This window comes from Lytechinus pictus, chromosome 2, assembly GCF_037042905.1.
Source record: "Lytechinus pictus isolate F3 Inbred chromosome 2, Lp3.0, whole genome shotgun sequence".
Lineage (NCBI taxonomy): Eukaryota > Metazoa > Echinodermata > Echinoidea > Temnopleuroida > Toxopneustidae > Lytechinus > Lytechinus pictus.
Window position 1 is genome coordinate 26,023,943 of NC_087246.1, and position 124,188 is coordinate 26,148,130.

The 124,188-nt window shown below is 36.0% G+C and overlaps 5 protein-coding genes across 6 annotated transcripts; 3 read left to right on the top strand and 2 right to left on the bottom strand.

Annotated features, from left to right (window-relative positions):
* The first annotated feature begins 3,481 nt into the window (after positions 1-3,481).
* On the top strand, positions 3,482-15,435 carry LOC129273283 (uncharacterized). The gene is made up of 3 exons (XM_054910304.2): positions 3,482-3,951; positions 9,417-9,518; positions 12,910-15,435. The coding sequence occupies exons 1-3, from the start codon at positions 3,601-3,603 to the stop codon at positions 12,988-12,990; spliced, it is 534 nt and encodes a 177-aa protein (XP_054766279.2). The 5' UTR covers positions 3,482-3,600; the 3' UTR covers positions 12,991-15,435.
* Positions 15,436-50,659: 35,224 nt separating this feature from the next.
* LOC129282269 (multidrug and toxin extrusion protein 1-like) lies at positions 50,660-71,379 on the top strand. Its single transcript, XM_064095581.1, has 11 exons — positions 50,660-50,689; positions 51,472-51,614; positions 52,715-52,812; positions 53,635-53,748; positions 57,000-57,067; positions 58,887-58,995; positions 61,058-61,133; positions 62,538-62,607; positions 64,481-64,613; positions 65,477-65,571; positions 66,465-71,379. The coding sequence occupies exons 1-11, from the start codon at positions 50,660-50,662 to the stop codon at positions 67,113-67,115; spliced, it is 1,587 nt and encodes a 528-aa protein (XP_063951651.1). The 3' UTR covers positions 67,116-71,379.
* On the bottom strand, positions 71,362-81,847 carry LOC129254498 (pseudouridylate synthase RPUSD2-like). Its single transcript, XM_064114348.1, has 11 exons — positions 81,417-81,847; positions 80,666-80,744; positions 79,498-79,619; positions 78,625-78,813; positions 78,288-78,366; positions 77,932-77,980; positions 77,380-77,472; positions 76,665-76,801; positions 75,926-76,071; positions 74,556-75,428; positions 71,362-73,635 (listed from the first exon to the last, which is right to left on the bottom strand). Exons 1-11 carry the CDS (start codon positions 81,678-81,680, stop codon positions 73,555-73,557), a joined length of 2,112 nt encoding a protein of 703 aa, XP_063970418.1. The 5' UTR covers positions 81,681-81,847; the 3' UTR covers positions 71,362-73,554.
* A 3,332-nt stretch (positions 81,848-85,179) lies between these two features.
* Positions 85,180-88,729, bottom strand: LOC129254494 (DNA replication complex GINS protein PSF3-like). Its single transcript, XM_054892958.2, has 2 exons — positions 88,294-88,729; positions 85,180-87,379 (listed from the first exon to the last, which is right to left on the bottom strand). The coding sequence occupies exons 1-2, from the start codon at positions 88,690-88,692 to the stop codon at positions 87,140-87,142; spliced, it is 639 nt and encodes a 212-aa protein (XP_054748933.2). The 5' UTR covers positions 88,693-88,729; the 3' UTR covers positions 85,180-87,139.
* A 6,909-nt stretch (positions 88,730-95,638) lies between these two features.
* On the top strand, positions 95,639-106,764 carry LOC129282258 (UPF0711 protein C18orf21 homolog). 2 transcript variants are annotated; one of them, XM_064114375.1, is made up of 7 exons: positions 95,639-96,102; positions 97,242-97,276; positions 98,184-98,377; positions 99,818-99,921; positions 101,525-101,614; positions 103,610-103,705; positions 104,786-106,648. In XM_064114375.1, the coding sequence occupies exons 1-7, from the start codon at positions 95,996-95,998 to the stop codon at positions 104,937-104,939; spliced, it is 780 nt and encodes a 259-aa protein (XP_063970445.1). In that variant the 5' UTR covers positions 95,639-95,995; the 3' UTR covers positions 104,940-106,648. The 2 variants fall into 2 exon arrangements, with proteins under 2 accessions (XP_063970445.1, XP_063970438.1); XM_064114368.1 differs by having other exon boundaries at positions 95,671-96,102; positions 104,783-106,764.
* The last annotated feature ends 17,424 nt before the right edge of the window (positions 106,765-124,188 follow it).

Genomic DNA, 124,188 nt, shown 5'->3' on the forward strand with positions numbered 1-124,188 from the left:
CCAAATTGATGCTTGTCTCCAGTGTTAAAGGTCAAGTCCACCCCAGAAAAATGTTGATTTGAATTAACACAGAAAATACAAACAAACATAATGCTGAAAAATTCATTAAGATCGGATGTAAGATAAAAAAGTTATGACATTTTAAAGTTTCGCTTATTTTTCACAAAAAAGTTATATGCACAACTCAGTGACATGCAAATGATAAAGTTGATGATGTCCCTTACTATTTCTTTTGTTTATTGTTTGAATTATACGATATTTCAATTTTTACAGATTTGACAATTTGGACCAACTTCACTGAGCCATGAAATGTTGAAACTGGTAAATAATTCCCCATGTTCAGGGATGAATAAATCTTTGTTTCACAAGAAAGTGAGGAGAAAATTAGAAAAAAAAATGAAATACAAAGGAAATAGTGAGTGGATGATGTCATCACTTCCCTCATTTGCATACAGACCAGGATGTGCATATAACTTTTATGAAATTAAGCGAAACTTAAAAATGTCATAACTCTCTTATTTTACACCCAATTTTGATAACAATTTTCAGTGTTATGCTTGTTGGATTTTCCTGTTTTTATTCAAATGAACTTTGTGTTGGGCTGGATTTGTCCTTTAAGCATGCTGTTTATTCATGAGTCCACTGTTTTGAATTGATGAGTCCACTGTTCAAAACAGTTTTGGAAACCAGTTCATGAGAAGGTGATGAGGATGCTAGCAGTGCCATTTTCTTAAATGGTTTCCCAAACTGTTATAAGGGAAACCATTTCAAAACAGTGGACTCATTAATAAAATAGCTTACTCAACCATGGCAGAGGGGAATCAATTTGGCGGACTCTGACAAATGCACGCATCAGCAGTGGACATTTTTTTATATATGTGAAGCATAAATTGATAAGGAAATCTGCATAACCTTCTCCTGAACTGGTTTCCAAAACCACTTCATATAAAGTGGACTTGTTGCAATGGGAATGCTCTCGTTGGAATTACATGTTTTGCACAAAATTTGAAATCACAGCGTAGGCATTCTGCACACAGTACTGAATAGTGCACCCAAAATCATGCACACACTCTTGTTCTTCCGTGCGGAGATTGCTTCCCGGAGAATGGGTGTGTCTTTACCTACGCTTAAACCAGTTTAACAAGTCAAAAACACTGTTCTCATTATACTTTCTAAAACTAGTTTACTGGAAATCGGTTCAGGAAACCAGTTTGGATGATAGCTTTGCTAGCGTTCCCATTTGATCACCCGAAAGTGTTTTTCAAAACCACATCACGTAAAGTGATCTTGTTGCTATGGTAATGCTCTCAGTGGGGGTCACATGTTTTGCGAAAAATCTGAAACCGCATTGTAGGCATTCGTCACACAGTGTGTGGAGTAGCGTGCTCAAACTGTGCGACGATCGCTTCCCGAAGAACGGCGGTGTCCTCACTTACGCCAGTTTAACGAGGCAAAGCGATCTTGAAAACTACATCGCCAGGTGGTTTTCAGAACTGGTTTGGAAGATGCTTCCAAGACCGCTTCGACCATTCTCATTTCACTTTAAAACTAGTTTCCAATAAACTAGTTTAAGGTATTTTAGAATGGGGTCAAAGCGGTCTTGAAAACCATATCGTGAGGTACTAGTATTTTTCAAACTGGTTTGGAAGACCACATAAGATTGTTTCCAAGACCACTTCGAGTGTCCCCATTACACGTTAAAGTGGTTTTCATTGAACTAGGTGAGAGTGGGAACTAAGGTATAATTGTACCCTTTTTACACACGCTAAAATTTCCTTAACCCCGTACTATAGGTGGGGCTAAATTGCCATTTAGCCCCACCTATAGTACGGGGTTAAGCTTAGCCCACTTTCTTTTTACACAGCATTTTTGCAAAGTGGGCTAACCCCACCTTTAGTACGGGATTATTTGGCCCTGCAAAAAAGCAGGGTTATCCCAGCAATTGCGGTGCTAAGAGCGATAGTACGGGGTTAAGATCGCTAGTGTAAAACGAAAGTGGGCTAAGCTTAACCCCGTACTATAGGTGGGGCTAAATGGCAATTTAGCCCCACCTATAGTACGGGGTTAAGGAAATTTTAGCGTGTGTAAAAAGGTACGAGTGAAGTACTTGTACTACGAATGATCGACAAAAACCACTAGTCCGGGGTTAGCGAGTTTCGTGTGTGAAAAGCAAGCATTCCTTATCCGGGGTTAGCCATAACAATTTGGCATGTGTGAAAAGGAAAAAAAATAGTACGGGGTTAAGGATAGTACGGGGTTAGCGATAGTCCGGGGTTAAGAAAATCCTGTGTAAAAAGGGTATTGGATTCGCAAGCACTTCTAGTTGAGAGCCAGGGCCCAGGGGCAAATTATTGCTTCTTCTAAATAGTTTCATGTCCTTGCCTAAAATGAAAGTTTAAAGGCTTAATGCTTCATCAATTCCCTGTTAACACTTGTGTTATAAAGATCAAGCGGTATACAATGTACCTGTAATTTTTATCTCACCCTTGGAAAGTGTCTTAATACCTCCAAGGGAAAATGATTTATCATATTTTACATTGGTCCAAAAGTACACATGTACGTGTATTGTGATTATCAATAGATTTCTTTAAGGGGTTTGAACTGACTAGGCCTACATGTGTTGGAATAAGAATGGATGGATGCTTTTTTGGCTCACCTCCACACAAGATTTAGTTTGGTTCAATTTATTTATTTCCATTTACAAATCACATTGTATTTATAACAATTCATAAAAATACTTAACAAGATGAGCAAATGTAAAGCACATGTCATAAAAAGGTCTTTAATGTATATATATCTGTGTTTATCATTAAACAATTTTCAATAAAGGAAAAGGGGGGTTATAAAAACCCAAAATTTGAGTTTGTCAAGATATCTTCTTCCCCTAAAGCAATTTGACAAAAATATAATTGAAATAGTGAAGAAGATAGAAAATTATTTGCCTTCAATTACCCCCTCCCCTTAAAAAAAAATCAAGATTAAACAAAAAAGAGACCAAAAAAACCCATACAATAAAGAAGAAAAACAGTGGAAAATAATTCTACACATGTTCATTACAGAATGTTATATCAATTAGCAAATCGTTCCATATTATTGGTGCAATACATGTATGACTACATGAAAATAGCAAATAAGTTTTTCATCTGCCCATAAATGATTTATGTTAATTTGTCTTTTCCTTGGTTTATTCATATTCATTGTAAAAGCTTCATTATTCAATGATAAAAAATATAAGCTTTATTAGTATGGGAACAATCAATTACCTCAGCCCAGTTGACATGAGATAATATTTCCTTTAAGAGGCCTCAGTAGCTACATCGTTAAAGTGATAGATGGGGAGAGTACATTGCACATGTGATGACAGAGCTATTCTGAATATGTGTAACAATGACCTGATCTGATTTTTCATGGTTTCTTCTGTGTGATATATATAAAAGCAAGAACCTGTGTGCACAGTGCCTACTTCCCTCTGTTCATTCAGAGAGAAGGTTAGAGAGGGAGTCGCGAGTCACTAGTTTTGAGTGTCCCGTTCTGCTCATCAGTGCCGTAGTTATTCATCTCTATCTCCTTTTCCACCAACAGAGTATCAAAAAAGCAACAATGACCGACTATGAAGAAATGATGGAGGGGAGCAATCCCACTGCCGACGATTCAGATCACGGTGAGAAGAACCAACATGAACAGACAACGGCGGGCAGCGATGACGGCGCTGGACTCAACATAGAAGGAGGAACGGGGCAAAGCGAAGATGACGAAATAAGAAATAAGAGCACTGATGAGGAAAGACAAGCAGAAGCAGATGATAGTGGAGCTGATGAGGAGGAGGAGGAGGATGCGGGAGATGTGAATGTAGCATCACCCAAGTGTTGGGGTGTGTGTCCCCGCTGGGATTTCACCGTCAAGGAGTACTGGGAGGAGGTGAAAATCTTACTCAAACTTGCTTGGCCTAATGTAAGTATAAAAAAACTTAAAACTCTTTTTCTGTTTGACCAAAGGAAAAGTTTATAGGCCTGCATGTGCATGCATGTACATGAGGTTGAGGATTAGACGCATTTGCTACCATACATGTTAAGTTTTAGGGCCAAGTCCACCACGATAACAAGTTTATTTGAATATATAACTGAGAAATCAAGCAAAGATACATGTACATAAATATGTGTAAAACTGGAATAATTCTTTAAATTCGATTTTAAATATGAAAGTCATATTTTAAAGGAATTTGCCATTAGAAAGGTTATCAATATTGAGAAGTACGGGTTTGGAAAATTTAATTTGATTTTTAGAATCCTTTGCAACATGGTGTTTATTAAACGTAAAACTATTTTTGGTGGGCCTATATGAAATGTTCTTAAATATGTTTACTTTATTTGTGTTACATGCTTCTCTGTCTCTACCCCCCCCCCCTGCCCTCCCTTTCTCCCTTCTTCCTTTTTTCCTTCTTCCTCTCTCCCTTTTTTACTTTTTGTCAAACACAATGATGAACTTTTAAAGGGTAAGTCCACCCCCAAAAAAATCTGATTTGAATAAAAAAATAAAAAAATCAAACAAGCAGAATGCTGAAAATTTCATCAAAATTGGATGTAAAATAAGAAAGTTGTTACATTTAGAAGTTTCACCTTTTTTCACAAAGGAGTTAATGCACATCACAGTGGTATACAAATGAGAGAGTTGATGATGTCATCCACTCACCATTTTATTGTATGAAATACAGAATGTTTCCATCCTTACAGATTTGACAGTAAGTAAACTGTTAATCATATCACAATAGATTACAACAAAAGCAATTCCACTTGTTCAGTAATGCAGGGAATAAATTTGCTTTACAAATTTGAATAGCATTCTTGGTCACAAGACAAAAGCTCGTGACTATTAATGTACAGTTCTTTGTAAAAATCTGCTATACAAAAGACTTAATGCATAGCAGTCTTTCAAAAAGCAAATTGCGATGCGATACCAGGCGGCCGTTTCATAAAGCTGTTCGTAAGTTAAGAACGACTTTAAGAACGACTGGTGAACCTTTCTTATGCGCTTATCCATTGCCCATGAATATACCATTACCACAAGAAAGGATCGCCAGTCGTTCTTAAAGTCGCTCTTAACTTAAGAACAGCTTTATGAAACGGCCCCCAGGAAATTATTCCCTGAATGAATCAAACTTTATTTCACATCATGATTGGGGGGAGGGGGGCTACTTTTCCCAACTCATTGACTATATCTGCAACATTGGATAAGTTTTAACATTGCGATGAATGGGGATTTTCTAGGTTTCCTTTTTTTTAGTTTCCAGGGCTCTTGTGAGAATTTCAGGGGCAAATTTGTCCTCAACCCCCATGTATTTTTTCCCTGCATATAATAAAATACAAAAGACTAATCATCGTCCCATCATTTGCATAATATCTGGGGAGCGTTTCATGAAAGGAGTTGTCGGACCTTTTATCCGACAAGTCCCATTTTATCCGACAGTTACCATAGTAACAGTACCTCTCAGCCAATCAACATCAGAGAAAGATGTCAGATCTGACAACTTGTCGGATGAAAATGTTGATGAAACACTCCCCAGGTTGTACATTTACTGTTTCATGAAATTAAACAAAATTGTGAAATGTCATCCTCATAACTTTCTTGTTTTACATCCAATTTTGATGAAATTTTCAGTTTTAAGGCTGTCTTATCATTATTTTTTTTAATTCAGTTAAACTTTTTTGTTGGGGTGGCCTTCCCCTTCAACAAGTGGTTCTTGGCATAATATCAACAGAAGAGTTTCCTCCTGGATCAGTTTCTCTTTCATTTCAATTGTTTGGAAGTCCTGGAAATTCATTCAATCACATTTTCTTTACCGGTACATTAACAAATTCCTGTGGTTTTTTCCGACTTTTTTTAAAATACCTTTTACATGTATACATGTACTTGTGAATTGTGATCATAAATACCATTTCATTCTTTATTTTGGTTCCCATGTCTTAGAGGCAATTGACATCTCAGGTAAATTCCCTGCAATAGGTCTATCAAATTTCCAAGATTTAGAATTTTAAGAAAGTACTCTATAACAAGATTGTCTATTAAAGTGTAATTTGATAAAAATGAGATTGAATCGCTAACAGTAACACTAAACACCATTAAAATTGATTTCTATTTTTCTTTAACATGAACATTATTACTGAACATTCATGTACATGTACATGTAAGTCTACTATTGAGTGCTCAATTTGTTGATCCATTTATCAGCAAATTTCCTAAACATGTAATTTTGTTTTAATAACCAGCATGGTTTCAATTTTGGCTTTATGCTCTGTGGGGGTTAATTCAGTTATATTTGTTTATCAATAGAATTTATTCAGGTGTGTATGCTTTTGGAAAAGTTTCTTTAAGGGCCTATTTACCCCATCGGCAACAATATGTTTTGTAATGTTAGGGTTGGATTACTCGAAGTTTGTTCTTTGAACACTTTTAATGGCTCATTTTTACAGTATAATTTGAAAATGATGATGAATATAGGTGTAAAGTATAGGCCTACATGTACCTAAATGTTCATCTCCCTAAAAGTGAGACATATGACATGTATGGCAAGTTCCCCCAAGTCTGCGCGGTCCCCCTTGTCTGCGCACACACGTATCTGCGCGATTCTAGTAAAAGAAGATACGCAACGAGCACGAACTCTACACATGCAATACATGGACAGGTATTCATTAAAAAATCCGACTCAAAATGATGGAAAAATAATGAATTTAGGGCATTTCATGTAACGGCTTCAAAATGCAGCCTTTCTCATCAAAATCCCTGAATCGTGTGCAATGTGAATGAGTGAGCAGACATGGGGTACCATTTTTTTTTCAATCTGAAAATGACATCCCGAGGTTTTTTCAAGAAAATCCTATATTTTCTTTCATTTTTTAATGAGAAATTTGGTACACTTAATAATAATAATATAAGGAACATTATTAACTGAAAGATTTTGTGAAATAAGAAGAAATTCATGTTAGATCTTAACTCAAATTGTTAGGTGGGCAGACTTGGGGCCCACCATCATACAAAAAGAAAGTACAACCGTGTGAAATATTTCACAATGAATGGGCATTGTAGAGCATCTCCTTATTCATCACCTGTGCCGTTTCAGTTTTCAGCTTCTTTAACTGTATAAAGTTGTTTCGTTCCAATTGGATTAGTATCCTATCAAGATTTGTCCCTCTGTAATTTGGTAAAAAATAAAAGAACAAATGAAGAAATCTTTGATTTTTTAAATATCTTAGAATACATAGACTAACCTTGTCTAACAGGGAAGGAAGCACTACCTTCCCTGAATATCAAGTAGAATTCCAGGAACAACTATCAGATGGTAAATATTGTCAGATTTGAAGTAGACCCTAGACACATCTGTGTCAATTGGATAACTGCATTTTAGCTATATTTACCCAGGGTAGCAGCCTCTTCAGTTATCAGCTGATCTCCCAGAATTTATTGTCCTTTCCCATTTTAATACATCAAGCATATGACAAAAAGGCCTATATGTAAAGGCCATTTAATAAAGTTTTTGATATGAATATGCCATTTATGATAAAGGGACTCTACCACAGAGTCAAAATTCCTGGTATTCATAACTATTTTCCGATCATAGTAACTTCTTAGTCTAGCCTTAAAGTTTGGTCTATTGTAACACAACAAAAAGTTGATTTAATAGCGGAATTTTAAGCAGGCCTTGTTCTGAAAAAATCAACAAAATCAGCGTAAAATTTTAAAAGAAAGTTATTTCATTTTAAAAGTGTTGTTTTAATTTTCAGTTAAATGCAAATTTGCTGAATGTAGTTTAATAGAATATATGCTCAATTTGTTGATCCATTTATCCGCAAATTTTCTAAACATATATTTTTTCTTTTAATAACCAGCATGGTTTCAATTTGGGCTTTATGATCTATGGGGGTTAATTCAGTTATTTTTTTTATCAATAGAATTGATTCAGGTATGATGCTCTTGGAAAATTTTCATGTAGGGCTTATTTGTTTTACCCCATCGGCAACAATATGTTCTGTAATGTTAGGGTTGGATTACACCAAGTTTGTGCTTTCAACACTTTTAATCACTTATTTTTACAGTATAATTTGAAAAATGATGGTGGATAATAATATAGGTGTAGGCCTACATGTACATGTACCCAAATTTTCATCTGAGATATATGACATGTACAAAAAATACAACCTTGTGAGAAATTTCACAAACATGTAATGGGCACTGTAGAGCATCGATCTCCTTAGGCATCACCTGTGCTGTTTCAGTTTTCAGCTTCTTTAACTGTATAAAGTTGTTTCGTTCCAATTGGATTAGTATCCTATCAAGATTTGTCCCTCTGTAATTTGAAAAAAAATAGTAGAACGAATGAAGAAATCTTTGATTTTTTTTAAATATCTTAGAATACATAGACTAACCTTGTCTAACAGGGAAGGAAGCACTACCTTCCCTGAATATATCAAGTAGAATTCCAGGAACAAATATCAGATGACAGTAAAGAAGCAGACCCTAGACACATCTGTGTCAATTGGATATTACTGAATTGCATTAGCTCTATTAACCCAGGGTAGCAGCCTCTTCAGTTATCTCTCAGGATGTACAGTGGTGCTAAAAAGTTAGTGAACCCCACCAGAAAATGAACATATTTAAAGTGTTCAAGATCTGCTGTGTTTTAGATGTATTTATTGTGAAGTCAGGTGATCAAATATTACATTCAGTGAAGTTTTTTATCTCTGCACTTGCCAAACATTGTAGTGTAATGTTGTCTGCATTCAACACTCAGCATGAAGGAGTGGAATTTGACTTTTTGTGGTGGGGTTTGCTCACTTTTGAGCACAACTGTATTATCCTTCTCCATTTTAATGAGCGTCTGACAAAAAAGCCCATATGTAAGATCATTTTAAAAAGTTTTTTTATGAATATGCCATGGTATTCACGACCTTGACTATTTTCAGGTCATTGTAACTTCTTAGTCAAGCCTCAAAGCATGGATCCTAAGTTTAATCAAAGTCATAACAAAAAGTTGATTACTTGCAGAATTTCAAACAGGCCTTGTGCTGAAAATATCAACAAAATCAGAGCATTAAGATATTAAAAGAAAGTTGTTTTTATTTTCAGTTAAATGCATAAAACAGTTATTTGCAAGTGAGAGATTCCATCCTGTTAGTATTTCTTTTGTTTTTATTATATGAATTATACAGTATTTTATTTTTATTTTGCAGATTCCTTGCAGGTGCTACTTTGATGATGATTATGGCTGTTCTCTTAATATGAGTAGTATATAAAAGAAAATTGTTACATTTATTCTTTCAGGTGGTATACTTTGTTCCTTAAAGCTACATGTTTGATTATGGCTGATGTTCTCTTACTGAGCCAGTATATTAAACTGAATGTTATATTTCTGTTGAATCTTTCAGGTGTTATACATGCTCCTTGAAGCTATGATGACGATTATGGCTGTACTCTTTAGTGGGCACCTGGGCAAGAATGAACTAGCAGCTGCCTCACTAGCTAACTCGGTCAGTATTTCTTTTTCAAGGGTATAGTTCATACAGGGTCTTTCACAAAGAAGTCAGTTTATTTCTGTCAATACCCTGTCAAAACTGCACCAGTGTTATCAGTCCAGATCTATGGAGACAAAGCTGTCAAGATGGATCGATTGATCGCAAGATATGACCTTTATTTTGATATCTGAGGAATAGTCATTATTTTATAGCTTTGCAAGTGTTAATGATGTATTACAGAGTGTTAGTTTTGTCATACTAGTTTTATAAGTGTTTATGAGGTCTTTATAGTGGTCGGTATTTGATGGAAGTGCAAAACAAGATGCAATATATAATTTCCCCAAACAAAAGCCATCTTTACAAGCAGTTATAAATCTTTCAATTGCTTTATATAATGAAGTCTGTAGTGTGTGAAAGCACAAGTAGGCACCATATTAGATATATCTCCTAGATTTCATCAGTTTCCCCACCAAGTTTGCTAGAAGTTCTCAGCTGATAAGATCATACTGTTTCTTAGTTTGATTTCTTCTGGGCCTTGCACTCTTGATATGACCATTAAACTGCAGGTCACTTATTTATCAATTTTTGCTGTATTTCTATTTTTATTTTTTGTTATATCAGACCTACAATTTTGTTAGATGATTTGTTTTGGAACTTATTAAAGGGGTACTCCTGGAAAAAAATATATGCTTTGAACATATCAGACAAACAAAACTGCAAATTTAACATTTGACTAGAAATGACCAAGTTATTATTCTACAACATTTGAGCAAGCTGATGATGTCATCCCCACTTATTTTTTCATATTTTATTATATAATTTTCTATTCATTCTAATTTTGTCCTCCAAGAATGAAAAAAAATGGTTTATCAAACAATGATTGCTGCAACTTATTTTTTTACAAAGGAGACATATCATGCAGACATGCACCCATATATGAAATTTTATGAAATAATTATAATTTCATTGATAAGAAAAAGGAAAGTTGGGACATGACATTGCCAACCCACCTATGAATATTCATGATAGCATCCATCTAGGCCCTAACTGTTTTCACAGAATGTTGCTAAATTTTAAATTCAATTCTTTGTTACTTGTCATGAGATTTTGATGAATTTCAGCCCTGAGTACCCTTCTAACAATATGTCGGCCTCCATGCTATTTAAATACTATTCCTGTACAGTTCTGATGAAATGAAAAAATGTAGAATACATTACATTACTGAGGTTTGATTAAGTTTGAATCATGGAGTTGTTAATTTCTCCATACTCAATATTGAGCTAGTATCGGTATTCAATTTGGGCATCTTCCAAGTTTTAACAAGAAGAAGAAAAAGAACAAATAATGTACTGTATATATATGCAATGAGTCAACTAGTGACAGGTGTGTGTTGTGTCCATGTTCTTTTGTCTAGACTACCTAAAGCCTGAAGATAGTATGCCTAATTAGATTATAATAAAGTAGAGCACCCAAACCAAAGTGATCTATAATCTAATGCCCTTTCATACAAACTCATTAAAAAAAACCTGTATAGGCCTATATCATCTGATCTGGAATTTTTCATAGATCAGAAAATACTGGATATTTTGCCAGTGCGAAAGCAAATTGTTCACAATATCCCCCTAAAATAAGAGTTTGGTTTGTAGAGCTGTACAAAATTACAACATTCACGGGACTTTCTCAAAGGTCAGAGGGTATATCTCGTAAAGGTAATTACAAGAACTTTAGATACATGTATGAAGCAAAAAAAATCTTTTGCACACCTGTCAGAATGCAAGAGTCCTGTTGCATGCTCATAAAACTATCTTGATGCTTTCAGACCCTATCATGCACATAAAACTATGAGAACTTGTTCAAGCCTTAAAATTCCTGATAATTGCCCCCCCCCCCTATTCATACTTACCCAAACCATGCTGTTGATTGGTAATTTCTTTAATTTAAAGGGAATCCATCCTTGGTCCTAAAATGCTGTGTTGGAAAAGAGAAAAATAAGAAAAACAGAAGGGTGAAAGTTTGAAAGAAATCGGACAAGCAATAAGAAATGTATGGCAGCTTTAAAATTGAGATCACTATTAAAGACTACAGTATGTAAATTTCAAATTGGTAACTGGGTAAATTATGATAAGGGGCAAGGACAACTTTCCTATTGGCCATGTACTTTATTATCAGGATTGTGTAGTTTTCTCCTAAGTACCTATTCCCCTTTGGGCAGTTATCATGATATAACCCATGGAGCATATTGTATTTGTCATTATGGAAGAAAAGTATGATTTGAAGTAAAACTGTTGAAATTTTAGCCATATACATGTACATTGGAGTATTAAATGGAAGAGTAGTCCTTGTCTTACATCTCTATGACATCACAAATGCTGCCAATTTTAAGTTTCCATGGGTATAGTGATTACTGATTTTTACAATTTAAAAAAAAATTATAACTTTCTTTATTGTTTGTCTGATATTGTTCTAACTTTCACTTAACAACTTGTCTGATTTTCCTTTTTCCTCAAAAAACAACTTTTTATGTGGGTTGGATTCCCCTTTAAAGGTCGAGTCCACCCAAGAAAAATGTTGATTTGAATTAGTAGAGAAATATTAAATGAGCATTATGCTGGAAATTTCATCAAAATAAGAATATTGATATATAATAATAGTATTTTTTATTGTTTGAATTATCCAATATTTCAATTTTTACAGATTTGACAATAGTGACCAACTTTAAATAACAGAATCACAAAATGTTTTTTAAAAAAGACTTGTAATTCCTCATGTTCAGGGAGGAATAAACTTTGCTTCACATGACAGTGAGGAGAAAATTGATATATTTCATATGATAGAATGAAAAAGTGAGTGGGTGATTTCATCAGTCCCCTCATTTGCACATTGACCAGGATATGCTTATAACTGTTTTGTGAAATTAAGCAAAACTTTTAAATGTCTTTAATTTTGCATCCGATTTTGATGAAATTTTCAGTGTTATTCTTGTTAGTATTTTTCTCTTTTATTCAAATAAACTTTTTACTGAGTTGGACTTGTCTTTTCAGGATATTTTCATTTTTATTGCTTTTTTACATTGCTAAGTTTATGTTCTTTCTTCGCACTCCATTTGTTCAGTTTTGAAAGAGCATTTAAAATAATACAATGTTCAGTCTACACTTGTTAATACACAATCCTAATACTGGTTAACTTGAAAGTGCATCCAGCATTTCAGTGACTTTATTTTATTTGGTTAAGATGAGGCACTTGACAAAGTTATTTAATAATATTTTATTTCATTCTTGTTTGAGTAGGGAATTTTTATCCATCATTTGTTGCTTTTTATTCTCCCCAGATTACGACTGTTTTCATTTCATTCTTGTTTTTAGTAGGGAATTTTTATCCATCATTTGTTGCTTTTTATTCTCTCCAGATTACGACTGTTTTCACGCGCTCCGTTGGCTTGGGATTTGCTTCCAGTTGTGATACACTCTTTACTCAAGTAAGATTTTGACAAATAATCTTTCAGATTTTAACCCTCTTTTATTGGAATTATAACAATACATGTATGGCATTATTCAGGAGTTTTGGAATGCTTCCAAGTGGATGAAACACCTTAAAGGTCCTTAGAATCAGCAGGAATCAAACAGAATTATTCCTTCCAGTAGTAGAAGGTCGTGTTTTAGATAATTTCTGAATAATCCAGATTTTCCCTGAAATGCATTCAAAATGCTTTGAATGTTGTTTGAATGCCATATAATCATTACTAACAAAAATGTATGCAGAAAACACAGAATGCTATTTGAATAATTTTGAATATTTTCCCATGACTATTGCACTTTAAAAGCTTTGAGCATGAGCAAAGAATTCTGGCTGGGATTGCAAATGGGCTGGAACTTTTGAAATGCTCTCAGAATGTATTTCCTACATGTATATATATATGGAATAGCCTTGACAATGTAAAAACTGTGTATTGTGTGTGAACTATTAAACAAATTAGCTTTGGAGATTTAGCCAGATTTATATCTTTGGGACATTTAGGAATATCAACAAGAACTTAGAAAGGTTGAAAAGTTTTGTAGATGATTTTCACTGATAAATGATGTAAGCCAGCACACAACACTAGCGCCGGTCCGACGGTCCCAGACCTGTTAAAATAGCTGTCGGGCCAGTAACGTTGTAGAAATAGCCAGATTACATGTAGAAATCCCCTTTTAGGCCTCAATGTTTAATCTCAATATTAACTCATTTCCATCGGAATTGTCAATTGGCTTTCATGAATGGATTAAAAACACAGGAAAAGTGTGACAAGATCCTTTGACAGTGCTCTTTAATCCATTACACTCATCCGTACTAATAGCCAAATACAATATGGATTATGGAAATATGATACCTTTAACCATTTCCAGTTAAAAGCACTTAAGTGGAACAGTTTTTCACTGAGTACTTTGGTAAACGCTTTTGTTCAGATTCTTGCTAGAAATATATAGTTTGTTTCTTATTTTATGCCAGTCAATTGCAGGTTTGCTTATCTTCAAATGCAGAATGATATATGATCATTCCAAGAATACCGGATTTATGTGTCTCAATTTGTTTGATGACACTGTTTTATCATTGTTGGGTTTTACTCCAGAGAGGTCAATGACCCGACCTCTTGGAACAATGATTTTTTATAGCATTTGAGTAAGACTGTAGGCCTACTTGTACTTGAGGTCATTTTCCCCATGTGTCTCTTGTGAGTTAAATTGCATTGCTCACATTTCAATTATTTTCTCTATCGAAATTGTATATTTTAAAGTGTTGTATTATTTTGAAAAAAAAATTATCAGAAATAGTTTTGCTATTACATTGTAGATCTGGTACAAGTTTTTCCTATTTTCTTGCTGCAGAAGGATACCTTAATAAAACTTTTACTTAGGGGCATTGACACTGTTAAAGGGGTACTCCTGGCTAAAAATATTTATACCTAAATAAATAGAGTAAAATTCACAGAGCAAAATGCTGAAACTTTCATCAAATTGTCATAAGTAACAAAGTTATTGAATTTTTAAGTTTAGCAATATTTTGTGAAAACAGTTTAGTTGGACTGATGATGTCTATTTCCCCACTTTCCCTTTCCTTAAGTTATTACATGAAATCATTTTTGTTTCCTTTATATGTGTAAGTTGCAGCAATGAATATCTTATGCACTATCAGTTGTCAATCCATTTTTTTATGTTCTTGGAGGAAAAATATTAAACCTAATTTCATATAGTAGAATACAAAAGAAGAATAATGCAAATCTTTTAAATGCCATAGCTTTGTTATTTTGTGTCCGATTTGGATAGAAATTTTCAGTGTTTTGTTTGTCTGATTTTTTTTTATCTGTTCAAGTCATATTATTTTCAGCCTGGAGTACCCCTTTAATAGCACTGTTAGATTTTCATCTTGAAGTTGGTAGGAAACTATAAAACACACAAGATATGAAGTCTAAACTTTATATGATTTCTGCATTGTAACGAACCCCAAATCCTCTTGTTATTTCCCTGTGTAAATGCTTGCCCTCAAAAGGATTGTCAACATTATTTTTTTACGATCAAATCAGACTCCCTGGTTGTGCTGCCTGTCAATGCAGAAATGTTTATGGGTGTGTTTATGCTTCCATTGCGAGGACAGAATCAGCGTTCTCAAACGTCGATTCAAAACGCCGATCGTAAACGTGGTTCTGGGAGTGCTGTTTATGCTTCACTTTTCAGAGGCGAAATCACGAACTCCAGCTGGCTTCGCATCGTAATTTTCGTTGAGCAGGAAAGCGAGGTCAAATTGGGCGCGCCCTTTTTTCGAAAGTTTTTTTTTTCCGAGAGTTGTTATGGGGAAGGTACGTTGACTGTTATTTAAACATCGATCAATTTCCGATATTTTAGTCATTGCATGGAGCTACTTGACAGCCATTTTCCACCATGGTGAGGATAATAGTGAGAAAAAATAAAGAATATTAAAGTATACATGATAAAACATCTATTTGTTTATGGGAATCTGGCGATGTCTCCTCATTATAACTCATGTTCCAGGTTTTTTGTTTTGTAAATCCCTCAACATTCATCGCGATGACAAATTGGAAGAGTAATACTAGTGACAGTACTTAAATCAATTATCACACATGCAAATGTAACAAGGGAGATGAGGTAATTCCGTGGAGGTAACATGCGACCATGGAGCAATGTGACTGTATTTGCCCGCGGATTTTCATCTCACCGGAAGCATACACCAAATGACGTCATTTAAACACGTTTACGATCGTGGTTCTGTTTATACCTTCCCAGAAAGCCTGATTCTGGTCAAACGACGTTTGCAAACGCACCTTTTTGTGAGTTTACGATCAGCGTTTGAAACAGCGTGTAAATAAAAGTAAGCATGGACGCAACCTATTTTTTGGACTAATCAAGTTTGGAAACGCTGATTCTGGCCTGAAAAGTGGAAGCATAAACACGGCCTATGTTCATAGTGGGATATAAATTTTGTCATGAATTTCGCCTACTTTTGGCAAGCTTGAATTCTGGAGTAAACTTGGCCTAGAATACCTCTGACTCCATGTAACCTGGGGGACATTTCATAAAAAGACTTGTCAGATGATGATCAACCTGTTACAGTAGCAACTCACTGTGCTTCTCAGCCAATAAAAATCAACAAAAGTTGTCAGATCTGACAACTTGTCTGACAAAACAAATTGGTGAAATGTATAGTGTATGTGAGTTTTATTGGTACATGTATTCCCCATCTTGTTATTCCCATAGTTCTTCTTTGCGAGAGCTAACTTGAACCCTTCTCGGTCCATTCGCCAGCTGCTGCGAATTTCCAGTCTTTGATCTTTTGCGGCATGTGAGCAATGTGATTGATTTGAGAAGGCGGTTCATTCATGAATAAGATTTTGCTGTTTTGGGGAAGCAGGATCTGATTTTGAAGGGTTCATTTCTATATTAATTTGTGTGAAACAAGGAAGTATACAAATACGGTACACACTGCATTGAAAGAGAAACGTATTCTTTTCACGTCGAGTCGTATCGATTCTGATTTAGAATCTACTCGGTCCCCTGTCCCACTCTTTCATTTCTGTAGCTCGACCCGTCCATCCGCGATCCGGAGAGGGGAGAAAAAATGCTGTGATGTAACCAGACACATTTACGGACCAGGGAGGTGTTTCACAAACATTTATTAAGTATGACTTAGAGTCGCACTTACATTGTAAATGTCTAGTTGCGCGTGGTATAAAAGACATGACAGTATTGGTCAGATCATGCCATGAGGACGCGCACTACTGCGTATTGATCAAGAAGGTTGCGCGTTGCATATCATGTACGCGTCGGCATTTAAGTGAGACCTAAGTCATTCTTAATTCTTTGTGAAACACCCCCAGGTTCGTTCGCAAAGATAATCCACTTGATTCTCATCAAGGTTGCATCTGGACTCGGTCCGGCCCCGGGCCACCAATTCCCAAATGTAACAGGGGTCCTAGTCTCTTTTAACCCAGGCAGTCAAGGGTTGGTGGGAGTCAGTGTTCCAGAAAATAAACTACCGGTAGCTAGTCCATCTTTCGTTATTGTTCTTGCAATGCATTGTTGCGTTTATTGGCTTCACAATCAACTATTATTCTGCCAACAAATTACCATGTTGTTAGTATTCATTCTTGTTTGCTGTAGACACTAGACAGGCAGGTGTTTTAATAGGTTTGAAGGAGAATCTCCTTGGATAATTAGAGCAGAGACAAGTGCTTTCATACTCATCTGCTGTAGACACTAGACTAGACTCCTTGGTTATTCTAGGAGAATCTCCTTGGGATAATTAGAGCAGAGACAAATATGACTAATAGTGCTTTCATACCCATTTAATTTGTGATTGAGAACTCTTCTTGGATCAGAAAATAGCAGGAATGTGTGAAAGCAAAGTTGTTGTAATATCTTTGAAAGAAAATAGTTCGCACCATTCAAACTTATGAGAAATTCTGGAAGGGAATTTAACCAAGCTATTAAAGTTAGTTGAGTTTGCTGTGTAAAAGCAAATAAGGAAAGCTTTAGATGTTAGGTTAAAGAAGGATATGCGTCCTTTATACTAATGAGAGAGTCTTGTTCAAGGGCACCGGGGGGAGGGGGGTCGAATGCATGAAGAAAATCATAAAGTATTTTGAGATCTGAACGAGTTCTCACAATTCATGCATATATTGTGATCAAGCGGTGTAAAGGTACATGTATGCTTTCAAACAGTTGAAAAAAGGCTACAAATATTTTTTATATGCCCGCCTGTAGGACAGGACGTATTATGGTATCATGCTCGGTGTCCGTCTTTGTCTGTCCGTCCGTCCGTCCTTTTCCTTGTAAACATGATAACTTCAGTTTATCTTCTTTACAGTCATGCTGGCAAAATACATGACAAGTATAGTTTCCCAGATAAGGCCAGTGGAAAAGCACAAATGTAGAATTGACCAACTTTTTTTTTCAAAGAGTGCATCTAAAAAGACTAAAATATCTTCATGCAGTTATATGTGCCAATCTCAGTGAATCATCATTGATAAACTGTACTGAACAAGGCACCAAGGCTGTAACTGTCATTTCCTATCTGAGTTCAGTTTCTCCAAGATAGAAAATTGCCAGCATTTTTACCAGGCCAACATCATTGCCATTCAACTTCTTGATTTGGTATGACGCATTATCTAATTATGTCTTTATTTAGAGAAATAGTTAACAGGAGTGAATTCTTCAATCTAATGGGTTTGTTTCTCACCAGACCTGCATTATTGTCATTTAACTTCTTGATTTGGGTATGACGCACAATTATGTTTATTAAGTTTGTAAAAAAAAAAGTTCAATCTAATAGGTTTGTCCCTGCCACATTTTAACATGAAAAGTCTTAATTGCGGCTGTGTTCTCATAAACATGAATGACAGTGATACAAAAATTTCATCCTGTCCATGGAATAATTTTGAAGATAGAAGAGGAATATTTTATTTTCCAAATCTCATTAGGTGTTTTATTGTGTTGTTTAAATTTCCATAATCTGATTTCCTTCCTCTTTCTACTTTTGGGAAATATAATACCCCTTCTCTTAGATTTTTTGCTATTGATTCATTGATGTGAAACATCTGCCCAACTGCCTATCAAACTACCTTCCTTTTAGGTTCAAAGAGACTATTGGTGTGTTCAATGTCGATTTTCAAATTTAAACAGCAATGTGAATCTTAATTGAAAACTCAATTACAAAATACAGAACACAAACATGATCAGCGGTGCACTGTTCAGCTGTAAAGCTGTTTACATGTTGATCGTCTTTAAATCCCGCTTTCGTTAGCGCAGCTTTATTGCCCAGTTTGACCCATCACAGAAAGGTCAATTTGACACCTGCCTGTGTGGGCTTCCACTGCGAGAGCAAATTAAAAGACAGTCTCATTCTCGATGCTGAAGCTTGTAAAATCTGAGGTGATCACGCTTACAAACGCATCTTTTTTTATATTTAAATTTTCCTCCGAATCGTGATTTGAAAGATGTTTACTTTTACGACCGGGAATGGAGGACATTGAACACACCCTTTGTTCTCGTTATAGCTGTGTTTTGTAATCATATTTTCAATCATGATTCATTTTGCCGTTTAAATTTTGAGACATTGAACACAGCCTATGACACCATTCTCAGTATACTTTCTTGAACTGATTTCCCTTGACCAGGTTAAGAAACCAGTTTAGAGGATAACTTTGCTAGTACTCTCATCACGATCTCCTAAACTGGTTTCGGAACCACTTCACGTAAAGCAGTCTTGATTCTACTGGAACGCTCTCATGTTTCATGTGAAACCTAAAACCGTAGTGTAGGCATTCTACACACAGTGTGTAGAATAGTGCACCAAATTTGTGCGAAGATCTGTTTCCCAAAGAACGGTTGTGTCCTCACCTACACTTAAACTATATTTTATCGAGGCCAAGCGGTCTTGAAAACCACATCGTGAGGTAGTTTTCCAAAATGGATTGGGAGATCGCTTTCAAGACTGCTTCGAGCGTTCCCATTTCACGTTAAAGTATGTTCCACTAAACTAGGTTTACGACTGTGATGAGAAAGGGTTGTGTGGTCATTTTCACAATTACTCTCTAGAATTGAATAATGCTGGGCAATCCAAGAGGCACCAATTAGTACCGTGTTTAGACAGTGACTCGGCTTGGGGGATCGATGCGCTAGCCGTGCTCAACACGGCAACTTTATGCTGTGTAAACGCGATCAGTGTGATCTGCGAGCCATGTCAAACGCAGCTTTTTTGATCCGCAAAAATCGTAGGTTTCAACTTGCGAGCCGAGTCTGATTCGCCCATTTTTTGTGTGTAAACAGAAGGCTGTCGTCATAACTGATTAAGAAAACTACCTTGTCATGATGTAACTTTTGGATCCCTTGCTTCTAGACAGGTACAGGTTTGACTTAAAAACAAACTTGTAGAAAATGATTTTCACCTGAAGATACAGTGCTTGTGTGCTTAATAATAGTGGGAAATGTTTTGGAAGGCGAGACAAATGTCGATATTTTCTAATTCTGCACAAACCTGTGTATTGATCCCATTTCCCGACGTGGATAGTGTTCACGTACATAGCTCACAGAGGCAAAGAATGGATTTAATAAAGCATAGCTCTAGACTGGTTTGGAAGTTTGGTCCAACATGCCCTGATTTTGTCTTCAAAAGTGTGAATGGGTTCGAAATTGTGAACAACTTATTGCCCTCTCCCATATTGTCATTACACATAAATTTTGTCACATGCAGCTACATATTCTAGCTGCTAAAAGGATATGTCATCAATTGACGATGTCATAAATGTTTCCGGAATGTGTCTTTACAATTAGGGACATTATGAGGTTGACATTGTGCGTGCAATGCCAATTTGCCAAAGGGAGTACTTGAACCTCTTCAAAGGATGACATAGATTCCAGAAGACTGGATGTTGTTGAATGCTATGGTTCTCTGCTGAATGACTTATGTACACTGTACCCACTTCAGACCCTGGGGTAAAACCAATAAAAGTGAAGAAATAAAAAGGGTAAACATATTTCAAGGTGACCCAGTCATTCTTGAGAGGGGGGGGGTTCTTTGGTTGAAGTTCAAATGTTGGATTTGCCAAGGATGGTGTATTCCTCTCAAGATCCTTGAATTTAAAGGACAAGTCCACCCCAACAAAAAGTTGATTTGAATAAAAAGAGAAAAATCTAACAAGCATAACACTGAAAATTTTATCAAAATCAGATGTAAAATAAGAAAGTTGTGACATTTAACATTTTCGCTTAATTTCACAAAACAGTTATATGCACATCCTAGCTGGTATGCAAATGAGGAGACTATGATGTCATCCACTCACTATTTCTTTTGTGTTTTATTATATGAAATATTCTAATTTTCTCATTGTCAAGTGAAACAACAATTTATTCCTCCCTGAACATGTGGAATTGGCGTTGTTTAATACCATATGGTTCATTCAAGTTGGTCCCTAATGTCAAATCTATAAAAAATGAAATATTGTATAATTCAAACAATAAAAAACAAAAGAAATAGTGAGCGATGGACATCATCGACTGACTCACCTAGTTGTGCATATCACTGTTTTGTGAAAAATAAGCGAAACTTTAAAATGTCATAACTTTCTTATTTTACTTCCGATTTTGATGAAATTTTCAGCACTATGCTAGTTTGATTTTTCTCTATTTATTCAAGTTAGCATTTTCCTGGGGTGGACTTGACCTTTAAATTTCACATTTTATGCAGCAGGATAGCAGTTGTGAATACAAACCATTCATCATGCTTACACAATATGGGATTAACACACCTGATGCTCTGAATGTGTTCATTAATGATTAAAAAACAACTACATGAAGCTTTTCTTGTTATATTTGTGTCAGTACCTACTATGAAGGTACATACACATAACATTTATTGCCAGCTGACAAGAAGCTAAAAAAAATGTTTGAACTATTCAGTTCAGTAGAATTCTATAATGAAAAGGAATGAAGAAATGCCATCATCAGAAAGATAAAGTGTTCATGATAAATCATGACATTAATTGGTATCATGTCTGAACAAGCCTCTGGGCCACACGAATTCATCAATCTCTACATTAATGATCCCATCATCTTGCTCCTTGTATTCCATGTGATTAATGGTTTTGCTCCTTAATACAAAATTAATCTAATGAAAATTTGTACACTCCTGTCAGTTCCCTCTATTCATCCATGGTTCATCCAACTCTGATTCCCTCATTATTCCCAAATCTACAAAATCATGGGGGTACAGGCTTTTGCTAATCCTGGCCCTGTTCTCTGGAATGATCTTCGCCTGGTTATCTAAGAATGCACTTCTGTTGACACATTTAAACATTGCCTAAAGACGTGTCTGTTCAATGCTTCCTACTCTTATACTCCTTTCGTATTGCGCTTTTCACCGGCGAACTTCACCGGCGAAGTTCGCCAGCGAAGGGGAAAGTGTCCAGTATGAAAGGTACACAGGAAAACTTCACCGGTGAACTTCTCCACCTCTAGAGGTGGAGAACTTCGCCGGCGAAACTGTTTCACCGGCGAAACTGTTTCACCGGCGAAGTTCACCGGCGAAGTTCGCCGGTGAAAAGGCCAGTATGAAAGCAAACCGGAGAACTTCTCTTTAATGACGTCAGAGGTCAATTTTTCTCTCCCGAAGTCCCCTGTACCGAGATTCCGCGCGCAATAGTTGCAAGCTCAGCTGAATGCTATGGCCAAGTAGATACCCTCGAACATAATTTTTTTTTACTAACAATATTTATTAAAAAGCACTTTTTACATGTATAAAATGCGCTGAAATATAAAAACAAGGTGATATTGATTGTTTTTATCGTAATACTTCCAAAATATGTTGTAATTAATTTTTTTGATACCTTTTTGTAATATGTAAGAAGTAATGTTTACAATTTTCTTTCGTTTGTTCTGCAATCGCCCGTTGACTTTCGCCGGGGAAGAAATGTCAGTGTGAAAGGGAAATTTTTTTCTTCGCCGGGGAAGTGAGGAATGCGAGGCGGAGAAGTTCGCCGGTGAAAAATGAAGAGGGCAGTATGAAAGGGGTATTATACTCAATTACTCAAGTTCTTTTTATCATTGCATAATCTTTTCTCGTGATCCTCTCTCTTCCTTCTTTTTTCTGCCTTTGGGGTTTTGCAGAGTGGATTTGACACACTTCAAATCCTATCTATTATTATTATTATTATAGTGAATAAAGAGTTATTCAGTATGAAGAATTTCATCACAAAGAATTTCTTTTACTTTATATAGATGAATCTTTGATGTGATAAATGATATCCTTTAACTGTCATGTATGTTTCTTCACCTTATATTGCTTTAAATAGAATTGAAGAATTTTGTTGGTGATTTGGAGAAACAACTTGAATGCATCTTTTACCTAGATGTGTTCAGATTGTTTTCAAACCTAGTCATTGTTGATATGACATCCATATACAATAAATTCTATGAAACACTATGAAATAAGTCATTGTTGCTGTTCACTGAGAATGATGTAGGCCCCCTACAATAATATGGTTTACTCTCATGACCTGTGCATTGACCTACATACTCATAGGAATGAGAAAATGAGCATTAATCATAATTTTCCTTTTAAAAATTGAATGTCATTTGCAAGAATGGTACAAGCCAGTCATTTTAAATCTTATGCCTCATCAGTATAAAAGATTAAGAGTTTCTTTGAAGTTGGCATCACCATTACAGGCCTTTGGTTGGATAGTTTATAGAAAGAATTCTATTTAAGAACTATTGTGACGTATTTTTCAAAGGAATAGTCAACCACAAGACACCCCCTTATTGGAAATATATGAAAGGGATGTGGTAGCTTTATGTTGGTCTTTGATGTATTAAAAGTATGGTGATCTAATTAGGTGAGCATTCCAAGTCAGTAAAAACCAGAGATCCTAAATGAGGTTAAATATTGTGGGTTTTCTTGTGTTGTATTTATATTCAAAGTATAGTTGAAAATACAAACACAATATTGATTGTTGATGTACTCGTACAGTGTTGCTTGAGGAAACAAAAGGAATATCTTAATGGGACAAAATTTAAATTATTTTGGTCTTCTTTTTCATAATCATGATAACTGGACCTACAAGACATAGTAGATATATGAGTTAACAATCAGTTGTGAAGAAAAACAAATATAAAGGTAATCCTACCCTTGTCAACATTCTTGACCTATATTAGATGAAAGACCCAAGTAAGAGCAAACTTGTCCTTGACATGAAAAAGCTTGTTCCACTATTTTATGGTCCCCCTCTCCCAATAAATGTAAAGTAACCATTTTCTACGAGATTCTGTTTGAAAATTTATGCTGAATTATCATTTTAAACAAATTTGATGAATTGAGAGAGTGAATTTCACCTTGTAAGAGTTTCAACGCCAGAAAGCATGAAAACCTTTGGCTGGTCTTTTTATCGACATGTATAACTTCCTTTCAATAGCAATATGCTTGATTAGTCATGAGTGAAGTAATCTTAATTAAAGGGGATATTGCAAGAAGGTCAAACACCAGATAGGAAATCAACAGACCAATCAAACGAAACAGGTCTCTTTTCTTAGAGTAGGCAGAGACAGTCTATTTTTAACAAAGAGGATTAGGATAATACAAATGAGGGATAAAAAAGAATAGTTTTGATTCTTTGAGAAAAAAACTTATATCAATTGGTCACCAGACTTTTCTTTGTTCTGTTGGGAAGACATCAATAGATATAAACTCAGTTAAAATGTCAAGCATGCTATCCAAAACAAAGATGGAAAGGTCATGAAGGGGCATGATGACCTCTATCCATTACGCATGACTTAATCTTTTAAATGAATAGCTTTCTTCTTATGAATAAACAATTCTCTCCCAGATCGCAGTTGTATGTTTTCTCCTATTTAAGGTTAAGTCCACTCAGGGCCAAGAGAAATGTTGATTTAAATCAAAAGATGAAAATCAAATAAATATAACACTGAAAATTTCATCAAAAATGGATGTAAAATAAGGATAGGAATGATATTTTTAAAGTTTAGCTTATTTTTCACAAAACAGTTATTTGCACAACTCAGTGATATGCAACTGAGAGAGTTAATGTCTCTCACTCACCATTTCTTTTGTTGTTTTTTTAATTAAGCAAGTATTTCAATTTTTACTGATTTGACAATGATGACCAACTTGACTGAACCACAATATGATGAATAGAAATTCCACTGTTCGTTCGGGGGAGGAATGAAATTTGTTTGAAATGAAAAGATTAGGAGAAAATCAGAATATTTCATAATTTATATAATGATATAAAAAATAAATAGTGAGTGGGTGATGTCATCAGTCCCCTCATTTGTATACTGTTTAAGATGTGCATATAACTGAATTGTGAAATCAAGCAAAATTTTAAAATTTCATAGCTTTCTTAACTCTTTGTGTGCTGGGTCAAGAACCCCTCTGTGATTAATTATTTTCAGTGAGGAAATCAATGCATTGTTTGCTTGGGCGTGAAATGCGAAGTTTGCGCGGCGCTGAGTGTGCATTGGTGGGAAGTACGTGTGGAAAGGATTAATTCACATCCAATTTTGATGAAAATTTGCTTGTTGGAATTTTCTCTTTTTAATTTCATTCAAATCAACTTCTTGTTGGGGTGCTCTTGTCCTTTACCTTTTCCGTAAGCGCAGTTATCAAACTGTAGATAGCATGATCACTCAATGTCATAAAAAAATATCATTCTGAGTAAAAACTTGAAAATTATGATATGTTCATCATTTTTTGTATTGGGGCAATTGGAGGAGTTCTTCGTACTTCACAGCATTATGATATTGCCTAAGTAGCAAATATGAAATCCCATCTGTTTAATATTGTTTGTCTGAATTTTGTTCAAACACTTTTACCCATCTACTTCTGTAATTTTTCCTTATCTTTATATGTGTTGAATTCCCATTGAAACCTAATCTTCTGTCATTAATATGCAGTGTTACATGTCCATCCCCAAAATAATTTAATTTCCAGCATATCAATAGAATAAATATAAAACATAAAGAGATAATAGAATAGAATTTCAAAATGTCTTATTTTTATTCAGAATGTATTTGGGAGGGGAAGTTTAAAATTTCTCTACATATATCTATTAAAACAACAAAAATAACAGCCACTCGGCCAAGGGCCAAAAGATGTATCATTATACAGCCCAGTAACTATTTATAGTTTAGAAAGTAGTATTTACTTGTAAATGTAATTAAACATTTTTACCCTATTATTTCATGGGATATAATTTAACAAATATATACATGTGTTAAACATTAATAACTGTTCCTGTTGGTAATATACCACACTGCATCTGTCATTTCAAAGTGCCATTGTCTACCATAAATGTCTGTACACAGATCTTAAAGATGTTGAATTACTGCTCTGAATCATAAAGGATTGTTTGAAGACCTACATGTCTGTGACCTCAATATCAGATCAATGAACTCTATTCAGGTGCTTTCAGACCCATTCAATTTCCACAATACATATTGATTTTTTTTTGCAGGCTTAAAAATAGCCTGTCTATAGTTTTGGTAATTTCCCCCAAATGTCACTATTCCAATCCATTTGCAGATTACATGAATGTCCACGCCCTAAACCTGTTATGATAAAAATGATTTATTCAATTCAATTCATTTATTAACCATATAAAAATATTTAAATACAATGTAAAATAACATAATACATGTATATAAATGCATAAATGTGACAAAACATACAAAAAATAAATATACAACAAATAAATATAATTTATACATTCATGTAAAAGAAAAATCAACATATGGTAAGAGGCAACCAAAAAGATTAAAATCTTGTTAGGCAGTTGCCCCTTTACAGGTATTCAAATTTAGGATTTGTATAATGCACGTATCCACCTTGCTAGCTGCTCAAGGTGCTCTATATTACCCGGCTAAGCTAGTCTACCACTGCTCACAGCTTTTTGAGGAATTACTTCATGTCTTTACCTCACCTGGGTTGAGTGCAGCACAATGTGGGTAAATTTCTTGCTGAAGGAAAACATGCCATGGCTTGGAATCGGGCCCACATCCTTCAGATTGAAAGACAAGAGTCTTTTACCACTAGACCACAACACCCCCGCACACATGTGGAGGATATGGAATGAACATGTGTTTTACACTATAATTACAGGATATTTTTTGTGATTTTACTAGAAAATGGACCGGGACTGAAAACCTAAGGATATAATCCTTTTCTGTAGCTTCTTAATACAAAATCCCTCAATTTTTAATATAAATAGGCCTACTCAAATCCCCCTAAATAAGGGGGAGTGAACTGTGGGTGGTCTCTCATTGACTGTGTGTTATAAATGCATATTCTTAAAATGTACGTTTTCAGATATCTACTAACACTACAGACAATAAATTGACCTATGTAGGGACAGTGATTTTCCGTTTCTAAAAATTGCCTTTTCCGTTTCAGAAAATCTCAAATTCCATTTCAGCATATCTGAAAACGGAAATTCTGTTTCCCCATATGATTGTATTTGTATAGAGAAACTAAAATGTTTTGAGAGGAAAAGTAATTGTTTTGCTACTTGGTAACATAATTATTGCGGTATAAATGTATTGAGTACTAGTAGATGATTAGCATGTTTTATATAAGAGAATACCAGGTACTTTCGTTATAGGGTGGGTCTGAAAGCACTGATTGTTGACATACTTTCTTAGGTGAAGTCTATTACCAAGATGATTGGATGTGAGAGTGTTTAGACCAACTACAGATGTTTAGTCAATTGCTACACTTGAAATAAAAGATGAAAACAAAATATAAAAACTTGCTTCTGTTGAAGCAGTTTTTTTTTTTTAAAGAGGTAGACTCTTGAACTGTTTCCCAGAGGAGGATGTTTGGCAGGTCATCAAGGATGGACCTTGCAAGATTCAAAACAAATCAAATGTGTTTCTTCAATGAATGATAAAGTGAATTAGTGAATTATTTAATGAAATACAGTTTTTGTTTGTGAGTGTGAATTAATTTCTCTCTCTAGATGTAGTGGATAATGTATGTGCCTGTTTGATTATTCCTTTCAATATTTGTTCACAATAATGCCTACCAAATGTTACAATAATAATAATAAAATAATATTAATAAAATGTTGATTATTTTATTGTCTACTGATCCTCTTAATCAGTGCTTCTTGCACTGGCATAAATTTGAGCTGCAAACCTATTTTAACTTTAGGGTGGGGTTCTATTGTGTCACAACCCCCCCCCCCCATTCGAATAGCATAATGTCATCTGCCCTGGTTTCTTGCAGTAAAAAAAAACTTGATAAGAATGAAATGTGCTGCTAATCTTTGAGCTAAACTTCTCTTAATAGCATCATTTAATATGTTCTTCAAAATCTTCAACTAAAAACAAATATAGACAGCTACTGTGCAGCGCATAGCAATACCAAACTGCAAATTATTTACTTCATGCATGTTATGTTAATGACGCTGCTAGGCCTATGACTGATAAAACAATGTGGGACACATTTAGACTTGACCAATAAATATTATTTAAGATGGGACCCTTTGAGAACTATTAATTTGGGAAATTATTGACTTTTGAGAGGGTCATTGAATCAATCAACTTTATTTTTACTGCACACCTGTACATCATCTGTACTATACTGTACATAATAGGTGATGAAGTTCTTTACAAAGTTGTCTTAGAGTTGGCTCTGCTGTGACTTAAAAAAAACTTGGGACACTTTTGGACTTATATGACCAATAAATTTATGTTATCTAAGATGTGACCCTTTGGGAACTGTTGATTTGGAAAATGATTGTCTTTTGAGGGGTCATAGCTTATTCAAGCTAACTTAATAATTAAAATGTAGAATTCCGTTCCCTCACAACTAGTACCACATTCTTCAAGTTTTTTAAATGAAATATGAAATATATCTAATCAAGTCTTAAGTGTGGTAACTTTTAGGTAATCCTTTTTAAATTTGGTCTATGTCGATAGATTCTCCCACCAATACATTTCATTTTTGTCTCGCCCACCAGAGGTGAAGGCGAGACTTAGGGATCCAAATGTCGTCCATCGTCCGTCCGTCCGTCACAAACCTAATGACACATAACTCCACAACCGTAAGTCGCTTTTCAACCAAACTTGGATGGTAGATGGACTTGGGGGACCTGGGGACCGTTTCATGAAAGTTGTCAGCACTGACAAGTTGTCTTTCTCCGACAGTTACCATAGTAACAGTCAGAGGCCAGTGCCTTTCAGCCAATCAAAACCAAGAATTTCACTGAAATTGTCAGCACTGACAATGAAGTCAGTGCTGACAACTTTCATGAAACACCCACCTGCATCTTATGCTGCAGTCGGAGGCCACATGGTAAGGTCAAAGGTCATTTTCAGGTCAACGTTAAAGTTTACATGCAAGACTCTCTTATGACACCTAACTCCGAAACCGTAAGTCATTTTTCAACCAAACTTGGATGGTAGATGGACTTGTGGGACCTGCATCTTATGCTGCAGTCTGAGGTCACATGGTAAGGTCAAAGATCATTTTTAGGTCAATGTTAAAGTTTACATGCAAGACTCTCTTATGACACCTAACTCTGTAACCGTAAGTCACTTTTCAACCAAACTTGGATGGTAGATGTACTTAAGTGACCTGCATGTTAGGCTGCAGTAGGAGGTCACATGGTAAGGTCAAAGGTCATTTTCGGGTCAACATTAAAGTTTACATGCAAGGCTCTTATGACAATTGTTGTTCCATCCCAGTCATTTCACAATGAAGTTTCAATACTATTCTGTTGCGTGCCCTCGCAAATCACGATATTTCTGGTTATTTTCATAAGTTGCTATTATTAATATCATGTACTGGGGATGAACTCTATTATAATACTAGTATCTCATTTCCCTTTAGTTTTAGCCCATCCAATACTTTTTGTTTAGTTGGATGATACTGGGCATGATCTTGTCTTTGTTTTCGCTGGATGCTGGATTATTATAGATCTACACATGTTAATGATGTAAATAAATGCAACTCAAACTTGATTTTTTTTATTTTTTTTCAGTTTTATGGAAGTCCCAAGAAGAAACACATAGGAGTGATCTTACAACGTGGTATGCTGATAATGGGCTTACTCTGTTTTGTATGCTGGGGGATCCTCATCAACGCTGAAACTATCTTATTATTAGCACATCAGAGCAGTGAGGTAGCGAGGTAAGATTCCATACGAAATGCTACAATAAGCTACTGAAATTAGATACAATGATTGATCATTTAAGCATAAATTTTGTATGTCTATTGCAAATCTTGTACATAAATTTACAATCAGTTATAAATTAGATAATCTCTTTGTCACCCCCCGGCATATATGATACACATGAAGGTGATGTTATATTTTGAAATGCTAGTTGACTGATCACTTTGATGATATTGTGTCACTAATTAGGCATGCATGTTTTCAAAGAAAGCTTTTAGAAATGCATATCTATGAGGACAATTCAAATCGTTAGTTCCATCTCACGCAAGAGCAGTCAAGGAAGCGAAAGAACATAGTGATTGATACAGATCGAAAAGATCAAATGTTAGAAACCAATGGTGAATATCATTCAATCTTGTGTCTGATACTCCCAATAAAAATTTCAATGTTGAATTAATCTGAAGAGTTGAATATAATTACAAATAGATAATATATTTTTTCATATTTAGATATGGGATATTGCTTTGTGATGTTTTTATTCTTAGATGATACAGATTGCCTACATAAAAATCATTAAAAAAATAAGGAATATTCATCAGAGTTTTATACCACAATCATGCTCGTTAATTCTGTTATGGAGGCAGACAATCACTTTAAAAACAGCTCAGAGCTAGTGTCTAGACTTTTTTGTATTTACCTTTTTAATTCTTTTGCAAATATTATTTTCTTTCACAATGCTTTAACCATTCTCTCTTTGGGGGGTAACATATCAAGGTTTATTCCCTTTGATAAGAAATATAAAAGAGTCAACACTTTATGAAATTGGGAGACATTGTATTCAAGTTTACTCTCCAGGTATTCAAAGCTACTTTATTCTCAAAATGTAAACATCTTTGATTCTTTTCAAGTTTGCTTGCATTGGTTTGCAATGCTTCTGGTGAACACCAATTACAGGGTAATTAAAAACCGACATTTCAATCTGTCTCCGGAGCAAGAACTACTTCTTTTAACATGGAAGATGTTTTTTTTTCAATAATATCTTAGATAATTTGATTTATATTAATGAAATCATTGAATTGCACTTTCAAGTGGGAAAAAATACTGTAGTAGCAAATACATGTATAGAGGCAACTCTTTCTCTTCACTTTATACATGTTTACAGGCTTAAAGAGAAATTCCAGTAGTTGCAGTAAACACTGATTTCATGAGAAAGTCTGTAAAACCAGGCTTAATTGTCAGTATATCATCGAGGATCTAGATCTGGTACAGTTACATAAACTGAAGTTTGTGAAATCTTGAAATCTACGCTGAAAAATGTTCCGACTGAACTTCCCCAACACAGATAAGCGCACGTGGGACTGTGTATAATTATTGCTTTGAGCGTCGGGCCCGACGCTCTACCCGAATCCTGTGGTTATTTGCTGATTTCTCAGCAATTACACAATTTCTTCCAGAATCCTTTGGCACATGCGTTTTATTTATACAAACAGACACTTTGGTGGTCATTTCATTGGATTCTGTACGAACTCATGTTGATATCGTTACCAAAACTAGCATTTACCTTTAATGGTTTAGGTTTGTTGAGTTTTTTATCAGTCTGATCTTATGGTGATTATTCTATAGCCAAAATCATGCAAACTACACTCCATCAATTTTCCTTTTTTTTGCACATCCTATTACAAAATCAAGCACATTTCTTTCTCATTCATCAGGTTTTGTTCCATTGCATGTTATTTTCCTGCCCGAACCCACCCAATTTGGTCTTTGTGGAATGGAACTTGTTCCTCCATTTTTTTTGTGTCCTATGAATTAGCTTCTTTTACTTGAATTTTAGGTCAAACTTCGATACTTTACACTTTGGCAGATCCAGGGCCCCATCTTACAAAGAGTTACGATTGATCCAGTCAATCGTAACTCTTGCAAGCATGCATTTCATATGTTGACTTTGCTGGCTTTCCATATTTGCGATTGATCGGATCAATCGCAACTTTTTGTAAGACGGGCCCCAGCAGGCATGCTGGACGCATGCTCCCTCCTCCTCTATATTTTAGGAATCAACTATTGAGCATACTAAAATAGCAAAATCTAAGAAAATTGTCATATGCGCTCCCTCTATTTCAGTATCCTGTGTCCTGTAACACAAAGGTTAGTAACTAATCAAATGCGTGGATTTCATGATTAATTGTACATTGAAGTCAATGCAATCAATCATTAAAGGGGAATGAAACCTTTATAACAAGTAGCCTTGTGTCGAAACAGAAAAATCAAAGAATAAGAACAAAGAAAGATTGAGAAAATCAGACAAATAATGAGAAAGTTATGAGCATTTGAATATTGCAATCACTAATGCTATGGAGATCCTCCCATTGGCAATGCGACAAGGATGTGTGATGTCACATGTGAACAACTTACCCTTTGATGGACTATAAAATACCCTCAAAATGTCTCTTTTTGCTTTTTCGTATGGTGATACAAACTCTTTATCCATGATGTATTCTTTAAAAATCTGTATTACATGTACATGCCCACCTATAGAAAAAAAAACATGATCTACTCATAGATGTGATAAAAGAGGCGATTTAAGTGAAATATATACTAAAGTAATGGGGAGAGTTGTTCACAAGTGACATCACACATCTTTGAGGCTGTTCTCACTATGTTCCTAAAACTAGTTTACTGGAAACTAGTTTAGTGGAAACTAGTTTAACGCGTAGTGAGAACGGTCGAAGCGGTCTTGGAAGCGATCTTCCAAACCAGTTTGGAAAACCACCTCGCGATGTAGTTTTCAAGATCGCTTTGCCTCGTTAAACTGGTTTTAGCGTAAGTGAGGACACAACCGTTCTTTGGGAAGCGATCTTCGCACATTTTGAGCGCGCTACTCCTCACGACAGGTGTAGAATGCCTATGCTGTGGTTTCGAATTTCGCGCGAAACGTGTCACCCCACTGAGAGCGTTTCCACAGCAACAAGAGCGCTTTACGTCAAGTGGAAAACCACTTTCGTGTGATCAAGTGGGAACGCTAGCAAAGCGATCTTCGAAAGTGGTTTCCTGAATCGGTTTCCAGTAATTAGTTTTCGAAAGCGTAATGAGAACGGCCTCTTCGTTGCATTGCCAATTTGAGGATCTCCATAGCATTATTGATCGCAATATTCAAATGCTCATAACTTTCTCATTATTTGTCTGATTTTTCTCAAACTTTCGTTCATCTGTTTCTTTGACTTTTCTGTTTTCACACAAGCTATCTTGTTTTAAAGGTATCATTCTCCTTTAAAAACTGCTCTATGGTGATTGCTAAGCTTTGTGCTATAGTCCCTTGGAACTGCCTCTGCTTTTCATGACAGGTTCTCTAAAAAATTCTTTCAAGTCTGTAGATTATCCAGTGTGATCCAGTACAGTTCTGGGTACCGTATCACAAAGCTTTAATAGCAATAATCATGAAACATTTTCCTACGATTGATTGCATAGACTACAATGTACAATCAATCGTTAAAATCAAGCGTACGATTAATCGCTAACCTTTGTTTTACAGGCCCCTGGTCTAGTTCAAATCTACCGCAATATTACATGTCTTTGTGTGTTGCTGGATCCAGTTTCATGTCAAGTGGGTTGATGGATGGTGTGATGAAAATCAAATTTGAACTCTAAATTTGAAATTCTAGTTTGCAGCCAAGAATCCATAAAGAAATGTCCGGCTGAGACTTTATTTCAGTGGATGCTATTCATGAAGTATATTTGCGTTGCCGTTCATTGTTAATAATGTGTGCATGGTATGCTTGATTTAGTGTTCGGGGGGAGCTTTTCATAAAGAGTTTTGTCAGTGATTTTAACTGACTACATGTAGCTTTCTCTCAGCCAGTGGCATACGCAGGGGGGTTACAGGGGTTCAACCCCCCCCCCTTAAACTTTTTTGATACCCAACCCCCCCAAAAAAAAAAATTTTGATGACCTTTTGGGGGGGGGGGCTTGTCAATTTTTTTTTTGGAGGGGGGTAGGAAACACCTAAAATTGGCGGTGAAGACCTTTTTTTATAATTATTTTTTGGTTGTCAACATTTCATTCAGCTTGAAACCTCCCCCTTAAAACTTCATGTGTACTGCTCTCAGCCAATCAGATACATTGATTTTCAGTAGCTTATAACATCTGTTGGTAAAAATCACTGAAAAAAACTCTTCATGAAACACTCCCCAGGTTAAACTGTTTACTCTTCAGCAAAAGATTTATCGAAAACTGATCAAAACAAAAAAAAATACATTTAGTTCCTCAATACCCATATATAGAATGTAGTTTGCCAGACTATAACTAAAAGATCATGAGATCACACATCGTATGTGAAGAATTTGAACTACTTTACTTGATATTCTGCCTTCATATGGAACTTTAATCCATCAGGACATCATCTCTCAGCCATTTAAAGATTATTACCACAGCCAACATATCCTGACTTGCCTGCTTTCATTGTATGTACTTCCTTCATTCCCTGGGGAGCATTCAAACTCAGTTGCTAGACATACTTTGATTTTGCATCCTACATGTACCTGATGTCAATATTCATTTATTCTACAGGAACTACCATTATGTGTGTTTCTCTTGTGTATTATTTAATTTTATATTATATTTAATTTCATATTCAACTCTCCTCTATTTTTATAGGTTGACTGGTGTATACTGCCTTATATACATTCCTGCAGTACCTGTAAGTATTAATATATGTCATCTCTTACAAGTTATGTTCATACGGTGGCTATTGAATATGTTAGTGATAATACAATGAGCTCGATCACCCCTTAAAGGTATAGTGTATGATTGGTTGATCTCAGACAAGGGCAATGAATCAATTTTGAAATTATTACATTCATTAAATACCTATATAATTGCTCTATTTTATCACGGAAAAGAAACTTGCATAACTTTTATATTCTCATGATATTGAGGGGTGAAACATATATTATAACAATTATCGGTTAATCGATATAAGGTTGAACTTTCTTATTGACGCCCTCTCGGGTTAAAAAATAAATTGATATTAGAACACCGTTCGAATCATGCATATTCATTACGACTCATGCATATTGATGAAATACGTCATGGCGCATGCGCAGTATCAAGAAATCCCCGTATCAACAAAGTGCAGTACTCTGTGTGTGTAGCTGAGTAGAAAGCAAACATCGAACGGTGCGTGCAAGCTCAATGAGCCGATGCTAGGCGGCTAGCGACATGCTTGCGCTCTGCATTAGTTTCAGATATAATCCACTATTTGCGATAGCACACACAGGATAAGAATACTATATTGAGCTATATCCATAAATGTATCGTACGCGTGAAAAAGGATTCAGACACGTTGATTATCTGACGTGAATGACGAAGCAAAGGATTGCCCAATACGGCTTACTTTCGGACTCTTATGTCATGAATCTGAAAGTACTCCAAGACTAAAAGAGATACGAGAATCCCAGAGATGGGCAAGGGCCGAGTTCCGAGTTTGATCTTTATTCATGTGGATTGTAGCTCTTTTATGCACCTTTCCCTTCATGTATAGCTTGGCGTGATACATATACGGGAACTACAGCGAGGCGCTATAGCGCAGCTCACTGTATTTATACTCTGTATACTGACTCCTTGGCCCTCCCCAAAGGAAAGGGGGAGGGAGGAGAGAGAAGAAAGAAAGAAGTGGATTGGTGAAAGAGAATCAGGAGAGCCATCATAAAGGGATATGGATACAACATACCCTAATTTGATATTTTGGTGTTTTTTTATCTTTCCTGAATGTTTCAGTCAGTTTCAGATTATTTAGATCCACTCGCAAAGTACAGAGGAGAAATTGGAAAAAAAAGTTAGACCAAAAATATTTAAAACTCTAAACAGACGGCCACCACCATTCTGTCTACAGCCAAGCATGAAGGGAAAGGGCGAAGAGAAAAACGATTACTTTCAGAGCAGGTTCTACGATATAAAACAGGGTTTGTTTAATACGGGGTTAAATATAGGCCTATAGTAAAACATAACGAAGATGCAATCATATAGGCCTAAAGTAAAACATAACGAATATGCAACCCCAATGCGGGGTTAAATGTAGGCCTATAGTAAAACATAACGAAGATGCAACCCCAATGCGGGGTTAAATATAGGCCTATAGTAAAACATAACGAAGATACAATCCCAATGCAACACTTGACTACTCTTCGTTTGTTTAGATTGAACTCGCGAGGTCAAAAGGTGAGCTGAGAAACCTGTTGATGCGAAGTACGTACGTGTAGTCTACATTGTGTAGACCGTGATAGCATGAATGTGACCAACGTACGCATCAAGTTGCTAATTTCTGTTATTTCTGTTGCCGAGGTTTTTACCTGACTGCTAAGAAAGCACGAATGCCTGTGAGCAAGCAACCAGGGGACCAACGGCTCAAGATCGAACAAGCAGAGTAAAGGCGTCATGAGTCAAAAAATGAGGGGGGGGGCAGACATGACGTCAGGGACAAGATTTCTGGGAAAACTCTTATTTTTGCATCCACACAAGAAAGCTTGCATCGAGATATGGAAAAATGAGAAGTTGAGTATTGCGCGGTGCACGTGCTTCAGAGTTGTGATTTCCAGGGCCGACCAGCATGTAGAGTCTTACAACAGAACTTTACAAGGCACGCCGTGGGGCAAAGTGCAACAACGTATGTGAAAGAAGACTAAGCAAACCTGGAGAAGCAGCAAGGTGCAACATGTACAAGGGAATTGTGCTTGTACATTACGTCTGCTTTGAAATGTGTACATGGGTCGCCGAGTTTTTATGTAGTATGGGGAGGGGGTGGGGGTAGCCTATAATGATATAGTAGGGCGCTTTATACTTTATGCAATCATGGACCTATTACGTCCATGCTATAATCAAACCATCAGCACGACCGGTGGATGGATGACTGAAAGAATGGATGGATAGGCATATATAAATGGATCATCCAATTGATGTATTTTCCCAAGAAATGGATGGTCAAAGAGAAATGGATACAAATGATGCAGCAATATATAGGGGCACCCCATGGGAGATCAACTTGCTACCCCTTCATAGACAGTAAACAAGTAGAAAGAATTGATAAAAAGATGAAATTTTATAGCAACAAATGAGAGGAAGAAAGACCTCCGGGAAAGGCCTATACGCATACAGAGTGTGCACGAGCAGTTCAACCGTTGAAAAAATGTGAATGACTGCGACATGAGCAGGACAAAGACATTACTTGCATCCGGGACTTGCATCTTGATTGGCATAACATTTTAGACTTATTTATCAATGGAATTGTAACTCCCATTTCCCTGCTATAACTATAGGAAAAACGAATGATAACTGTTGTTTTATAGACGTGGAAATTTATGCTTCATATTAGGACCAAAGAGATTCTGGCGTACGTGTCAATATTTCAAAACTCATGCGGGAAAATAATATAATCATTTTTTATGATTGAAAAAAAAGTGCCAAGTTCACACTGTCACGATTTTTTTTTTTGGTGGCGGTGCTGAGGAAAATTTGACAAAGCAAAAGAAAAACATTAAAAAAGGTTCCAATACAAAATGTTGGTAATTTTCCTACATTTATCCAATTCGACACCTATACCAGAATTCCAGGGGGAGCTGCCTACATGGAAAATAATGCACGCCGCACCCCATTGTAAAATCTTGGGGGTGCTTTGCACCCCCGGTTCCAAGGGCCTTAATTATAATCGCGGAATAATTAATCGTATCAGATCAGTCGAGGCGATCGTATTGATCGTATAAATAGTTGGAATGGTTCAACTATGTGGTGATGTGGCTTTTTTTGCATTTATGGGAATAATATACAAAACAAATTTACAATGCTTGAGACATGATCATAATACAAGTGACAATCGTATATGTAGTGACTGGAGAAATACAATATATAAAAAAAAATATATATAATGAGTAAAATGCATAGGCAAACTATATACAGTAAGCAAATATGTGCTTGAAGCATATAGCAGCCAAAATAAAAATGAAATTTCGAAACGAGACAAAAATAAAATTGTTATTTTGGGACAAGCCCCATCTGGCGAGGTTTAATGGGTATACGCTTTTTCTGATCATGGACCCTGATGTACTTAATTTATGATGATGTAATTAATGCACATGTGCTGCCGATGAAAATATAATATTTTGCCTTTATGGGTTTTTTACAACTCCAGGGGGATCAATGAGAATACAGTAATAGTTCTGAATACGCACTGAGAGAAGTGAAGGCCGGGGGGGGGGGGGGCACTTCCATTGACGAGTGGATACCATGCGCGACCATGGGGTCTCGAAAAGCACCCAAACACGTATTTTCCATATTCTCAAACTGCACCCCTTAACAAGTATTGGCGTCTCAAACCGACCCTTAACAAGTATTGGAAACAAAACGATACTCTTGGCAAGTATTCCCGAAATGAACCCCTAAACAAGTACAGCGATATTTTATTGTTATGTCGGGTCCGTCGGTCGTTGGTTTTACCTTTACACATCATTATTTTGGTTTAGTACGGCCCCATGCACCTTCCACAACTCGCGCAAGTCGGACTCTAAACACGTAGTGTTGGGGCAAAAAGGACATCCTTTATAAAACATTTTAATTTTGTTTCATCATCCCCGAAAATATTACCCTAAACACGTAGCTTTCCTAGCAACATAGATACCCTTTTTTAAATATTTTTGTGTTTTTGACAAAAAGACATCCTTTTTACGTGTTTTTGGGGTCGCGCATGGTATCCACTCGTCAATGTAAGTGCCCCCCCCCCCCGGAGTGAAGGCAAAGCGGTCATGGAGCATGCAAGCAAACGAGTAATTATAATTCCTTGAATAGTCATACCATAATAAAGTTGGAGAGGATAATATTGAAATAAATAGAAAAATAACATTAAAAAATGCGAACATAAGGAATACACACAACCCCCAACCCAAGGCTAGGAATTGTGTAAACATCGAAAAATACAGAAAGATGTTAGGAACCTTGCTTGAACTATTGGCGTAAATAATAAACGTAAAATATATGAATTAAGGGGCCAGATATATGTGTCGGGCACAAATCATTTTTTATCGGTGATAGATTTTGACATAATATTCAGATATTAGTTCCCCTTCTCGCTTTCTTTTTGTATTGGCCGTGACAAATTTGGGAATCCATATAGCCCCAATCCTTCCCCATTATTTTGAACGCTACTGATTTCAACTGGATATCGTCAAAAAATATTGATTGATTGATTTTATTTCGCAAGTCACCATAATATATATACAGTAGCATTAAAAACAACAGGCTTACACAGGATGACCCACGAAAGCTCTAAAGCTATTTTCCAGTGGGGAAATAGGCTTTACCTTGTAAATAAATATTACCTTGGAAATAAGCTTTACCTTGTAAATAAATATTTACAAGGTAGTCAAACTGACAGCAGATGCAGCGTGTAAACACAGTATGAATTTCATTACATGATAATAATAAAATGATAATTACGTAATGTCATGGGTGGTGAAACAAGGATGGGACGTTTTGTAATTCGCTACGCAGGCTTTTGATAGTAAAGCTGATGAAATACAGGGTTGAAAGTAAAATAATGAGAAAGACTGAAATGAAACGATCTATTCAAAATATAAATTCCATGAAAGAGAAGCGATTCAAACAGAGTATGATATTGCGTTTACATTCCCTTTGATTCATATTATTTTGATTCCCTTTCAACAATCTACTTCTTTCTTTATTTCTTCTCTCTCCTCCATGCCCCCCTTCCCTTTCTTGGGGCGGCGGGGATGGGGGGGGGGGTATCGGATATGAGAAAGCCTGCAGTTTAGGTGTTATGGCACACTCGGACAAGTTCAATTTAGTGGCCTAGTAGGTCCATTGGTAAATTGCCAAGTCGTCGACTGCCAAGTGCCAACTTGCACTCACCACATGGTCTGATTTAATTTAGTCCATATCCATTCCGTCCATCAATATTTCGTCGAACAACTATTTGGTCCAGTATCCAATTCATTTTCATTCATTTTGCACAATAGCACGTTGTCCAATTAGACCAAATGGTATATGGACTGAATGGCTATTGGACCAACTGGTTACTAGACGATAGTGGATGAACATAATTATGGTAGACTTTAATGATAGTAGGCGAGTTGGCAATTTGACGATTTGGCATCAGACGAAATGGAAGTAAACTGATCCATGGACTTATATAGTATCACACCGGTATAGATAAAGAGGTACAAAAGTGGAAACGATGCCCGACGGACATGCGCATATCCAGGATTTTGCACCACGAGGGGGTCACTATTTTTGCGCCCCTGTGAACTTTTCGGAAAATTGCACCCCGACCCGACCACTCAGGCAATCAAAGTGCCTAAATGCATTTTGAATTGTCTTATTCCACAACCACGTGAAAAAGGCAATCGAAGACCATTTTTTTTAATGTGTCCATAGTGTGTCCATGTAAAAAAAGATCAAAGTTGTATCCACTTCTTGAAAAGAATAAATGCGACCAGAAAGCATAGAATTTTTAAGCGTTTTGGGGTTTCAATTTAGTTCAACTTTTCATCAGAGTGGTAGACCATACTAAAATTATGTGCGGGAGCTGTAATTTCTTAACCGGGGCTAGCGAGATCCAGCTTTCGCCAATAGGGGAGGGGGATATTTTCATCTGTTTTCCGATCAAACATTCTACGCTTTTTGCAACCGTGAACATGATATGTATATGAATTATTTAAACAATTATTATTGATACGAGCGCGAAACGTGAGCTGAATTTTTTTTATATTCTGACCTAAAATTTGAGGGGAAAAAAATCTATGAGCACTTTTGGCAATCAAGAACAGGATGAGTATCTATCAACATTTTATGCGATCACGAAGTGCGAACTGACAATTTTTGAATTCCCAATCCAACACTGGACATCATAAGCACTTTTTATAACCATGAACAGGATGAGTATATAGCTAAATAATTAATGCGAGCGCTAAGCGCGAGTTCAAATTTTTTGATATTCTGACCTCGTAAATTTGTGCGAGTGCGAAGCGCGAGCTTAAAAAGTGATTGATATTTTGACCTAAAATGTGGACATTCTAAGCACTTTTGGTAATCATGAACAGGATTGTCATCTAACTAAACATTGACGCGTCCGCAAAGAGCGAGATGAAATTTTTTTCATATTCTTACCTAAAATTTGGACATTTGAGTAAGCATTTTCGGTTATCATGAAAAGGATGATCAGTAACAAAACAGTTTATGCGAGCGCGAAGCGCGAGCTGAATAAAAATCTATATATTTTGATACAAAGTCAGACATTCTAAGCACTTATCTTACCATGAACAGGATCGCCACCTTACTAAACAATTAATGCGAAGAGTAGGATGAATTTGTTTTTATATTCTGATCTAAAATTAGGACTTTCTAGGCACTTTTGGTAATCATGAACATGATTGGTAATTGATGGGAGCAAACATGAGTTTGGCACCCCCTCCCCTCCCTAGGTAAATTGAACCTGAATTTGATGCACCGAGACAAATATCAAATTGGCGTGTGGTGAATATCCATTCGGCACCCCTATATGTCAAACAGCAACTCGACAACCGTATATAGAAAAAAATTATTCGGCGCCCCATCCCCAAGGTTAAACATCATTTCGGTGCCCTTCGGTGCCCCTATGTCGAACATCTATACGGCGCCCCGAGGTAAAACATTAATTCGCCCCCCCCCCCTAGGATGAAGATCAATTTGGCACATCCTAGGTCGAACATCAATTCGGCGCCCCTAAGCAAAACATAAATTCGTCACCCGCTATATACATACTCTAGGTTGAACATCAATTCGGCGCATCCACCCCCCCCCCCCATGTCAAACAGCAATTCGTCAACCCCTTTTCTTTCCTTCCCTTTTCTCCCTATTTTGGCGCCCCCGAATACGCGCATGGTAGAGCTACGGATATAGAGAAATAAGGACAAAGATGTAATGAAAATATAAAAACTCTTGAAATACTTTACGTTTTCTAGGCAAACAAGAATCCAAACTCCAAAGCGTATAATAACGTCCGGCTGAATAGACCTCCATTTGCATCCTGTTTGATATGCTTTCCTGTAAGTTCCATTGTGGGCAAAATAAAGGGCAAAAGTAAGTCTGCTTTCTTTGAGAGGGTGTAAATGATGATATATTCAAATACCAGCGAGTGCCATAGGTGACGGAATCATAGGCGACGGAACGTATTTTCAATTTTTTTTTTTTTTTTTTTTTTGGGGGGGGGGGGGACAAAGCGAAAAAAGGCACTTATATGCAAAAAATTGCATTTTTTATGCAAACTTATATTTTCACCATGAGATTATCATCTGTGTTAAGTAGTTGTGCGTTTTGTAGTAATTAAATTGAGCAAAACCTTTTTAAAGTCTTTTCTGATTGATAAAATATCTATTTAGGCTTTATTTTTCCGGGAGCGAGCGTAGCAAGCAAGCAGTTTGAACATTTTCAAATCTGAAGTTGTGAAACTCGCCGCTTTTTGGTCAAATCGCGCAAATTATTGTTAAAAGAGCATTCTTGCGAGGTGTTAAGAGCGCAAATCGCGAGCTATAAATTCTAGACATTGCTTGTACTAACATGACTAATAAGACATGAAAATCAAACATTCCGAGCAATTTTGTTATGAAAAAGATGTGCATCTAATTGAAGAATGGACGCGAGCGCGATATTCCAACCAGAAAACTGGACATTCTAAGCACTTTTTTAACCCAAGAACTTAATTGTGTGTCTTAATAAATAATAATTGATGCGAAGCGCGGCGAGCCGAAAATTTGTAATATTTCAACCTGAAAACTGGATATTCTAAGCAGTTTGAAACCAAGAACATAATGTGTACCTTTGATGCGAGCGGAAAGCGCGAGCTGAAGATTTGTGACATTTAAACCTGAAAATTGAACATTATAAGCACAAGTTGTAACCAAAACAAAGTGAGTGCCTTCCTAAAAAATAAATGATGTGGGCGCGAAGCGCGAGCCAAAAATTTTGTGATTTCCAACCTAAAATGTATCGTTTGACTTCAAAAAGGGTATTTTATTTTGAAAAGGGACATTCATGTACATCATTTTGAAATAAGTGCACTCTCCATTTAAAAAAGGCATTTTTTCCTACTGGGATTTTTTTATGTAGGGGGTTAAGTGCCCCTGCCGCCCCCCGGTTCCGCCGCCCCTGCTGCTAATATAGCCTCGGGTTATAATTTTTATCTAAGTTCAAACCGGTATTAACAAAAATATGTTGGTATGACTGCATTTTATAACGATGGTTTTCTTTAAAATATATATTTTTTACCATTTCGATCCATCACATTTTTGCATTTTTTTGTCCGTCGATATGCCCAGCGCTGAGAGGTCATGCCAAAACGTGATTTTGCATGAAGTACATTCTCTGAACCATCATCGGAACTTCGGAATCACACAGAGATGGAAGACCCCTTCCCCCAAATAGTTCCGCCTAGCTGTATGTCCTCGAATATATATATATATATATTTAATAAGACATCAGAAATGCGAAACACAAATTCACGAGTAATGCAGTTTTTGCAATAAAATTTGCAATTTTATTATATATATATCACCATGATAAGTACGTAATTTTATTATCCGAGCACATGCAGCGGACCGAGGAGCTAGAGTGGGTGGAGGGAGAGGCACCTAGGAGACGTCATACTTGTTCTTGTTCAGTATACTACCATAACAAGTTGAAAAGAAAAATGCAAAGAGAAACTTGGAGGGGGATCGATGTTACATGGTTATAACATACAGACCTACGCACCGGTATCATAGGCGGATCCAGGAGGCCGACGTTACGCCCCCCCCCCCCCCGATATTGGCGGCGCAAAGTAATATGAACGAAAGCAGAGGGGGGGGGGGCAAAATATAAGAGGAAGAATGAATAAAAAAAGGTGAGGGGAATTCAGACTTGGGGAGGGGTGGGAGCCAATCATGTCACTACACATGTATAAAAACAATTTAGCCCGCGCTTTGTGTTCGCATTGCCTGTTCGATGGAACATCTATTCATCTATACCAATTCATTTATTGATTTATTCATTCAGTCATGGTTAAACAGGTTCACAAGTTCAGAGTTATTAGTATATAAAATCATAGTAACAAGTACAATGACAAGGTATAATTCATATCGAAATAGTATGAGACATAAAGAAATATTAACTGATCAATGTAATACAAAACACGGAAACATTGTTGAAGGGCTTATAGTAAAACGAACAAGGGAACTAAATAGGCCTTTACTTATTCAAATTTTTGAGCACCTTATCCGTCAGTGTGCATCTTGTTTAATGATCATATTGCTCAGATCAATTTTCAGGACACAATACACAGTCCGAAAATAATACCTCACGCTCGCATTTTTTATAGGGTTTAGTACTGTTACGACTATAGATTCCAACCAAAACTAGCTTTGAGCTGCCGATCGATCGGGAAAAATGTGGATGAAAATATTGTTCACCCCGGCCCCGTTATTAGTGAAAGCTGGATCCGCCCCAGAATATATTGTTTAAAAAAAAAGGCATAGGCCACGCGGTATTTGTCATTTTTTAGTGATAAATACATTGAGGCAGTATATTGACAAATAATCACTGGAAGAGAAAGAGCATCTTATAGGCCTATATAACGCACAAAGCAAAATAATGAAGAATGGCGGCAAAGCTAGTTCAATACAAAATGATTTCCTTTTCCTTTAAAAAAAATGTTACAACACGTTATAATAATGAACAAATCAAAATACAGAACCTGAAGAAATTGATAACAATTCAGTGAATCGGAATCGAAACAAAAATGCGTATGTAAATATAATTATAAAATAGAAATAAAAAACGGGAAAAAAAATAAGAATAGCCCTTTCACAAGCAACCATAATTCTCCCTCCCTTCATACCCTGGACAAGTAAAGAAAAAAAAATACAGCTAGAGAAACGAAGCAAAGATGAAAAGCAAGGAAAGGGAAGGAAGCCGTCTCTCGGTACCTGGTACTCTGCCCAGATATCAAGATGTACGTAGGACCTTTTCTCCGCGATTTGAAAAACAACGTGCATAACATCACAATTATTATGATGGTCATTTAAAAAAGTTCCTTGGTTGTTTCCAAGTTATTTAATTTGCCGTCGAGGGACTGCGCGAATGCACACGCTCCTACAGGATATGAATGAAAAAGTCGCAAACAGACTCCGCCGTTCAATCCGATACTGTACTGTACTGTATAGCCGGTATACAGATCGGCACGTGAGACAAGCGCAGAGGCGATGGATATGAATATTCATGAGCAGGTATTGATGTCATTTGGTCTCAAGGTGGCGCTCTTCATTTTTTATATCAATTTCAAAATCTGCATCAAAAGAAAGCTCACTTGGCAAAATTTCTCTTCTTTATATATTTTTTTGAGAATAAAAACAGTTCTTTTGGCCAATGCAATACATTTTATGGACTCAGAACTTGTTTATGAGTATTTTGAAAAGCGAAGAGTGAAATCTAAAAGAAAGTTTTGAAATAAACCAATGTCACAATTTACCTTTAAACTACCACAATCGTCCAACTCTATGATTAAATCATGAGACCTTGACTTTTCGATGACCCTATAGTAGTGCTACTTGTAAGTCACACTAATTCAATTCAATTCAATTTTCTTTATTTCATTTTCAACAGAACAAAGTAATGTGGTCGAAACAATTACAATGGCCTAAAACCATGTGAATTCTGAAACATTAGTCTTAAATGTCAAGTGATCTTTTATAAATGACGTCTTTTGGGGATATTCGGTCGATAATGGTGCTAAACTACAAGCTAATCATCACAGTTTACTACTTTGAATCAATCTTCAAATTTATCAACATCATGTGAAACTAGCTATTTCTTCCATAGTATCCTTTTCTATCAACAATTGAGATAAAGTGATTCTGATCAGAAAGGATTACAATATGTGTCACCTGGTCTAAGTTTTTTCAGAAATGAAGGAGAGAAACCCTCTTGGTAGATGTTCACAATTTCACATATCAGCTACATGTAGAGAAGAATATGCCACTGCAGCAGGTTTTTAAAAAATACAATTCAAGCGTGTGAAAATGGGGAATAGTTTTGCAAACTATTCAGAATGATTTTTCACCTAAAAGATATATGTTTACATTCAAGAACACATTCAGCAATAGACGCATGTGATTTAAGAACCGTGATCGTGATTGATAATCTTTCATACCAAAATGATACTCTAACCATGATTCAAGTAACAAATAGGCAAATAATTTTATTCCTTGAAATTGAATAAGTAGTACTACAGGCAAAACAAATGTTTTTTTAGTATTTTTCAGGGCCAACTTTTCACAACCTTCTTTTCTAAATTTGCAACATTGGATAAGCTTTAACACTGCAGTGAATGGGGATTTTTCCGAGATCTGTTTTAGTTTTCGAGGTCTCTTTTTAGCCATTCAGGGGTGAAATCGTCTCGAGCCCCTGTGTAATTTTGCCCCTGTAGTACAATTTAGTATGTTTTCCTTTATACCTTTCCTTTCTCTGCATTCTCTTGTCAGATGATCAGTGATGTCAGAGGTTTTTTTTATGAATTACTATTTGTTTCAATATTGATATCACATACACTGTTCATATATAAACACAAATTTACAGCCAATATTTTAGTGTCAAGAATACGATTAATATTACTCACTTTATCGTATGAACATAAATACAATAATTTGACTGTTATCTTCTTTTTTAATTGAAAAAAACCCAAAAGTATTAATGTTTTGTTCTAATATCTTGGGATTCTTTTTCACCCCATTTCATTTGCAAGGTACTTGTATCATTTTCATGTCATTTGCTGAAAATTTTTCATGTAGTTAGTTGGGTATTGATTCCTTAGGTCTGAAGGTTGCAGTTTATGTTTCTATAAGTTCTTTGTGCCATGACTGCCATCTGAATTTCACACTTAGTTGCTAAATATCAGTTTAGTGTTGATAATCCTTCACAAAAAAGAACCTTAATAGATTTAAAGTACCATAATCGCATTGAAGACTATAAAATACTTAATATGGTAATAATGAATTGTAATCATGAGTAGAGTGCTCCAATTATCTTTCAGTGGCACTTTATTCAAGAATTTCACCTTGTATGTTATCCAGGTTGATATTTTTATGGAGCTCTGCATAGTCTTTCTTAGTTTTCTTTCCTTGATACCTCTGCCAATTTAAAAATCTGGTGTTTTATAAGCTGTACAATTTGAAGATTGACAGATTTTAAGTAGATGTTAATCCTTACAGATTTTTTTTATTTACACTGTATCGTTCTTACAGTTGGCAGAATATCCAATGCAACATTGAATTCAACAGTCCCTGTATTACCGTAAATGTGTAAAGGGAATTTTTTTTACCAGATTGTGCAAAAATTTCCATTTACCTCATTACACATCTGATCATTATGCTCTGGAATTAGAATAATTACCCACACTTGTTACCTTTGAAACAACCCAAATGCCCTCAGCTATGCCTTGGGCATGATAGAACTGTTCCAAATGTACCTTGAGTGTGTAAAGGCCATCACACACATTACGACCCGACTGGTCTACGACTGATCTGCGACTGAGTGAAGAGCAATGTGACGTCAGTTCCTGTCAACTTGAGAGTCACAGATTGGTCAGAGACAAATCGCAAGGAAAGTCGTAGGGATTAGACATAACAAATCCGTACAACTGGGTCGCAAGCTCAATCCAACTTCCAGCCAATCAGACAGCAGAGTCGCACTTAAATACAGACGCATATATCGCGCACATGCAGTAGTAAGCATCATTTTCTCAGTTGCTATGGCAAAAATTAAAAAGCGCCTGCGTGAGTCACCATCAGCAGGGTTGTCGGATCGCAAGGTGTGTGGTGTCGAGGCTTATGACTACCTAGCGATTCATCTCCCCTCAGCCAGTCGCAGACCAGTCGTAGACCAGTCAGGTCAGTAAGGTGTGCGATGGCCTTCATTTTTACTAATGCCCCTGATGATGTGTACATTTATAGACCCTGTTCTCAACTACTTCCTTAAATTTAAATTAGTCTAGTGGAAATCGGTTTAACGTTTTATGGGAATACTCAAAGCGGTCTTGGAAGCAATCTTCAGTGGTCTTCCAAACCAGTTTGGAAAATCATCTTGCGATGTGGTTTTCAAGACCGCTTTGCCTTGTTAAACTGGTTTAAGGGTAGGTGAGGATACAACTGTTCTTCAGGAAGCGATCTTCGCATGGAAGTGTGAGAGTGGGTGCATCTTGGGCGCGCTACTCAGTACACACTGTGTAGAATGCCTACACTTTGGTTTCAAATTTTAAAGCTTGTGATGCAACCTGGGGGGGCACTCAAATTATTTTTTGATGGGGGTGTGCCTCATGAAACTCTGAAATGGGGGTCTAAGGAACTGACTAAAAGGGGGCAAAGTACAGGGTCTTGGGAACTAATTATGTACCGCGGTGTGTGAAAAAAAGGGTCTACGGAACAGGATCGCGACACTGTAGGTAGAGCTCTGCATGCGTTCGCCATGCATGGAGCGGCTACTAGTTGTATGTAGGTAGTTACGAAGCCGTACGTGCATCTTTCGCATGCGGTGCGTGCGCTTGACAATATTGGCAGGGCTGGGGAACTGAGATGTCTTGTAACGGGGGTCTTGTGAGCGGGGCTGGGCGGCTTCTGAACAGAAAATTTGTCGTTTGGAGTATCTAGAGAACTGAAAATTAGGTTTTAAAAAAGGGGGTCATCAAAGCGGCACATCCCTGTACCACCAATATATGTGAGTGCCCCTCCCCCCCCCCCTCCCGATGCAACTAACAGCATTCCCATAGCAGCAAGACCACTTCATTGCCAGTAGTTCTGAAAACCAGGTCATTAAATGGTGATGGGGACAACAGCGAAGCTATATTCTAAACTTATTTTTAAAACTGATTGAAGGGAAACCAGTTCAAGAAACTAGAAGAGAAAAGGAATGAAGTGAAAAGAGTTTCCCCTTTTATTGTACTTTAGTCTTGACACCAACAGAACAAAATGGACTTGAAATATACCAAACTGTATTGAAATTCTCTTACAGATGTATTTTATTTAAAAATCATGCATTCATTTATCATTATATAATTGACATTTTCAGGAAAAGATAGGATTAAAAGAAAATTACATTTTCATTTTGTTATCAACAGCATTTATTGCGGGCTGACATTTAGAATGATGAAGTCTCTTTATAGTTATGAATCAGGTCATACTTTGATGAGCAATACAAGCATTATTAAGCTGTTTTGTGTTGGCCTTAGCTTGCCTGGAGTGAGATTAAAATGTGATTTATATGACAGGATTATTTCCTACTAGTTGTCATAGAGGTTGTTCTCACTACGTTCCTAAAACTAGTTTATTGGAAACTAGTTTAACGCATAGTGAGAACGGTCGAAGCGGTCTTGGAAGCGATCTTTCAAACCAGTTTGGAAAACCACCTCGCGATGTAGTTTTCAAGATCGCTTTGCCTCGTTAAACTGGTTTTAGCGTAAGTGAGGACACAACCGTTCTTTGGGAAGCGATCTTCGCACATTTTGAGCGCGCTACTCCACACGACAGGTGTAGAATGCCTATGCTGCGGTTTCGAATTTCGCGCGAAACGTGTCACCCCACTGAGAGCGTTTCCATAGCAACAAGAGCGCTTTACGTGAAGTGATTTTGAAAACCACTTTCGTGTGATCAAGTGGGAACGCTAGCAAAGCGATCTTCGAAAGTGGTTTCCTGAATCGGTTTCCAGTAAACTAGTTTTAGAAAGCGTAATGAGAACGGCCTCATATTCAAGAAAGGTGGCATCATTCCCTCCACATGCAAAGGAATGGATACTGTAATTTGGGACACAATTACTGACAGCTTGTATGATGTATGTTTAAACCCATGAATAGCATCGATAAGTTTGCGCATTTAATCCTTTGACAAAATCAAAATATCTTTAAATGAAACACCTCACCTCGCGCCCCCCCCCCCCCCTTCACCACTGAAAATTAAATATAATTTCTGCAGATTTTCTGTAATAGCTTTTAAGCATTTGAAGATTTTTAAAATCATGTTTACTTTCTAGGTAAGTTAGTCATATACTATGTACAACCTGAGCTCCAAATTGAATAAGCATGCTAGTTTGAATGCAGTATTACATCAGGGTCAATATGTCCCACTAAAGATTTATAACAAGTTTGTGGCATTTTTATAAAAGTTTTACAACAGGGGGCGATCTGTCCACTGACAATATATTTACCTGTACAACAGGTATACAACGGGGGATAACCACTCCATCAGTCTTTCAGTATATTTGAAAACTAATAAGAATGTTGTACTAAACATATCCTCTCGAGGGTGCACCATTCTTGTGTGAAGAAGTAATCGGATTTAAGTAATCAGATTTTAGCATTTTACATATTGTGCTATTTACAGAAGCAAAGCTGTGGTGTTGTCATGTTTTTGTTGGTAAGGTGTCTCCTTGATAAGAAGGATTTTGTAAAAGGATGAATTCTATTTTGGCCAATTCCCATATGGTATTATATGAAGTTCACCCATGGATGCATTTAAATCCTTTCCAAAGCCATTTAACATAGCATATGTAGTAGGTTCACACGATAAAAAAAAAAAATGCAGATTAATTTGAAGTTTTAAGCGTTGATTGTATTACGTTGTAGTTTAACCTCAAATAGAATTTATAGATGCACTTGAATAGCAATCATTAGCCCACCTAATGAATATTCATGATGATGTGCATATAACTGTTGTCAAATTTTTTTTATAAACTTTAAAATTCAATAACTTTGTTATTTGTTATCCAATTTTGATGAAATTTTCAGCATTTTGCTCTGTGAAGTTTACTCTATTTATTTAGATATAAATATTTTCAGCCCGGACCATCCCTTTAATTCAACAATTAAAAGTACAAGGTTTCCTACGATTTAAGTTTTTCACAAGCTGCAGAGGGGTCACTCATAGTCATGTGGATAAGATTAGCAACACACTCAAGAGTTAGTACTGGAATCACCGCAACACTTCCAGTTGTGTGATTTCATGTTGGATTCATACCTAAAAGTTTCATCTTTAAAAGAAAAAGTTATCATATGGACAGATCATTGTGGTTTAAAGGATGAGTACTAGTCAAAAGATGCTTAGCCACCATATGAACATGACTGTTATGGGTAAAGTCTGAGCCACTCTTAGCTAGCACTAGCAGCTTATCTTATCAACCCCATTCTGTGTCTTTCAGTGTAAAAAAAAACAGGGGATTGAAGAAAGGTGCTTAGATATTGAGTGACCTGAGTAAACTTTTGTTAAGTAAGTCTGAATCTTTGGTAAAGGTTCAATATTGTGAAGAATTATATCTAAAGTTCCAATCGTATAAAAGTATGGTGATTATTTATCATACTTTTTTTATTGATTCTTTGTGAAAAAGACAGTAACTTTATATTTGAGGGAATTTAGCACCCTCAGTAATGTCAGTATAAATTTTCCATTAACAATGCACTTCAAATACTCATCTTACAAATTAAGCCATTGTTTTATCATGAAAATTTTATCCTGAAAATATCAGCTGATTCCTTACTTGAGAAATGGCTTTATACCAAAAAGAAAAATAGACAGTTAATTTTATTTTGGTTTCAGCTGGTTCCTTGCTTTAGAAATGGCTTTATACCAAAAAAACGAGAAAAAACAGTCAGTTAAAATAAATTTTTATATAAAATATACATCAATTGAAACACTTTTTTATGACGTATCATCCACATATTTTTCATTGTTCTTTTTTTTTCAGGGAGACTACGTTTCCATGTTGCTCATCAAATATCTACAGTGTCAGAGCCGACTACTGCCTGTCGTTGTGACAACATTGATCACAAATGTGATAGCTGCTGTTCTTTATTATGTCTTCATTTATGTTTTTGATCTGAAATTAGTGTGAGTGAAAGCTTATAATCATTTCAATTTAGAAAGTAATTGTTGGATCTGAGTTATGGATCTATTCTAATGTCATGTCAAGATGGTAGAAGTATGAATTAAATGCTATATTTCATTGATGAGGATTGCTTTCATGCTATGTTGCAAATTATTAAGTTAACAACAGACAGGACCAATTCATATTTATATAAGAGTTAATACAATTATATCTGAAACCTCCTTTTTAGCTTAATGTTTTTAATAGTAATTCTAAAACTTTCCCTTTGTCTCACCTAAATGAAGTTCAGCAGAGACATACAATAGTAGCCACTTTTTCCTGTTTGTCTGCTAGTTTGTTGGTTCATTAGTCTCTTACAAAAATGGGAAAGTTTTTGTTAAACTTGCCCTCATGTCTTTATTTCTGCATCAATTGTGTTCAGACTTGGGACATATGATCCTTGGGTAATACCACATATGTGTCTATGAATACGATGGGGTCAAATGTCATCTAGGGGTAAAAAGGTCAAATGATATGCGGTTATGTCCATCCTTTTGGAAGTTTTTGTTCAACTTGCTCTCGTTTCTTTATTTCTGCATCAATTGTGTTCAGACTTGGGACATATGATCCTTGACCTTGGATGATACCACAGATGTTGTGTGTATCCATGAAGTTGATGGGGTCAAAGGTCATCTAGGGGTCAAAAAGTCAAGTTTTTGTTCAAACTGTTCTCATTTCCTTATTTTTACATCAATTTTGATCACACTTGGTTCAAATAATCCTTGAGTAATTCTACATGCACGTTCATGAGGATGATGGGGTCAAAGGTCATATTGCATATTTTATTTATCATGAAATCATGCGAGACTCACGGTACGCGAACCACCTTCTTAGTTTATTTACTTGTACTTTTCCTAATTCTTGTTTATGTATGTGTTTTTGTTATTTGTGATGAAGAATAAGTTCTTACCTAAAGCAAAACAGTTTGATTCAGAGAGGTACAAATACTGAACTATTAACATTTTTTCACTGACTCCTGTAGAATAAAGACTATCAAGAAAAATTATGTTGATAAATAATTGATCAATTGAGAAAAAAAAATCCTGTTTTTTATTTTCATCAGAGGCACAGCTATAGCGCAGGTTTTATCACATTACATTCTTACTGGCCTCGTCACTGGCTACATCGTCTGGAAGAAATTACACAAAGAAACCTGGTCAGGTAAGTGTGGGAAAGAAGATGTATCTGTATGCATTTGTATAATACCCCTATAGAAAGTACATGGGCCCATTTTCATGAAACTTGTTGTAATAGCAAATTTGCAATAACAGTTAAAAGCTACTGACATCATTCAATTTGATTGGCGGAAAATAAACTTTTCATAGAAATGGTGCATTTGTTATTATAACATGTCTTTAATATGAAACAGGGCCCAGAAGGAGAAAAACACAAAGAGTAAAAGAACAGACAGAGAGGAAAAAAATATAATAAAAATAAAAAAGAAGGGAAATGAATGCTAGCAATAAAACAGAAAGGAGGAAAACAAATGAAATATGAATTAAGGAAAGGATGAAAGTAATAAATGGAGAAAGAAAAGTAGTGGAAGAATAGAATGTCAGATGAAAAGCTTTTCAAAAGGATTTATGTTATGATAGAGTAGTAGGCCAATCATATCATATGTTTATTGGATCATAGTAATCCTCTCAGGTGCCTGAAGGATTACTCGCATCTGAAATAACAAAAATACATTTTAGTCATATCCTCCAGTGTAATATGTTTCACAATTTGATACCTCCCTAAGGATGGGTAACCTACAGCACTCAATAGAGTATGGCACAAAGATTTGATCAAAAACCTGGCAAACAATGTCTGTATTTTCTAACATTGCTCGGATCATAAGGGCAAATCCTTTAGTGCATTCACCACCTATTCATTTATTGTTATGTATCATTGTTCATTGTATTACTATGGCACGTGTGAAAAAGCTCTGATTGTACCTATGTATGTATTCAGTTGTTGTTTTTTTGTCTGTTGATGTTTCAGGTTGGAGTAAGGAGTGTTTAGACGATTGGATGCCTATCTTCAAGCTTGGTATGGCGGGATGCATGATGGTGTGTCTGGAATGGTGGAGCTTTGATGTTGGGTTCTATCTAGCAGGTAAGTCCCCCTGTATCAATTCAATTCAAAGTCTTTGTTATTTGCATAAGAAATGCACATATAATAAAGATTTAAAAAACACAATATTTTCCAGTTTATAAAACAAACATAAGATATGAAAAAAACAGCATATTCAATATATAAAAAATACACTTCAAAACATTACAAATTAAACGAGAATGAAACCCGAGAAACCAGCTATGCAGCTGACCCTATAATAATACTAAAAACAAAAGAAACAGGCCAGCGAGAGTCTGAGAAAGATGGAACAGACAATGGGAAAGCCATAAGCGTCTGAATACCGAGATCCCAAATCCTATGTAAATCCCCCCCATCGGCTACGCGACCAAGACCCGCGATGCCACACATGCACAGCCTGCCCCCACAGCGATGAGCTATACACTTGCGACACCACAGATCCCGTCTGCAACGCCAAAGGGAGGACCCCACAGCACTAGTGCCCCCGGCATCCGAACGCACATAACCCCTCTCCACTCTCCCACCCATGCCCATACCCCCGCCGATCCCATACCTCAATTCCTCTTATCCATACACAAGCCAACCCGTTCACATGTTTGGAGTAGGGAATATTTAGACGATTAGATGCCAATCTTTAAGGATGTATGATGGTGTGTCTGGAATGGTGGAGCTTTGATGTAGGCTTCTATCTAGCAGGTAAATCTCCCTGTTTCAGATTTGGAAACAGGGATGAAATACCCCGTTCTCATTACCATCCTAAAACTAGTGTACTGGAAACTAACTAGTTTAACATGTAAAGAGAATGGTCAGAGCGGTCATGGACGCAATCTTACAAACCAGTTGAAAACCTCCTTGTGATGTAGTTTTTAAGATCGCTTTGCCTCAAACTGGTTTTAGCGTAAGCGAGGATACAACTGTTCTTCGCATATTTTGAGCGCGCAACTTCACACACTGTGTGTAGAATGTCTACGGTGCGGTTCAGATTTCGCGTGAAACATATCAACTCACTGAGAGTGTTCCTGTGGCAACAAAACCACGTCAGCTTGAAGTGGTTTTGAAAACCACTTTCAAGTGATCAAATGGGAATGCTCCCAGTGATCTCCCAAACTGGTTTCCTGAACCGGTTTCCAGTAAACTAGTTTTAGATAGTATAGTGAGAACAGGGTCTTAGATGGTGTGTCTGGAATGGTGGAGCTTTGATGGAGGCTTCTATCTAGCTGGTCATACCTATTTTCCTTGTCTCAAAAAACATAAATAAATCTTTTTCTAGTTTTAAGAAGGTGTTGCAAGAACAATAATGCAATCAGTGGCAAATATGAATTTCAATTCTGTACTTGATAGATCAATTATAACAAATCAATTTATGCTTCTATTTCAAAAAAGCAGAATTGTGAATATGTAACCTCAAAACAAACAACCGTTATGTTTCAGTGGGATTTGTGATGAAGAGCAAAACAAACCAGGATAGTAGGAGGTTAAAATTATAATTTTCACATCTTGCTATTTACTGATAGGTCATAAATCAAGCTTTATGTCAAAGCATCAGGGTCAGGCTTGGTCGACATGATGCTTTTTTTTGGATTCAATGGCAATGCACCTGTTTTTATTATAAGGCAAAGATTGCAAAATCATAGTCATATTTGTCAAGATAGCTAATACAAACCATGAATAAAGTAAATCTATTTAAAGGTTGTGTCAAATCTCTGCGTTATATATTAATCTCTTTGTAATGGTTAATAAGGATATTTGATTCAACCTTTTTTTTAAGGACATAATGACTGTCATGATGCCTAAATTACCTCACTCTTTGTGATCTGTCCCCTCCCCCCCCCCCCCCCCCCATATTCCAGTGGAAAATGTCTTTTTAAAGAGCTATCACTCCTTCAAGATATGTTAAAATAATCCTGAAAATAATAATATGTGTATTGAACCATCCTATGGTTGACTCTGGCTGGATCTGCTTTTATGACGTTTAGAATTTTAGCTCTTGAGTATCATGGCATGTTATGAATTAGAAATGAAAAAAATGTAACATGTATATATGAGACCTCATTGGACATCTTCAAACATAAATTAATTTTGGCATGAGTCCTATAACACAAAGGTTAATGATTAATTGTATGCTTGGTTTTCATGATTAATTACACATTGTAGAGTGTAGTCCATGCAATCAATCATGAAAAAAATTAATTGCTATTAAGCTTTGAGTATGTGCCCATGAATAAATGTATCCGTATTCTATGATGACTCAAGGTCAACTCTGGAGCAAAAAAATTTAATTATGATCGACAGAACTTCATTCTGAATGATTCATCACTTTTACTTGGAGAGTATTTGTCATTATGCATAAGAAGGAAACATGTTCATTCCATATGTTGACCTTGCTCATATAAAAACACATTGATTTGTCGTAAGGAAGCCAGTGATTGGTACAAGTTCCTGCTTTGTCAATGTACATTAGAAGAGACCTTCCATGTCATGCTGCTAATATTGGCTGTTGTCTCAATTTATCCATGAGGCACGACGATCCCTTCATCAGCTATCTATGGCTAATATTGCAATCTTAAGTGAATTCTTGCACAAATGTCCCTTCATTTCTAAACATACCGAACGTTCAGCAATAACCTTTTGTACGGAATGTGTCACTTCGCCCCCCCCCCCCCCTCCTCCCTCCCCCTTCCCTTGCTCCCACCTTGTCTCTTCCACCCTCTTCGGTTATCATCTTTTTTCCTTTTGTTTCTCCTTGAAAGTTTATTAAATTCTCTTGTTATCATGTGCGTTTCTTTTGTAGGTCGTTCTCTAGATTGTTTCACAGTTTCTGCCATATGTATAGAATGTTGCTTCATTGAGACTTTGCTGTAGATACCTCGTTTATTTATGTCTGTATTGACAATCATAAAAAATTCAGATTTACACAGTAAGAAATTCATACATATCACAATTTTGAACACAAAATTAATGGAGGTTAGGGTAATTGACCACATTTCAAAGGAAATTAATATAAATGAAATTAAACATGAAAATGTGAATATTGTGGCTTGGGCTAGAAAAAAGCATCTTGACTCTAGCCCTGGTAGAAACTGAGGGCGAGTTCACCCTGATAATAAAATTGGTTTGGATTCCACCCTTTGCATAGCTGCAAAGGGTGGAATCCAAACCAATTTTGTCCTATATTTTATTCTATATATTTTAGATATTCATATTTTGAACATTGATTTTAATTAGCAGAATGAAAGTGACTGTTTTATTGATGTAATTTGATCTGTATCTAGGTTTACTTGATGAGGAATCAATTGGAGCTCATGCTATCATCATGTACACAGCTACTACAGGTTACATGGTGAGTTATAAAGATTATATTCCCACTGCACACTACATGATCTGACTGAAATGAGATAGGGTTTTCCATTATTTATTAAATTAAAACAAGCAAAATCATATTTCTTGAGGGTGAAAATATGAAAAAGAACACATAGGCCCGTATTCTGGACTCTGGTTTATATTAAACCTTGGTTTTAAGTTGTGGTTTAACTATGGAGAGCCAAGTGGGGCACAAATCTCTAACAGTACACATTCAATTTATTAACTCACATGACATTCAACTTGTTCATAACTGTCTGGGAATGATAACTGAAGTATTTTTCTTCATTATGAAAGCAAAATGAGACAAAAAAGTAAGATAAGAAATACACAATATAAACAGAATTTTTGAATTTTGGCTCCCCATAATTTTAGTACAGAGTTAGACCGCGGTCTAAGTTAAACCTGGTGGGTGTTTCATAAAGCTGCTCGTAAAGTTACGCATGACTGGAACCTGTTCTTGGGTCATAACTCAATTACATAGGGATATCAGATAGCACAAGAGAGGATCACCAGTCGTGCGTAAAGTCATTCGTATCTTACGAACAGCTTTATGAAGCACCCACCAGATTTCAGAATACGGGCCATAGAGAACAAAAAATATAAGTATCATATTGGAAGTTCATGCAAACTCAATTGCAATTGCTTTCCAATTCCACAATTGAGATAGTAAGATTATTGACTTAGCTTTTATATACATCTATAGGTCTACCTTATTTTGTTTAGACACCACCATTGCTTAATTACCAGATCCTGAGATCACTCTCAAAGCAATCTACCATTCAAAATGTGTTGAAGACAAGCCACATTCATTTAAGCCTCATGTTCTTCTTTGAAGATTGTCTGAAGCTCTTGAAATGTTCCCATCACCTTTTAAGTTGCTGCAAACATAGAAATATTTGGCACTTCAGCCGAAATCCTTTAAATCCTTGAACAATGAAATAGTATTTGCTGATCTAACATGCTGTTACATTGTGCTTCTTATGGAGCAAGGTTACATTACTCGTAAATGAGATCCGACAGGGTAGCCTTTCAACTAATCTTTACCTCCCATGTTGAGATGAAGACATGTTGCACAATCAGTAAGGCACCTGGCATCTAGGGATTGCCAATTTGATAAGCTTCATCAAATATAGGATAAAAACTGATGATTTCTATTTGTTAAAAAATGATGCTGAGGTTAGAATAAAAAGTCTAGGCAAATAAAAAAAAGAGAAGGAAATAGGGATAGTGGTCATGCTTCTGTACACCAAATAAGGTATTTAGTGAAACCTCCATTTTCCTTTTTGACATCAAAAATATAATTCTGTAGCACTGATCATTATGAATATCGCACAATTGTTGTGAAATATTTATAAATTTTGCTTCAAACACTAGAATCAAAGTAGAATTATAGACAGGCTATTTTGTGTGTAGCTGGATAAATTATGATTGAAGAAACAGTGACTGTGATTTTGTTGGAAACCATAGTTTGTACCACACCCCTATTGTAATCCTGATTCATGAGTATCTAGGGTCGAGATACAGAAGGACGTAACTTAATTTTTAGCCAGTTTGAGATAATGATATCCACATAATAACACGTCCTGCAGATAAGAAAGCTTTAAAGTCTTAAATTCAGTTCAACTTTTTATTGCCTATCAACTGAAACAACACTTCAACATAACCCAATAGATTTACTTTAATATTACTTCTCTCAAAATCATTGTTTTCAGTTAAGTCCTTCTGTAAGTCAACCCTTGTCATAATGGGTTGCAAGTATGTTGTTATTATAACTTGTTTTTATAATACCTGTCCAGTTTCCATATGGTATTGGCATAGCAGCATCAATCAGGATTGGAAATAGCCTTGGCGCTAAGAAGCCAGGTATCGCCCATGTTGCATCAGTAGCCTCATTATCACTTGGAGGTAAGCCAATCTAGAATTCAATTCAAATCTGGTAGGAGGTTAGTACTTAAGCTATCCCTTTTAATTATTTCTTCAATGTAATTCTGATGTTTGAAATATTGTCCTATTTTCATTATTATTTTTGCTGATTTGTGTACATATACTCTGTCAAGACCAGTAGATTGGCTGAGGTTTATCTATTTTTATTTTCAAGGTACGTGTGTATCGAGTACAGTATGCAAGTGTTAATGTTCTCCCTCACAATCATGTCTGGGGTTTTTTTTTTCTTTCCTTTTCTATCAAGATCTATTTTGTAAGATGCTGTGCTTACAATGTTCATATGACAATAACTGATTGCATATTTTTTTTAATAGAAATACATGTAGTATACAATAAAAAGCATATCTACCGAACACACAGTTGTCGGTGAGTGATGCTTACTTGCTTTTAGTATAGCACCAACTATTGAAAATGCAGAATGATTATGACGTTAATGATGTATGTAATTATTACAAGCAATTGTTTTTCAAATTTTCTTTTCAATTTCAACTTGAATGTACAATATAGTTAATAGTATATTTTGACTGCCTTTTCAAGAATCCATCTTGTTTGTCATTGGTAATATGTAGGTAATTACATGTCAATATTATTTTTATGATGTTATCTATATTCTGAATACAAAACCGGACAATGGACAGAGAATTTCAGGGGAATAATTGTTGCTATACCCATTACAAATTACAGGTTAAATATCGCAAGATCTGGGCTTGGTATGTTTATGATTATCATGTAAATGTCTATGACACTTTTAAGGCACTAATAACATTACATGTGCATGAAATGTATTTGTTTTAACAGTTTTAATTTACCAGTATTATGTGTATGTCTTTTTCTAAAACATGTCCAACACATACGGTGACAGTAAAAGCAACAAATAAAGAAACCAAAAGAGAGAAGAAAATTACTATTATACATTTTGTGCTGTACTAGTTAAGCTGTCTATTACATCAGTTTGTAAATAAACCATGACATGTGACTGACTGCATGGATATATATCTATTCATAACAGCATGTTTTGTGTTTATAATGGTTGTTAATTCTTCTCTTGTATTTTTGACTTTTTTATATACATGTATATCTTCAACAATTTCTAAATCTCATGCACTTTTACAGTGTAATTTTAAGGTTCATTAGTACAACTAGTTACTTTTCAAGAGCATTATTGTTATTTGAATAACTTGTCCAAAAATAATTTAACATAATACAAATAAGATGTATTTATTCATAAGCTAAACTTCCTTAAAATGTATTGATAATTAGTGTATTAATGTCATTCTTTCATGTTTTCACATGTAACACTGTTTTCAAGATTACAAAATTATTAAATTTATAAGCAAATTATTATTTTTTAATGTCATTTTACATTCTCCTATTGAGGAATCCATCCTTGGATTTACTTTTTTGGTTAAAAAAAGAGAGGAGGAATTTGTGAAAGAAGTTTGACAAGATAAAAATAAAGTTATGGTTGTTTCAAATCCCAAATTTGCAATTTAGTGAGTAGATAATGACAATTGTAAAGTACAAAGCTCTTATTTGTTGTATACTTTTGTACCTTTTCCTCAGGGCAGTATGTCACATTTAACATAGATAGCACATTGTTATGTCCTCACAAAAGGAAAATATTCTGAGTAAGCAGCATTTCAAAAAGGATTACTGTTTAGTCATTTTGTGAATTGGAGTGAATTGAGAAATTGTATATGTAAAGACATTGCAACTTTCTATAAGCCAAAACAAATCTTATCTATTGAATTATTTGTTTGGTTATTTTCAGATTTTTTTCCTATTAACTTTCTATTTTGGTTGATTCTTCTTTACAAGTAATAATCATATTTAATAGCAAGCACATGCAAATCAATTAATATCTACCAATTAATCAATTTATCTTTATTTAAGAAACCCATATCTGTTGTAAGGGTCCACTCTTGTTCATCACATCTTTTATAATTTGTAAATTATTGAAAACAATTTTTTTTTTAAATGGGGTAGTTTATATATATTTTTATTTGTGTGTTTTCCTTTTCAGTTGTTGCTGCTGTTATCCTGGCTATCTTGTACATCTCACTCAAAGATTTGATTCCATACCTATTCACATCAGAAAGGTAAGATAGTTGAATTGTATCAAGTTTGTTGTGTTTAAACCATGATCTAGTATGAATATTAATCTTTATATTTGATTTTTGAGAAAGAATTATGGCTATTCATGCAAGGAAAAATAAAGCTGTCAATCAATCAGAGCCAGCAAGTGAACGCAGTAATACAATCAATTGTATTTGTCAATTGTAGAATTTCAATGGTAAATCAAAATCATTAATGCGTGCACATTTTTTCAATGTTATGCAGTAACCAATTAGAATGTTTTTTTATTTGTATGTTTTTTATTTACGATGATCATGTGTTTGAGGACTCAGATGGGAAAATTGGAATGTTACCAATTTAGCATCAGTTTAACCTTTACCTTTGATTGACAGCCCTACACTGTCTTCCATTATCACTTTGGAGTTTGGATTTTATTATCATCATGAGGATTTGAATAGGGAATATTTACTGTCACGATATTGCACATTTGTCCATGCTAGCTTGCAGTTAATCTTACATTGTCTGATAGGTCAGTATGAGAGGTGAAAGATAAAAGCTCTAATCAATACAGTGCTTTAACAGGGTCAGGAGACAATGGCTTAATCATGGCTGAGGGATAATCTATATGACTACCTAGGGAGAGATTTTAAGAAGGATGGACTGATTGGATTTGTATTATTAATCCATATAAGATCAAAGGGAATCACCCATGTGTGGGGTTAAGAGCAATGGAACAGAAGGCTAGCTATGCATGGTAATCCTTCATCCAGTGCCAGATTACTGAGACGATTCTGTGACATTTGCTCCGGCAACAATTGCACGTTAAGCCAAACATAAAATCTAACCTACAAAACTAAATAAACCCTAATCGTTATCTTGATATTATTCTGAATCTTGTGATGAAAATAATCAAAATTGCATCGCTGATATATTCATACAATATAATACAGATATTGACTGATAGGATGTGTGATATTTTATGATATTCCCCTTTGTATCCCACAATAAAAAGGCACAATGTGCTACACTCACAAAGGTTATTGCAATATTGGGGAATTTTACAGTTAGGCACATTTGATAATTTCTTGTTGATTTGGGGGCAATATTTTGATATGTTATTTTGATGTATTCAATTATTTTATCTATTTGGGTATTGTGGATTTATTGATTCAACACTTTTATATTGAACATTATCCATTTTCTCAGGATTGTAATAAGAGCTTTTACTCTATCTGGCAGCATAGTGGAATGTACATGTATACATTCAGTCACTTATAACATGTAGCATTGTCTTTTCTGTTCTTGTCATGATCTATCATTCCAAATCTAGGTTGAATCTCTTGATATGAGGTCAATGCAATTCATATATTTTGTTAATAAACATACCCAGATAATCATGTTAATTTTTATGTATTGTTTTCATACAGCCTCACAGTAAAGCTAGCCTCTTCCATTCTACCCATATGTGCCATGTTTGCATTGCTGGATGCCACTGCTGTAAGTATGATGGAATCTACTGTATCATCCTATTGAATGATGTACAATAAAACTGAGACATTACTAAACTTAAAGGGGAAATTCACCTTGAACCTCTAAAAAATTATATTTAGGCATTTTATATTACATAACATATGGGGTAGCTGCTAGTATATGGCGTCGTTAATCAAAAATTTAAAATGCAAAAGACTTTCTTAATCTTTTATGGATTTACCTCAAACCTTCACCAATATTTTTTATTATTATTTCTGTTTTTTTTTTTACTGTAAAGTTTTTGTCATGGTGAATTTTCCCTTTAAAGATAAATGAAGGTAGATGCAGTAAACACTGATTTCATGAGAATGCCTACAAAACCAAGATTAATTGACACTATATCATCCTAGATCTAGATCTGGGACCCGTTTCATAATGGACTCGCAACTGTTGTAACTTTGCCATTATGGCAACTATCATGGTAACCTTGATTCGGATTGGCTGACGAGCCCTGTTACCATAATGGCAAAGTTACAACAGTTGTAAGTCTTTTATGAAACGGGGCCCCTGGTACAGTTACATGTACGGAACTTTGTGAAATCATAAAATCTAAGCTGAAAAACAATTGTAAAAACTGTAGATCGCCAACGCAGAAAAGCACATGAGGTACAGTGTATTATTATTGCTTGGAAAAAGACCAGACAATGTGCTTGAATCCCATGCTTGTATTGCTAGTTTCTCAGTAATTGCTCAATTTGTTCCAGAATCATTTGGCACATAATGTTATATTTAGGCAAACAGACACTTTGCTGGTCATTTTATTGGATTCTGTATGAACTTATTTTTACATTTTTCTTTAAATCACAAAAAAATATAAATGTTTACTATAAATGTAGAGTGGCAATGAAGTAAACATTCCATGATTGTAATAAATTCATTTAAAGAAAGCCTCAAGTATTTCTTTAACTGATTTGCAGCATTTAAAGTACTTGACGAACTAGGTGTATAGTGAAAGGAATTATTTTTCTGGGGATGAAAATTCATCTTTGACTTGATCTATATTTGAGGAAAATTTTATTTTAAAAGTATGGAATCTCAAGATATGAATAATCAGTGGTTTGTATTGTGAAAGATTCTGAGTGAAAAACAAGATGCCATGCTTTTATGCTATCATGTTTGTGCCTCTGTATTATATGATCAAAAGAGGAAATGTGTTCGATCTCTTTACCATCTTGAGGTTTATTGTGTTCTTGTCCCTTGATATTATTTCCTGTTTTTAAAGTTAAAGGAGAATGAAACTCTTGGAGCAAGTTAGCTTTTGTGAAAGCAGAAAAATCTAAGAATAAGATCAACAAAAGTTTGAGTAAAATAGGACTAGCAATAGAAGAGTTATGATCATTTGAATGTCGAGATCACTAATGCTATGGAGATCCTCCCATTGGCGATGCGACCAAGATCTATGATGTCACAGATGAACAACTCTCCCCTTTCGGACACTGAAAATATACCCCAAAACATCTCTTTTTGCTCATTCTAATCATATGACAAACGATTCATCAATGATATAATGTTGTGAAGCCTCTGTAATTGTCCTCTCATAAAGAGAACACCTCACCTTGTGATAGATTCTATAAAAGTGAGAATATAAGTGAAATAAGTACTAAAGTAATGAGGGAGTTGTACGTGTGTGACATCACAGATCTTGGTCGCATTGCCAACAGGAGGATCTACATGGCATTAGTGATCTCAATATTCAAATGCTCATAACTTTCTTATTATTCATTCAATCTTCCTCAAATTTTCAACAATATGTTTCTTTGATTTTTCTCTTTGATATGGATTCAGCTGGTTTCAAGGGTTTCATTCTCCTTTAATGGTTTTGGTTCATGTTGGTTTTTAGACGGTGTGTGGTGGAGTGATTCGAGGTACAGGTCGGCAGGTAGTGGGGGCAGTAGTCGACCTCTTGGGATATTATCTCATAGGGCTCCCTCTTGGAATCTCGCTCATGTTTCCACTTCATAAAGGGATCTATGGTATGTACAGACAGCTGAAAATCCATTCACTTTTTATTTACTTTAATTCTATGCAAGTAGCTAGCATTTAAACAAACCAATGAGATTTCCATTTTGTTTGGAATAATTGTTCAAATTTCATCATTAAACACCCATGTTTAGATTATTTTGTTGACTGAAATTGGTTTAATTTCATGCAAGTAGGCTAGTAATAATATCACAAAAATAAAGCAGTTTCTATTTGTTTTGCAATAGTTGTTTTTTAACTTTATTATTTTATTTAATATAGTGTAGTGGTTTCACAGTACACCATTTTTTCTTATGTGGTCCTGAAAAGGGCCACCCAAATTCGATATTTTGACAAGAGCGTTATTGTCGTCTTCAGGAGAATTTGATTGATTCTCCTGAAGATGACAAGAACACACTTGTCAAAAAATCCAGTTTTGGGTGGTCTTTTTCATTCTCCTGAAGACGACAAGAATGTACTTGTCAAAACGTCAATATTGGGTGGTCCTTTTCAGGACCAACACATACCCACAAAAAAATACATAGTGTACCGTGAAACCACTGCACGCTTCTTTGCCATGGAAACCTTCAGAAATTACATTACAAAAAGATATTTCAATATCCATGTGGAAACTATTTTGTATATTGTTATCTGAAGTCATCACAATCAATTTGTCTTTGTCTAACACAATCAGTTAGATTATATTGAAGATTTCCACATTTGCCTTGTAAATTGAATAATAGTCCATGTTTCATATGTACTGTTAAATAATTTAACATAATTTTTTTAATTTTTCATGTTGAAAATATGTTTATGGGTAGAGGAAGTTGAAGAAGTCTAGTGAAAGCATGATAGTTTTCTGATGATTATCTTTCAGGTTTTTGGAGTGGTATGACATTGGGGTTATTCATCCAATCTCTCTTCCTTGTTGTCTTCACTCTCCGATTAAGTTGGAACAATGAAACAAGAAAGGTATGATTTTGTTTTAGGATGAGTTCACCTCATTTCCCCCATGATCAAGATATTGCACAAAATCACTTATATAGATCTACTCAAAGGCCCGTATTCTGAAGTCGAGTTTAACTTAGACCATGGTCTAACTCTGTGCTAAAATTATGGGTAGCCAATCGCATCAAAGTGTTGTATACATTGCATGTTTATGTTTACTGTGCTCCTTCTATATTCTTTGATGGTGAAGACAATTATCTTATTTATCCTTCCCAGACAGTTAAGAATGTTTCAAGAGCCAAATTAGGGGATACATTGAACCTTTACTGTTAGAGATTTATGTCACAACTGACTTTCCATAGTTAAACCTCAACTTTAGACCAGAGTTTAAATTAAACCTGATTTCAGAATACGGGTAAAAGAATTAAAACCACATTACATCAAATGGCGGTATGACCTAAACAACTATACTGATCAGAGTTTGCAATCAAGAATTTACAATTTCATTTTTCCATAACATATTGTTTTCTGCAGTTCAAACATTTCTACTAGAAATAGTTTATCTGAGACATTCTCATGAATGACAAGTTTAACTTCTTCAGGCCAAAGTTCTACAAGTATTTTGAGAAAGTGAAATAATCCATCAAAGATCACTCTAAAATGTAAATGTAGGAATTTTTTGGGGAGGGGGAGGGTCTTGTTAAGCATTTTCAATTACTGTGTTGTTTTGGGGTGTTATGAGTTTGTGCAGTGTGAATAATGCTCTTGCCTATTTTAGCAGTCTCATTCATGCATTATTTCATTTTGTATATTTCCTGTTCTGCTGTATGAACTTGTATGAATAAACTATAGGCAACCTAACTCAAATGTTTGTGGTCCATTGCATTATTATAATCTCCATTATGTATATCTTACAGGCACAGAAAAGAATTAGACAAGCGGGGTTACATGAAGAGGAGACATGTGCTCCTATCAGCTCAAATCATCACGCTGCCTCTCAGACAGAGCTGGAAGGAGACGAGGAAGAAGAGTTAATAACAACCAATGGACGTGATAATGGTTCAAGCGATGGAAACCCTCCCATAGGAAACGGATACTCTAATGGATTCTGTATGAAAGACAAACAGCCCGGTACTGTAGTGGATTCCAGTTCAAATACAGAAGGGTACTACGGCGATGATCAGTGCGACGGTATCAGACCGGTGCCTCTGCACGATTACCTTCAAGTCAGGACTGATGAAGGTAGTGCGGAGGAACCCAACACGAGTGCAAATAACAGCTCCTCATTTCATCAGAACGGGAACATCGTGTGCAGCGAGGTCACCAAAATGGAAGAAGCCTCCAGGGACTTGCCAGGGAAGACATCGGTGTGGGAGCTTGTACAATTGCGTGTCATGATTTTATGTCTTTGTTTTGTCTACCTTGGACTTGCCATCATTTGTCGAGTGCTGGTGGTGCCTGATTTGAGGGCAATCGCCATCGAGAGAGAAATGTCGTTGGCCAATCTCACCAACGTCACATCAATATTTTCACCTACGGAGGCTGTTCAGTATACTGAGTTGTTTTAGAAGCATTGGTTGTGCAAAAACAACTGGATTTCAACCTCGTATTAAAGAGAAATATATATTAGATGTTTTATTAAAATGAACACTAATTGAACTGTCCACCTCGACATTATACAGAGAAAATTAATGTTCAAACCATTACTTAAAGACTGCCTTCACTACTGCCAATGAGAGGTGTCTCTTATTATGTTCATACTTGCTTAATATCAGGCATATGACTAAACTCTCCAATTGAATATTCACATTCATTGATTCAGTCTACTTATGATAAAAGCAGGGAAATGTTTTTTGATTTCTGATTCTTCAGAAACCTCGAGGTGTTCCATTGGTACTGTGTACTAAGTTAGTAGCACATAAATCCTATGATTTTGATAATCTTATGAGGGATTATGATAATCCCATACACTGCATTTAATGCACAAGTGTACCAATTAGTTACAAATACTAATAGACCCTCCCAAATCCTATCATTCTTTATATACTGACGTGATTCTTCTTTCATAGTAAATTGGATTGTCAATTTTCCCTGAATTCCGAGGTACAAGGTCGTGTTACTCAAATTTTGAAATGTATGTATCATTGACCCGTTTATAGAGCTCAACTCTGCCCCACGTCCTAGACAATTTTTTTATTGTTGTCTTATCAAAGCAGAAACACCCTCACAAGATACGTGACATTGTAAATAATACATATCAATCTCGTGCTGCCAAGTATGGCATTGGATAAATCTGTGTTGGATATAAACAGGATGTTTCTGAAAAATATCTGATATTCTCTAGCCTGTAGTCTTGGTGGATACTGCAGCTTTTGTATTGTCTTTATATGAGTCGGATGCTGTTACGCAAAATGTCTGCAATCTGTCTGATACAGAAGACTACAAATTTGCTGCCACCACCTAGACACTGCAGTCTTGTGTTAGTTTTGTTTTCTTTTTATTGATGAATGTCCAGTGGCAGTTTTTTTCTCCAAAAAAATCGCATAAATCCTGGTCAATAAAAATAAAACAACTGAACGCGATACCAGAGAGCATAGGCGGTGGCTGCTTCGGAGCCACATTTATTTTGCATGTGATGCATTGCTGACGTTTCATGTAACTGCATCAGACTTGTAAAGGCAAATACAAACGCTGCAGACTCTGCATAGATTATAGGCTACAACTCTGGTTTTCTATGCATTCATAATTACTATGAATTATGGGTAAATATGACAAGTTCATTTATGATACAATCAGGAATATTGGTACAACTCTTTTGTATGAGAATCATTTAATTTTGACAATTGTAGTAAGATTTTTACCTTTGTATGTTTTTTTTTAGATAATTTCTCTGGTCTGAGATTTATTGTGGATGTACATATTTGAATATTAGTTTCCTAGCAAATTTTATATCATGTTAATATGAAATAAATGCATTTCAGCCTTCATTCTAAGTATTTGTAATATTGACTGAGGTTTTTCAGTTACATTTTAACATTTTAATTTTTTTTCAACAAAATAGAAATGATTTATAGAAATTGAGAATCTTTATCTATATTCATATATTTTCACACTGCATATATTATATTCTGAATTTTCTATTTAAACAGTACTATATTCTCTATTTGTTCATTTTCTGTAAATTTCTAAGTGGTTGTATAATAAAATGATAAATAATGTGATTAAATGTTCATGGTAAACTGCCTGTAAAATGTAAAGAATGAAATGAAATGAAATATTCAGTAAGTCTATGAAATACGAATATGATTAAGAATGTTTGCTGCTGTCTGTATATGAATTGTGTTTTGGTTGGCCCTTTTATCAAGCTTTAGTTTGTGATATTATTGGTACAGTATATGATGAAATGTTCTGTTCACTTATTTTCAACATTGTTCAGAGAAGGGGCATATGTGAAATGTTTTCTATCTACTTTGGTTCTCAATTTTCCCATCCTGATTTTCAAGCTAATACCCAAACCATAAACCAATGGGTAGGGGTGTGAGGGTGCGGGGAGGTCAATTTTCCGCATAACCTTCTTACGTTGCAACCCACCATAAGTCATGTTTAATTCTTTGAAGTCTACCGGTAGTTCATTTTTTAAATATCAAGTTGTATGTAACTTGCACAAGTGATTCTAGGCTTAAAGATCTTCTTTATTATCAATTTTTATTGTAATTAGTAGAATCTGTCGTTCTATTTCATTTCCTGCCATAGTCAGAAAGAACATCGGTGGTTGATTTCATAAAAATTACCATTGATATTAGATCTGTCATGTGTACAATTTATCAATTAGTGTAATTCATAGCAAAGTTACAATTGATACGTGATGGGAACTAAAAGATACTGAATAGATCATGTGATACAATAGAATATGACAATTCTGTCACTAGCACGATATATACTCTTGATGAACACATTCCCTCTTCAGATAATTTTATAGAATAATGCACAAATGATCAATCGATGTGTACTTGTATGAGATACTATTTTTATACCAAGTTTAGCTATTATTATACCTTTTTATCCCAAGGTAAGCTTGACCATTTTTTTTTCTACTTCTTTCAAAGCTACAGCATTGCATGTTTTATACCTGATATCGTTATCCTTGGTGCTTCTCTTTTCTTGCCTTTGTTTTGAAATCTGTTCTTTGAATTTTGTCTGTGCTTTGTAATTTGAGCTCTGAATCTGGATACGTTTGTATATTCCTAACATCTTTTAGCCCCGTTGATAGAGGGGGCTATTCCCTGTAGCATAGCCGTCTAGGGTCGACATTGTAATGGCAGGTTTTATTTCCAACCCTGACACTAGATTTTTTTTTTTCAACTCTACCTTACACTCTTTTTGTATGTACACTGCCGTTTATTCCGTTAGGTGTAAAGTGGAAGCTTGATTTCAGAATGGAGAAGGGTTATAATAACATCATGTCATGCATGGCCTGCTTATAAGGCTTGACTGCTAATCCTCTCTATCAATTTCAGAGAAAAAAATATTTGGAGGTAAAAAGAACTGGGTGTTTCCTTAATTGAATGTATAAATAAAAATGAAATTCTCGCTGAACGTTTGTACATAGCTGGATGTAATATTCATATCTTTTGTTGGCATGTTTTCAGTTTGCAAAAGTGCGTTATGTGATTAATTCAATATGGTGTATAGAATTTACAAGGACATGCCGTTGGCTTAGTATTCTAATGTATATTTGTGAAAACTAATGCTGTTTGTACTGTGTATACATGGAGAATTTCCCTAAATATGAGACGTCGTTTTGTTTCCCTTCATTTCTTCAGTCCCATCAGACCAAGGTTGTCCCCACAATGTATGACTAAGCCAATGCAGTATAAAAATTAAGATTTCTTGTGATAGCTTAAAGGGGCAATTCACCATGATGATAAGTTGGTTTAAATTAAAACAGAAAGATTACAGAAAAAATATTGAAGGTTTGATGAAAATCCATCAAAGAATAAGATTTATGAATTTTTAAGGTTCATTTGAGACAAGATATATGAGCAGCTCCCCTATATATCATGTAATATAAATTCCTACATTAATAAGAATATTTTTCTTATAGAAGGGGATATGAAATGATGTGTCTGATATACCCCCTGCACAAAAAATCTTTCTTTTTTTTAGAAAATGGCATTTTTGTAAATTTATATCATAAACGTATGGAGGAGCTGGTGACAAAATTAATAATTTAAAAAATTATGTAAAAAAAAAAATTATTTTGACAGATTTTCATTTAACATTCACCACTATATTTATTTATTCTGCTTTAAATAAAATCAACTTATCATCAGGGTGAACTTTCCCTTTAAGTTTATCAACCATTTTAACAAGTGCCAAGGGTCAATTTTGAAATATTTTAATTATCTTTTTTAAGGGAGAGAAATCAGACTACACTATATACAATGTCTTTCTCATGCCAGGACCACTTATTATAATTTGGTATTCTCATTGTATTTATGCAAAATATTGATTTTACAATGATTTCAGCTAATATTTTGAAAAAAAAATCATTTTAATAGTCGGAAAGGCAACCTATTGATTATTGTATTTGCCATCTATATAGAATGCACCACTTTATCACAAATTATAGAATGGGTACATTTTGATAATGTATTTTAACCATTCATTGATAACCACATCTTTTTAATTGCATCATTTTTGTCACAATATCCTAAACAGAATACATAACACTTGTGTACATAATTGATATGTGAGCCCCATTTATATGGACAATACGTCTAGAATAAAATAATGGCCAAGTCTATGAGAGTGTTGTGGCTTATGAAGTCTTTATTTCATCTTGCAAGTGTTTCTGTACAATGATAATGCATGAAAATATTAGCCTTGATGTAGGCGAAGCGATCAACCATTTTGGTTTAACTCGGCATGATACATACATGCACACATTAATATCACTGACATTAACATAATAGCTTGCCTTGACAGGCATGCCTTTTAAAATAGATAGTAAAAGAGAAAAATCATCTAGAAATGGGTGCTTTTGCACACAAAAAGGTGTTATTTTATAAATGAAAATGTTTTGAAGAGAATTCTTCCTATCATCTCTGTATTTCTAGCATGAGTTTTGAACATACATTCTGCCCAGGGGAGGAGTGCATTTGTAGAGTAATATTAATACAGGCACTGGCGAATCCAGGGGGGCACAGCCGGCCTGTGCCCCCCCCCCCCTTTTGAGAGGCACAATTAAAATTTGTAATGTAAATATGACGTCTACGCGTAATTTTTTCCTCCTGTAGAGCAGGGATGCATATCATCGTGAATGGGATGCCACCCTTAAATGGCTCGTTCTAGATGCTTATCAGGCTTTTATAACTAATCTTTCATTTCTGATGTTGATTATCATGGCAAGTTAGATAAGAAACAGGAGTGAAGAACACACCTGTCCTGCAATGTCTCTCAATGTGAACCAGATCTCTATCCCACTTTCTGTCCAATTTGTAAAATTATCAAAAATAGTCATTAAGGAAACTGAGCCAGATGGTCAATTCCTGGCTTTTTGCATAACCTGGGAGTTGTTATATAAAGCTGCTGGTATATCATGTCAAGCAAAGTTGACCTCAGTCATTTTCAATCAGATTCGGCACAGTTGAAATATGGTGCTCTGATAAATTTTGGGTACATTGTTATTTGTTATTTATAGATGAGATTATCAGGAAAGCTGTCAAAATTTGTTGAAATGTAAGGACAAAAAATAGGCCCATATTTTGTTTTTAATATTCAAACCATTTATAAATATATGAACATCTTAATGAAATAATACCCAAAGCATTAATTTTATTTTTGCTATATATTTATACTCGACAAATTGAACGTTTACTCAATATTTAAATCACATTTTTATTCGCCAACAGATCAAACTCCTCTCTGTGTAAACATATAATTTGAAGAGGTATATTGAAGTACCGGTAGGAAAAACATTGAAAAGGACCCCCCTCTCCTACCATAATTGCTTTATAGTAAACTTAGCAGATGAGGCATGGCATTCCATCAATATTCATTCTATATTTTTATCTTTTTTGTGACGTTTATAAAGGTTTTCTTTATCCTTGCAAAAAACTAGACATGAAATACCAATTACTTCAAAACAAATGCTTATTATTCAGTATCAAAATGCCATAGTTATGTAGTTGGCACTTGATATTTTGACTTTATTAACAGACAAACTGATATTTTGGTTACTAACAATATTCAAATTCCAAGTTTTTTCATAATTCATGCATGCGTATTATGCCCTTATTGTGACCTCACTCCTTCACCTTCATCCTGATAGATTAATAGATAACAGTTTTATAGTCACATTATGCATAGTGTTTCTCTTTCAAAGTAATTAAATATGGTATTAAAAACACTAGTTTCCTCTTGGGATCTCACTTAATACAACCCTTATTCTTCCCTTCTGCTGTAAATTTGTTGTTTAGCAACATATTCCTTCAATTCGTCAATTCTCATAATCATACCATGCTATCTTAGGAAAAACTTGTCAACCCACAAGACACTCGTGATAATGAACGTTGGTAGCGTTAGTGAAACACCCAAATTGGAAAACTTAATATACCTGCTAATACTGGAAAGGCAACATTTCATCACCGTTTCATGTTGTTTTTTCAACTTAAAAATAAAAAAGGTTTCATAATGTGACAGCTATTTTTGCACCCCTAAGGACTGTTCTTAAAAGACTCCACATTATTACATCGTGCAAGTGGTAAAAATTAGCTTATTACAATAATCAAAATGGTGGTCATGATCCCCAGGTTAAAAGCTGTGCAAAGGGGTTCTCTTAGATGACTACCACTCCAATCTTGAATTCTCAGAAGACAATTTGCTAGGGTGAAGATTGTCGGGAATAACTTTTGATGAGGATTAAAGTTGATGTCAGTTTCGAAACATTTATAAGGAGGTTTCCATGATGACTTATTGATTCTTGAGTGTCCAAGAATCTTGTTGCTATGAGTACTTGGTGCCTGTCCTTTCAAAGTGTTCTTGAGCCCAAGCTGGCATAGGTGCACTGAACTCAAAATCTGGTCCCTGTTAATGATGAAAGATAAGAAGAAAAGAATGAAAATGGTCGATTGCTGGACACTGGTACAGGAGAATCACATAGAATACACCGGGAAATGAAGTAAAGTAATAAAGAGGTGACTTAATGAGTCTACTTCGATTCAAATAAATGTCCATAGAAATGAAGAACATTGCAACTATCATTTTTTTTAATGCATTGGTTGAAATGAATCATTTTGTTGTGACAATATTTGGGAATTCATTGACATTGTAGTTGTGCATTGTATCTCCCCCTTCCATCTTTATATTTACATGAAACAATGAAGTCTTTGTAGGTATGAAATATCAAAATATAACTCTATCACTATCACAATCTAAATATTATTTTTTTAATCAACATGGGCAATTTCATGAAATAATCTACCTTTTTTTTTATGTCTGACCCCCATTCCCCCCACCCCATTCTTACTTCACTTCATGTACTCCTCAAGGCAAAATCAGTACAGCCTCTCCTATGAACCAGAAAACAAGATACAAATCACAACAGGGTCCCATCTTACAAAGACTTGTAATTGATTCGATCAACCACAACTATGGAAAGCCAGCAACGTCAACATCTAAAATGCATGTTTGTTCAAGATATTTTCTAGATATGTTGTGTATTCAGTTCTATTCAATTTCTTGTGAATTCAGTGTGCTTTTCTTTGTTTGAAAAGAACATTGCGCATATTTCCTGAAGAAAAAATTATGGCATTGTTGGATTTCCATATAGTTGAGGTTGATCGGATCTATCGTAACTCTTTGTAAGATGGGCCCCAGGAGTGTCCCACAAAATGGGGGGTCGGGTGTACTTATTTCATGGTATTGCCTACATCATGCTTAAAACATATTTTACTGAATTACATTTACAGCACACTGAAGAATATGCCACACATAATAGAACTTACTTTGTAAGTGAGAGCATGTAAGTAGATACACATCTCATTGGGTTCAGGATCAGGCATTGGATTGCGACATTCCCGGCAGAGAGAAACGGCAAGTTTGTCAGTCTTCTCATCAATCAACCTCTCTTCATCACAGTCATCCTCGACTTTCAAATCAGACGTCCTCTTATCTTTACTATCAACATCTTTGGCTTCCGTCCCAGTATCATCATCGATGTCCTGTACAGGATCAGAAGACCTGTTCTTGCATTCTTCATCATTACTAGTCCTAATCCTGTCACAAGGCTCCACCATTTCTTCATTGCCCTTGACGATGCCCTTACCCGCATCTAAAACAACAGGAGGTTGTAGATCATTCCCATCCTTGCCCATATCATCCACATCATTGAGACATGTAAGTTCATTATTGGCACTTATACTTGCTGGAGAGGCATCCAATTGAGAACATTCTTGATGGCTATTGTTTTGCTTTCCTATGGCATTCTCCTGTTCATCAGTAGTTGAATTTGTTAATTGTTCTGGTTGACAAGGTTCCTCCGAGTCCTTTGAGCTTGGAATATCAGAAGTCTCATCATCTATTGAATCCTTGATAACATCCTTGAGAGTGTCCTTACTTGATTCCTGTGATCCCTGAGAGATGGTGTGTGTGGGACTCTTGGGTTTGTTGATGAGTGTCTGTAGTCTGGGAATATCAGATGTCTCATCATCTATTGAATCCTTGATAGCATCCTTGACAGCACCCTTACTTGATTCCTTTGATCCCTGAGAGATGGAGTGTGTGGGACTCTTGGGTTTGTTGATGAGTGTCTGTAGTCGTGCCTTCTCTAATGCCGAGTCTATCTCTATATCATGCTGTTCTATTAAGTCCTGCAGGAGCTACATGAAAAGAAATAGAAGTTTGTTGAGTGTAAAGATAAGATACAGGTAAGATGAAGATAATATAATAATAATAATGTTGTGACTTATAAAGCATCAAATCCATTCTTTTGAGAGTTCAGGGTGCATAGAGAGCTAAAAATCAAAACAGTTGTGAGAAGATTCTTAAAATTTTTCATGTCTTTAGCAAATTAAAAAATAAGAGCAATATGAGAGCATTTATTAGACAAAGTGACAATATAATGAAATAAAGATGAAGATAATAAAAGCTGGAGGTTAGATGAAAGAATCACGGTGGCTGTTCATTGACAATTTAAACTCCATCAATGGTCCACATGACACCTTATTTTCAAGATTTATCTTTCGAGTAAGAGTCACATTTGATGACTAAATCACAGAACCAAAAGTGAATAATCATAAATCTTTGAATTAATCTTTTAGTTTTATAGCAACATCGTGTGAACCTAACTACAGTGTGCATGAAGTCTACTTCTCACCTCTTCATCAGTGAGCTTCTTGTTTCCTCCTTTACCTTTACACTGACCCCAAACAGTGTTATTATAAAGAGGGTCGTTAACGATTGGAAAACCTAGGTACTGTAGATGAACACGGATCTGATGCATTCGACCAGTGTGAGGATAACCTAAGAGTGTATTGACAAAATAAAAGACATTAAACAAACTGGGATGTTCATTCCTTATCTTGATAAATTTAGATTCTGATTCATAAGTATTTAACAATGTATTTTTTTTCTTTTGTTATCCTGGATAACTTCCATTATCTTTCGCATATTGGAAAAGAGAAGAGGATAACCAGATATTGTTACAATACAAAAGTAGTTGACTTTCAATATTTCCCAATATATTGTTATATGAATTTATCGAAATCAACAAGAAAGACAAACTGTGTAAAGAACAAACTTTGAGCAAGTATTACATTATTCTCAGTAAATAACTCAGTGGGTATCTTTCTATCTTCAGAAGATAACACAAGAGCATAAAATATTCAATAATGATGATGATGATGACAATAATAATAATAATAATAAAAACAATAATGATAATAATAACAATAATAATGATAATAATAATTATCATAATGATAATAATAATGATGATGATAGTGATGATGATGATGATGACACTTATTTTCCTGTTTAGTTTAAGTAGACATTGGCAACCATGAGATGAGAAATGTAAGCATCTTAAAATATAGTCAATGAAAGAATAAACTCACATTTGACAATACTTGTTTCACCATCATAGCTGAGTCTTTCAAAGGTAGTCTTACAAGGTTTGCCATCCTCCTTCACTCTACAAACACCAATCTTGTGAGATACAATAAAGATTGGTTCTTCGCACACAACAGGAGTACTGTAGACAACAAACAAAACATAAATAATAAAATGGTAAAATAAATTATTTACAAAACAGGTTAAAATAAATTATTACCCTTTCAAACGATAAAATATTTTCCTACTGTATCAAATTTTATGAATCAGGAGTGTCATTCCCCTTTGACTTTGACATATTTGATTGTCACTCTATTATTTTTTTTAGGGGGGCCAAAAGAATGAATAAATGAATAAATATATCAAAGGAAATCATAAAAATCTCAGCAAAATCCAATAAAACAAAACTGTATCAGTGCAAAATCTACCCATCATATCAGCTTGTAGTATATTTACTGTATTTGTCAAATGTTATCTGACATTTTTCAAGATTTCACTAATTAAAAATTCTTTATCATGTTTTGGAAAAAAAAACATGGAAATGACATTTTCACAACAAATAACTGGATGTCTCTACCTTCAATTATACTAGATTTGTTTTAAATTTTCAAATAGTCTTATGTTCACTTTAAGTACAAACTTATTTCAAAATCAGCTTAATATGTCATATACTGCAATATGTAAATGTTATACACCATGTCACAAATTAAAGGAAATTACCTTGGAAACTCTCCCTGGGTTTTACAAACATAAGTCTTTTCTAGCTCCCTATCTCTGACATAAGCATCTAGGCGATGGGAAACCTCCAACGTTCTGAAATTGAGGAAGAATTGGGGGGAAAAAAGATGGAAATATTTTCAGGAAATTGAAGTCATTCAAGCAAAGTTAGAGCACCATTCCTCCAAAGTAGCATCTCTTACTTTGGATACAAGGGACCCTATTTTTAATTTAAATGTACTTAAATTCTGGTTTTATTCCTGTTGGAAATGGTTCCTAAGTTCCTTAGTCCTTACTAAAAATATTAAATTTTGCAAAAAATTCTAAACACAAGAGCAGATTGGTATAAGATAGATTTCATAAGGAAACGGAGATATGGAAAAATGATGATCAAATTCATCCCAAAAGAAAATGAAAGAACATTATATCATTATGGTCAAACAACTTAATAAAAAAATTAAACCAATGAATCATAGTTAACAAATGAATGAAGAAATAAATTGTTGAAATGATTTACATAAACAAAACTATAAAATATTGATGACCATCACAAACCTTGCAAAAAGAAGGATTCCTGATGTTAGTCTATCCAAACGATGAATTGCTGAGATTTAAATTGAAGATACAGAAACAGGGTGATATATTGTCAAAATCTTAGTAAAATTTAAAAACAGATGCATTAAGAAAATATAACATTCCATTATAGATGAATAAATGTTTAAGAACCCAAATACATTGTATCTTTCCCTTGAAAAGGTCCATTATAAAAAGCTTGATAATCACTCTCTGTTAGGGCTTACATTAAAAACAGTCCAAACACCCTCTGTTATTGCATTGGACGTATTAGAACTATTCCAAATATACAATGTGGAGGTCACTCTTACTGGTGGTTATTATCTGCAAATACTTACTATGAAGGCCTTTAAATCCATAATCTTTTCCCAGGATGAAGACTATGGTATTATGTCTGTATTTTCCACAAGGATGAACCTAGGATAAAATATAATTATTTAAAGAACTTTCACCATTTAAAAGGAATTGTGTATGATTTAATGGAGAAATATATGTTCAAACTCCATCAATATGTTAGTGTTTTATTGATTTTGTGAAAAGTGATCAACTGAAAGCTGTCAAATTGTAAATGTTTATTTCTCACTTACTTGGAAAGTAAAATGATTAAAAATATGTAATTATTGACATTTCCAGAAAAATGGGTTGACTGTCAGGAGCAGACTGTTGAGTTCATACCGGTATAGAGGATGGTTTATTGATGACAAGATATTCTTGTGTCTCTGCTATAACTTGGATTGGTTCTCCTGATACTGGTGGTTCATGTCTATGGACCTTGGACTGCATGAAATCATTGTTTTTCAGGATACGATCGGGTGATGCCTTGGCTTTGTTTACTCTGATCAGTCCCTCACGGATCGCCGTTTCCTGAATGTCATTATAAGCAAAATAGACATGTTTACTCAAGATATTATTTGTATATACAAGTACAACTATCGATCGATATAATCCAAGCAAGAGTAAATTAAAAAAGTTATTGCAACTCCAAATCTAAAACCCATTGACATCAAAACTGCTAGATTTTTTTTACATAGCAATTAGCATTGACAAAAATCAATGAAACTGGATTCCAAGGATTGTGGCTCAATAATCAATATGAAAATTATGAATGTTTATGATATCAAGACAGAGATTAAATGTGTATACAATGGAACCATTACCAAATACCAAGTCAGTCTAATATTGCTTCCCATGACAACCAGGTGAAGGAATTATTTTATTCCACTGTTCAAGAATGAATTAAAATCCTCTTCATTAGACTTCTCTTTCACATTGGGATATATTATTCTAAGTATGCATAAATGTACCTTTCAATGTTTTAAAATATCTGTGGATATTCAAGACCTGAGTTAACTGTGAACTACATATTGTGTTAACTTTCGATGGCAAACACATACTGTTCATGAGCATTTACAATAATGTTTTGACTCTCATTTACTGTATGATTTTAACTTAAGTGAATAAAAATAGAAAAGAAAAGTAGTGAAACGATTCATGATAAAATGATAAAATAGCGGATGAAATCGATAACTAATCTGATAAAATACTTACATAGTATTCAGCAGACTCTAATCTAAACTCTTTTTTGAAGACATCCAAAAGTTTGCTGCCAAACCACCTTCCTTTTGCATAACATTCAAACTTATAAACATACGGTTTGATCTTTCTCAATCCTATTAAAGAAAGAGGAAATATGAAAAATATATACATCAGCCTGATTTTGAAAAACATTCATTAAAAAATGAGTTAGCTTACTCAACTTCATCAATTTAAAAAAAAAAAAATTATGGTACTGAGTGAATTTTTCACTGGAATATTAAAGTACAATTGTAATGTGATATTTTACATATTTCATATTCTTAAAGGAGAATGAAACTCTTGGAGCAAGTTAGCTTTTGTGAAAGCAGAAAAATCAAAGAATAAGATCAACAAAAGTTTGAGTAAAATAGGACTAGCAATAGAAGAGTTATGAGCATTTGAATGTCGAGATCACTAATGCTATGGAGATCCTCCCATTGGCAATGCGACCAAGATCTATGATGTCACTGATGAACAACTCTCCCCTTTTGGACACTGAAAATATACCCCAAAACATCTCTTTTTGCTCATTCTAATCATATGACAAACGATTCATCAATGATATAATGTTGTGATACCTCTGTACTTGTCCTCTCATAAAGAGAACACCTCACCTTGTGATAGACTCTATAAAAGTGAGAATATAAGTGAAATAAGTACTTAAGTAATGAGGGAGTTGTACGTGTGTGACATCACAGATCTTGGTCGCATTGCCAATGGGAGGATCTACATGGCATAAGTGATCTCAATATTCAAATGCTCATAACTTTCTTATTATTCATTCAATCTTCCTCAAACTTTCAACAATATGTTTCTATGATTTTTCTCTTTGATATGGATTCAGCTGGTTTCAAGGGTTTCATTCTCCTTTAAGAAAGCTTCCTCTTATCACTGATTTAAAAAAAATCAAATTATAACTTTATAAAACATCAACAATATTAACATCACTAATATTTCAAAGAACGTACAAAGTCACTTGCAGTGTTATCATTATCATACATCTTGACAACCAAACTATCAAAGATTAATTTGAAGATAATTTCTGTCAAGAATAAATGAGAACATTCATGTAGGCCTCTAGTGGAAATGAGAATATAATTTTAAGACTAAAACTAAAACGATTTATAAATAAATAAATTACCATTTTCAAAGTAGTACTCAACATCCACAAACTGCCGCTCATGTGCAAATTTGGGGATCTTCTGTGGATGGTTTGAATACTGTGAAAATGGAAGCAAAATACAGGGAGATCTAACGTTAGGCCTGATTACAACATATGATTTGAACATTTGATTTTCTTATAAAGTAGAAATTTAATAAGAAACTTTTGGAAATAAAGTTTAATAAGTAGATCTTACCTCATTTTTATTTTTTGTTCTTTGATCGGTTCAAGTCTTTTAACCCAATTAATTTTTTAACAGACTTTCATAGTCTACCCAAAACAAGGTTATTTTTGTCAATTTTAGCAAAAAAAATGTAACTCAATTTTTTACCCAGTACGAGTTTTACTCTCCAATAAAAAAAACTTCAAAAAATATGTCTTATTCTGTGTTATATTTTGATTAAATTTTTAGCCTTTTGCTAGGCAAGTATGAATCTTACTCCATCTCCATTTCTTTTTTAGAATAATTAGATGAATTATTTTCAGTTTGGAGTCATTCTTTAAACTTTTAACTAACATTAAATCTAATAATAACAGCAAATTCCAGCCAAGGTCTACTAAAATCTTTTTTGGCCTAATTAGGGCTTAGTCTTTTTCACTTAACTTGTCTTTAGTCTTTTATTCATTTTTTATTTTTAAACATTGTCATTGTCGTTAAAAATAAAAGAAGTTCTCACTAATTTAGACTGAGATAGAACTTAAGAAATCAACAGTCATTGCCCATTATTACCTTTCTTTTTCTCTTTGGCATGTTGTAATGCTGATGAACGATATTTCTCACCACGGCCAGGCCGAAACAATTAATTGGAAATAAATTAACGTTAGGCCTGCAGTGTCCAACGGCAATGTCAACTTTTCCTTTGGAAGCCAACACCAGATGTCGCACGTGGGACCGAGGATGATGTTTTGCAAACCTGCCGGTGAGAACTCGGACTGATGATACAATAATACAATGTTCTCTGAATATGTCTTTAGTTGTGGCTCTAAATAACATTATATAAACCCTAGTAGCACTCTTTTCTCGTCATCACGCTTTAAAGATCAGAATTAGACTGTAAAACATCGAGTGCACATCACATCATTTCACAAGCATGGAGGTCGCCATCTTAATTCAGTGTGAAAGTTCGTTGACCCTAATGCAATGTTGGGTTGCATTGATGTAGTATATATCTACCATGGTTATATATCTCTATGATTGATATCCACCTCCAGCGGGTTGACCCAAACGGGAGGGGGAGGCCGGGGGGGGGGGTAGAAATAGGAACCGTGACTGATTACAAGGACTGATGTTGCCAAAATATAGGAATAGGAACCGTGACTGATTACAAGGACTGATGTTGCCAAAATATTCATCATCAAATTATTGGCCATATACCATACCCCCCCCCCCTCCCCCTCCAGATCAGATTAATTCTCTATTTTTTTCTTTTCTTTCTTCTTTCGTTCAGAAATAATTCCAATATGGGAGTTGTGATACACTTTGCGACATTTCTTCAATTTGTATCCTTGATTGGCCTATAACCATAGAAGTTTTTTTTTCTTTGCAATATTCTGCATGCCATATTAAATGAATAATTTGAAAAATAAATAAAATATGTATCAGTTCCAATGACCTCTTGGTAGGCCATATATTATGGATAGTAGTCTCTGTAAACAATATATCTAAAGATTTGTAATAACCTGCTCCGTGGGGGGGGGGTCTCAAAGCTAGAAAATTATCTTAACCCCTCTCCTTTCTCTTGCAAATTTAATCTCTCTCTTGCCCCTCCCCCACCCTTTCTCTCACCCCCCCCCCCTCTCTCTCTCTCTCTATTGACTGTCCCTCCATAGATCTGAAAATCACTGCAACTTAAGACAATTATTCAACAGAAAATATAAGTTCATGCAAACTTTAATATACTATACGAATGTTATCTTGGAAGCAAGAATGAAAATGGAGAATAGAAATGGGAAGGCAAATAAAATAACCCAGTTACTTTCCTTTTACGTTTTAATTCCTCATTCAATTTTGCAATTAATACATGGATTTTCAATACCACAGCCACAGGCAGAGAAACAAACGGGTGCAAAAATGTAACACAGATTGATAACAAGACCAGACAAAGATCGGACAGTTAGAAGTAAACTGTGATACGAACTCCCTGCAAGTAAATAAATAAGTAAATTAACAAATACACAAAAGAAATACAAATTATAGACCAATTACATTATGCAGCAAGTTGCAAGCACATTCCATGTTTCTTTCTTCACACATTGAAGTGGTCTCATAAGAAGCCAAGAAAATCTAAATCATCTGTATGATAACATTTTATATACTTCTCTTCTTACCGAATTACAGTTTGTGTAGAAGCATGAGTTCTTTCACAACCGTTGATGGCTTCTTCTTGCCTAATTTTAAGAGCAAAGAATGTTCATTAAGCTTGTATATGGACTTAGTTCCTATTTTTATTCTGATGGTTATGGAATAACCAATAAAGTTAAATACTAATTCCATCAAGTGACTCCATAGTATGTAGATGTATAAAATGGCTACAAAAAAGTATATATCCCAATTCTCAACACATTCATCTTAGTGGCTAAACAAAGTCAACATATAGGCCCGTATTCTCAAACGAGGTTTATGCGCACTTTGCCGCATTTGATTGGATTTAACTTTGTGTACGCGATGAAATAAGCGTAATTATGTTTTTAAAATCTGCATAGTCCATGGTTTTGTACCATGGTACATGTACAATTGAAACCTCTTTTGAGAATAAGGGCCATTATGTTTCTGGTCTTGCACAGATTAATTATAAGTTATCAATCAATAGTAGATCCACCAGTTTTTATTGTTTGATTTTTAGCTCCATGATTTAGCACAACAAAATGTATTCAATTGACAAAATAATATGAAATGATTTATAAAATGAAACTACTACCGGTATATCACTCTACATGTACTGTAGAAAGGTTTTTGAACAACAATGACAATGGGTAAAGTTGTCTTGCCATAGCTATCTTTATGAAAAAGGTTCTCAGTGATTTTAAGTATGGCACTGCTGATATTTGTGTTAAAAGTGTTAACTTACTTAAAGGATCTCCAGGACTGAATTCTTGCAATGAACTAGTATCAGGAAGAACACACCGATCAAATCAATTGCCCAACATCAGTGACAAGCCCCTACATGACCATCTCCATTTCACTTTAAAAGGGAATCCAGGAAGACATTGCACTTACAGAATGCAAATTCTAACACCATCTTTTAAGAAATCAAGTGCCAGTATTTACTCTTAGTTTAAAATGTACAAAGTTCTAGTAATTTGCTATTGATTTTTAATCTAATTTAAGCTAATTATTATACCATATTTTTATTTCATTTATGGCATCGAAATTGCCAACGCCAGCAAAATCATTGACCTTGATATCACAATTTGTCTCTATCCCGGTATCCCCAGGGGCTAGGGTTGATAAATGGGGATTTTCAGACTGTCAACACTGCCTGTCTGTGATATCCTATTGAACTATTCTGAAGACAACACTCAACACTGGCTATTAGTACAAAGTGCTGGAAAAGTACTGATGTTGCTAATGTTACACACCAACCCAATTTCAAGTATAGTGTAGCTGAGGTTAAAGCTTTTGCAACTTTCAACACCAACACTAGGAACAGTACCAATGTTCAACAATGTATCTGAAATTAACTGACGACTGTTTGCAGCTTACAGGCCAAGTCCACCCAAGAAAAATGTTGATTTGAATAAATAGAGAAAAATAAAACTAGCAGAACACTGAAAATTTCATCAAAATCGGATGAAAAATAAGAAAGTTATGACATTTTAAAATTTCATCTATTTTTCTCAAAACAGTTTAATGCACAATTCAGTGACATGTAAATGAGACAGTCGATGATGTCCTTTACTATTTCTTTTGTTTTTTATGGTTTGAATTATACAATATTTCATTTTTTACATATTTGACAATAAGGACCAACTTGACTGAACCATATAGTATCAAACAATGCTAGTTCCACAAGTTCAGGAAGGAATTAATCATTGTTTCATTTGACAAAAAAGAGAAAATTAGAATATTTCATATTTCATATAATAAAATACAACAGAAATAGTGAGTCAGTGGATGACGTTATCAGTCTCCTCATACATCTTGACATGTATTTTAAACTGCAGGGCGCCTTTGTAAAGCAGTTTTAAGAACTGAACAGGCCTACCCTGCAGTATAAAATAAATAAAACAAAATAAATAAATAAATAAATAAATAAATTTTCATACCAGCTAGGATGTGCATGTAACTGTTTTTTTTTAATCAAGCGAAACTTTAAAATGTCATTACTTTCTTATTTTACATCCGATTTTGATGAAATTTTCAGTGTTATGCTTGTTGGATTTTTCTATTTTTTATCAAATCAACTTTTTGTTGGGGTGGACTTGTCCTTTAAACTTATTGTTCAGCTTTGTGCAGCAAGATTTAAATTATGAATAAGACTCAAATGTGTACATAGTGTTTCAAAGTTCACATTTAATTTTAAACAATATTATTCTTTCGTAAATGACCTCCACACATATATTTCAAGTAATATCAGCCTTTTGTTTCCTGAATAAAATATCATGTAACAGTGATACTTGAAGAAGATTCATCCCACATCAGAAGTATACAATTCTGTTATGGTCAGCTTGAGCAGAATTACACAGATCTTTCTATTAACTGTCAGATCACTGATGATGAATGAAGATGTGATCTACACATTGTGATCTGATCTGGGGTGCAAGTTTGGCATTTGCACATTACAAGAGAGAACCCTGTATTTACAGTGGCAGATAAAAGGAATAAATCAATGTCAGCCAGGGCCACACCATTCTCTTTCCTCATCAATTTGTTGATCCTTTTGGTGACAAGGAGATCTCCTCTCTCACTGTAACATCCAGGGGGCCGTTTCATAAAGCTGTTCGTAAGTAAAGAGCGACTTTAAGAACTGGTGATACTTTCTTGTGGTAAATGATACCCACCATTAAATGTTCATTGGTGATTATTTAGCCGCTAGCGTGTAAGGAAGGTTCAACAGTCGTTCTTACAGTCGCCCTTAACGTACGAACAGCTTTATGAAACACCCACCATGTATTAGCTGAGCAGCTTGATTCAGTGATCATCTTCAACAATGTGGTTAGTTACCATCTGATGAAGATATCTTTGTGATCTGTTTTGTTCACTGACCATCTTCATCCATTACCATTTGTTTTCTTTGCCTGGTTAGCGACCATATCTGATGCACATACCTCTGTGATATATCTTATAATTTCAGTGATCGTCTTACCAACTTGTACATAATAACAAATTTACATTAACAGTTAAAAGATAAAGAAATCCTTCAATGTGATTGACTGGTAGTAAGCTTGTTATAGAAATTATGCATTTGTTATTTAAAGGTCAAGTCCACCCCAACAAAAAGTAGATTTGAATAAAAAGAGAAAAATCCACCAAGCATAACAATTAAAATTTCATCAAAATTGGATGTAAAATAAGAAATTTATGACATTTTAAAGTTTCGCTTAATTTCACAAAAATAGTTATATGCACATCCTGGCTGGTATGCAAATGAAAAGACTATGACGTCATCCACTCACTATTTCTCTTGTATTTTATTATATGAAATATGAAATATTCTAATTTTCTCCTCATTGTCAAGTGATACAACGATTAATTCCTCCCTGAACAGATGGAATTAGCATTGTTAAATACTATATGGTTCAGTCAAGTTGGTCCTTATTGTTAAATCTATAAAAAATTGAAATATTGTATAATTCAAACAATAAAAAACAAAAGAAATAGTGAGTGATGGACATCATCGACTGACTCACCTAGTTCTGCATATCACTGTTTTGTGAAAAATAAGCGAAACTTTAACATGTCATAACTTTCTTATTTTACATCCAATTTTGATGAAATTTTCAGCACTATGCTTGTTTGATTTTTCTCTATTTATTCAAGTCAGCATTTTCCTAGGGTGGACTTGACCTTTAAATAAGTCTAAGGTATGAAATGGGACCATGATATCTATCTTGTTCAGTGATCATCTTCATCCATTGCCGTTATTTTTTTATTCTCTTAGGTTAGCTACCATATATGTGATGTAGGCCTATATTCAATTCATATCTTACATAATCTATCGTTCCATGACCATCTTCATCAATTACTGTTGTTTTATTTTCATGCGGTTAGCTACCATATCAGATTTATACATGCGTCTTGTTATCAACATCAATCTTGTTGAGTGATCTTATTCATCCATTGCTGCTCGTTTCCTTTTCCTGTGGTGAGCTACCAATATCTGATTGATTTATATGCACATCTTTCATAATCTATCTTGTTCCATGACCACCTCCATCCATCACTGCTTGTTTTCTTTTCTTGTGGTTAGCTACCATATCAGATGTATATCTTGTTATCTACAACTATCTTGTTCATTGATCATCTTCATCCATTGCTGCTCGTTTTCTCTTCCTGTGGTTAGCTACCATATCTGACGTACAGATCTTTGTGATCTGTCTCGTCTCCCAGCTCTGAAAACTCCTAAGACTAGCCTGTCCAGCTCGGTAGATAGACCTCTCTGATTCATCCATCTTGCTTGTTAGGCGGTTATTATCCTCATGAGATGCATTCTGTGAGCCATCCATTACCTTGCGGAAACGATTAATGTAGGTCTGTGGAAAATACAACAATTATATAGAAATCTGGATCAGATACGTGCAGTGATTTGAAGTTTGTAAATGCAGTAGGCCCTACTTAAAAATGAGTAGAAAATTTTCATTACAAAAACAAAATTGTTTTAATCTTAAAACTAAGAATAATGATCCACAATGCAACTAGCTGTAGTTTAGCAAGTAGCGCTTGGACCTATATCAAAACCATACATTATTCTGAATACCACAAGCAGATTTTCGACATTATCATATTTTTTTCGGAGTCATACCAGGGCAGTGTTTCCCAAAATTTCCAGAATTTCTGTAAATTTTGATTTTTTTTTCCTGGAAAGGTTCGGGAAATGAAAACTCCAGGAAATTCCGGCTTGGGAAATCCAAAAATTAAAATTAATTAAACAACAATTAAACATAGCAACTTTTAATATTCATATAATATCTAAAGAATTTTTACCTCGATATATTGACTTTATTGTGTAGCTCAAAATTTTCTGTTTGTGCTCTGCACTTTCATTTAGTCATTTTGTTCCTATCCTATTTTTAAAGAGGGCATGGTCACTTGGACCAACTTGTTTAGGCTCATTCAATTGCCCAATTTTTGTTTAAAAATCAAACTTGAAAGTTCCAGGATATGTCTTTGAATTTCAGGAAATTTATTTTGGGATTCAGTTTCGGGAAATCTTTGGAAATACTTTAGGGGCTAAATCATATTCTAATTTCACACACATGCACAGTAGTTCACAAGACTATAGTCATGACATTTTTTTTCTCACTTTTTCATATCATATCATATCATACTCATAGTATCATAGTCTCAGACTCTCAGAGTCATACTATACTAGACAGTAGGCCTATAGATTTTGTTATTGTCTAACTAACGTTAAATCATAAATGATCTATTCACTAATCATTCTCACCTCAATCAATGACTTTGCGATGTCTTCGGATTCTGGGAAATCAAAACTGAGAATTTTAGTTCCAAAAGCGTAGAAGTAGGGGCCCATTTTATGTAAATCGACGATGTTTGCATCAGCACTCATTATCTCTCGGTAGGAGCCGCGAAAATACTTGGGCGGTTCAACGCTTACAAGAGGCCTGCGCCGCCCGAGGAGCCCGGTGACCAGCCAGTAGGGAAGATCCATTTTCGTACCAACTCGTATGTTTTCACCATCTGAACCAGGATTCAAAAAACCAAGTCGATGCAATGGTAGTTCAACCTTACAAGGTATCTTTTCATGAGTCGCAAGAATGTCGTTTATATCATAGTAATTATCTGAATTACTGCTGTATCGTGAATAAGTCAACGAAGATGCCATTCTCTTTGAGTTTTCAGAGTTTGAATTCCCGCATATCCAAAATAATAGAGGTTGAGCGCCATCTAGGGTCAAAATCAAGAGAATAAAATCTGAAAGCTTATCCACCACTATTATGGTCAAAGGATAATGAAACCCTGATGAGAAGTTTTGAAAGCACAAAAAATGGGTTTGAGTAAAATTGGACACACAATAAGAAAGAATTATGAGCGTTTGATTGTTGACCGGATTGTTTGAAAAATTAAAGGGGTACTCCCAGTGCCCCTGGGAACGATTGTGGGGGTGCTGAAGTGAAAGGGGGGGAAACTGAAGGTTGTTTTTGTACAGAGAAATTCGACAATAAAAAAGGAGGTATACTACAAAACGGAGGAGCTTTCGGTCCCAAGAAATTTGACTAGCCATTTTTTTTTTATTAAAGTGATTTCGGGATGCTTCAGCTCCCCCGCTCATAAGGGCCATGGATACTCAAGGCTGAAAATAATATTTGAACAGATAAAGAAAAATCAGGTGCTTATATAATTTATGTTTCATTTCAAATTCTTGATTGTGTTTGGATTGATTTAATGGCATTATGGGCATGCAATGCAAGATATTTCTTGATTTTGTGTATGATTGTGTGTAAACGCGTTTCATAATTATGATTTTAATGTATGATAATATGCTTACTTTATAGATTTTTTGAGAGTGTATTTGATATCAGGTGTTCTCATTTTCATATGAATTTGTTACCCCCTATTTTGTTCACCTAATATGAAGGTTTTATTCAGCTTGGGTCGGCTGTATTTGGCAGTTAATGATACGCGTACCGCCTTGACCGAACTGTGCGAAGTCTGTGTGGTAGAGATAGGCCGGGCCGTAAACACTACTTCTTGGGGGTGCATAAATTGCCCTAATTAAGTTTATAAATTGTGACAAAATAGAATCACTGTAATTTGTTTATGATATTGACTGTGGTACGACATAAGGATAACGGAGCAGCTTCTGTTTATGTTAAGATATAGACATATAAGGAAATGTTTTCTTCTGACCAAAAAGTGAGAATAATTTTCTCTGATTCTGTACTCCTTCCCTCGATGTACTCCCGAGTTCAGGTTCAGTTGTCTTAGCGACGCGTTGTTTACTACTGCGCGCATTGTGTGTGTACGTGATTATTGCATAGAAAGGTATTCGGCGTATTGTGTGGTGTATACACCGTTCATGCGCTGCACGTATACGTATATGCACCGGTATGCACACATTATTCATCCCTGGATTTGGCTTCTTAAAACGAGACAAGCATGATTTAACGTGAAAATTGACGGAGCTAAATATTAATCAATCAATATGAATTTTATATGTATGAAAAGCTTACATGTTACATATCCCTGTCTGGGAACGAGGATTTCCAAATCTAACGCAAAACGCGCTGCTGCCAGGTTGAACATCGTATACCAAAATCCAATCGAGCACAGTGCGACCAATTAATGGATATTGTGCATGCTAAGAACAAAAAAGTTAATTGCATTGTAAAGTTTAACCTAGAAGTGACGATTTTTTTTTTTCAAGAATGGGCATGATTTTACATGTAATGAAAAGGAAATGTTCTCTTCTTCTTCTTATATCTAGGACGAGGATATTGTACCCCCTTTCAATTTTTGATAGGAGAGGAAAGAGTATAAAGAGTTGATAGGCATACTAAAATAGACAATCGTGCGCAGTGCGACTAATCAATTAACGTAGATTATGCGTGATAAATACAAAAAAAGTTCATTGGATTGTAAAGTTTGACCTAAAAAACACGGCGGTTTTTTTCAACCAATTAGGTTGAACCTTATATCACAAGAAAGAGTTACAACCTGTCTATCTGATAGTCGTTGAACTGAGACATTTTGACACGAAAGTCAGACGCTGTAAGAGAAGATCGAGCCCAAAACAGTGCAAAAAGTGCTTCTCTCACACAAAAACACGAGAAACTGTGTATTTTCAGTCAAAAAAACACGGTTGTTTTTTTAATCAGAATATAAAATGACAGATATCATGAGATGAAGAACAAGTCTAAGATTAAGAAACCGTTTGAACCCGTGAAAAATCTCGAGCGGTTTTTGAGATATGAGTTAAAAGAGCCGAAAATTGGTCTATTTTGTCAAGTTTTTGACGCCGGAATAGGGGATTTGCCACGGTGCGCGCGTTAAGTGAACACAACAAATTCATATGTAATTTTTGTAATATGTATAATTGTCAACCATTTTATCTGTAGGCCTATAATCCAACCTTGTAGAATATACAATACGGTTGCAATCAAAGATTGAATAAAATGCACAAAACACTGAAAATTGATAAAAATCGGACAAATAACAATTATGATACTTTAAAGATTTGCATTATTTCGGTGAAACAGTTCTATGCAAGCCTTCATGATTATTCTTGAGTAAAGTAATGAGTAAGCTATGAGTAAAGTAATGATGGGCCCACTTGTTCTTTTGTAGTTTTATTACAAGTCGTGCAATTATGTTCAGTCAAATTTCCCCCTCAAAGAACTAAAAAAATGGGATTGGTAACATGTATAATGCATTGGATATTCATTTCTGCAGCTTATTTTTATAAGCAAAAAGAGAGACATATGATATCACCCATACATGTTTTTTTTAAATGAAGTAATTGTGACTTCCTGTAATAAGAAAAAAGAAAGTGTGGATGTCATCAGCCCACATTATAAATATTCATGACAACGTGCATAAATAACATGTTTTCACAAAATGATGCTTAACTTTATAATTCAATAACTTCGTTATTTGTCATCAGATTTTGAAAAAAATTTAGACATTTAATTTGCTCGATGAATTTTACTCTATTTACTTAGATATGACCATTATCAGCCCAGCTGAGTACCCGTTTAACGGGCTTGGCGATATTTTAAATAATGACCAAACTTTGTAGAAATGGGAGTGTCCATTATAGAGACGCTCTAGTAGCGTAATAAGCCAAAACAAGTTGAGGGGGACAACAATTTTTTAAAGTCATATCAGCTCCAGTAGACCTAGTCTGCTATGCAGACTCCTTGAATCAGCTGTGATACACACACTGCAGATGTGGGTCTACAGTAAGTTGTAGACTAGATCACCCAGGAAGAAGTTAAAAACAAAGATAACGATACCTGTAAATCTGGAGAACTATTTCCAAAGCTCTGTCTTGAAGGATCTCTTTCTGAATTCAGGTCTTAAGCATTATATCCAGTTTCATCAAAGTAATTAGATAAGAATTACTCATCATTACAAATTGCATTATATTTAGTGAAAAGCATCACAATATAATTATATATAAATACCAAATTCTGTATATATAGGCCTATACATCATGTACATGAAAATTGAATGATAATATATAAACCTGGATTGGTGATGTATTCCAAATGATTCATGATATAGTATCATTGTATATACAGAGGCGTCGATCCTGGGGGGGGGGGGCAGGGGGGCGATCGCCCCACCAATGAAAATGTTGGGGGGGGGGCAAACATATTGTTTTGCCCCCCCCCCCCAATGATTCCGCATGTGCAAAAATAAAATAAGATGATAATGTTACACAGAAATCAGCAAGCGAGATTGAGCTACACAACTCGATCGTTCTTTATTTAAAATCATGCTCAAATTGTCCGCTTTTCAGATTGGAATATAAAAATTTTCAGCTCGCGCTTCGCGCTCGCATCATTTCTGTAGCAAAATCCCATACTTTTCATGATTAAATAAGCCAGTTCGTAGTTCCTTTCGGCGCATGATCAAAAGATTCTACGCATGATCAGAGGAAGGTCATTTGTACAAAAGTGACATGGTGGTTTAAAATCTAATGAGATAAGCACCAACTTTGATGTCTTGATTATTCATGTATTCTTTTGAATTGTGTTTTTCATTTACATCCACAAAAAACAACAACGCGTCCACGAACGACTGGTATTTCACAGTTTGCCAAGTACATTGTGCAACATGATGTGATATGCATTCAAAGTAGGAATGCGACAAGTACCTTCATAAAGTGTTCATTGGTGTGCTATTCTAGTCACCTGGTCTATTCAATTTCTTCATCCTGCTATCATTAAGGCAAGCTTACGTAATATCTTGCTTTGAAATCTGCCTATCATAATAAAAGAAATGAAAGGTCATTTGACCAAAATTGTCCATGAGGTAACTACGAACTGGTCTATAGGTGAATAGAATGTCCCGTTTTCAGTTCTCAACCTCAAAAGAACACCCGCTTCGATTTGCAATAATCTTTTGTTGGATATAATCTTGTTCTTTATTAAAAACGTCCGTTAAACTGTCATTTTTTTTCAGATCGAAATATCAAAATTTTAAGCTCGCGCTTCGCGCTCGCATCTATTGTTTTTTTTAGATACCCATCTTAATCATTGGTACCAAAAATGCTCAGAATATCAAGTTTTCTGGTCAGAATATAAAGAAATTTCAGCTCGCATTATCTGTGTAGTGAGATATGTATATCCTCCTCATGAGTTACTACAAACAGTCCGACTAAACAGGCACCTTTTTCCTGTTTTCAGGTCAGTATACTAAAAAAATTCAGCTCGCGCTCGCATTAATTTGTTGGTGAGATATGTGTCTCTATCTCATGAGTCATATATAAATAAATAAACATATTTTATATATGCATATGTGTGTGTGAGTTTGTTTGTTTTGTGTGATCGAGCGCTTTTGGAAAGTTGATTCATGATTTTGCCCCCCCCCCCAATCTGAAAAAAGGATCGACGCCCCTGTGTATATATATATAGTAAAAAATAACTTGTATCTCAATTGATATACATAAGTATTGGCCTCATCGCAATGAAAGGGTTAGTTCACGAGATTTTGAAATCGCACATAACATGCATAATTTGTGTTACTTTTTGCTTGTTTCTTTCTTTAATAAGTTTTTCAATCTCTCTCTATGTTTTAGAAAGATTATATGTTAAAATTGATGTATATTTTCTGTTATAATGAGATATGTTTAAGTGGACTTCAGGGGGATGGGGGGGGGGGGGGCAAATTTCCGATTAGCTGTTGTGAAAACACTTTTCTTTCCTTAACATTTCATGAAAACTATGAAAATGTGCAAATGTGAGATGTGCACCAAATACTTTTATTACACTTAAAAAAAAAAAAAAATCGCCCCATTGAGCAGCTCGGTCCGTTTACTCTATCGTTTTTATTTTATTTTTTAAAATAAGTTCGAGTCTTGCCCCCCCCCCGGAAATATTATCTGCGTGTGGTCATGCAAAATGGCATGACTAAAAATCCTACATTTTGAAAAGAGCATTTGACAGGGTCAGACTTTAACCCTTTTTCAACATTTTCTTTTATGGCGCCGGTGAAGTGCAAAAATATGTGCGCCGCTCGGCAGTGCCCCCCCCCCTTTCGCCAAAAGCTGGATCCGCCTATGGGGATGATACATTAAAATTGCTGTGTTTCTGACCACCAGTCTTTCTGACACCGTCACCCACCTCTTGGGAGATGGGCCTGGACACCCTCATCGAATGCACTATAGCGTACCTACGGGGGGGCAGAGGGGCAGTCTGCCCCCCCTGACGAGCCACCACCCATGCATGTATCCCTGCCCCCCTGACGAGCTTGAAAGACCTTTTTGCCCCCCCCCCCCCCTGACGAAAATCCTGGAAAATCCTAGGTACGCCAGTGCCTCATCGTCATGCACATTGACTGACAGTTATTTTTAGCCAATTAGAATCCACTTTGGTCACCAGCTAGCAGATTTTGTCGGTATACCGATTTTTTTTGTTGAAATCTTTTTATCATGTTTCAATTTATTATTGACATCTTTATCATGTCATCTACATGATACATGGACAAGCTTTTTCAAAGCAAGCCACGTCATTATAATTCACACATCGGTATACCGATTTTGTCATCTTCATTTTGCCCCCCTAGCAGAAAACTCCACTCGTCTCTAGCTCTGTGAGAAACTTTTAACGTGGAAACTACACTTCTTTGTTTTCACGCTCATTCTCACTTAGCTTTGTCAAGCAAGTCACCTAACTCCAACTTCATCCCATTATAATTTTGGGGATTCTCATCATAACTTTGGAGCAGTAATTTTGCTTTCAGTTTTATATTTAGGCCTACATTGGATCATATTGCGTGCACTGGATTCATTTTTTGTCATCTTTTATGTGTTCGAGTCCTATATATACACTCGGCAAAAAAAGTTCTTGGACACTTATAAAAGTTAAAATATTCCATATAGATATTTGATAAAAGACAAATTATTGTATGTCAACATGACCAGACAATATTCCTCTTCCAGTATGACATGACATTTTCATGTGAACAGTCATGCATGGGTGGTTAAATGCTTTAAACAATAGCAATGTCAGTAAAAGAAAATTGCAAGAAATGGCCATTCAAATGCTAATGATCATGGTCATCCTGTAGGCATACTTTCAACAATTTCAACAGGTAGTTATCATTTGAATTGAATGCTTAGGGATGCATCATGAGATGCATAATGAGATGGATCATTTGGACATTCACTTTCAAGATGAAGCTTTCCAACCAAGACGCGTACAAGAGCAATAGGAATGTTGCAGTCTGGGCAGTCATTTAGACAAGTGGCTCGATATTTCCAAGTTTCACCAACAACAATTTCAAATTTGAACCAGCTGTATTTGGCTACTGATGATCGAAGTTAGAGACCACCCTAGGAGTGGTCGACCTAGGGCCACCACCCCTGCCGATGATAGGAGGATAAGGATAATTTATTTTGCCTATGCCAAGATACTGAAATTTGACATTTTTTTCATCGACTAACTTTGACTTAATATAGTAATGCATCCAAGGTGGATAACTTTCTCTTCACTTTTAGAGTGGTATTTGACTTAAAGTTTGCTTTTATCGTTTAATGGATATTTATGCCACACAAACTTTCACAACTGAAAGAATGACTGATCGTTTTCTTGCAATTTTCTTTTACTGACATTGCTCTTGTTTAATGCCTGTAACCAGCCATTCAGTGACTGATCATTTCTTGCAATTTTCTTTTACTGACATTGCTATTGTTTAAAGCATTTAACCACCCATGCATGACTGTTCACATGAAAATGTCATGTCATACTGGAAGGGGAACATTGTCTGGTCATGTTGACATACAATAATTTGCCTTTAATCAAATATCTATATGGAATATTTTAACTTTTATAAGTGTCCGAGAACTTTTTTTGCCGAGTGTACATGTATATCACCGGTACGGTACACGCTTCATATCACCCCCATATCATCACCACTCGGGTCTCTTGACTGCACGGGAAAAAAGAAGAGAAGAACTAAGAATGTCCTCTCACAGCGCCATTCTCCCAAGACAGCTTCAAATATCATTTTTACAAGCTTCATCACGATTATATGAGTCAGTATGTCCAAACATTGGCAGAAGTTTAATGTGAGTATCGGTAATTTTAGTTTTACTGAATTAAATGTTTAATCATGATCGTGGACGTGGTAAACACGTAAATTGTGCATTGGCCCACACCTAATATTCCGTGTAAGTTGGAAACTCGGGAAGACGAAGTGCACGTCTTTCGCACGTCATGGCGATGTTACCAAACTAATTTTACCTCAATTTTGTCCGAATTTAGTGCCAAATATCTATTTATCAAGGTAACTGTAAATGAAACGGATGCAAAGAAATACAAAACCTTCAAGTTTCCTTAATGTCTGTCTTACTCTAAATAGTAAACATGTCAAAGTCAAACTCGAGCCCGGGGGGGCCACTTACATTGACGAGTGGATACCATGCGCGACCAAAAAAACACGTAAAAAGGATGTCTTTTTCAAGATAGGGCACGTTACGTACGTAACGTGATAAGGGTGTCAAAAACACAAAAATATTGAAAAAAGGGTATCTATTTCGCTCGGAAAAATATACGTGTTTAGGGTCAAATATGCGGGGATGATCAAACAAAATCAAAGTGTTTTATAAAGGATGTCCTTTTTGCCCCAACACTACGTGTTTGGAGTCCGATTTGCGCGAGGTGTGGAATATGGGGCCGTACTAAACCAAAATAATGGTGTCTAAAGGTAAAACCGACGGACGACGACAGATGGACGCGTGACATAAATTAACAATAAAATATCTCTGTACTTGTTTAGGGGTTAATTTCAGGGAATACTTGCTAAGAGTATCGTTTTGTTTCCAATACTTGTTAAGGGGTGCATTTTCAGAATATGGAAAATACATCGCTGTACTTGTTTAGGGGCTCAGTTCTGGGAATACTTGCCAATAGTATTTGTTTCCAATACTTGTTAAGGGTAGGGTTTCACACGCCAATACTTGTTAAGGGGTGCATTTTCAGAATATGAAAAATACGTGTTTAGGGTGCTTTTCAAGACCCCGTGGTCGCGCATGGTATCCACTCGTCAATGGAAGTGGCCCCCCCGGGAACTCGAGTCAAACTTCAGTTCAATTTCAAAGACGCGACGCCAAGCTTCCAAGTCAAACTCTCATTTTCTCCAGAACTTTGAATTTTGAGTGTTTGTCAGAACAGAAGTCCAGACTTATTTTTTTATTTTCAATTCTAGATCCAAGGTACATGACTCTAGCTCTAAGAAAGAAGGTAAGAATGCCTGCACCCCCTTTCTCTTTCTCCCTCCTAGTCCTAGTCAGGAGGCTTCTTGATGAGAGTAAAAATCATTTACTAACATATGCTTACTCTCAATGAAGCCAGGGATTCCTTCCTATTCATCTGCGTGTACCGCCAAAAAACCTGAAACTTTCGCCCCCGAGATTTCTACTTCTAAAACATCTAGCCGTAAATCATGTACATGGGATAAAACTTTATTTCCGACATTTCTTCGCTCTCGGTTTTATTTTTAAACAAGAATTCCTTTAAAAAATGAGGAAAATATTGTGAAAAGACGGAAGAGACTTGCCCGATGTTTACGCCGCCATCTTGTTTCTTATTGTACTTCCCCAACGTTACGCGACGCACGCGTCCGTAACGTTGGGGAAGTACAATAAGAAACAAGATGACGGCGTAAACATCTGGCAAGTCTCTTCCATCTTTTCAAGGATAAAACATGTTTTGTAATTGAAAGCAATGTAGAGTTTCCAAATGGCAGCCATTAACTTTAAGCCCCCCAAAAAAGAAAATAGTGTTTTATTGAAATCCTTATCTGGTGCCCATATCATAAAGTTATTAAGCAATTAATCATAAAGTTGAATTCTATACTTGATTGCACATTTACATCAATTTAATTAAGTTTTAAAAAGTTAAAATCAGCCTTATGATCAGCTAAAGCTAAGCTTTGTACAAAAAAAACCCTGGTTAAATTAAAATCTTTGTTACCTTCCACTTCATAGATTACCAGTAACCACTTTCCATTCGTCTCATTATGAACTATTTCATAGAAAGTCTTTCAGTTAGACTGATAAAGTGTCAATTGTTTCAGATTAGGTTATATTGTAATGTTAGCTTCTAGAAATGATTCACATGTTGATAATAATTTCCTTGTGCACCCTAGGACCAAGACAACACTGCATACACTGCCATAGTCCCTTACAGCCTGGTCTGTGTAGGGTCAAGCTGAGTCCAAGAGCTCATATAACAAGTGAAATCGAACACTTGAGGAAGAAACTTGATTTTCTAAGAGAGGGCTCTCTTAGTCCTAGTCAGAAGAAGAAACTCAAGAGATGGATGAATAGCAAGAATATCATGGTAAGTTTCAGGAAGCCCAGAGCCCCGTCTTACAAAGAGTTATGATTGATCTGATCAACTGGAAAGCCTGTAACGTCATCATCTGAATTGCATGTTTTGTTCAAAATATTTTCTAGATATGCTGAATATTCTTACATTCATTGCTTTCTTGAAAACTTAGTGTGCTTCTCTTTATTTACTAAGCACATTTATATGCAAAGTTGATGGATTTCCATACAGTTGAGATTGATCGGATCAAACTTAACTCTTTGTAAAACAGGGCCCTGTACTCAATTAGAATTAAGAATTATGAGTTTAACTCTCAAGCTCATTTATCCTTAAAAATGGATATAACATGAATCAATATAAATTGCAAAATTTTTATAGAAAGTTTCCTTTTAACATAATGAAACAGTGATGTTGTTGTTTGCATTGGAGTTGCCAATTAGAGTATGCAATGATTATCTTATTAAAAGCTTATATCCAGATATGGCACCATATTAACTGGTATGAGCATTTTCACAGTACATTTTTCTGTTTCTAATCACATCCCATGTGTAATTGCTAACATTTAAGATTAAGAGAAATGTCTGCAGTAGTGTCTCTTATTAAAAGAAACACTGCCTTTTTGTAGTTGGGCAGAAGACTGAATTGAATTGCCTAAATCTGCCGTATGTGATAAGCTTTAACTTTGCAGTGAATGATGATTTTCCAATGAGCCCCTATGCAGAGCTGCCAACTATTAAGAAAAAGTCATATTTTTTATGATTTTCATGCCAAATTATGCCCTTATGCTTATGACCTTAATTATTATGCTTTTGGGGTAGAACAGGTATGTACACATTTAAAACACACATAGTAATACATTGCACAGTTGTAAAATTTACTTGCCTGACGAGGCAAGTTAGTGCTTCACAAAAGTAATGCAGCACCCTGGATGAATATACCTGACAACCATCATGTAGGGCTGGCAAACTTGGCATGTATGACCATTATGCATCTATTGTATATATATATATATATATATATATATATATATATATATATATTACCTCTTCTAAGAAATTTATAGTACCGCATGGCACATTTTAAAATTATGACTTTTATCTCAAAATTATGACTTTTGAGCTGCTGGACTACTCCTTTTTTTAAAAGGTTGGCAGCTCTGCCTATGTAATTTTTTTCCCTTGTAGTAGTATCTCCTATTAAACAAAATGCTACCTCTACACATAAAGTACGCATGCACTCGTTAAAAGAAGAATGAGACTATGAATATTGTCTCTTTATAGCTTTATAGGGACTTCATGTTCTTGTGTTTCTTGGTCAACAGATCAAATTATTTTGATATTTTCATTTTGTGAATTTATTATGTCAAGATTTCTTCTTGATTAGTTGATATAGATCCCATATTCATAGTGTTCTTTTTATTCATGTTTTTATTGTATCTTATATTGTAATTAGGTCATTTGCTGCAGCTTTTGCAAGAAGACCAACAGAATTCCATGTGCCCAAAGATCCGACAGACCACAACAAATTCAAGCTTCACAGAATACCTCACCTCAAGAGTAAGTTGTATTCAATGTTGACGATAAAAATGGCCTTTTAGAAGTTTGCCAGTTTTGAAAGATTTCATACCCTCAGTGGTGCATTAATACAAGGGTTATGATCAGATTTTGGTCAAGTGCGTTTAGGAAAATTTATTTCGTTTGTTGATATCTGCCCTAAAATAGCAGTGTTAACCAAATTAATTCATTATCTTTTCCTTTGTCAACTTTACTGTGGTCCTTAAAGGAGAATGAAACCCTTGAAACCAGCTGAATCCATATCAAAGAGAAAAATCAAAGAAACATATTGTTGAAAGTTTGAGGAAGATTGAATGAATAATAAGAAAGTTATGAGCATTTGAATATTGAGATCACTAATGCCATGTAGATCCTCCCATTGGCAATGCGACCAAGATCTGTGATGTCACACACGTACAACTCCCTCATTACTTTAGTACTTATTTCACTTATATTCGCACTTTTATAGAGTCTATCACAAGGTGAGGTGTTCTCTTTATGAGAGGACAAGTGCAGAGGTTTCACAACATTATATCATTGATGAATCGTTTGTCATATGATTAGAATGAGCAAAAAGAGATGTTTTGGGGTATATTTTCAGTGTCCAAAAGGGGAGAGTTGTTCATCTGTGACATCATAGATCTTGGTCGCATTGCCAATGGGAGGATCTCCATAGCATTAGTGATCTCGACATTCAAATGCTCATAACTCTTCTATTGCTAGTCCTATTTTACTCAAACTTTTGTTGATCTTATTCTTTGATTTTTCTGCTTTCACAAAAGCTAACTTGCTCCAAGAGTTTCATTCTCCTTTAATATTGAAAGACAATTTTTGATTTCCAGAATTTCCCTGAAGTTTACCAACATTAATATGATGAATTTTTAATGGCATTGTAAGTCCAGGCATAATTCAATTCTTGTATACGGTATGTATATCATGTAACGTTCCATAATTCATTTTGATTTTAAAAAAATGCACTGTGACTCTTAAAGACATTGTACAATAAAATTTGATTTTAGCAATTTGAATTTTCATGGCCTTTATCTAGAATGTATAATTTGTACTCAACAAAGGAAGATTTTAAACAATTTTTGACATTCAGCATTTTGAGCGTTTAATTTTGTGGCATTTCATCTTACTGATTAAGCTGAAATCACATGACTTGCTCCATTTGAAGTCTATAGGATATTCAGTACTGAATGAATTGAATGTCAGCAGTGAGTAATGTGATCTCAAAAGCTCATTGGCCCATATTCTGAACTTTGGTTTAATAGTAATTTAAACTCTGGTCGAAAGTTGTGGTGTAACTATGGAGAGCCAAATGTGACACAAATACTTTATAGGACAGGTTTGCGTTATTAGTTCATCTGTTACCCAGACCATTCAAAACTGTCTGGGAATGATAACTAAATTAGTTTTCTTCACCATTATAGCATGATGAAAGAGCAGAGTGAACATAAGAAATATGCATAGTTAATGAACATTTGATATTTTTTGGCTTCCCATAATTTTAGTCCAGAGTTAGACAGTGGTCTTTTTTAAACCAAACTTCATATATAAAGAATATCAACAGAGATTTAAGATATTTTGTGATTTTTCTTACAAGTTCAATGTCCAGGAAGCGGAAAAAGCGATCAGTATCCAATGACCCATTCAGCAAATTGGCAATATCATCTACTGGGAGAAGTTTTTTAAGGTGAGTGCTTGGTACTTCAATTCACCTCTTGATTTTAATGAGGGCATCAAGTTTGTCAGCATTATTTTGATCACAAAAGTTTCATCTATTGTGCGAGAGCGTGACATTTACCTGCATCATCATCTCATGATTATTCATCTAGGGTATTAACTATTTTTCATAGTTTCCAATATATACCAGTAAGTATTTATATGATATTGCCTGGCATAAAATGAAATAGCAACTCACAGTATATTGCCCGAGCCATAGGTGTGGGCAATATTGGTTTCACTGCCACAGGAACTGAAGAACTCAACCCCTGCAACATCCTTTAACCCTATCTAGGCGGGGGGGGGGGGCCTCGGAGGCCCCCCCCTCAATGAGTCGCGCAATATTTTCGCCGCGCAAATTTTTTTGACCGCGCTGCATGCTGACTTTTTACTTTCAAGTCTTGCGCAACTTTTGGGACCAATTTTGCGTCACCTGGGTACGCGGTTGCGAAATTACGCAACATTATGCAAGTGCATGTCAGACCAAAAATTGCTCGAAAACGTGATTTCGTGTACAAAGTCAATGTAAATTGTGATTTCAACCAAAAATCATAAATGTATGATTATTTTTCGTTTTGCTGGTCTAAATGTATGTATTTTATGCTGTTTATGATCTTAGAAGAGTCCCCAACGAATTTCATTGAAAAAAACAAAGGGTCCAAAAAACAAAGAAATACATAAGAAATTGCAAAAAACAATATAATACATTGATCTGATATCACAATTTTTTTCATGTAAACTTGCTAAGAACACCACAAAGAGTTTCTATGCCAAAAATTATAACATTTGGAGCTTTATTTATGGAGTTAGAGGAAAAAGTATGATTTCGCATACTAATTACGCATAAATTAGCATGATTACTAATAACAATTCGCATGAAATAAATTACTATACAATTTGTAGATTATATCCCAGACAAACTGCGTGCCAATTTTCGGCGCGATCGCGCGGTCGACAGCCGAGATCTTAAGGGGGGTCGGCCATATGAACCCCCAAAATACCCTGGCCTAGATAGGGTTAAGGGCAACCTATACTTGCATTTGTTCACCAGCAGGTACTAGGTTAGAAGACAGACACTATTCCTCTATTTTAATGTGCCTTTTCTTGTAATCTTATCTTTACTTTTTGTTCTTGCTGTTTTCAGAGCGCCATGAGCATAATTTAATCATATGGTAAAGATGCTATAAAAATTGTATGTATTATTATTAAAATCTACACAAAGACGCACACACCCACACACACACAAGCACATATTGTTCATGTTATTAATGAAATATACCATGCACTGAAAAATTCTATTTGAAATTTTGATTCTGATGTGACAGACATTTATAGTAAATATGCCAGTCAATGAAAAATTTGTAATTTCACTTAGTGCTTTGAAAGGAATGCATGGCATATTTGATTCATATTGTACAAAAAATATTGACCAAATTTAAACGGTAAAAAATATAAATTCAACCATTCACCTTTGCTAATTCTACCTAGTCACAAATGTTAATGATGGAAATTTGTGATGTAAATATTTGAATACATTTACAATCTATATTTTAAGGCATTTTATAAAGCTTTGGTAAACCCTCCAAATTGCATGTCTCTGTTTCAATTTCTTATGAGATTATATAAATGTGTAAGCCCTATAACAGAGGATATGAAATAAAAATAAGTATTACTGGTTAAATTTCTATGTTGTATGACAAGTTATTTTAATTGGGTGCCAGATCAAAATGAAATAGCTGCATTTCTTTTTCTTTTTGAAAGTAAACGTTTTGCAAGCATAAAATAGGTTGAAAATTTTAGGATATAATACCCGTCTATGGCTTCCTGATATCCAATCACTCAATTTGTAAGATAATCATGCTAACATAAAAAAAAATAAAACTAAACGCTAGGAGGTATGATAATGAGAGGTGAGATGGAAACATAAGGTATGATTTAGATTTTTTTAATTTTGTTTTGTTTCTAGTCCTCCATCCAAAAAGCAGAAAAGAGAGTCATCCTCAAGTAATTTCTCAGTTACAATCTCCCAATCAATCACAACACCAGGAAGATCAGCTCATGGGTGAGTTATCTCAAGGTTATCAGTTGGAGAAACTATTGATGAAGATACAATTTTAACCCATAAGCCTGTATTCTGAAGTCCGGCTTAAGCGAGGCCATGGTCGAAAACTGTTCTAAAATTATGGGAAGCTGAAAATGTCAACATTTTATTTACCTTGTATATAGTTCTTATGTTGTCTTTGTTCATTCCCCATGCTTCAGTAGGAAAGAAAACAATTTTAGTTATTATTCTTAAGACATTTCTGAATGAATTTAGCGCCAAATTATACGATGACAAATTGAACCTGTGCTGATAGAGATTTGTGTCACAAGTGGCTTTCCATAGTTAAACCACAATTTTAAACCACCGTATTAATTTAATCTGACTTTAGAATACAGGCCATAGAGATTTACAACTTTCTTAAAGACGAACATTAATTTACTTTTGTTCCTCAAATTGGCAACAATTCCAATTTTCTATTAATATTCATACATTGAAAAAAAATATGGATGTATACAAGTTAACATGAATGATAATAGCAACATTTTTTATACCAAAAAGTTGTCAATTCATAATTGTAATAGAATATTTTTTCTGAAGAGTTAGACTGAGTTACTACTTTCTGCTAAATAACTGAAATTGGTTTACAAATCTCCAACTGAACATTTAATAGTTTTGAGGTAATTATGGGAAACTTATTCCAATTTTTTTTTCTTAATGTAGTTTGTATGAGGAATGCAATCACATTCAAATTATGGATAATAAACTTCCTGGTGACATAATGTGATGGATCATTTTATGTTAGATACCTTGTTGAGAAAAGCAAAGAGTGTGTCAACCATTTTACTGATGGGGAGGATTGTGATTCAACAACAAAGAAAACAAATCAATAATGATCTAAATAACTTTATTATATTGTCTTTCCTTCTCTCCATTAGTTATTGTTTGTTTTTCTTCAACTTACCTTTGGTTGTACTGTAATTCTTACTTCTTTTTTTTCAAAGAAAGTCTTTCTCCAATATTTCTCTACAAATCAAATGCAAAATGCATGTACACTTTGTATTATTGTCTTTTCTTTATGCTTTCTTTATCATTCAGTAGTGAAGCGAACCCCAGCCCATCTGGAAGATCAAGTAGAAGTGCCAAGAAAGATAAATACAGACAGCTCCAGACGATGTTAAAGTCCGCAAAACGAGAGCAGGAGAACAATCAGTCACCGCTTTCAAAGTTTCTTACGTCGTTAAGACACCAGTAACTAGATCCATTCCCTCCCTATATGTTGTTTTCCAATGTTGCCATTTCTTAGTGTCATGGGCACATTGTGGTCTAGTGGTTCTGACTCTTGCTTATCAAACAGAGGGTCATGGGTTTGAATCCGAGCCATGACATATTTTCCTTCAGCAAGATATTTATCCACACTGTGCTGCACTCAACCCAGGTGAGGTGAATGGTATCTGGCAGGATTAATTCCTTGAATGCACTGAGTGCTTTATATCTTCAGGCAAAATGTGCTATATAAATCTAGCTATTAGTATTATCATTATTATTACAGTCTAGTTTGATCCTTATTTAATTGATTAATTTGCAAGAGGATTATGATGCTTGGTAACATTTAGATCTAAAGGTTGCACATGCCTTCCTTCAATAACTATCTTCATAGGCCATGGGACAAACCCATTTTTCTTGCAGTTGTGTTCACATAGCAGTACAGTTAAAAAAGAAAGATATCAAAATAATTGTAAAATGCATCGAATCGGGATCCACCTGTCCAACTTTACCAAAATTGCATAAGGATGAGTAAACTATGTACTAGGTGCAGGTAATCTGTATTATGTAGAAGGTTTATTTATTTTGAACAAATTGACAGGTGCACACACACATTCCTCGCCAAAATCAGTTCTTGCCTCGTGCTAAGTCTTTTTTTTTCTACCATACAGTGTTCGTATTGATAACCAAAGTTATTCCAAATAACGATCATCAGTCCAGATCATGCCTTGCCCGTTATCTTTATTCGTATTTCAACCTATCTCAGTGACATTGATATACAAGTTTGATATCATCAAGTTCTTTTGACAGATTACATACACGGAATAGTTCAAAATGCACAGCTTTTATGCTTTTTACACTCGCCAAAATTTCCTTAACCCATACTATAGGTGAGGCTAAATTGCCTGATTTCGGTCCGATTTTTTCAAAATAGCATCTACGGTATGATGCAAATGAAATATAATCCAGAAATCGCTTTTGGGCAAACTCCAAGGCCCCGGATTCACAACTGGGTCCATGTCGTTGGCTGAATTTTTTCAAAATAGCGTCTACACTTTGATGAATTAGGCATTCCATTACTATCACCTGCCACCAGAAATCACATTTGGGCAAACTCCAAGGCCTCACATCCACTACTGGATCCATGTTGTTGCCTGAATGGATTGACATTGCCATCAACACCATATATTCATTCTGTGCTAGTGTGCTCGATCTCATTCATCTTCTCGTATCTCCTCTGATGGAGTATCTTTCTCCTTCCTATCGAGTTTGATCTCCTTTTCTCCTGATTTTTCTTCTTCTTGAATTATAATTGCAAAATGAGAAAAAATAGCACTGTTCGTCTGTCACAACTTCTTGTTTTCCAAGTGTTTTTTCTTTGATATTCTTGAATCCCATTCCATCCTTGAACGTAGAAATCACTTCTCTGTAAAGTATCCATTTCCTCGATGATATCACGATGTTTGCCAGTTCCCAAAACATATACATTACATTCCCTAATCTTTTAGCTATTGTGTCTTCTCTTTTTCTTTTATTCATCACCAATTTACAAAAGTCAGAAGGTGAAGGTGATGATGAATAAATCTCTACCAAAGTTGGAAGATTCTGTAACACCAGAAACTTGGTCATGACCTTTGTAATGACACCTCTGTACCCTTGTAACTGTCTCTTAATACGCCAATTAAAAGATTCAAATTGAAAACGAGAGTGAGTGCACAAAGGACCCCATTCGCTTACACTTCTTTTGGCAAATGTACTAGGGAATGTACATTAAATGTCATTGCTGCAGATCCATATGAGATCTGCATTCTGCCAACAAAAGAAACCATCAGTATATTGCTCCTGTTGAGTCCTTCAGGAGATGAAGATTTTTGAAGTAACAAAGATTACACTTGAATCAGAACCACCCAATGATTCATATTAATATTCTGCCTAATCCCACTCAGACATGGTAAGCTTTTTTTTTAAAAAAGCAGCCACATGTACAATTCTGTAGCCTTCTGAAATTTTCTTTCGGATATTATGTGGGGGCCCTTGCAACTAAACAGGGAGGTGTAATAGACTTCAGAGGAAATTGGGAAATAGTAATTCTCGCAGCAAAGTTTCGTCATTGCTTTTGCGAACCGGGTATCTATTGATTTACCTGTGTCATTTATGCAGCTCATTCCGCAAATTTGGAAATGGAGGAAAAATGTCCCCATTTGGGGAAAGATGTGACAATTTCTAAATCACTAACATCATCATCACACTCAATATAATCTCAACTGGGGAGAACAGAACAACACCAACTTGAGACAAAACATGAACATCAATACATACCACATCATCCAATGAAAATTATTTTCAATAACTGGGTGGATAATCTGATAATCAAGTAGTAGGCTAGACTGTCTGGTGGACGAAGACGTCTTTGTGATTCTCTCGGGGGACAATCTTCCTCTTCATCAGAGGCAGTCTCTTGTTCGTCACCAGAGGGCAAGGGGGAGGGGTTATCCTCTGGAGGGGGGCTACCATCAACTTCATTAACATCATTATTTACTGGGCTTTCAACTCTAGATTCTGACTCACTACTCGTTTGGTGTGGGGAAGTTGGCCTACAGAAATCAACTCCTGAACTGGGGAGTTCTGCTTCATTCTTGGATTGAAAACACAATTATTACCTTGGTTTTCCGTTTCTGAGGGGAGATTTCAGGCCGTGATGCTTTCTTCTCCCTCAGACTCACTCGTATCTGCATCTAAGGTTTAGGTTTGATTATAGTTGTTGGTGAGAGAAGGTGCACTTTTGGTTACTTTTACTTTCCTTTAGGGTGACTCAACCTTAGGAAAGTACAGGGCAAAAGCAGATTGCGATGAAGGGTACGGGTCTGACCCCTTGTATTCTCAGATCTGACTTTGAAGACAGTTATATCTTCATTAAGCTGTGCAATGACTACATGGGGTTCCTCACCCCATATGTCGCCTAGTTTATTCTTTCCTTTCACACCCTTGACCTTAATGAAGACTCTATCTCCTCCCTGCAGTTTGTTCTCTTTCAGCCTTGGGTCGTACATGCCTTTATTTTTGGTGTCTACTTTTCAGATGTGACCCTATGTGCATACTCTAGCTTATCACAAAGTCCAGTGACATAGTCGGGAAGGTTGGACGAGGCGTCATCATTGTCGGTCCTATCAGGCCCTAAGTACATATCTATTGGTAGACGGGGGTGTCTGCCATACATGAGATAGAAAGGGGAATACCCTGTTATACTATGCTTGGTGCAATTATATGCATGAATTAGGGGGGCAAAATAAGATTTCCAATCTGATTTCTTTCCATCTGTTAATGTACCTAACATACCCAGGAGGGTCCGATTCATCCTTTCACAACTTCCATTTCCTTAGGGATGGTATGGGGTAGTCCTGGATTTTTGAATGCCTACTAGCTTGCATAACTGTTGGATATCATCTGATTCAAAATTCCTCCCCTGATCAGAATGCAAACGTTCAGGGAACCCATAATGTACAAGGAAATGGTCAAATAATGCCTTAGCTGTGGTATTGGCAGTTTGGTTTCTGGTGGGGATGGCTATTGAATATCTAGTGAAGTAGTCTGTAACAACTATGATGTTACTGTATCCACCTTTTGACTCTTCCAGGGATAGGAAATCCATGCATACGAGCTCAAGGGTCTAGTAGTCTTAATGTTGACAAGTGGTGCTGTGTTTGTGGCATGCATCACTCCCTTCCTTCTGACACATCGGCCACATGTTCTTACATAGTGCTTAACGTCTCTATTCATGAATGGCCAGAAGAACCTACCTCGGACAAGTTCAATAGTACGTTCTACACCTAAATGTCCTACCTCATCGTGTAATGACTTTAACGCCAATGACCGATACTCTCTGGGCAACATTAATTGCAGTAGTTCTTTCCCTTCAACTCTCCGCTTACGGTAAAGAACCCCACCTTTAAGTACTAGTTTATTCCATTCTCTAAGGATGATCTGAACATCTTTACTTTCACCTTTCCTATCATAAACAGAGGGACAGGTCCCCTCCCTAACATAACCTATCACCCTCCTAAGGGAGGGGTCTGAATCTTGCTCATTAGCCCAATCTGGGGGTGAACTTGGGAACAGGGTATCAGTAGCATTATCTATATGATTATTGCTGTCAGCTATTGTTACAGACTGCTGTCCTACCACTTCGATAAAGGGGTTCGTATCTATATATACACTAAGTGCATAATCTACTACTGCTTGAAATGAATCATTAGAGCATGTTTCACTGGGGCAGGGGCTCGTAGGGGGGTCATTAGAGGGGCGCCTAGACAGGGCGTCGGCATCAATGTTCATTTTGCCTGACCTGTAAGTTAGGGTGATGTCATAGTTTGCTAAGGCTGCTAACCACCTATGCCCTGTGGCATCTAACTTACCGGTAGCTGTTGTTAACACATAAGTAAGGGGGTTGTTGTCAGTTAGAACTTGGGTCTTGTTGCCATAGAGAAAGTCATGGAACTTTTCAGTGACAGCCCATTTTAATGCTAAGAATTCTAACTTATGGGCGGGGCAATTTCTCTCACTTTTATTCAGAGTTCGACTCCAATATGCAACACCCTCTCCCTGCCTTCTTCATCAAGTTGGTAAAGAGCAGTTCCTAGACCAGAGTTACTAGCATCAGTATGCAGGATGAAGGGCTTGGTGAAGTCAGCATACTGGAGGACGGGGGCACTAGTCAGTTTATCTTTAACCTCTAAGAAAGCTTGTTCGTGACGTCTAGTCCATATCCATGGAGGAATAGGGGGATGGGATGGGGACCTAACACTGGCCTTACCTCTACGCTTACTGGAACCCCCTAATAGCTCAAGCAGAGGGCTCACCACCTTAGATAGATTAGGAACAAATTTCCTATAGTAGCTTGCCAACCCTAAAAAAGATCTAAATTCCTTAACATTTTTGGGGGTAGGCCAGTTCCTTACTGACTCTGTCTTGTCTGGGTCTGTTGCAATCCCTTCTGAAGAGAGGATGTGTCCAAGGTACTTTACTCTTGTCTGTAGCAATTTGCACTTCGAGGCTTTCAGCTTAAATCCATGCTCAGAGAGCCTTTTGATTACTGCTTCAAGCCTCGACATGTGCTCCTCTATTGTTTTACTATCGATGATAATATCATCTAAGTAAACAACACAGATAGAGTGATTTAAGTCACCCAGACCCTTCTCCATAGCACGTTGGAAGGTACTCGGTGCATTATACAACCCAAATGGCATTCGGTTGCACTCCCACCCGGCCCCCCCACTCCGGGGTCGGAAGGACCGCATGCGTGTTCCCAAAATGTCCGGTAAAGGGGTACTTTTTCGCGGGACAAGTCCGGCCCGCGAATTGTAAAAAAAGGGGGTATATTTGTATTTTCACCCGGAGATTTCTTTAAAAAGGGGGTGTTATTTTTCATCTCTCTCTTTGGACTCCTGAGAAATTTTAATAGGGGGTTATGAAATATCTTTAATAACATAGAAAAATTTATTAAAACCCGGGATAAAATTCCTGCTAGTTTTGAAAGCTCATTCAGGATTATTTCATTTTGAAAAGTATAGTACGGACCTTTTGTTGGAATGAGAGCTCACCTGAGATAGGGGGTACATTGAGCAGTGTTCCGGATGTAGGGGGGTCTCCAAGGCAGAAAAAGCCCGCGAAAAACCCTCGAAAGGGGGGTACAGAAATTTTGGCAGACCTTCGATAGGGGGTGTTTCCAAAGGGAGGGAACGAGCATAGGCATGCCCTAAATAACACTGAGTGGGGGGGCCGGGCACTCCCACAACCCAAGAGGGGGAGGAAGCACAAATGCCGTTTTCTGTCTGTCATTCTCCTCTATTTCTAGCTGCCAGTACCCAGAGTTTAGATCGAGTGAGCTAAACCACTTAGCACCTTGCATCATTTGCAAAGTCTCGTCTATCCTGGGCAAGGCATATGAGTCCCTAACTGTCCCGTTGATTCAGTTTACGAAAGTCAATGCAAAACCTTAGAGACCCATCTTTCTTTCTGACTAGCACTACAGGGCTAGCATAAGGCGAGAATGACTCCCTGATTACTCCTGCCTCATGCATGGAACGGATATGTTCACGCACCTCGGCATACATGGCCGGGGGACAATCGCTATGGACTCGTTTGCCTTACCTATCATCTTATCTAACAATACATTCGAAGGGAGGCTTGTTAATTCTGTCTTCTGACTGACAGAGGATAGACCTACTGCCCGCCCCTTGGCAGAGGTCTCCCTCTGTTTAAAGGGGCCTGCATGTTTTGGGGAGGGGTAATAGGTTGAGGTGAAGGCTGGGGAAGCAATGGGGGTGGGGTAGAAGAAAAGAAAGCCTGGGGAGGAGGAAGGGGAGCTTGGCATTCTCGGGCAAAGTGGCCAGGTTGTCCACAGTTGTAGCAAGGTCCTCTTGGGACATGGGGACGGACAGGTCTACTTGAGTTATTGGCGCTTTCCCTGCTAGCTGCTTGCAATTCCATTTCCTTAAGTTTATCCTTAATCTCTTTCAGCTCCTTTATTAAGTCTGGCTTGTTATCAAATAATGTAGTAGCGTTTACCCCTACTTGATTTGGGCGTGAGCGCTGGGGGTTGGAGTAGAATTTTTGAAAATATTCATGCTCCTGTTCTGCTTGCCTAGCTACCCTCACTAATTCATCGAAAGATCTAACAATCTCATATTTGTGTCTAATTGCTTGTTTAAGGGACTCATTTGCCAACCCCTTCCAAAATACCACTCGCAGACTTTCATCTGTGGGGTTAGGTGAGATCCGCTTTCTATGTTCTACTTTTCCGATTGCCAACTGCAGGCGGGCACTGTACGCAGTTATTGACTCCTCGTTTCCTTGCCGAGCCGAGTACAATTGCTGGAGCAACACTGCCCCAGATTCTACAGTTCCATAGAACCCCTCTAATTTACTAACTATCTCTTCAACAGTTGCATCTACATTTAAATTCAGGACTAGCTGCCCTGCCTCCCCTCGCAGCGAGCGCCTTGCTAGCCGAGCTAGTGAGTGGGGCTGCAACTATCATCGGTAGTCAGACATTCGATCTCATGCTTCCACAATTCAAAAGTTACATCACCCCCTTTAGGTTTGGGGTCACCCGAAAACATTGACAGTTTGAGGGGATTTTGGAGGATTGTTTGGGATTTGTATATCGGCTTGTTATCACTATTATTAGGTCTACTGTCTAACTTCACCGAGAGCACTAAGTTTGACTTGGGAATTTCCATCAATCTGATAGTTTCCCCATCTAAGATATTCTTATCCAATTCTTCAATAGCCTTTGAAGCTACGCTGCTGCTTACAAAAGCACAGTGAGCATTCCCGGTACTCTCTCCAGTCAAGGAGTCCCTCCCAAACTCTATGTACTTTACTTCACCTACTTGGGTTAAAAGTTCCTGTAACTTTTCCACTGTAGTATTAGGATGCAAACATTTAACTAGGACGACACAGTCTCCCTTTACCGAAGCCATTATGTTAAATACCAAATATGCTTATCAATAAAACAAGTTCCTGAAGAGGCAGAGCCAAATTATTCGGAGGAAATGAAGAAGAAAAAGAAAAAAATGCCTAGAGGACCTAGAAATAAAATAAAAATCCTTATCCCAAAACCTGAAACCAGCAAGTAAATTGAATATTCAAACAGTGGGGGGACATTAATATCAAATACTGACAAAATGTTGCTAGCACTTACCTTGAACAGCTACACTTTAAACACACACTATTCATCACATTCAAACCAGCATGCATACCATCAATAACAAAATCCAGATTTGTCAATCCTTACCACAAAAGTAAGCAGGAAAACAATAACAAAACTCTTGCTGTCACTCAAGAATTTTGGGAAATCCCCCCTCATTAAATTTCAAGGACACCGCACACCTTACGACTGTTCGCGATCCGATTTTGGAACAAATCGCATTTTGCTTATTTTCTGAAAATGTGAATGGAACATATCATTTTATTTGAGGTTAAAATTAATTGAAAGAATACTAATATAACCATTTTGAAAGATTGCAAGCCTGTATTTTGGAGTAAAGGCCAAATTAGTTTCAAAACGTAGCCAATCGTACGACTGCTATGACGTCATTACGACTAGATATTAAATTCGCTTTTATTCTAAGAAGGATGATAGCATAGTCACAGAATTTAACATAGGTATTCGTACGATGATTTAGAACATTACACAATAAGATATCCCAAGTCTCAATATTAGCTTCAAATTCTACTACATTTTATTCTGAAATCGGGTCGCAGACCAATCGTAAGGTGTGAGGTCACCTTAACCCTCTGGGAGCAATCAATGTCACATCAAATAAAGAGTGTGAATAACCCACTCCTCTGCACAACATGTACACTGCACTAGTTAAAAAAAATATGTAGATTTATACTATCCTATCTATAACAAGAAATTATACCCAAAATACATAGAGATTAAAAGTGCCCAAGCGCTTGACAAATGAAAACAATCAGTGCAAAAATTATATATGATAGAAACAAACCGCAATAGAGATTTGGCAATTTAGAAAATTTGGTAAAGCATCGTGCGGATAACGCAAGGGTCATGAGTTCCGTCTAACCAGCCTGTTCCCTGTCCTCCATGGCAAAGCTGTGGATTCGGGGGTTCCGAGGATGAACAAGGGTTTAAGTGGTCAGTTAGCTCAGGTTCTACCTCGGATAAGGGGGGTTATTCACAAGACCATGGAATTTACTATAAAATATAAAATAGTGGAAACGAACACAAGTGCTTGAACACACTGAGCATATAAAGTGTCATGTACTTTTATTACTACCTCGCAATATCATTAATCAATTACACTTTCAACAATTATACTAATACTCGTTTGAGAATATACACAAAATAAGTCTTTAAACTTTAGCTTAATTCCTAATGCGGGAGGGGTTTGGTGGGTTTAGTGGCATAGGGCTGTTAGTTTGTGGCCACTTACATGCAACTGCGGGCGCAATCGGGTTCTCTTGCGGACTCCTAGACTGAAGGATGAAGTTGGATGGTGGATGTGGATGTTGGAGAAGGATGGAGATACGAAAGATGAAGACTTGAAGGGTATAGATGAAGATCGGGGAAACTGGACGAGCTCAGGAACAGTTCGTATTTAGTATAGGCAGGAACAGAGACAAGAAGGTTGAAGGTACCTTCTTGCTCGAAGTTGAAGTTAAAGATGCTTAAACTAAAGAAGACTTGAAGGGCTGGGCCTGGGATGAAGGGGCAGTGGGATGAGTTGTTCTAATCGTGGATGCTGGGATGACCACTGAAAATCCAACCACTGCACTCTGGCGATAGATTACGACTGGCTTGATATAAGTTCAGTTTAGTAATTATAACCCTTTGCCTGATGTCTAGTCTTAACACAGCCTCCTTTACATCACTGTCTTTGATGTCGTTATTCAAATAGCAGGTAATAAAAATCCACTTTCTTACTAGCTTCCGATGTTGAAGCTACTTTTGTGCTACTCCAACTTCTTGCTTCCATAACTAGACCCGCAATTGCGCCATCTGCCCCCTACTCAAACTTTTCCACAATAACACATTTAAATACATCTACCACTCCCATGATGATCTCAAATAACAAATAAACCAATCACAAAAAACAAAAAATCTAACAAACAGTAAACAAGAGATGACAATTCCAACAATTAGTACGACCACGAACCAATATACAATAGGCTCTTGTTATTCTGGTTTATATGGCCAAGTAATTTTCATCTTCCTTATTGGCCACAGAAAATCATGTGACTGGTTTTAAACAACTTTTAACACCATTGCACAAAATAATTGTTAATAATAAAATTTTAATAATAAAATTTTCAAGATAGTAACATATTTTTTTAATTATCAACTGGTTAATAATACTGTTAACATGTGGACTCATCTTCCAATGCTATCAACGTACTTAAATTGGCCTACTTGTGCATTCAAATATTGCAAACGATCGCTCTGCTCCCGACCTCAATCGATTCTTACAAGAATTTGGTCGTGACAAATCACTACGTTTAGCTTATAGCAAAAGTTATATCCCCTCCATCATAGAAGTTTAGTTATAATAAGTCCATTCATAAAAATATGATTCCAATTACTTCTCATTATGATTATAACTTATCATAAAGAATCAAAATATCCTTTAAATACACTCTCCAGAATATGAGGGGGGGGCATCTGATATCTTTGTGGAAACAGAATTTTGTTGAAAAAATATTATGCATTCCGTAATCTTGAAATTAAATGTACAATAAATCAGTGATAACATTTATCAAATCAATGCCGTTACCGCCTTCACTCAGAAATTTGAATTCAAATCAGTTTTCTAGTGAACGTGTGAATGAAACAATAATTCTATAGACCAATTGCAATCTTCATTACAATGATGATTCAAGATTCTCATGTGAAAAGGCCCTTTATCTATCTTTCGGCCTTTTCATACATGAATTTTCAACCATCATTATAAGGATAATTGCAATTCGAATTGAGTGACTCTTAACTAGCCACCCTTTCACACAGTACCAAAATCGTAATTTCAATGATGATTCCAGTGAAAAATAATTCTAAGGACAATTTTTTAGCACGTGTGAAACCAACTACACTGTAGAATCACGAACGCTAATCACAATCACGACATGAATTCCAGTTGAGTTTCTCTCAAATTATGGTACAAATTTTACGTCTGAAAGGGTCAACCTACAAAACATCTTTTCAGGGACAGAGCTTACGTGACCTTTCAAGCACTTCCGTAGATAATACAATTGTCATGCACTCATCATAGTTTCTTTTTTGCGACGCAGTGCTTTGATTAGGTTTGATTGACAAGTCACCAAGGACACAATACCGCCTTTGCTCAGGAATTCGAATTCAAATCACACTTTTCGAGTGAACGTGTGAATGGTACAATAATTGTAAAGACAAATTGCAATCATCATCACAATGCTCATTCAAGATTCTCGTGTGAAAAGGCCCTAGAATTCACCTTCAGACAAGAAGTTGAATTCGTGATTGTGATTAGCGTTCGTGATTCTAATTTTGTTTTTGTTCAGTTTAACACGTGCTACAAATTCATCATTAGCCTTATTTTCCGCTCGAATTATTCAAATTACAAATTTTTTTTACCGTGTGAAAGGCCGGTTTGTCATATGTGATACCTATGAAATAGGACCCTTTTCACAGGTTTTCATTCTTTGTCAGTTTCGTATATTGTATCCGTTGTGCAAGCTCAGGTACATTTCTTATGCAAGTTTTCCATCAATTTTTGTCTCACCTGCATAGCAGAGTGAGACTATACATGTAGGCACCGCTTTTCCGACGGCGGCGGCGTCAACACCAAATATTAACCGAAGGTTAAGTTTTTGAAATGACAGCATAACTTAGAAAGTATATTGGTCTAGTTCATAAAATTTGGACATAAGTGTAATCAAGTATCACTTAACATCCTGTGCGCATTTCCGGTCACATGACCAAGGTCAAAGGTCAATGAACTTTGGCCAAAATGGGGGAATCTGTTGAATTACCATCATAACTTTGAAAGTTTATGGATCTGACTCATGAAACTTGGACATAAGAGTAATCAAGTATCACTGAACATCCTGTGTGAGTTTCAGGTCACATGATCAAGGTCAAAGGTCATGTAAGGTCAATGAACTTTGGCCATGTTGGTCTTTATTGTTGAATTACCATCATATCTCTGTAAGTGTATTGGTCTAGATCATAAAACGTGGACATAAGAATAACCAAGTATCACTGAACATCTCATGCGACCTCAGGTCACATGACCAAAGTCAAAGGTCATTTAAGGTCATAAAACTTTGGCCATTTTAGAGGTAATTATTAGATTGCTGTCATAACTTTCAAAGTTTATAGGTATAGTGTATAAAATGTGGATATAGGGGTAATCAAGTATCACTGACAAGTTTTAGGTCACATTGTCAAGGTCAAATGTCAACGAACGGAGTATTGTATCATATGAATGGTGTTTTTTGTGAATAATTATTAAAGGTTGTTTTCAAAGTCAGCACTGCTGCTATATTGAATCGCGTGATGCAGGTGAGACCGCCAGAGGCATTCCACTTGTTTATATCTCATCTACTATTCCAATTTCATTACCATCTTATCTCCTGTCATTTCATGCTCATCTTTTTGGCACCATCTCAAATCCTATCATCCCAGCTCTCTATTTTTTTTATTACTAGAGGGGGCACAAGAAATGGCTACAAATATTACATCCCCTAATTGTAGGTTCCTTTATCTCTGAGCCTGTGACCATGGTCCTCTTGATTTCATCTCTGTACTTCCAAGGTTTTTCATTAGGTTCTCACTACATCCTTTCAGGAGTTGTAGTTCTTCTCCAATACGGCCATGGAAGGCCTTGGCCTAGCCAGCCTTTTTCATGGATACGTGGAATAATTGTCCTCATATAGGTCGATGCAGGAGATTATGTCCTGCGTTCTCCACACTCTCTTTTTTTTAGTCGATTCCATTCTGTATAATAATGAATTTAGGAAAATTTTATTTAAAATTCAATTATATTTTTTTACTAGAGGGGGCATGAGTAATGACTAAAAATAGTCATCATGGTCTTCTTTATTTCTTCACGATACTCCCTCCCATGGTTCTTCATCAGATATTCACAACACCCTTTGGGAGTTGGAATTCGTCGCCAATTTTATCTTTTAATGCTTTTGCGCGTCCACTCAATCTTCAACCTCTATGTGGAATAATTTTCCATGTAGGAGTTGATACAGATGATTATTTGGGTCCTCCATGCTGCCTTTTTTTGGAGTCGATTCCATTCTGAAAAATGATGGGAATTTAAAAAGTACATTTATAAAAAAAAAAATGTATTACTAGAGGGGGCACGAGTTATGGCTAAAAGTTGATTTAGTCATGGAAGGCCTTACTTAGCCTCTCCAGCCTTTTTACAAAGTCACGACTGCTTCCTGCAATTTCTGCCATTTTAATTTTTTTTTTTTTCGTTTGGTGAAGTCACATGCACACACTTGACACCTCACGGTGAAATCATCCTTCAAGCGAATGATACATGGCCATCTCTCAGTGTACTCTGCACAGATATGTTGCCTTTTCTTGGTCTTGGCAGATTTTCCACTTGAAGTAGACGTCATTATGACACGATTGATTTCCTTTCCAACATCGATGTCCTGGCCAATTAAATTTTCATTAGGACTTCTTATCAGTGGAACTAAAGATTGCACTCCATTGTCATTTCAAATGTGTACAGGGGGCTATTTTAAAAACAACATAGGCATGCGGTGAATCAGAGCTAAAACTGTTTTTGATTGCATGAACACTATACATTGTGTGAGCAGTTGTAACTCGCTTTCATGTTTGCGCGCTCAAAGTTTATGTGATCTCGTCAGCCTATTAGCTGCCCTCATTCCTTCTTGCTGCTTGATTTCAAGGGTTCTTTGGATGTGGTTCCACTGGATCTTTATTTGAGATAGTGTAATGCTTCTTGTTATATGGTTATCAATTTAAGTGCAAAGTTAAGTTTTTATCAGGACTTTGTATCTGTGGTGCTAAAGATTGTACTCCACTGTCATATATATGTCCAGGGGTCTATTACGTAAACAACATAGGATAGGCATGCGGTGAATCAGAGCTGAAACTGCTCTCAATCTCATGCTTACTACACATCGTGCGAACTAGGGGGTAACGACGTTGGCTGTATGCTGGGCCTGGTCGGGTTGGCTAGAGAAATTCTTCTGATAGACTTTATGCACTAAAAAAAGTTAATTATTTACATATCCATCTTTTCTTCTTTCATATGAGACCTTATTTTTTGGTGTCATGATTGCCTGACGTGTCACTGGGTCTTCCAGAGATGGAGGAAGTGCAAGCACTTTGGAGGCCCTGCCATGCCTAAAATCCTGTTGTAGATTTGTAGACGTCCATCGCACACCTGGTAGGTTTGTGTAGAAACAGACTTTGCATTCGGGGAAGGGTGTGCCGTCCGGTTACAGCCCGATAGACCGCGGGTCCGATAGACCGCGGGTCCGATAGTCCGCGGGTCCGATAGACCGCGGGTCCGATAGACCGCGGGTCCGATAGACCGCGGGTCCGATAGTCCGCAGGTCCGATAGTCCGCGGTGTGTGTAAAATTATGATAAGGATATAGTGAGATCCAATGTCATCAAGAGGTCAAAAGGTCAATGATGCGAGTCCATTGGGTTCTATAACGATGACCCAAAGGAAAATCGCCCCCTGACAACTACTTCAAGGAAAATATTATCCCCATATTTTTATCGTCGGGGACTGTTACCCCCCCCCCCCCCCGGAAATTACCCTCTAGACGCCAATTACCCCTATATAGTACGGAGCCTTTCAAACCCGGGGGGGGGGGCACTCAGTATATAATGCATAGTGGGTATGTGCCGCGGAGGGGACCCCCATTTTTACACTCAAATTTCCGTTCCAAGGCATAGCATTTTTGTCTTATTGAGAAAAAGAACAAAGAAAGCCGCTCCAAAGCATAGCATTTTCTTCTTATCGAGAAAAAAGAAGAAAGAAATCCGCTCCAAAGCTTCGCATATTTTCCGTTACGACGTTCCAGCCGTATGGATCTGCTACAATGAGCCACAATTTTGGTGAAAAGCGGCCGCAGAGCGCTGTCCGACAATCGCATCTGCGCTAGCGCACCCGGCGCCCGTGCCGCCGGGCTAGCTGCATGCACGTATGCCCGTTCCATAGGGATGAATACGCAATCACACGCAGGCGACCCGTTCCAAGGATCCCCGTTTTCACAAACATTTGTCGTTCCGAAGCCCGTTCCGATGACCCTCCTTTTTACAATACGCCTGCTCCAAGGCCCCCGTTTTTTGTCTCGCCCGCGGCACATACCCACTACTTTTTGGTCGAGTGCCCCCCCCCCCCCCCCCCCCGGGCTTTCAAATGCCATTGACTTGACGACATGGCGAGATACTTTATCTTGCCATGTCGACTAAATAAGCTTATTATGTCCGCATCAAGCCAAGTCCACATATTATAAAAAGTTATATGTCAACATGGTGAGATATTTTATCTTGCCAAGTCGACTTGTAACAAGTAATAAATTATGTCAACATGGCGATATATCGGGATTTTCACCGGGACTTGTACACTTCATATCTCGCCATGTCGACATATCGACTTGACAAGATAGAATTTATCGCCATGTCGAAATAATAAGCTTATTAATTATACATGGCAAGATAAAGTATCACGCCATGTCGTCACGTCGATGGCATTTTAAAGGCTCCGTACTAAGGGTAATTGTCTGGAGGGTAAATTTCCGGGGGTAACAGTCCCCGCCGTAAAAATATGGGGATCATATTTTCCTTGAAGTAGTTGTCAGGGGATGATTGCCCTGATTGGGTTATTGTTATAGAACCCAGGCGCGGATCCAGGATTTCGTGAGAAGGGGGGGCCCAAATTTGACCTGATTCTTGGCGCCTCTTTGTACTTTTCGAAAAATGGCACCCACTCCCTCCCAGCCAGGCTAACTTAAGTGCCTCAAATGGATTTTGAATTATCTTATAATCACATTAAAAAAATGCAATTAAAGACCACTCTTTTAATGTGTTCTTGAAAAAAAATCCATGAATATATAATTAAATATCAATGGGAGCGCGAAGCGCGAGCGATTTTCGGAGTTTCATTTTGGTTTAAATGCTCTCCAGAGTAGGCCCTACTAGAATATCGTGTGAACGGAAGCTGTTGTTTCTTTACTAGTTGTTTTAGAATAGCCTTCAATAATATTAATGATAACTTCTTGGGAATAATGCAATCTCGAAGCAATCGACTCATTCTCCTCATTAGTGGCGTATTTATTCAGCATGGATGCACGGGGGGGTGGGGGGGGGTTCTTGTTGAACTTTTGTAGAGGGCACCAAGATAAAAAAAATAAATGAAATGGGGGGGGGGAGAAGATAAAGAATATCTGAGATTTCATTTTTTTTAAACACATTGAGGTATTTCACAAGGCCTAAATAATTAATGAGAACACGAAGCGCGATCTGATTTTTTTTTTTTTTTCATGGATTTTATCCTGAAAGCCTTATTCCGGGGATGGACCCAGCTTCCGCAAATAAGGAGGGGGGCGAATTTTTTCACCCATATTTTCCCCGATCAGCCGCTCAATGTTGATTTTTTTTTTTTGTGGTTTATTTGAAGGGGTTGTTCCAGTGGCGTAATGAGCAAACAATTTTGAGGGGCTCGATATGGCGTATCGCATAAAATTAATAAGAAGTTTCCAGTGAGCGAAGCGAGCAAGCAAATATGCTGACATTTTTATTACAAAAATACAAGGTTGTGATAGATTTTGACATAATATTTGGAAAATAATATCATATTTCATCCTAATCCCTTTCCTTTTCTCTCTCTCTTTTTTTCTTGGTCGTTATTCTTTTTTTTTTTTGGGGGGGGGGCAAAACGCCCATGTCCTAACAGTCATTTCCTAGCTTTACTTTATAAACACCATAAATGTGTAATAATCTCATAAGCCCTATGCAAGCTAAAAAAATGAAATTTCATGTATTTTGTCCTGAAAATTGAAAATTCTGGGCAATGTTTGTGAACCTGAACAGAACGCGTTATGTAACTAGATAATTACCATGAGCGCGAAGCGCGATCAGAAGTGTTAAATATGCATTCTGGCCTAGTCGAAAAGGGACCTGTTAAGGACGTTTTGCAGTTAGCCATTAAGACGATACATATTTCAACGATTAAATAATGTGAGCGCGAAGCGCGAGCTGAACATTTTTGATATTCCAACCTAAAAAGATGAGATTTCAAACCCCCCAACGGGACACTCGAGTTATGTTTTGTCAATCATGAAAAAGGACGGGTAATTTTTGGTATCTTCATAATGCGAGCGCAAAGCGCTAGCAGAAAATTTTTGATATTCTGATCTGAAACTGGATAATTTTAGTACGTTTTGAATAAGATCAAGCTGCGTATCTAAAAAAACATGCGTGCGCGTGTTTTAGAGTTAGACAGAATCTGCATTCTGAATACATTTCATTTATCATCATAAAAATCAATAATGCGAGCGCAGAGCGCGAGTTGAAAATAATATTTGAAATTCCGATATAAAGTGAGTCAATTTAAGCACTATTTACAGCACTGTGTATATAGGGAAATTGTGACGTCGATGTGGATAGCACTAAATAAATGATGCGAGCGCGAAGCGTGAGCTGATATTTTATTATTATTTTAACCTAGGATCAAGACATTTTAGGCCTAAGGATATTTTGTCATCATATAAGAATGATAACTAACTAGTTTCATTTTCTTTTCCTAAAACGTGTCGATATTTATTTATGAAAAAGGGACAATTTAGTTATTATGAATTCATAAGAATTTTATTTCATATTTATTAATCTAATAAGCCTAATGAGTGTGTGAAATTGGTTGACAGTGTATGATGCCTGAAAACTGGAAATTTTAAGTATTTTTGTAATCATGAATAGGATTCATTGTTTGATATATTTTTAGCAAATAACGCGAGCGCAAATCGCGATCCAAAATTTTTTAATGGGGGGAATTTAAGTAGTTTGTTATAGCATTAATATATAGGTGTATATAACTCACCAAAATGCGAGAGCACAGCGTTAGCATAGGCCTTCATTTTTTTAGAATCGAGACACCTGAAAAAGAATATTTAGATAATCTTATATGAAATACAAAAAGACAATAGGTAGGCCTACTTAGCAAATAATGCGAGCGCACAAAATGTTGCAAATGTCGATTTACACCATAAAACGGACATTTTCCAGAGCACTTAAAAAAATTAATTGGTAAAAAAAAAAAATGAAAGATCGATGTCCGAGCTGAATTATGTTTTGTATATTGACTTCAAAACTTGATATTTTGAACTATATATCAGCCAATATTGACCGAGATATGTATCTCATCGAAATTCTAATATAGTGACATTAAATATTTTCAAAAATTATTTTCCAAGTCTTCTCCTGACCTTATTTCATTCACTCGTCTTCCTCCTTTTATGTTTCGTCTTCTTTTTTTCTCCTATCTTTCCCCTTCTTTTTTTCTTTCTTTCCCCGTTTTTCCCAATTTATTTGCTCCGTCAATAGGGGGAGGGGCCCTCGGGGCCCCCTGGATCCGGGGCCCCTGGATCCACCTATGTTAGTAGTTGTTAAGATGAACACGATGCATATCTATTAAGAAATGAAAACTTTTATAATGATGAAATGAAAAATACATTTTCAGTTGTCAGGTTAGAATATCTAATATTTTCAGCTTGTGCTTCTCGTTCGCATAAAAAACTGTGAGGTCGGGATGCGTATATTACTAAACAATTTATTGATGCCAGCGCGAAGCGCGAGCTCAATTTTTTTATATACTGACTTAAGAAGGATGAAGGTATAATTCCTTTTCTAATTGCTTGTCCTTTTTCTCTTCTTTTTCTGTTTCTTACCCCTTTTTTGCGCCACCATGGGGGGGGGGCAAAATCTTTGCCTCTTGGATCGGCCTATGTATGTTGGCTTGAAAAACACTAACACTTACATGTGGGATTGATACAGAGGATGCATACCTCATTGATGAAATATTGCGAGCGCGTAGCGCGAGCTGAAATTGATAATAACCCCTTTTTTGTGACCCTGAACAGGATATCTATATCGCTAAACAGACTTAAAACTCGAAAACATTGTTTTGGTCTATTATCGTAAAAACGGGATATTTTAATTCAGCCGCATTAATTTAAGCTTTTTGGGCAGGACATATATTTTACTATAAACAGGCAATACGAGCAATGTTGCGCCCCGGTCGAAAATGAATTTGCATGAAGCCCCCTAAGTTCAAGGTCAATTTGGCGCCCTCGGTTGAACATAAACTTGGCGCCCCCATGTGAAATATAACTTTGCCCTCCCCCGCCCTCTGAAACATGTATTTGTCGCATTATGGTCAAAATTCAAATTAGCGCTTCCCTAGTTCGAACATCAATAAAAATTAGGTGCCCCGCTAGATCGAAAATCAATTCGACGCTCCCATAGTTCGAACATCAATTTGGCGCCCCCCTCCCAGTTCAAACATCAGTTCGGCGCCCCATAGATCGAACGTCATTTTGGCGCCGCCTATATAGTTCGAACATCAAATCGACGTCCGGGTCAACATCTCCCTCTTTCGTTTCCCATCTCCTATTCTTTTTTTTTTCTTTCTCTTATCCTCATTCCCCTTCCTTTCTCTTTCTTTCTCTCTTTCCTTCCCC

Coding starts and splice junctions, on each gene's coding strand:
- LOC129273283 (XM_054910304.2), top strand. CDS start 3,601: ATGACCGACTATGAAGAAATGATGGAGGGGAGCAATCCCACTGCCGAC. Junction 3,952..9,416: donor TCAAACTTGCTTGGCCTAAT/GTAAGTATAAAA, acceptor TGAATCTTTCAG/GTGTTATACATGCTCCTTGA. Junction 9,519..12,909: donor CTGCCTCACTAGCTAACTCG/GTCAGTATTTCT, acceptor TATTCTCTCCAG/ATTACGACTGTTTTCACGCG.
- LOC129282269 (XM_064095581.1), top strand. CDS start 50,660: ATGTGGATAAGATTAGCAACACACTCAAGA. Junction 50,690..51,471: donor GATTAGCAACACACTCAAGA/GTTAGTACTGGA, acceptor TTTTTTTTTCAG/GGAGACTACGTTTCCATGTT. Junction 51,615..52,714: donor GTTTTTGATCTGAAATTAGT/GTGAGTGAAAGC, acceptor TATTTTCATCAG/AGGCACAGCTATAGCGCAGG.
- LOC129254498 (XM_064114348.1), bottom strand. CDS start 81,680: ATGTTATTTAGAGCCACAACTAAAGACATATTCAGAGAACATTGTATT. Junction 80,745..81,416: donor TGCCAAAGAGAAAAAGAAAG/GTAATAATGGGC, acceptor CCATTTTCACAG/TATTCAAACCATCCACAGAA. Junction 77,473..77,931: donor GGAATCCTTCTTTTTGCAAG/GTTTGTGATGGT, acceptor CCTCAATTTCAG/AACGTTGGAGGTTTCCCATC.
- LOC129254494 (XM_054892958.2), bottom strand. CDS start 88,692: ATGGCATCTTCGTTGACTTATTCACGATACAGCAGTAATTCAGATAAT. Junction 87,380..88,293: donor TCGCAAAGTCATTGATTGAG/GTGAGAATGATT, acceptor TATTTTCCACAG/ACCTACATTAATCGTTTCCG.
- LOC129282258 (XM_064114368.1), top strand. CDS start 95,996: ATGTCCTCTCACAGCGCCATTCTCCCAAGACAGCTTCAAATATCATTT. Junction 98,378..99,817: donor TGAATAGCAAGAATATCATG/GTAAGTTTCAGG, acceptor TATTGTAATTAG/GTCATTTGCTGCAGCTTTTG. Junction 103,706..104,782: donor CCAGGAAGATCAGCTCATGG/GTGAGTTATCTC, acceptor TTTATCATTCAG/TAGTGAAGCGAACCCCAGCC.